Source organism: Odocoileus virginianus, unplaced genomic scaffold, assembly GCF_023699985.2.
Source record: "Odocoileus virginianus isolate 20LAN1187 ecotype Illinois unplaced genomic scaffold, Ovbor_1.2 Unplaced_Scaffold_18, whole genome shotgun sequence".
Classification (NCBI taxonomy): domain Eukaryota; kingdom Metazoa; phylum Chordata; class Mammalia; order Artiodactyla; family Cervidae; genus Odocoileus; species Odocoileus virginianus.
This window is the reverse complement of record NW_027224280.1, coordinates 622711-764554: the sequence shown is the minus strand read 5'-3', so window position 1 is coordinate 764554 and position 141844 is coordinate 622711. Positions and strand designations below refer to the sequence as shown.

The following is a 141844-nucleotide window of genomic DNA, read 5'->3' as shown; positions in this document are numbered from 1 at the left end:
GTATGTTCAACTCAATGAAGTGCCACCTTATGTCCACAACTGGTCACTACCCAGGCCCCTGCGATTGTCACATCTCCTCTGGTTTGTCACAAACTGAGGTTTCAAACTGGAGAGTTCTGTGACACTTCTCACAGGTTTTATATATATATATATATATATATATATATATATATATATATATATATATATATTGCCTTCAAGAGGGCTATTTTATTTTTCAATTGAGACAAAATTGACAAAACATAAAGTTATTAATTTTATTTTATTTTTTATCTAATACATGTTTATTGGAATGGTTTCACATTCCTCTTGATATAGGTTACTTTTAGTGCTGCTTCTGCCTGGATGAGCAGCCTTCTGTAAGCCTTGCTTTTCCTCCTGTAAGATGGTGGAAGATAGTAGAGCAGCCAACACACAAAACTACCATTTGTGCACGGCTAGAGACAGGGTGATTCTATAGCATCCTGGGCATTTCACATCCATGAAATAGGAATTGGGGCTCTGAACCAGATGCTTCTTCTTGTGTTTCCTTTTGTCTTCTGGAGAGAGATGAGGGAAATCCTTTTGAGAGGCAAGTTTTCATAGGGAGGTTGTCACTGCTGGAAAGGCTAAAATTGCTGATTTCAAAGTGTACAATGGTATTCAGTGCATTCACGGTATTGTGCAATGAAAAGTACATCTATCAATAATAGTTCCCCAAAGTTTTCATCACTCTGGAAAGAGACACTGCCACTCCCCATTTGCCTTCTCTCAGCCCCTGGTAACCACCAATCTGTTTTCCATCTCTCTGGATTTGTCTGTTCTGGTACATTTCATGTAAATGGAAGCATATGTTATATCAAACTTAGTGTCTTCTTTCACGCAGTGTAATGATTTTGAGATTTATCTGCATTACACACAAGAGTGGCTCATTCCTTCTTGTTCAGCAGTGCTCTGTGATGTGAACTCAGTGCATTGACCCATTCATTTGCTACCAGTTGGGGCTGTGAGGAGTAGAGCTACTGTGAACACTATGCGTGTCTTTTTATGAACATATACTTTTATATGTGGAATTGCCAGATAACCTCTAAAGCAACTTTTCCAGCATGTGCTGTGCTTAGTCACTCAGTCATGTCCGACTCTTGGCAACCCCATGGACTGTAGCCCTCCAGGCTCCTCTGTCCATGAGATTCTCCAGGCAGGAATACTGGAGTGGATTGCCATGCCCTCCTCCAGACGATCTTCCCAGCCAGGGATCAACCTTCCCAACCCAGGTCTCCTGCATGGTTGTACCATTTTACATTCCCATTAGGAGTCTGTGAGAGTTTGAGTTGCTGCACGGTCTTGCCAATATTTGGTGGTATGGTCAGTCTTCGAAGTTTCAGGCTCCTAAACTCAGGTGTCACCTAGTGGCCGAGAACTCTAGATGGTGTTACCATAGTGCAGTTTTTTCTCAACTTCAACACTACTGGCATTTTTGACCAGGTGATTCTCTGTTGTAGGAGGCCGTGCCACGCATTGTGGGCATGTTTAGCTGCATCCCTGTTCTCTCCCCACTAGATGCAGTTGGAGGGCTTTCATCTGGCCGTCCTAACAAAGTATCCCAAACTTAGTGACTTCAAACAACAGAGATGGATTCTCTCAGTTCTGGAGGTCAGCATGGTGAAGTCAAAGTCAGCGTGTGGGTGGGGCCACGTCCCTTCTGGAAGGGCGAATCTGTTCCTAGCCTCTCCTAGCTTCCTGGGGCTGCTGCTTCCTTAGCTTGTGGCCTTGGCACTGCAGTCTTCCAGGCCAGCACCTTCCCCTTCCCTCTGCTCCGTCTTCACATGCCCTTTTCCTCTGTGTGTGACAGTTGCCACTGCCTCCACTTCTAAGGATGTGCGTGATACCATGTGAGCTCAGAGGAGTTGCTCTGTCTCTACCAGGTTACCGCATCTGGCCTGCTTCATCCTTCCCACTTCAGTCTCTCCATCTCAGACTTCTCTGTGTTTCAGGCTGTTAGGTTCTAGCTCAGTTTGTCAAAGCCCATCCTCAGCTATGAACAAGATTATATTTTCTGCAGCAGCAATGATGTTTGAGGCCATTTTTATCAGACAGGGTGGCCTTAACAGATTTGGACGAATTTGAGGGGTGTTTTGGTTGACCAACCATCATTTTGCCCTCATAAGAGCATTTTCCATGGTGGTGCTTCTACCTCCGTGGCTGTAGGAGCCAGACAGAGAAGAGTCCTTGACCAAGGGAGGGATGTGTCACAAGCCAGGGCCCTGCTGTGGCCTCACTGATAAGGGGAGATGGAGGGAACAGCCTTATACATTCATATTGTCTTATTCAACAGTCTTTTCAAGAATGTGTGTAAGAGTATTGTCATTTGTTCTTAGAAATATATTAATGAAGAACCCGCTTGCTAATTTCATCTTCATGAAGAACATATTCATGAATATACACTTGAACATGGTAGACATCTTGAATGTCCTTGCAGCTCCATCCTATATGTGAATGGAAGGACAGCCACGGGGGAATCTGCTTTCAGGGTGGACACCCCACTCTCTCCCCTTCTCTGTGGGCAGTAGTCTCAGTCAGGTTGTCAGACCAATTTCTTCTCAACAGGGAACAGGGCAGAGATTGATGGACTGTTCCTTGAAATACCATCATGAACTGACTCTTGATGAACTGGCTTCCATAAATGAGTGTTTCAGCTTCTCAGTTGCCTGGGGACCATCTCCACAGTGTGCCAGTCAAGTCCCTGAACAGGACCTAACTGAACTGCTCACTTCCCAGTTCCTATACCTGCCTCTGCTTCTCTGCAGGGCCCCAGGCCCCCACTGGAATCCAGCATTGTCACCCTGGCTCTGGTCAGGCCTTCCTCAGCTTTCCTTAAAAAGCTAGAAGCTGCCTGGCCTGTTTCTTTCTGGCCCATCCTTGTTGGTGCCCAAATGAGGGACCTCAAAGTGTTTTTTGACATCATGAAATATTCCAAACCCAGGGAAAGCAGAGAATAATTTGGTCAAGGTTATCTGCCCACCCCCAGCTTTCTCAAATCTTAACATATTCAAATTTTATTTAAGAAATAAAAGCTTAAAAGATGAGTTGCTTGAAATGCTCCCCTTCACCTTCCCCCCTTCTGCCTACCTTGCTATCCTTGTTAGGTGCTTAGCTTTTCCAGACATATTTTTAGACTTTTTCTACTTAAATATGTGGCTGTAAACAACAGGTAGTGATGTTTTGTGTTTTTTTATTAGGTCTACTGAGATATTACTTACATGCCATAAAATGTACCATTTTAACTGTATGTTTCAATGAGCTTTAGTAAATTTACCAAGCTGTGTAACCATTACCGCAATCCAATTTTGGTTTCTGTTTTAATAACAGCTTTATTGAGATATAATTGACATGGTGTACAATTCACCCATTTAAAGTGTTTTTGTCATATTCAGTGTTTTTATCGTATTCACAGGGCTGTGTTGTAGTGGACACTGTCTCAGTCCGGGACCCTGTCATCCCTCCCAGCAGAAACTCCATCCCCGCTAGCAGTTACTCCCCACCTCCTCTCTCCCCCAGCCTCCAGCAACCACAAATTTTCTTCTGTCTTTATGGATTGGCTTATGCTAAACATTTCCTATCCGTGAAATTAAACAGTTATGTGGATTTTTGTGACTGTTCCATTCTGATAATCAACAGATGATTTTTAGGGAAGAGCTACTCCACACGAAACACTGGAGTTATATATATTGAATTTAATGGCATACATGGGAGGTTTAGATCTTGATTTCTACTTCTCATATATTGCTATTTTTGTAAAACCGTTACAAAAGAGTGACTATATATATAAAAGATTCATGAATATCGGTGTGTGTGTGTGTGTGTGTGTGTGTGTATGTGTGTGTGTGTGTGTGTGTGTGTGTGTGTGTGTCCCCTGGAGTCCAGGGAAGGGATCGTGCCTGGCACTGTGCCCCTGAGGTACCCAGTCTTTATGATCACGCTGTCCTCCCCCAGGGCCGGGTCCAGCTTAGCCAATCTGGGAACTCGGGCACAATCTGCGACTCTCGGGCCCCTGGGCAGCGGGGACGTGGGGTCCCAGCTTCACTGTCTTCCTCCTGCAGGAGGTCATGGAGACCTTTAAGAACCGTGTGGGCAAGCTCGAGGCTCTGCAGCAGGTGACCCAGCTGGGGCTGATGGAGCACCCGCAGAGCTGGCCCCAGGACATCCTGTGCCACTTGAAGAGCCTGCTGCTGACGCTGGCCACAGTGCTCCTGGTCCTGCTGTCCGGCACTTGTGCCTGCCCCCTGCTGCTGCTGCACTTGCGCCTGCACGCCTGCACTGTGCTCCTGCTCCTTGGGCTCAGCATCCTGGCCTGGCAGAAGTGGCACGCCATCCCTGCCTGAGACTGGCAGGCTTGGGTCCCCTTCAGGTGGAGACGGTTTGCCAGGGCCTCTTGGCCTCCACCCAAGGGGCCTTAAAGGGCCTGGCTTTGCTAGTTCCTCCCACCTCTCAAGACGGCCACTGCTCAGCTCTGCCTTTCCTTGTCCATCCCTGGCAGCCCAGTGATGCCCACCTGCTTCACGCTTCTCTTTCCCACCTGCAGACAGGAGGCTTATAAAAGATGGACATCTCTGGAGTACTGCTCCCCTCTCTACCCTGCGTGCCGTCCCATGACCCAGTGACCCAATGCCCAGAGGCTCAGTTGCCCCCAAATGGCAGTGGCAGCCCCTGTGACATGGTTGTTTTTGGCAAAGAGAAACTATGATTATTTCACAGGGATGGAGAAGCAAGGGTGCAGAGGTGGGGTGGATGGGGGCCAAAGCCCTGGAGGTGGGGACAGGTTCTGTTTTCCGTTTTTGGGTGGGAGGCAGGCGTTTTCATTTTCGGGGCTGGCAGAGACTCATGCAGGTGACACCGAAGAGACGGATGACGCCTCTGTTTTGGAAACACTGGAGAGTTCAGAGCTGTCATCCACCTTCTTCCCAAAAAGTTGCAAGATGCAATTTCGAAACTGGCAGGACAGAAAGGGTTATTGAATAGCAGAGCAGGCAGGGCCAGTATGCTAGGCTAAATGCAACGGCGGGGCCCTGTGAGGATAGCAGTCCTTAGGTGTCACCCTGATGGCTTAGGAGGCCTGAAGCTGAAACTCCAGTACTTTGGCCACCTGATGAGAAGAACTAACTCATTGGAAAAGACCCTGATGCTGGGAAAGATGAAGGCAGGGAGAAGGGGACGACAGGGGATGAGATGGTTGGATGGCATCACCGACTCAGTGGACATGAGTTTGAGTGAACTCCGGCAGTTGATAATGGACAGGGAAGCCTGATGTGTTGCAATCCATGGGGTTGCAAAGAGTCGGACAGGACTGAACAACTGAACTGAACTGACAGCTTACACATTCAGAATCTACAAGGAGAATGGAGGAAGGCTCCAGTTACTCCTTGCACAGGTGGATAGTCTATTCCTGACTACTCGGTTATCTGAGTTATCTAATTGACCAGTTGATGGTGACTCAGTTCAGTTCAGTTCAGTTCAGTCACTCAGTCGTGTCCGACTCTTTGTGACCCCATGAATCGCAGCACGCCAGGCCTCCCTGTCCATCACCAACTCCTGGAGTTTACTCAAATTCATGTCCATAGAGTCGATGATGCCATCCAGCCATCTCATCCTCTGTCATCCCCTTCTCCTCCTGCCCCCAATTCCTCCCAGCATCTGGGTCTTTTCCAGTGAGTCAACTCTTCGCATGAGGTAGCCGAAGTATTGGAGTTTCAGCTTCAACATCAGCCCTTCCAGTGAACACCCAGGACTGATCTTTAGGATGGACTGGTTGGATCTCCTTGCAGTCCAAGGGACTCTCAAGAGTCTTCTCCAACACCACAGTTCAAAAGCATCAGTTCTTCAGTGCTCAGCTTTCTTCACTGTCCAACTCTCACATCCATACATGACCTACTGTGGGCCAAATTGTGTTCCTCCAAAGATATGTTCAAGTCCTAATCCTTGGAGCCTGTAACTGTGATCTTATTTGGAAATAAGTCTTTAGAGATGTGATTAAGGTGCATATTATCATGAGGTCATATTGGAGTAGGGTGGGCCCTCATCCAATGATGGATGTCCTCAGGAAAAGAAGGGAATTTGGATTCAGACACAGAAGAACGCCATGCACAGGTAAAGGGCAGAGATCACAGGGACTCATCCCCAACGCGAGGAACACCAGAGGTTACAGGTACCTGTCAGGACCTAGGAGAACGAACCAACCGTGCCCACACCCTGATCTCAAACCAAGAGAGACTATATTTCTGTTGTTTCAACACTCCTAGCTTATGGTACTTTGTTATGACAGCCCCACGAAACATATACAGTGACGAAAGATGATCACAGCTAACGGGCCAATGTCTGGGAGAGTCTCAGAGGCATTTTAGTGAAAAGGAAAGTGACTGTTGTCTTGTTTCTGTTCTGTCATCAAGGGGCCAGGTGAGGACTAGGTAGGCAAGAACCCACCTCGTCTCTTCAACCAAGAGTCTTCTGGCATCAGGAGGACTCTGCTCTGTGCTGTGCTGTGTTTAGTCGCTCATTTGTGTCCAACTCTTTGCAACCCCATTGACTGTAGCCTGCCAGGCTCCTCTGTCCATGGGGATTCTCCAGGCCAGGATACTGAAGTGAGTTGCCATGTGATCCTTCAGGGGATCTTCCCAATCCAGAAATCAAACCCAGTTCTCCTGCACTCCAGGTCGATTCCTTATTGTCTGCACCATCAGGGAAGCCCAAGAATACTGGAGTGGGTAGCCTATCCCTTCTCCAGGGGATCTTCCCCCAGGAATCAAACTGGGGTCTCCCGCATTGCAGGCAGATTCTTTACCAGCTGAACTACCAGGGAAGCCCCCTGCTGTTTGCTACTGAACCCCTAATAGGATGTATGCATTCCCCAGATTATATCTCATAACTGAGTTAACAACAATGCTTTGAGAATACAAAGCAGAGGCGTTTCCTATATATTTGGGGTCTGTTCTCAACTACCTTTAGCTACCTCCAATATCAAAACTCTAACAAAAACATAATTGTTGAAGTCAGTAACACCAGAATTGGGCTGAGCAGCAGAACAGACTCAGCTGAAGACCCAGCAGATGAGGCTGAGGGATACATTGGCCACACATTCAGCATCTACATACTGAGCACCCATGCTGAACCCATGTGTCCTCGGGGCATCTGCATCGAATGAAAAGAGCAACATTTCATGTCCTTGTGGAGCTCCATTCCAGAAAATTCTGTCTGAATGCAACAGGAAGGGATAACAGTGTGGAAAGGGTGAAAGCAAAGTTCGAAAACCTGGAGAATCTGGGAATGCAGACAGTGGCAGAGGAGGGGGAGTTCCAGGGGGGAGAATGGAAAAGCTCATGAAAAGACAAAGATGGCCTAGGATTCTGCAAGCGAAAGCCAAACCTCAGAAGAGACCCATGGGAAAGACAGGAAATGGGGGCCAAAGGGTGAGCTCTGCTCTTGGTGTGAAGTCCTGGGGACTCCATAGTGGTGTTGGTCCTACTCGATAACCTAAACATTACCATAGTGATATGCGAGGCCCCTTGGAGAGTGGTATTCTGACCCACAGACCTTTCTGATTATCAAGCCACGTCACATCTACTCGACAACTTAGTGGAGTGGACATGATGGATTCAAAGAAAAATAGGCAAATGGCCCTTCAAAGATGATGGGCCTTACAGGTGATGATGGTCACCTGTAACTTTGCAAGAAGTCTAGGAGTTGTGGGCAGTTTACTGCTGAGGCTCAATATGCCAGCTCCTGATGGCTGCCATCTGGCAAGACCACAGCATGTCCTGCCTGGACTGATCCACAAATTTAAGAAGGCCAAAAGTCGGCACAGGCAAGAAGGGTCTCTGTGTCCTTGTCAGAATTAGGGTTTGAATATGGAAAGATTAAGTTCGCAAGAATTGTGTCTGTGAAATCAAGACGCACATGCCCAGGGTACTTTGTATGCTAGATGCATTCTGGCAATCCTAGGGTGTCTGAGCTCCGGGCTCAGCTAAGGCCAGCCGATGGGATGGGCACGCACACATAGTGGCCTGCAGGAAGTGCCCACTGTCAGGCCCAGACCATAAAAGGATCCAGAGGGACGGCTGTCTGGGGCTGGGTCACTGGTGCCGAGCGTCCTGGGGTTATTTTCCCAGAGGTCATTTTCAGGCTTCCTGCAGACACACTTCCTGGTGGGAGCCATCCAGGCTCTTCCAGGGTCTGTCTGCAGTTTGCTCTGCCAAACTGTGTGCCTTACCTGGCGGTTCATGAAGACATAGATAATGGGGTTGTAGATAGTGGCACTTTTGGCAAAGTAGGCTGGCAGGGCGGCCACCAGAGGGTGGAAGGCGTAGCCGGGGTGTGCAGCGGCGAAGCAGGCAAAGAAGGCGTAGGGCCCCCAGCAGAGACAGAAGGCGAAGATCATCACCATCACCATGCGGGTTACTTCCTTCTCCGCCTTTTGGGTGGACTCAGATTCTTTCTGTTGCTTCGCCACCTGAGGGAGACAGAGAGTTATCCTGGGGACCGTGAGGGGTATCTCAGGGGATTCCCTTCTGCTGACTTCCCTGGTGGCTCAGACAGTAAAGCATCTGCTCTGCAATGCGGGAGACCCAGGTTCAATCCCTGGGTTGGGAAGATGCCCTGGAGAAGGAAATGGCCACCCACTCCAGTACTCCCACCCAAGGGAGTTCCCGGCCTGGCCAGGGCTGGTCTTGTGGAAGCTCTTAGAGGCTTTGAGCGGGGCTTGGCTAACACCTGCCAGGAGGCAGGGAAGGAGCTAATGAGGCTGTTTCCAGCCTCCCCTGGTCCCTTATCAGAGTGTGTTCCCCCCCCACTGCCTCCCCCCCGCCCCCACCCCATGGTCAGGTCTCAAGGGTGACTGATGGCTGGGGTGTGTCCTGTAGCCCAGATTCCACAGCTCACGACTCGCCCAGCCCAAGTTGTATGTGGCTACCCGTGGGAGTCAGTTAAGTTTCTTCTGATCCCATACTGCCAGCGAAGGGTGGGGGTGGGCAGCGAGAAGGGGGAGCAAATCACAGGCTGAAGGCAGGGGGAGGGGAGCTTATCTCAGCTCTGATGGCCTCCCCTCCACAAAGAGCTGTGACAGCCCATGATGAGCCAATTGTGGGCACAAGCCTCTTTGGAGAGGAAAGGCACCACCCCAGAGGCCTCTGACTCTGCATGCTAGGCCCGGGAGGCACCTCCAGGCCAAGCTGATTGACAAAGGCACGACTTTTGTGTGGTGTTTTGGGCACCCCAGGGGAGTGCAGAGTTCTCAGAAGCCCTTCTCCTGCCTTGCTCTGATTTCCTGCACCCCGGTGGTGGCGTGGGGGTGGGGGGGGACCAGCTTCTCAGGGAGGAGGGTGTGAATGCACCCCTTGGACAGCCCTGTGAAGGGAGCCCTCCGGTGGCAGCCTTTTGAAAACACCCCTTGCTTTGCAGGTTTTGCTTTGGGATCTGGCCGGCTGTGACTAGCTTTCCTCCCCATCCCCCTGCCCGGGGTCAGCTCTGGGTCCCTCCACGAAGAGAGGGGGGTTGTCCCTGCCCACCCTGTACAGGCAAGGCCAAGGGAGCCTCACATCTGGTTTGGGGGCAGGAGAGTAGACTGGGCGGTCCTCTGTGGCTCCTCCCTGCCTGCACGATCCTGCTGGCAGGAGGGAAGCTGGGAGGGCAGGGCGCTTACCGCTCGGATGGCCAGCCACACTTGCAGGTAGCAGAGCACGATGACGCTGAGCGGGATGAAGCAACATGTGATCATGAGAACGATCATGTACGACTGCACCCCCGGGTAGGAGCTGCCACTGAACACATCAGGGCCACAGGAAGTCTTCAGGCCATGGGGCCAGTACCTGCAGAGAAGGGCCGGAAGCCCTTGCTGAAATGGGCAGGGACCAGGACCCTTGCCCCGGCACCCCAGTGACTTGATTGAGGATTGTTGGGCTTTTTTTTATTATTATTGTGGTGAAATTCACATTACCCAAATTGACTTTTTTTTGCAGTGAACAGTTCAGAGCCATCTAGGACATACACGGTATGGGGCAACTGCCGCCTCTGTCTGCTTCCAGGACATTTTCATCACCAGCCCCCAAAGGAAGGCCTTTGGTAGGATTTCTGTAAATCCTTCTCCATCTCTGATCTCATTTTCCCCTCTTTTTTTTTGTGGTAAAACACACATAGGTGGCTCAGATGGTAAAGCATCTGCCCGCAATGTGGGAGACCCCGGTTCAATCCCTGGGTCGGGAAGATCCCTGGAGAAGGAAATGGCAACCCACTCCAGTACTCTTGCCTAGAAAATTCCATGGATGGAGGAACCTGGTGGGCTACAGTCCATGGGGTCACAAAGAGTCGGACACGACTGAGTGACTTTACTTTCTTTTTTCTTTACACATAATTAGGAGGTTTGGTGCATTCCTGATGTTGTGCATCCATCACCAGTCTGGTTCTAGAACATTTTCATCATCCCCATCACATCCCCTTTTTACAAAGGGGAGGTGAAGCACCCTCTTGCCTTAAGAACAGCTGTGAGCCCCTGAGGATTACATGAGCATGTGTTCAGCAATCCCAGCTATTGTGGGCATGGGGGCATGAGGAGGGTGACAGACAGAGCCTGGCCTCCATGACGATGGAAGCTTCCCGAAGAAAGAACTTGTTCACCAGCTTGCAGCAGAAGACAGAAATGCAGCGGCCTTATCCCATCCCGCCCACTCAAATATCGGAGCTGCTTCCTTGGAAATTCGGGTCTTCCCCCAAAGAATCCACCTGATGAGGACACTGGTGAGCTGTGACCCAAGAAGCCTCCACAAAGGGGGCCCCTTAGCAGGTACAAGAAAGAAGCCTGGGACAGAGTGGGTAAGAATCTGTGTGCCCAGTGATCCAGTGTGCCCATGGCCTGAGCCTGCAGTGTTCCTCTCTGAGCTCTCATGATTTGCTCCTGTCTGGGAGAAACAGACCTTTGCTGAGGCTTAGAGACCACAGGGCCCACGCCCACGTGGCAGCCAGACAGAGTCATACAGCCTCAGACCTGGCCTGCTCAAAGGAGTCAGGTCTACTCCCACTTCACTCCTGGAGCCACAGAGGCCCAGAAACAGAGAGTGATTTGCCCCAAGGTCTCAAAATGAACGACGAGTTTGACCCTCCTTGCCCTGTTCTACACGCATTGTCTTCCTGGCACTCCGCCTCCTCACCTACTCCAACCAAAGATGGGCGGAGCCGTCCACACAGCAGCCCAGATCCAGGAGAAGGCGATGCCCGCGATGGCCAACTTGGCATCAAATCTGACGTTGCCAAAGGGCTTGCAGACCACCATCCACCTCTCCCAGGAGATGATGGCCAAGGACCAGAGACCGGTGATCCCTTTGGGGCAGAGCAGACAGGAGGGCTTTGAGTCAACAGTTTGCAATATCAAGAGGGAGAATGCCCCCCATGCCCCCCAACCTGCCTGCAAAACCTGATTATCCAAAAAGTGTTTTCGGGTCCATGAAGCAACAGGTCTCTTGGTCAGTTTCTTTCTCTAACACCTGTGTCCCCTGTTTCTTCCCTGCTGTGCCTGCAGCCACCTCCCTTTGCCCTCTCTGGTTCAGCCTCGTGGCCCACCTCACTTCTCGTCTCTCTTTTATCTGGCCGCCAGCCTTTCTCATGATACTGTCAATGCAAGTCCTGATGGCCACATACACCCCTGAGGCCACACTGAGGTGCTGCTGTCCCAGCCAAGGCCAGGAAATAGGACGTGTCTGGTGACCGGCACACTCCAGCTGTGGGCCTGCCTGTCCTCAGCCCAGGCCTCTCAGCATGGCCCACCTGGCAGCAATCTGTGTGTGGAATTCAGGGCTCCATGAGCTGGGATGGGGCAACAATGTGTTTGTTTCCACCAACGTCTGCTGGACACTTGGCTTCCCTTACCCCCAACACGAGTGCAGTAGCGTTAGCAGCACCCGTGGCTCATCACTTTACAGAGGTGCCAGGCATTTGCCAAGACGACTATATTCATTACCATGTTGACCTTCAGGGACTTTCCTGCCAGATACAGTTGATACTTTAATGGAGTAGTGTCCTGAATACTTCTACAAACTACTTTTAATATGAACACTTTGAATGAGGGACTATGTCACTAATTCATGTTTCATATTTCGATAACCGTATTTCAGTATCATTGGCTTCCTTGGGAATCCATGGTCCCCCAAACTGGTGACCTGAGAGCAGACCTCGAGCAGTTACAGAAGTGGGATGGACGGGATGGAGGAGCCACTGAGGGGCCCCGGCACCAGCTACCCATGGTGCCCGAAGAGTTTGAACTTGGTCAGGTCAGTGAGTGGAGGTGACATCACCAGTGGCTCAGGTCACTGACCAGGTCCCCTCTCCCCTGCCCCGCTAATCCTACTCTCTGTCTATGGCTCATCTCTTGAGAACCCAAATTGGAGATCACTGCAGAGCAGTGAGACAAACCCAACATAGATGTAGGTGCCAAGGACCCAGGCATGTGAACAGGTGGCCATGGGAACATAAAACCGGGAGGAGGCAGTTGTGCGCCTTCACTGCTTTGATGGCCGGGGGCTTGGAGACAGGGTGCACGTGCTGAGCACTGGGGCCCTTGGGCTCCTTGTCGTCTTCGGTGAATGCCAAGCTGCAACCCCACAGCACTTGGTTCTCTCCTGGGAGTGTGTGCCGCCGAGGGGTCCATGTCCTCTTCTTCATAGGCCCCTGGCAAGCAGACCTGGCCTCCCAACACGCCCTAGCCTTGCCTAGTGCTCAGCGTGTGGTAGACGCCAGCCAGCCCTGGTTTCCTCACATCTTCCCAGCCATTGGCGAGCCTCCTCTCAGTCTCCCCCTCTGATCCCCTCCTCCCCATCTCACCCTACGATCCTGGGCCTCCTCTGTCCCTTGTCTGCCCACCCAGCCTCTGGCCACCCAACCAGCCTAGCCGTCTGCACCCCACCCTCCTCGGCCACTTGGCGTGAGTGCCCTTGCATCCTTCTGACCCAACATCCAGCTCCCTCATGACCTCCTCCAGGTCCCAGTCCTCTAAGGACTGACGGCACTGTATTCTCACTATCCAGATGCCCAACAGCACAGAGCGATGAACACGGGCTTGGCAGCCAATGGAGATCTCGGCAGAGCCATGACCGATGGAGAAATGAGCGATTGGGCTGGGGAAAGGAAAGTAGGATCTAGTTTCAATATCTCAGGAGCTCTCCTGGGAATTGCTTCCTTGCCAGAGAAAAACTGACACAGGTGTGAACTGAAAGGGCACATATCCCAGATTTGAGTGGGAGGCTCATTTGGGGTGCCCAGAGGCATCCTGTGCCACCCTGTTCTGCGATTATGTGGATCTGTCTGTCTCCGCCCATGCCAGCTACATGGTCTCAAACTGAATATCGCCAGGTCAGGTCTATTTCAGAGCAGACACCTCTAATGGTCCCAGCCCAGCTTCCCCAGCAGGTCTGTCCCCCTTCAAAGATGTGCTAAGCCCACGTCCTACGGCTGCCCCTGGCAATTTCGCCACATGACGATCTCCTTTACATGCAGCAGGCTGGGTCTCCCCCGAACCCAGGCCCCCAGGTGACTTACCACACAAGGAGACAGTGTAGCCCTCCACGACACACAGGGGGTGGCCCAGCACAAAGTAGCCGTACATCTGGTTCACGACGCTGATGGTGCTGGCGATGATGGTCTCCACCAGGTCAGCGATGGCCAAGTTGACCAGGATCCAGTTGAGAGGGTGGCGGAGCTTCTTGAACCTCATGGTGGCTGCCAGTACGAGGCCATTAGTGAAGACAGACGCGATGACCACGAAGACCATCCAGGCGCTGGTGAGGTGGTACACCCATCTGGGAGCGATGTGGTAATTGGGGCCTTCAAAGGGATCTGGAGGCAGGAGGTACAGAGTGAGCAGAGGACTCGGGCAGCTACTTCATCACCTGTACGGCCACACCTGCCCTTGCCTTTGAAACCGGCCTTTCCCCCTAGCTTTGTCCATCTGCAGGCAACCTTCCCTCAATTCTGTTTCTCAGACCCAAGGCCACAACCTGCTGGAAACACCTGCATGGGCATCCTTGAGCTTAACAAAGCATCATCCATGCCAGGTATTGCTCCCTGGTCTGAGTTGCCCACCCACCATCTGGCAGGTCGCCCTCCTGGAGTGTGGTTGGCTGGCTCCTGCTCCCCTGAAACCCCCAGGTGCCCCGGTGATGTTGCCTGTGTGCGCTGCACATAATTCTGTCGTCAGATCTTTGCTTGTGGTCTTCCTCATACCCGGGTCCTCAGCTGGTTCATACCATCCAGTCTGGCTCCGCACCCTTGCCTTCCGGGACCCTTTCTAGATTCCCCAGCTGAGATTTAACTCCATATTGGAGCTCTGCACGTGCATGTCCTGTCTTCCTCACTGGACTGTGTCTTGTGCATGTACAGTCAGTGCCCCGAGAATGAAAGATTGAGGGCCTTTGCTATGGATTGAATTGTGTCCCTTCCAAAAAAAGGCATGTGGGAATCATAATCCCCACTCCCTCAGAATGTGACCTTATTTAGAGAAAGGGTTTGTACAGAGATGATCAAGTTCTGATGACGTTGCTAGGCTGGCCCTAGTGCAATAGGACTTGTGTCCTTACAAAAAGGCAAAATTTGGACACAGACACATTTAGGAGAAGATGGCCATGTGAAAATGAAAGCAAGGATCAGGGTGGTGTTTCAATAGCCAAGGGATACCACGGATTACCAGAGATTATTATAACCTGGGGGAGGGATACCACGGATTGCTGGAGACTACCATAAACTGGGGGAGGGATACTATGGATTACCAGAGACTACCATAACCCTGGTGGTGGTCCCTGGTGGCTGGTTTGGGGGATCAGCCACCTGGATGGGTGAGGAAAACCTGATGGTTATTAGTTCTGAGATCCGCTGGAGAAGGGATAGGCTACCCACTCCAGTGTTCTTGGGCTTCCCTGGTGGCTCAGCTGGTAAAGAATCTGCCTGCAATGCAGGAGACCTGGGTTCGATCCCTGGGTTGGGAAGATGCCCTGGAGAAGGAAATGGCAATCCACTCTGGTACTCTTGCCTGGAAAATCCCATGGACGGAGGAGCCTGGTAGCCACCGTCCATGGGGTTGCAAAGAGTCGAACACGACTGAGCGACTTCACTCACTCACCATAACCCAGGGAAGGGACCTGGAACAGGGTGTCCCTCAGAACCACCTGGAGGAGCCAACCCTGTCGAGCCCGTGATCGCTGGCCTCCTGAACTGGGAGATGATCAATTTCTGTTGCTTAAGCCACCCAGTCTGTGGTGCTGCAGCTGGAGCAAATGCACACAGAATGAAAGTGAGGGGTAACTCCCCTTTATTATGACAGTGGGTCTACACCTTTCTCTGTTGGAAGGACCTTTCTGCCACCACCATTTTAGCAGATTACTCAACCACTAAGTGATGGAAATAGGATGATGGGGAGGGGGGTTGGGCAGAAGGGCATGGGTCATTCCAGGAACAGTCAGCTCATCTTCTTCAACAAATAAATTGCAAGGATATTGAGGGAAAACATATACAAGTATGACTTTGCATTTATGTTTTTAAAGAGTCCTTTCTTCTTAGAGCTACCTTCTGAAGTCTTACAGAGGAAATGATGTGATGTTTTGGATCTGCTTCCAGAAATCGGCAGGAGTGGTTAGTGGACAAGATAGAGAGGAAATAAGAGAAGTGAGGGACACCCTAGTGGAGGGGACAAGTTTTGGGTACCCAGTGCCATTATCCTTTCCTATTTTGCTAGACACATGAATTTTTGTAAAAAAAAATTACAATAGGGAAGTCTGGGGTGTCGACAAAGCCTCAGGGGCCTCCAGGAAGTGTGTTGTTGGGTCTCCATCAGGGACATTCTGGGGTGAAAACCATCAGGTCAAGGTGAACTTCATGGTTCTCCACCAGTATGGCTTGGGAACCCTATTGCTGGTCCTGCTCTGGGTGTCAAGGAGCCAGTGTGGCTTCTGGAAATTGTGGCAAGTGAGACATTTTTCCCTTGGACTGCAAGGAGATCCAACCAGTCCATCCTAAAGGAAATCAGTCCTGAATATTCATTGGAAGGACTGATGCTGAAGCTGAAGCTCCAATCCTTTGGCCACCTGATGCGAAGAATGGACTCATTGGAAAAGACCCTGATGCTGGGAAAGATTGAAGGTGGGAGGAGAAGGGGATGACAGAGGGTGAGATGGTTGGATGGCATCACCAACTCAATGGACATGAATTTGAGTGAACTCTGGGAGTTGGTGATGGACAGGGAGGCCTGGCATGCTACAGTCCATGGGGTCACAGAGTCAGAGCAACTGAACTGAGACATTTTTGAAGGAACTAAAGGTCTTCGGTTGGAAGAAGGGACCTGGGGGGTTAGGGGCTGGGGGTCATTGGCATCTTCAGCTCTCTGACGGGCTGGCAGACAAAGCCTCGTGACTGGGCCATGCCCAGGGCAGAATGCCAGCTGCCTCAACAGAGTTTTATACTGTCTGGTGCAGCTGAAGCGCCTCTCCTCAGGAGCTGAGCTAACTTCTTCCCTAGGACATGCCGCCAGGGGCCAAGGGCCCCACGGTGAGCTTGGACAAGACGACCACCATGGTCTCTTCTATCCTTAGGCTCTCGAAGGCACTCACCCACCTCTGGGCCACCTGAGCCTCCCGCTCCTGCTGGCCATCTCCATTTGGTTTTGGGAGATGCAAAGATGAGTTAGGCCCAGATTCCCTCCCCAGGAAGAGAGCCCCTGCATAGACGCAGTGGGGTTGAGGGCAATGAGCGCTCACTAGCAGTCTAGGACAGGGATTCTCAGAGGCTCTGTGAAGCCAATGTAATTTGAAAAATGCACATTCGATATGATGGTGTCCTTAGGGGCTTCCCTGGTGGCTCAGATGGTAAAGTGTCTGCCTGCAATGCGGGAGACCAGGGTTCGATCCCTGGATCAGGAAGATCCCCTGAAGGAGGAAATGGCAACCCACTCCAGTATTCTTGCCTGGAGAATCCCATGAATAGAGGAGCCTGGTGGGCTATAGTCCATGGGGTCACAAGGAGTTGGACATGAGTGAGCGACTTCACTTTCTTTCTTTCTTTTTGTATTCAGAAAGGACCCCTCCCCCGTTCATGGCATCACAAAAGCTAAGGGGAGCAATGGGGTACAGAGGCTCCCCGGGGTGGAGGGGTGGCCAGCCAGCACACCGCTCACAGCCACTTGGCCCTGTGTCCCTGGAGGGCTGTTCCAGCCAGTCCGACCCAGCCTGCTTGCTCACCTCTGGTGGAGTTGCTGTTGGTGTAGGTGAAGATGCTCCCCTGGGTGCTCTCCTCAAAGTTGGCCTGTGGCTGCCCACCTGCAAGCCTTTGGGGGCCCCACTCGTGGGCCATGGCTCTGCAAAGCCCTGTCCCTGATGCCCGCCAGCCCTGGCACTGCCCAGGGGGCCACAGTGCTTTATATCAGCCTGTGGGATCAGCCCAGGCCTCCTCACCTTAAAAGCCCCCAAACTCTTCACCATCTGATCTCTTAATTGGGCCTGGGACTTAGACCTCCTCCTCCCCCAGTGCTGGGCCTGCTGGCTCCTGGGTGAGCCCACAGGGGCGGCTCAGAGGAATTTGCTGGGAGCCAAACTCCGAGTCAGGGTGCTGCGGGGGCCGCCTTGGGCCCTCGCTCCTGTTTCCCTGTCCTCTCTTCCTTTCTACCATCCAGCACCTGCTCTAGGCCAGGCAGGCCCAAGAAGCGGGCTTTTCAGTCCAGAGCCCAGCCCTGCCTTTCACAGCAGCTCCTCCCCAAGCAACTTTGGGCCGGGACCTGGAGCCTCCTGGAGGGTCAGGCCACATTGAGGGCCCAGATGGCTACAAGTTGCACCACTGGGGCTACTTCCCCAGGAAGGGATGGATATCCCACCATCCATCCAGCTCTTCCTGCCCCTCCTACCTTGCTCCCCATGAGCTGCAGCTCCCCTGGTCACCAGCGGGCTCATCCAGGCCCCCCAGCAGCCCTCCTGAAGCCCCTGAGGGTGCCCACAGGCCCCACCTGTCCAACTCTCCCTCCCTTGAATTCACAACTTTCCTTGGACTGCCCTTGACTAGGACTTCCTCTAGACGTGCCTTCGAAAGCAAACCTCTCCGCAGAACGTTCCAGACAGGCTGCCTCTGCCATCCCGTTGCACCCACTGCTGTCTGGCTGCCACTGGCTGAGCACTTGGCAGGGGCACCAGTTACTTAGAAATCACTCGATTCTCCAGCCTTGCCTGTCTTCACACAAGAAGGCAAATACGCATGTTCAAGGCAGCATCATTCGCAAGAGGTCAAACTGTCCCAAAGTCAATCAACAGGTGAATGGACACCCAACCAAATGTGGTATATCCACGCACTGGAATATTATAAAGTCATAACAAGGGATGAAATCATGACACACGTTACAACATGAAGGAATGTCGAAAAGATGATGTTAACTGAAAGGAGCAGACACAAACGATCTCAGATGGTGGAAGGCCCAGAACAGACAAACCCACAGAAACAGCAGATTGGTGGGTGCCAGCGGCTGGGAGGAGGGGCGTGGAGAGGGATTCTTTAGAGAAAGAGGGATACCTTGGGGGTGATAAAATAATTCTAAAATTAGATGGTGATGGTACAGCCACTGTGGAAAACAGTTGGGCAATTCCAAAGATTGAAAAATAGAATTACCATGTGACTCAGCAATTGTCCTTCTGAGTACATGCCCAAAAGAACTGACAGGGCTTTCGTTACAGCATGAACAGAGCATGTTCGATGGCACTTGATATAACGAGGTCAGATCCCAAGAATGCCACCCCAGGTTCTTTCAACTTCCAAGGCCATGCTTTTCACTCGGGCCTAGATTGCAGGGGGCTCAACCTGCCTGTCCCCACCCGAGTCAAAGAATCAGCACATCAGAGAATGTGAAAGCTGGAAGTGGGCTCCCTCTGAGTGCTGGCTGCAGGACCACCTGTTGCCAGCAAGGCCATGGACTGGCTGGGTGGTCTTGGGTGGGATGATCCCTCTGTCTCAGGCCAGGTTCGCCTTCTGTCTAAAGGAAGAAGACCCATCCTGCCTGCCCCCACCCATCCCACCCTCTCAGGGGGCTGCCAGTTGGATGGGGGAGGGGGTGCTCCCAGCGCTGCTGTGCCATTGGGAAGACCCTTGTGAATGTGAAGTGTCATCTCAGCCAGGCATCCAGACATGCCGGGGAGCCTCCAGACAGAGCCTCAGAGCTGACCCATCCTGCCTGCTGCCCCCAGACCCTGGGGAAGGGGGAGAGGGAGCAGAGGTGATAGCAGTGAGTCCTGGACAACCCCCACCCCAACCGTCTGCAGAGTGGGGGTGCTAATTGATGATTAGGGCTAACAGAAGATCAAGTCCCGTTTTAGCCAAAAGCAGATTACTGCCCTGGAAAGTCCCCTAGCACCTGGGTGCACACGTGTGCTCCCTGAGGCCCTGCGGAAGCTCACTGGGGTCCTGCATCCGACCCAAGGTGGAGAGAAGGGGCGGGGTTCTTGGGAGGGAGCTGGAGACCAGGAGGGTGGAGCCAAAATGTGAATGAGCAGCAGCTGGAGAAGGAGGCAGTGGGGGAGGGAGGAAGGAGAAGGGGCCAAGGCGGGAGGCCTGAGTGCTTGGGGAAATTGGGGCTCCTGGGCCAAGGCGAGGCCCTCCACGGGGCCCTGGGCCTCCTGCCCTTGCCCCACTTGGGGCCCCCCTGGCCAGGCTAGAAGAGGAGATGCCAGACTTGTCTTTAATCCGACTATGGAGAAGTGACTCGATGCAGGGTGCTGATTAGCAGCCCCGGGAGCTGTCACTTTGATTCCGCTCTTGGCTCTGGCCAGTAGACCAGGGGCTTAGTCATGAAGAGTCCGTGGCCACCACCACAACATGGCAAGGAATCCTTTGGCCATTTGCCTTTGGCCTTTTCTTCTTAACTGTGATAAAATATACATGACATCAAATTTAGCATCTTGACCATTTCTAAGTGTCCAGTTTGGCGTCATTAAGTACGTTCACATCGGTGTGTGGCCATCCTCACCAGCCATTCCCAGAACTGTCCATCTTCCCCAATGGAAACTCTGTCCCCATTAGATACCAACACCCCCTCCCCCAGCCCGTGCCCCCTCCCCCATCCTCCTCTCTCTGTGTAGGGTCTGATGAATCTAGGCACCTCATACAAGTGGAGTCATATGGGATCTGTCCTTGTGTCTGGATTCTCTCACTTAGCACAGTATTTTCAAGGATCATCCATTGCCTTTGTGTTTTGCAAAGATTTATATACATTGAATTTTGATTTTTATGTGATGAAATATGACTCCATTTCCATTTTTGTTTCTGTTGAAAAGTTCTCCCAACTTAAGCTCTTTAGATATCTGTAAACAGAGACCTTGGATATGAAGTCTAAAGACAAGGGCAGGCTGTTTCCCCGTTTCTGTGACCATTCCACCAAGTCCTGATGGCTCCACTCAGAACTGATAGTGAAGTGAGTGAAGTGAATGTCACTCAGTCGTGTCTGATTCTTTGCGACTCCATGGACTATACAGTCCATGGGATTCTCCAGGCCAGAGTACTGGAGTGGGTAACCTATCCCTTCTCCAGGGGATCTCAGAACTGATAACCATCAGATTTTCCTCACCCGTCCAGGTGGCTGATACCCCAAACCAGCTAAAAGTTCCTCGTTAGTCTAGTCTGCAAATGCTTACCTCGGGCCCACACTCCTAATGCATCTGTCTTCTGCAGTTACCCTCCAGGACCTTGAGCAAGTTAGCCACCATCTCTAGAGTGCATGTCCTCATTGGAAACATAGGGAGAACATTTACTTGCTGTAACGCTTGAATGAGGTCATCTTCTTGAAAAGTTCTAGCCATTCATTCCACAGCTACCCAGCAAGTGCGTCTTGTGGCCAGGCCCTGTTCTTGGCTCCGGGTGAACAGAGTCCTCTTGCAGCTGCCCTGCTCGTTGGGGGCAGGAATAATACAACATGAACATTAGATGCAACAAATAAGTTGTGTCAAGCAGGATGGAGGATGGGAACAAGAGAACAAATGGAAAAAAATAAAAATAAAAAATAAAAAAGAGGACAAATGGAATGTAGAGGGTGGGGAGAGAATGGATATCTGTTTTCATAGGGCATCATGGTGGGACTTTCTGGGAGAGGGACGTGTGAGCAAAATCTCAAAGGAGGGAGGGGGGCATGTGGAGATCTGAGGAGGGCATCCCAGGAGAGAGCCCAGAAGTAGTGCAAAGGCCCTGGGGCAGGAGGGTGCCTGGTATGTTAGAGGCACAGTAAGGAGACCAGGGCAGCTGGAGCAGAGTGAACTACTGGGGCCTAGGAAACGGAAGATGACAGAGGGGATGAGGGCCAGTGTCTCTGTGTGTCCCGGAGGCCATTTTCAGCATGCTAGCTTTCACTGTGAATGAAATACAGAGCGTGTTATGATTTTTGGAGTGAAAGTGAAAATCACTTTCATCTAAAGTGATTTAGATGATGGCACACTCCCTCTGGTCGATGTTCTGAGAGTGTTAGGGGCCAGGGAGGTAGCAGGGGTATCATGTAACAGGCCCTGCGGGCATCCAGGTGATAGAGTGTCAAGGCAACCAGCAGGCAGGGCTCGCAGAGTTTTTGGGTGGCTGCAGTGGAAGCCGGTGAAGGCAGGGAGGAGTCAAAGCCAGCTCCAAGGCTTGGGAACTGAGTAAGCATAAGATGGAGTGGTCCACAGTCCAGAAGTCAGGGCGGTGGGGGTGTGGCTGGTGGAGGGAAGGTCTGAGTGGCAGGAATCCAACTGAACAATGACAAGAAGCCAGCATCTCAACCCACAGATGTTACCCAAAGAGGACAGACGTGCTGACAGTTTGATCCCAACGGATGTGAAAATTTAGATGAAATGGACAGACTCCTAGAGAAACACAAATTAACCAAATGAGCCTGAGAGGAAACAGGGAATCTGAAGAGCTCTGTATCTCTAAAGACACTGAAGCCCTAACTTCAAAGCTCCCCACTAGGACTGCCTCTGTTCTGTTCCTCATCCCCACAAGGCTTTGGTTGACTTTTGGCTGGAGGAGGACTTTTTTGGTATCACCTTCATCAGTAATTCCCACACCTTTGCAGCTCATCCATAGGTCTTTATTCCCACACCAACAGAATTAACAAGGGATACCTACAAACTTTGGGTGCAAATATCTGAAATTTGAGTGGATTAAAAGTTGTCATGCCTCTGTCCCCCAATTCTGCTCACTGTGACCACCACTGAGGAGAAACACACAACTTTGTTCATTTCCAATGTTACAGAATTTAACTCCAAAACACCTGTTGGGCTTTTGTTGCTTTTTCTTTGTTTCTTCTTCCTTGTATTTGAAAATTTATTTTTCTCCTTTTTACTTGGAGAGAAAAGTGTTTTATTTCCAATCTGATCTATAGTTATAATCCAGTTTACAGGCAAGCCTTAAACTAATTTCCACTGTAATTAAACTATTTAGTTTGGAATATAAAGAGCCTTGAAAAAGACATATTCTCCAAAGCCAGTTACAAAAGGACATGATTCCATTTTTAATGAGATTCCTTAGTCAAAGTCATAGGGATAGAATGTAGGAGGGGTGGGGGCTAGGGGCTGGGGGAGGGCAGATGGAGAGTTAGTGTTTCATGGCCCCTGGCTGCACAAAATGTAACGCTACTGAACTGTACATTTAGAAATGATGAGCTTAAGCGTGTGATGCAAATACAAATGAAAATATTTATATATATTCTTCATGACGCCGTCAACGACATCACACCCCTGTTGTGACTTTTGGCAACAGCGTACCCCATCAAGGGAGAAGCGCTCAGCCACTCCCCTGCGACTAAAAAGAACACGAAGAAGCCGTTACAGGGCTGGCACTGAGGTCTCTGTGGGCCTGTGACGGCGGGCGGCGCTGTGCCTTTGAAAGTATTGGTGTCCTGGTTGCGACCACTCCAAAGAGGCCAACCAGGCATGTGTCTGAGCTGGAAGCTGCGTTGGGTCAGGGCCTGGGGTTTGTGGGAGCCGCCCCTGCCCACCTGAGGCCCAGGGGAAGCGTCTGATCTCGCAGGAACGTCCCGTGGGAGGGGGAACTCACACGCCAGCTCGTGCGGCGATGGGGCGCTGAGCTTGGGGGAACCGGCGGGAAGGCGTGGGAGGGGCTGCCCGCGGCCACACCAGTGACCCTTTGAGCATCGAATGGAACCGCTGACAGTCGCGGCATATGTGCCAGCCTCCGAGTCCACACTGGCGTGCAAAAATGCTTCGCTGGGTGGGATCGACTTGGGTTTTCTAACCCCCATCTCGGTGCCGGGACCCTACAGGGGCGAGGGGCGGGGTCTCCGGGGCGGGGGCGGGACCCCAGTGGCGGGGGGCGGGTCCTGGAAGAGATCCGCTCTGAGCCCTGGCGCCGTCTCTCGGGCGCCCTCTCCTGGCGCCGCCGTGCCACTTCCCCTGGCTAGGCCTCGGCGCGCGGCCGCCTGGGCCGCTTCCGCCCTCTGCACCTCCAAATCCCCGCTCGGGTTCGGTCCTGCATCCCCTCGGGTCCGCGCACCGCGCTCCCCACGCGGCATCGGGCCGGCTCCCGAGGGGCTGGATCCCGGTCGGTGCGCCCCGGGGACGCCTGGGACCCTTCCTGCCGCCCTGCTACGCCCTCGTGGCTTCTGGTCCGACGGATTCTTGGCGTTTGCCCATTGTCTGTGCCTCCCGGTTCCATGAAATGTGTGAACTGGGGGTGGCGGGGGTTTCTGTGCTTTTAAAAGTGGAGGAGTTCGGGTGTTTTGCTGCTCCCTACTCCTCCCTGCACCCAGAAATCTCATTGTCCTTTCTTTTTCTCTCTCTTTTTAAAAAATTAGTTTTTAAATTGTGATAAAACACACATAACAGAATTTACCATCATTACCGTTTCTCCGTGTACAATTCAGTGGCGTTAGTACATTAGCACAGTCTTCCTTGTTCTTTTGGTATTGAGATCACGAATCTCATTTGTGGCCCAGTTAAAATTTTAAAACATTTTCACTATCACAAACAGTGGAAATCAGACAAAAGCTTACCCAATATTTATGCAATTAAATTATCAACAAGATGTGTGTATACAGTATGACTCCCTTTAACTATCCACCCTGGTTCCGGATGAAATTCCAAACAGAAGCCTAGGGAGAAGCCTTTTTAACAGTACTGTTTGCTCAAGCTCAGGTCTCTGTGGTTTTACTGTGTGTATTCATGTTATCTGTTACTGTGTGTGTTCCTTTTGTCTGTACTACCTTTTATTCACACTTCAACGAGAGATATGCTGCCTTGTTTTCATTGTTCTGGAAAGGTTTTTACTGTCTTTGATTCAGGGAGCCAAATGGAAGGTGCCTCTATCTCTCTGGGGAAGTGACCTGTTTGCTCCTCTGTGAGGATGTGAACTTCCACATGTTAGGTGATGCCCCAGGCCATTTTCTGCCCGGTCCATTTGAGCTTTCTTCTCTAAGTCTGGATGTCTGGATCTGATCAGTTGCCTTTTACCTTATAAGTGACATTTCTGGTGAGGTTGTGATTATGAATTCAGTTTATCCAGAGGCTCACCTTGGATGGACCAATGCAAATGACTGCTTTCCTCTGAAGCCCGGTGGCCCTTGGGAAGAGGCCCAGCACACCCTTGGCAACTGCCTTTGGTGAAGTTCTTCGCTGACTTTGGCCCATGTGCTGGTATTAGGAGGAGAGGCCTTTGGACACTGATTAAATCATAAGGGCAGAACCCTAGTGAATGAGACTGTGCCCTCATAAAAGAAGTCTGAGAGAGACTTTTGCCATGTGAAGATACAGCCAGAAGTCTGAAATTCCAAAGAGGGCCCCCACTTGACCATGCTCGTATCCTCATCTTTGACTTCCAGCCCCCAGTGCTGGAAATGAGTGAGTGAAATCAATGTTTGTGTTTCATAAGCTCTTCCAGCCTATGGTATTTTGTCATGGGGGCCTGAACAGACTAAGACAGGAAATTGCTAACAAATAGTTGGGGTGCTGCTGTAACAAATACTTAAAAATGTGGAAGCAGCTTTGGAACCCTGTTGGGAGTAGAGGCTGGAAGAGTTTGGAGGTGAGTGACAAGGACCCAGAATTTAAAGAGGAGAACCTCGGTCTTCCCAGGGAAGGCCTAAGGGGTCGTGAGTAGAATGTTGGTAAAGGTGCGGATGGCAAAGGTCATTCTGATGAGGTTGCAGAACAGAAGTGAGGAAGAAAGGCCCTCTTTGTTGGAAAACGGCAAAGAACGTGGCCACCCCGGGTTCATGTTCTTTTAGTGTTTTGTAGAAGCTCGAATGTGTGAGCATGAAATTGGATGTTTGGTGAAGGTGCAGCTTGCCTTCCTTTGAAGGCTCACTGTCCAATCTGAAAACAGAGAAATGACTTAAATATGGAATGACTAATCCAAAGGGAAACAGCACCTAACATTTTGGAAAATTCTCAGCCTTCCCATAGCGCAAAAAAATGGGAACACTTGTTCTGCAGAGAGTACTAAAGGTGTGGCTGAACGAGCATTTGATGAGCAGACTGGCTTGACTGTGGCCACCCCACCCCAGCTGGAACTGAAGGGGACGGAGACAGGAAGGAGTGAAGGGAGGCCATGGGACTTCTCAGAGTTTATGAGATGGGACAGTGGGATGATTCTTTAAGACCCGGGGTGGACCCCAAAGGCTACTTGGAGATCGTCAGCACTACTTGCTCTAATCCAAGGCAGGGGGATATCGTCTGGGTTTCGTCAGGCCAGATGATCTCCATCCAACTGGTGGGGCAGGCCAGGGACCCAGGTAGAGGGCCTCAGCCCAGGGAATATACCCAGTGCAGCTGTGGGGCTGGGGCCATCCCCGGAGCCCCCAGACTGGCCGAGCCACGGGCACGTGACTGGAGCCCGGAAGAACTGCGGGCACCCAACCCTGGTCCATTAGAGCTGCTGTGTGGACTGTGCCCAGCTAAGCCCTAGGGACAGGGACCCTGCAGCATGTCCGGAAGGCTGGGCTCCCACTCAGCTGGATCTGGTGAGCAGAGCACTGGGGTCAAGAAGCTGATACTCGAGCCTTTGTGTTTGATGTTTTGCCAGACCTTCTTGACCTGTTGGCTCTTTCTTTCTGATGTCTCCCTTTCAAAATGGCAGTGTCCAGCCTCTCCCTGTCCTGTGGTTGTATTTTGGAAGCACAGAACTTGCTTCCTTTAGCGGTTTCCAGCTGGAGAGGAGTTTGCCTCAGGACGAATTGGATGTCGAGTCTGACACACAGCTCATTTAGATGCTATTTACATGTGGCTTTGGTAGCTCAGTTGGTAAAGAATCCACCTGCACTGCAGGAGACCCCGGTTTGATTCCTGGGTCGGGAAGATCTGCTGGAGAAGGGAAAGGCTACCCACTCCAGTATTCTTGGGCTTCCCTGTGGCTCAGTTGGTAAAGGATCTGCCTGCAATGTGGGAGACCTGGGTTCGATCCCAGGGTTGGGAAGATCCCCTGGAGAAGGGAAAGGCTACCCACTCCAGTGTTCTGGCCTGGAGAATTCCATGGACTATACAGTCCATGGGGTTACAAAGAGTTGGACATGACTGAATGACTTTCACTTCACTTCACTTTTGGACTCTAGACTTTTGAGTCAGCGCTGGGACCAGTTAAGACTTTGGGAGCTGTCAGGATGAAATAAATAATATTTTGCATATGAGAAGGATATGTCTTTAGGCAGGGGTCCAGGGTCAGAAGGGTAAGAGAGATATAAATGAATAAAAGTCAAGGTTAATACACTATCAAAAGACCAATTTCTCTATCAAAATACAGTTGTGGGCTTTTGAATCCATATGGGATCCAGTGAATCAGCACCTGGTTCTGTAGTTATCATTTCTGGGTTTCCTGGAGCATTTTCTCCATGGTAGTACTTCCTGTTCACATGGTGACATCAGGGAAATCTAACATGATCCTGATGTCAGTAGGCTGTGAAGTACAATCTGCACAGGCGTAACCTCTTAAATTGAGAAAGAGAGTGAGAAGAAAAGGTTTCAGTGTGTGACTATTAGCAAAAGAGACACTAAGGATAATCACCCCAAATGCCAGGACAGATCATGACAACTGGTTCTTCCTCATCAGTTTCGCTTGTTCCCTGATCGTTTCTGATAATTACATCTTGCTCATGGGTCTTTGGCCAGCAGCCCACCTCAGGAAGTGATCTGCTTCTGGTCAGGGTTGATCCTAGCAATCTTGAGGTTTTGTCCCCTCCCACTTGACATGGGTTCTTCACATGGTTTCTGATTGTTCTCAGGAGTTTACATACATTGGATGATTTGGGCTAGATCTCAGGTGTTATCTGCTCTCTAGTGTTGCTTACCGAGCCACCCTGAAATCACTGTGATTTGTTATTTCTGAGTCGATGTATTGGCTGAACTCTGGGGGGTTGTTCTTTCATCCACATGGTATTGGTTGGGGTCCCTCTTGTGACTTGATTCAGCTGGGTGCATAGCCAAGGAGGCCCAAGCATTCTAGATGGCCTCAGTCCCATGTCTGGCAGTTGGTGCTGGCTGAGCTGGGTTTTATTATTCTCTTCCACGTGGCATCTCATCCTCCAGGGTCTTTCTCTCTGTGGGGTCTCTCAAGCAAAATAGCCCAAACTTTTTTTTTTCCCCATGGGACTGGATTCCAAGAGGGTAAGTACAGAAACTGTGAAGCTTCTTCTACTTAGGCCCGGAAGCCACCCTGTATCACTTCTGCCACAGTCTTTTAGTCAAAGAAAGTAGCAGGGCCAGGCCTTGTCAGGAGAAGGGGAAAGAGACTCTGCCTCTTGTTGGGAGTAGGAGTGGTCCAGGTGTATTGCAGGAGGATATGCAGAATGGGAGCCACTGCAGGGGTCATCTCTGCCCATCCACTGAGAAGTGCTGCCCATGCCCACATCTGAGAGAAAACCCAAGACCCAGGAAGACACTATTCAAAGTTGACCAGGATACCCAACATGATACTGCCTTGTGGGGCCATGTGTTTCCAGCCACCTTGGGCCTGACCATCTATTTTGTGTATCCCTAAGACTGTTAATAAGCAAAGGGATTTTAAACCTTGGAATATGCTCCATGGGCTTCCCAGGTGGCACTAATGGTAAAGAACCCACCTGCCAATGCAGGAGACATAAGAGACATGGGTTTGATCCCTGGGTCAGGAAGATCCCTGGAGAAGGGAATGGCAACCCACTCCAGTATTCTTGCCTGGGAAATCCATGGACAGAGGAGCCTGGTGGGCTACAGCTCATGGGGGTCCCAAAAGAGTGGGATATGACTGAGCAACTTAGCATAGCATGATCTCTCAGCAGGTATAAAAGTCATTGTGCTTGGAGAAGGAAATGGCAACCCACTCCAGTATTTTTGCCTGGAAAATTCCATGGATGGAGGAGCCTGGTAGGCTACAGTCCATGGGGTCGCAAAGAGTCGGACACGACTGAGCCACTTCACTTCACTTCACCGCACACTGGGCTTCCCAGGTGGCGTAGTAGTAAAGAATCCACCTGCCAGTGCGGAAGACACGGGGTTCAATGCCTGGGTCAGGAAGATGGCCCTGGAGAAGGAAATGGCAACCCACTCCAGTATTCTGGCCTGGGAAATCCCATGGACAGAGAAGCCTGGTGGGCTACAGTCCATGGGGTCACAAAGAGTCAGACATGACTTAGTGACTGAGCATGAGCACATATTACTTCTCCATCTAACCTTACAAATTTCCATGTAGCTATACTCTGGTAAAGACCATAGATGGGGCAAGGTTTTAGAGATCATCTAGTCCAACACTCTCCATACGATTATGGGCAAGATGTCATTCAGATCCTGCTTGAATAGTTTTATGAACCAGTACCTCACCAAGTAATCCATTTTGATAAGGAAATCTACAATTATCAAAAGTTCTTCAACCAAGCCATATTTATCTCCCTGTGGCTTTATTTGCTTAAATGATTAGATAGTGATATTAATTAAGAAAGCACCATCTCATTTAACTTAAAACAGCTACATAAATTGATAAAACAGGCATTATATATCTTCATCTCACCAATTGGAAATCTAAAACTCAGCTAATTGAGAAGACTTGAATTCAGCCTGTCTAATGAAAATTGATAATACTAGGCCAATTCCTTTCCCACAGGCAATCCCTTCAACTATTTAAAAGAAGGGCTCTTAAGTTGGAGCCCATGAACAGTCAATGGGTCAGCTTTGGGTGGTCCATGGGACTGCTAAAATTGTGTTCACTATACACAAAAATAAGCTCAAAATGCAAAGATTAAAGGTCTAAATAAATGTAAGACCAGAAACTATAAAACTCTTAGAGGAAAACGTAGGCAGAACACTCTCTGACATAAATCAACAGCAAGATCCTCTATGACCCACCTCCCAGAGTAATGGAAATAAAAACAAAAACAAACAAATGGGACCTAATTAAACTTAAAGCTTTTAAACAATGAAAGGAAACTATAAGCAAGGTGAAAAGGCAGCCTTAAGAATGGGAGAAAATAATAGCAAATGAAAGAACTGACAAAGAATTAATCTCCAAAATACACAAGGAGCTCATGCAGCTCAATACCAGAAAAATAAATGACCGAATCAAAAAGGGGGCCAAAGAACTAAACAGACATTTCTCCAAAGAAGGCATACAGATGGCTAACAAACATGAAAATTTACTCAACATCACTCATTATCAGAGAAATGCAAATCAAAACGACTATGAGGTACCATCTCACGCCGGTCGGTATTTTCAAAAAGCCTACAAATGATAAATGCTGGACAGGGTGTGGAGAAAAGGGTACCCTCTTGCACTGTTGGTGGGAATGCAAACAAGTACAGCTACTATGAGAACAGTATGGAGATTCCTTAAAAAACTAGAAATAGAACTGCCATATGACCCAGCCATTCCACTGCTGGGCATACACACTGAGGAAACCAGAATTGAAAGAGACACATGTATCTCCACTGTTCATTGCAGGACTGTTTACAATACTGTTTACAATAGCTAGGACATGGAGGCAACCTAAATGTCCATTGGCAGACAAATCGATATATATGGAATTTAGAAATATACACATAAAGATGGTAACGATAACCCTGTATGCAAGACAGCAAAAGAGACACAGATGTATAGAACAGTCTTTTGGACTCTGTGGGAGAGGGCAAGGGCAGGATGATATGGGAGAATGGCATTGAAACATGTAAATTATCATATGTGAAACGAATCGCCAGTCCAGGTTCGATGCATGATACAGGGTGCTCGGGGCTGGTGCACTGGGATGACCCAGAGGGATGGGATGGGGAGGGAAGTGGGAGGGGGGTTCAGGATGGGGAACACATGTACACCCATGGTGGATTCATGTCAATGTATGGCAAAACCAATACAATATTGTAAAGTAAAATAAATAAATAAAACTGGAAAAAAAAGTCATTGTGCTGACTGCTTATCTCAGCTCTTGCATGAAAATAGGAGCATTTAAAAATTCATCTTAAAAAAATTTAACCTAAAAAGTTAGGCAATTGCCAAAACATATTTTAAGTGTTTTTATTCAAGAGCAATTTATATAACATAAAATTAACCATCTTAAAGTGTACAATTAAGTGGCATTTAGTACCTTCACAGTGTTGTACAACTATCACTGCTGTCTAATTCTAGAACACTTTCATCATCCCAAACAGAAATCTACTGCCTGTTAATAGTCACTCGCCATTCCCTGCTCCCCCCAACCCTTGGCAACCTCCCATTTTACTTTTCATCTCTATGGATTTGCCTGTTCTGGACATTTCATAGAAATGGAATCATGCAATATGTGGCCTTTTGTGTCTCGCTTCTTTCGCTGAGCATCATGCTTTTGAGATTCATCCAAAATGTAGCATGAAGCAGTATTTTATTCCTTTTTGAAGTGAAGTGAAAGTCGCTCAGTTATGTCCGACTCTTTGCAACCCCATGGACTATACAGTTCCATGGAATTCTCCAGGCAAGAATACTGGAGTGGGTAGCTTTTCCCTTCTCCAGGGGATCTTCCCAATCCAGGAATCAAACCCATGTCTCTTATGTCTTTTTACCAAAGACATAATTTATTTATGTATATAATAATTTAGATATTTTTAAAAATATCAAATCCTCCACTATTATTGTGGTATCATGGTATATCAATTTCCCTTTTTATGTCTGTTAATGTTTGCCTTATGTATTATGGTACTTCTATGTTGCCTGCATATATATTTACAGTCATTATGTCTTTCCATTTGGATTGATCTTTTGATCACTATGTAGTGTCCTTCTTTATCTCTCATGACATTCTTTATTTTCAAGCCTACTTTGTCTGATGTAAGTATTGCTACTCTGGCTTTCTTTTTATTTCCATTTGCATGGAATACCTTTTTCCATCCCTTTATTTTCACTCTGTACGTATCTTTAGATTTAAAGTGAGTCTCTTGTAGGCAGCATATATATGGGTCCTTTTTTTCTATCCATTCAGCCAGTCTGTGTGTTTTGGTTGGAGCATTTAGCCCATTTACATTTAAGGTAATGTAGTGGAAATCACTGCCACCAAACAGAAAAGAGGATGAAAAGAAATGAGGACATTTTAAGATACCTCTGGGAGAAAATCAAGCACACTACTATTCACATTGTGGGGATTTCAGAAGAAGGAGAGAGAGAAAGGGACTGAGAAAAAATTTAAAGAGATAATAGCTAAAAAGATCCCCAACCTAGGAAAAGAAATAGGTACCCAAGTCCAGGAAGCACAGAGAGTCCCAGGCAGGATAAACCCAAGGAGAAACACACCAAGACACACAGTAATCAAACTGACAAAAATTAAAGCCAGAATATGAAAAGCAGCAAGGGAGAAGAAATAATACACAAGGGAACTCCCAAAAGGCTATCAGCTGATTTTTCAGCAGGAACTCTGAAGGCCAGAAAGGGAGTGGCACGATATATTTAAAGTGATCAAAGGGGAAAACCTACAACCAGGAATCCTCTACCCAGCAAGGCTCTTGTTCAGGTTTGATGGAGAAATCAAAAGCTAAAAGGAATCAGCACCAACCAACCAGCTTTATGACAGATGTTGAAGGAACTTCTCTAGGTGAGAAAGAAAAGGCCATAACTAGAAACAAGATGACAAAATGGAAAATCTCACTGGTAGAAGCAAACGTACCAGAAAGGTAGGATATCATCTACACACAAAGTTAGTAGGGAGGTTATAAGACAAAAGTAGTAAAATCATCTGTATCCACAATAAGCAGTTAAAGTGAAAGAAAGTGAAATCACTCAGTCGTGTCCGACTCTTTGCGACACCATGCTTTACCATCTAGGGGCTTCCCTGTTGGCTCAGAGGTTAAAGCATCTGCCTCCAATGCGGGAGACCTGGGTTCGATCCCTGGGTCGGGAAGATCCCCTGGAGAAGGAAATGGTAACCCACTCCAGTATTCTTGCCTGGAGAATCCCATGGACGGAGGAAGCCTGGTAGGCTACAGTCCACAGGGTCGCAAAGAGTCAGACACGACTGAGCGACTTCACTTTCTTTACCATCTGAGCCACCAGGGAATTCTTTAGCAGTTAAGGGGTACACAAAACAATCAGACATAAAATATGACATCAAAAACAGTACTCATGAGGGGAGGTAAGTACAAACACAGGGTCTTTAAAATGCATTTGAAATTAAAAGATCAGCAACTTAGGGGCTTCCCTGGTGGCTCAGCTGGTAAAGAATCTGCCTGCAATTCAGGAGACCTGGGTTTGATCCCTGGGTTGGGAAGATCCCCTGGATAAGGGACGAACTACCCACTCCAGTATTCTGGCCTGGAGAATCTCACAGGATTCTGTATAGTCCACGGGGTCGCAAAGAGTTGGACACGACTGAGCGACTTTCACTTTTTTAGGGCTTCCCTGATATATGTATGTGATAGAACAATAACATATAGATATATATAGATTGTTGTACAAAAACCTCATGGTAACTGCAAAACAAAAATCTATAATAGATATACACACAAAAAAAGATGAATCCAAACACATCACTAAAGATAGATAGCTGTCAAATCACAAGAGAACAAAAGAAGAGGCAAAAAAGACCTACAAAAACAAATTCAAAGCAATTAACAAAATGGCCATAGGAACATACATATGGGGCATTCTGATCAGGCTTCATTTCTCCTGACCACCGCCCCCACCTCCCACTTTATTCACATGTGCTGTATGGTGGGTCATTAAGCCAGGCAAAGGGGCAAACCTTGCTGTTCTCCAAACCCTGTCAGAGGAGACTGGTCAACTGCTGAATAACAGTGCAGCAGGCACCCTAGAACCAGAAATGCCCATGGCCTTGACAGTGTAACCAGAGTCACAATATTTGATAACAACATGCAGGTGAAAGTAACATGATAACCAGTAAGAATATTAGCTCCTCTGTGAAGGACGGTCGTTTGCAACTTGTTCTGTTTGCTTGTTTCTTTTCTTATAATTGGCCTCAGTTCTGAAATAACCATACCCAGGGGTGGCAGGACAGCACCTCTGCTAGCAGAATTTTGAGCTCTCAATGCCTAGTATGGTGCTGCAAAAAACTCCACTCTCTAGGTACAATACCTGTGCTGAAAAGATATTGATTACTTAAAGACCCTTTCTCCTCTGTGTGCTCAGGCCTCTCTACTGTATTATACATAAGCTTTTAAAACATTTACTGGCTTATTACACTTTATATGTATTATGCAAATTGACACAAACAGTGACAGTGAAAGATGTTACAGTGGCAATGTTCTTTAAAGCGTTAAGATTTTAAGGTTTTGAATATAATGAAAACCACCAGGCTGAACACAAAACAATGTTTATATTACAGTAATTTTCTGAATTTGAGTGTCATGAAGGGCAGTTTTGTTTATACACAGACAAGAATGTATCAGCAAGAAGTGATCATGTCCTTCTGTATTCTCTGTCTCTGTGAATTTTAATTCCTTTGGAAATTGTCCAGGTAAAGAATACTTGCTAATTACCTCAATTTATTATTCATCCAAGGTCTCAAAGTCAATGGATTAGGGAATCTTAGAAATTATAATGGGTCAAGATAGAAGAAAACTACGCTCACAGTTCATGAATGAGAATCACTCACTGTACAATATGGAGTAGCTTTGTAGGGTTACATAATTACTGCTATTGTTGGAAATTTAAAAGGATCAGTTGTAAAAAAACACATTAGTCTAACTCAATTAAGTTCAACTCATGTGTTTACATTTACATAACCATAGCTATTTAGTCTAATAAGTCCTAATATATTTGATCTATAGGATAACTCTCAGGAGTTTAGGAAGTTACATTTAATAGTTTCTTGTAAAAAATTAATAAATATATCTCAAATCTTGCAAAAATCCAAACATAGTATTTTCATGGTATTTTATATTGTGATAAAATTAGGGAGAAGACAGAGCTATCTTTTAAATGAAAATTAAAAAAACAATTTATTCAAGGATTTACTTTGCATAGAAATATTGAAGGAGCTAGGAGTTTGATACTATTCCCTTGGATTTATTTTATCAAGTGGAGTACAAGTAAGGTCATGACTTGATACATGGGTCCAAACATTTTAATCAGAAGATTAAACCAAGGTTGTGTCATTTGGAGATGAATGCAGTGACTGGGGCCTTTGCAACCTGAGGCCACCCAGTTAAATGGCCTTAGAATCCCATGACTGGTGGGAACTTGAGAGGACTCCCAAGTGTTGGAGCCTGGTCATTGCCCCTGGAGGTGTGTGGAGCAGGCAAACCTCTTGGATTTCCCATTCTGATTTGGCTCGAAGGTCACTGCCCTGTTTATCTCTCTTGTGTTGTTAAAGCCCTTGACATATTGGTAAGTGTGTTTAATACGGAAGGGGTTCCTGAAGCTTCTTGGTCTCTGTTAACATTTGGCCTGATAGCAATATGTGTTTCCTTTCCCTTATCCTGTAACTTAGCAACCAGGATATTTCAACAATTACAGAAAAAAAAAATCCAGTTTTCCATTTTCTCTCCTCCAAAAACTTTTTTAGAGAGAGAAAGTGCATATTGAGGAAACCCTACTGCTTAGACTTTTACTATAAGAGCCTAGTTGGTTTTATATGGTTAGGTATAGATTTTGACAACTTATTAGAATATAATAACCTCAAATTCTATGATCTTATTGATTAATGTTTCTCTTTTGCTTTAGGAGCATTTAGAAATTATCTTTGTGCACAGAAAAAAAACATGATGCGGTGTGGTCCCCACAAGATCAACTTCTTGAATTCACTTAAGGATCTGAATAGGTTTATCGACCAGAAATGCCAACAAATTACACACTTCAAACAGTTGGCTACTACCACAAAACAACAAAAACCCACAAAATTCTGTTGTTGTTGTATGATCACTTCAACTTGAGGGAACGGTGTTATCTTTTTCTCACTTCATTTTGGCTGCACACTCTGATGGCATCTTTATAGGACAGTAATTGTGAAAACACGATTTTCTTTTGAGGGAATAGAATAAGTAAAGCTGTCTTCCTGCCAGCCTGCTTGATGGCAATGCCAGACTGTAGATGATTTAGAACAGTCTCTTTCCATTTCGCTGGTCCTTGTCAGGAAAGCCACCTCAGGAGCTTCCTCTGAGGTTTTTGCTCAGAGGCCCAGCCCTTGGAGGTGAGCTGTGAGTGTGCATGTGGCCCAGACCCTGCCAGCGCTCCAAGCCAACCCACAGTTTCTTCTGTGTCCTTACCTCGAGGGAGCAGGACTTTTACATCCTTGTGGGTGTGGAAGCTTCCACTTCCAAAGATTTGTGTCCTGAGACTCTTTGAGCCCAACCAGAACAGGGGTTCTGTGGGGTTTTGAGAACCTCGGTGCCTTTGCTTGTTCATTTCCTCTGGAAGTGGTTAGCTTTCACAGGAAACTCCTCCTACTGGTATACATACGGAAGAGAAAGCCTCATCCTAACCCAGGAGAAGTATCTTCTTGAACTCTCTGGTGGGTTGGAGACTGTACAGAAGGACTCCGATGAGGACAGGAGTCCCCCCTACTGCAACTGTGCCCCAAATAGGGGTCTTGATGGGAGCTCAGGCACTCCTGGGTGTGAGTTGGCAGGCAAAGGGGACCTCCCATGTGAAGGTTCCAACCTCACGCTGGCCCCCAAAGCTTCTCCCACCTTCCCATCTTGGTGTCTTTTCCTGATATTCCTCTGCTTCTTCAGAGGGGAAGAAAGACAGAAAACCCACAAGAAGATACCATGACTCACGCACCAGGTGAGTGAGAATGAACAATACCAGCTCTGACAGTAGTGCCAAGTGGGCAAGGGACGCCAAGTGTCAGGAGCACTCGGGCACTGCTGCTGGGACCGTGACTTGGTGCAGGTGTCTCCCTTGGGTGACTGTTCCCAATGGAGAGACATGCTGGGCACAGACTCCAAGATGAACTTTCACAGAACGTTTGCCTCTTTGTCACAAGCAAAAACTGGAAAGCATGTAAGTGCCCATCAGCAGTAGAACAGAGAAATCAACTGTGCTGTATTCAGACATTGAAAGATCATATTGGAATGACAATTATTTAAGCATAGTTGGGTTGAATAACACGGGTGAATCGCATAAACATTATGGCGAGTGAAAGAAGAGACACACAAACTAACCTATACTGCGTTATTCCATCCACATAAAGTCCCAAAATAGGCCAAGGGAAACTCTTGTTTGGCAAGCTTCTTTAGCAGGCAATAGTCTAAAGAAGAATGAGGACGTGATGATTGCAAAAATGCAGACAAGATGTGGAAAGAGGGCTGACTGAGCTCCAAGTGCTGACCCAGGTGTTCACTGCAGAATTGCTCTTTACAGTGTAAAACATATTTCCTGTGCTTTATTTCAAGTAGCTTTATTGAAGTATAACTTACATATGAAAAGCATATTGTTTAAAGTGACAACATGGTACATTTTGGCACATATATACACCCAGGAAAGCACCACAATCAAGATGAGTGTAGGCATCACTCCAGAAAATTCCTTGTACCCCCTCTAAATCCCTTCTCTGCAGCACTCCAATCCCTGGGCAATCCCCCTCTGCTTTCTATCACTATATGATTGTTCTCTGCATTTTCTATAGTTTTATTAATATATCAATGGACTCACAATATAGACTTTTTTTTTTCTCTTGGCTTCTTTCACTCAGCACGATTACTTGGAGGTTCACCCAGGTGGCTGCATCTTTCAGTATTTCCTTCCTCTTTGTTGTTGAGCAGGATTCCCTTGTGTGACGGACCACAGTCGGCTCCTCATTCATACTCTGAAGGACATTTGAGATGTTTCCAGTTGGAACTGTTACAGTAAAGCTGCTCTGAACATAAAAATGCACAGTTTAATTTCAAGTTGAGAGAGCAGACTGCACGTCTGTATCTAATTCTGCCCTTCAGTAAACTACAGTCCAGAGACATTTGAGAGAAAAAAAACCATGAATCTCCACGAAACTGGAGGGCAGAGGCTAAGGCTCCAGCAATAACATTTTGTGAGCTGAGAAAACATGTGGGTGACAATACAGTATATTAACACATATATATGGAATTTAGAAAGATGGTAATGATGACCCTATATGTGAGACAGCAAAAGAGACACAGATGTAAAGAATAGACTTTTGGACTCTGTGGGAGAAGGCGAGGGTGGGATGATTTGAGAGAATAGCATTGAAACATGTATATTATCATATGTGAAACAGATTGCCAGTCCAGGTTCGATGCATGAGACAGGGCACTCAGGGCTGGTGCACTGGGATGACCCTGAGAGATGGGATGGGGAGGGAGGTGGGAGGGAGGGTCAGGATGGGGAACACATGTACACCCATGGCTGATTCATGTGAATGTATGGCAAAAACCACCACAATATTGTAAAGTAACTAGCCTCCAATTAAAATAAAGAAAGAAAGAAAAAAAACATGTGGGTGAGTGGAAACTAACTTAGCCAACAACAAAAGTCAGAGAATCAAGCAAGGGGTCAATGGGTTGTGAAATTCTACCTGGACAGGGCGAGATTCTTTTTCCTCTGTACCCAGATTGGGGCCCCTAAGCAGGGTTTACAAGTGTCTTCTCTGAAGAATCCAGATGGGACTGACCTTCCAATCACTCTCCCAGAATTGCAGGACAAGAACTGCCAAATTGAGAAGGCCTCACCAAGACTAGTCAAAGCAACACCCCTGATGCTTTATTCAGAGCACTGAGGACAAAGGGAAGAGTCAAGTTTACAGAGAGAAGGGCCAGAAGTCACGAGAAAGACTCAAGATTCAGAAGTGCAACCCTTGAAACCAGAGCTAAGGCACAAATTCCTCAAGATGCCGGAGTAGAATCATTTCCAACCTCAAACTGTGTAAGTAGCCCAATAGGCAGGATAGAGACATCATCAGACAGCGAGTTCTCATAAATGTCCCTCCTGCCTACTCCTCTCAGAGACCTGAAGGTCAACCCAACAGAGGAAGGCGAGAACTACAGGAAACCAAAGTGCCGATGGGGGAGGAGCCCCCAGAGGAGGGTCAGGCCTAACTCCAGGTCCCAGGGCTGGAGGCAGTCAGCCTGGATGGGAAAAAAAAATGTAAAAGATAGTCACGTGCGGTCCTGGGTCTCCACCCCAGCCCTGCCAGATGCCCAACCAGGAAGCCCTGTTTCCCAGTAGTTGCTCATGACCGTGCTTACTGGCGTCTCCAAAAGGGAGCTCCCTGAGAAGCAGAGACCAGACCACAGCTCTGTCCAGCTTCCCATCTCTGGGGAGCCTGGACCCTTCTGTGATGACATGACAAAGATGCTATTTCCTTCCTGCTTCAGATAACAAAGGCAATAGACAAGCAGGTGTGTCTTGGGAGTTTCTCTGCTGGGACAACTGATGTTCGAATGCCAAGGGTGGGTGCAGAACAAGGTGCAGCCTTGCCCCCATGGTGTGTACCTTTGGGTGGGGGGGATGAAACTCAGCACGTCTCTCAATCCTGTAAAGTTGGGGAGAGATGGTACCCGGAGTAGGTGCAGAGCTCAGGTGTGGAGTGGGACGGTATAGCACAGAAGTGGCAATTGTAGGAGCTGTGGGTGGAGAGGACTTCTCCAAGCCCAGGACACTCAAGTGATTGCTTCCAATTTCCTTTGAAGCATACTCTGGGATCGTTTTTTGTCAATTTCTCCTTGGAACCAGGAAAATATGTCTTCCAGTAGTATACTCTGTTAGGTCCATACCTATGTCATGGAAGAGAGTTTTAGCTGACTGTGTGCTATTGTAAATATTTACAATGTTTCTGTAAATTATGGGGCTTTGACATTCTGGCTGGGGAAACATGGCCCTTACCTGGGCCATCCAATTTCCTGAGATAGCAAAGGGTCCAGGCAGGTGTATGCCTTAGATGTGCAAACCAATTTAGTGCCAGGCCTTCTGCATCTGTTTCGACAGCCTGGGAGGCAATATTCCTCCACCCTCATCATCCCAAAGCCAGCTGCTAGACTGCTAGCCAGCAACTAGAGACCCCCACCCCCAGCCCAAAGCGCGCCAAGACTAGCCAAAGCAGCCATTCGTCATCACCCTGTTCACAGCTATTCATCCTGTCCCGCCTTGCCCTCAGAGACCCCAATAACAGCCTTAACCTACAGCTTCTCCTGACTCCTGACCACCCTGGGGCTTCCCCATGTGGCCCCACAGGTCAAGCGTCCTATCTCTAGGACCCGAGAAGGGAAGGCATTTTATTTTCCTGGGGCCCTGTCCCCTGTTGCTGCCTGGACCCACTGTATCAACCTTTAAGACTATGAAACACCAACTCAAAGCCTTTTCTCTGTCTTGCCCCAAGAAAAACGCAGTTATATTCCTGCCCATTTCTTCTTCAAGCATTTCCAGCAAATTGTGCTTTCTCTGCTTCAGTGAAAAGAAAGAAAGTAAAGTCGCTCAGTTGTGTCCAACTCTTTGCAACCCCATGGACTGTAGCTCAAGTGGAGCCCAAGGCTCTTCCATCCATGGAATTTTCAAGGCAAGAGTACTGGAGAGGGTTGCCATTTCCTTCTCCAGGGGATCTTTCCGACTCAGGGATCAAACCTGGGTCTCCCACATTGCAGGCAGATGCTTTAACAGCTGAGCCACCAGGGAATCCCAGGGAATCATCAGTCACAAAGGAAACTGCTTCAGTGAAGGGCTGCTCATAAAGATTCTTCACAGTGATTTCTTGATGGCAAAGTACTCTCCTCATTGACATGAAATGGTACTTTTTGGGTCCCACTTCATATTCTCTGAATTCTCCTTTGTCAGACACCAATATTCCTTTTTCTATTAATTTATGAAGGGGGCAGCTGAGAGTGCACACTTCTCTGAAGAGTACAGCCAAAGCACACGCTGTTTAAATGAACTGGTACATCTAAGGGGTGAACTGGCTGGGAGTGGTAAGCCCACGGGGTGGAGGGGCACCAGGGTCATCTTTGTAACTGCTTCAGGTGTAATCAGCCCGTTCTGGAAATGAGCGATTATCTGAAAGGAAACACTCTGTAGAAGGATGGTGAGTATGAAGTCCATGAATATCAGGAGCCGTTGCACCAAATGCAACATCCGTGTCTGGAAGGGTGACTTTATGGAAATACTAATTCAGAAAAAGAAATCTGGGTTAGAGGGAGAAGAGATGGGAGAAATTTCCAGTGGACTGACTTCCTTATCTTTCAAGAAGAGCTATAGCACAATGTTGTTCAATCAAGTAGTAAAGGTTCAACTATATTGTTTAATTATTATTTGACTATATTGTTTGATGATAATTATTGAATTATTATTATTATTGAAGACCCAGATTCCCCCACAGTCAGTCCCTCCCATCAGGAAGCTTCCACAAGCCTCTTATCCTTCTCCATCAGAGGGCAGACAGAATGAAAACCACAATCACAGAAAACTAACCAAACTGATCACATGGATCACAGCCTTGTCTAACTCAATGAAACTATGAGCCATGCTGTGTAGACGGGTCATGGTGGAGAGTTCTGACAAAACATGGTTCACTGGAGAAGGGAATGGCAAACCACTTCAGTATTCTTGCCTTGAGAATTCCATGAACAGTATGAAAAGGCAAAAAGATAGGACACTGAAAGATGAACTTCCCAGGTCGGTAGGTGCCCAATATGCTACTGGAGATCAGTGGAGAAATAACTCCAGAAAGAATGAAGAGACAGAGCCAAAGTGAAAACAACGCCCAGTTGTGGATGTGACTGGTGATGGAAGTAAAGTCCGATGCTGTAAAGAACAATATTGCATAGGAACCTGGAATGTTAGGTCCATGAATCAAAGTAAATTGGAAGTGGTCAAACAGGAGATGGCAAGAGTGAACACTGACATTTTAGGAATCAGTGAACTAAAATGGACCAGAATGGGCAAATCTAAGGGCAAGAATCCCTTAGAAGAAATGGAGTAGCCCTCATAGTCAACAAGAGTCTGAAATGCAGTACTTAGGTGCAATCTCAAAAGTGACAGAATGATCTCTGTTCATTTTCAAGCCAAACTACTCACTATCACAGTAATCCAAGTCAATGCCCCAACCACTAATGCCAAAGAAGCTGAAGTTGAGTGGTTCTGTGAAGACCTACAAGACCTTCTAGAACTAACACCCCAAAAAGATGTCCTTTTCATCATAGGAGACTAGAATGCAAAAGTAGAAAATCAAGAGATACCTGGAGTAACAGGCAAGTTTGCCTTGGAGTACAAAATGAAGCAAGGCAAAGGCTAACAGAGTTTTGCCAAGAGAATGCACTGGTCATAGCAAACACCCTCTTCCAACAACACAAGAGATGACTCTACACATGGACATCACCAGATGGTCAATACCGAAATCAGATTGATTATATTCTTTGCAGCTGAAGATGGAGAAGCTCTATACAGTCAGCAAAAACAAGACCTGGAGCTGACTGTGGCTCAGATCATGAACTCCTTATTGCAAAATTCAGGCTTAAATTGAAGAAAGTAGGGAAAACCACTAGACCATTCAGGTATGACCTAAATCACAATCCCTTATGATTATACAGTGGAAGTGACAAATAGATTCAAGGGATTAGATCTGATAGACAGAGTGCCTGAAGAACTATGAATGGAGGTTTGTGACATTGTACAGGAGGCAGTGATCAAGACCATCCCCAAGAAAAAGAAATGCAAAAAGGCAAAATGGTTGTCTGAGGAGACCTTACAAATAGCTGAGAAAAGAAGAGAAGTGAAAGGCAAAGGAGAAAAGGAAAGATATACCCATCTGAATGCAGAGTTCCAAAGAACAGCAAGGAGAGATAAGAAAGGCTTCCTAAGTGATCAATGCAAAGGAATAGAGGAAAACAACAGAATGGGAAAGACTAGAGATTTCTTCAAGAAAATTACAGATACCAAGGGAACATTTCATGCAAATATGGGTGCAATAAAGGACAGAAACAGCATGGACCTAACAGAAGCAGAAGAGATTAAGAAGAGGTGGCAAGAATACACAGAATAACTATACAAAAAAAGATCTTAATGACCCAGATAACCATGATAGTGTGACCACTCACCTAGAGCCAGACATCCTGGAGTCAAGTGGGCCTTGGGAAGCATCACTACGAACAAAGCTAGTGGAGGTGATGGAATTCTAGTTGAACTATTTCAAATCCTAAAAGATGATGGTGTGAAAGTGCTGCACTCAATATGCCAGCAAATTTGGAATACTCAGCAGCGGCCTCGGGGCTGAGAAAGGTCAGTTTTCACTCCAATCCCAAAGAAAGGTGATGCCAAAGAATGTTCAAACTACTGTACAATTGCACTCATCTCACACATTAGCAAAGTAATATTCTAAATTCTCCAAGCTAAGCTTCAACAGTATGTGAACTGAGAAATTCCAGATGTTCAAGCTGAATTTAGAAAAGGCAGAGGAACCAGAGATCAAATTGCCAACATTTGTTGGATCATAGAAAAAGCAAGAGAATTCCAGAAAAACATCTATTTCTGCTTCATTGACTATGCTAAAGCCTTTGACTGTGTGGATCACAACAAACTGTGGAAAATTCTTCAAGAGATAGGAATACCAGACCACCTGACCTGCCTCCTGAGAAATTTGTATGCAGGTCAAGAAGCAACAGTTAGAATTGGACATGGAACAATGGACTAGTTCCAAATTGGGAAAGGAGTACATCAAGGCTGTACATTGTCACCCTGCTTATTTAACTTATATGTAGAGTACGTCATGAGAAATGCCAGGCTGGATGAAGCACAAGCTGGAATCAAGATTGAGAGGAGAAATATCAGTAGCCTCAGACACGCTGATGACACCACCCTTATGGCAGAAAGTGAAGAACAACTACAGAGCTTCTTGATGAAAGTGAAAGAGGAGAGTGAAAAAAACTGGCTTAAAACTCAGCATTCAAAAAACTAAGATCATGGCATCCGGTCCCATCACTTCATGGCAAATAAATGGGGAAACAATGGAAACAGTGACAGACTTTCTTTTCTTGGGCTCCAAAATCACTGCAGATGGTGACTGTAGCCATGAAATTAAAAGACACTTGCTCCTTGGAAGAAAAGCTATGACCAACCTAGACAGCATGTTAAACAGCTACGGGACTGCCCCAGGCCTTTTTGACCACATATCATACCTCATCTCTGCCTTGCCCTTCTGGGGCAGGCCTCACTGCCTCCCTCTCCCAGGCTCTGGGCTCAGTGGGCTTCCAGCTACGATGGATGGCAGGAGGCCTGAGCAGAGCCTAGAGGGTGGGAAGGACTGAGTAGACTGGTACTGCCTGTCTCCATCTCTGCCCCCAGGGCACCTGCTGCAGCTCCTACCGAGGCCCTCCCGGATTCCAGATCTTCTCTTGCATTCTTCCCGTGACTTCATGCCTCACTTCTCCCCATCTACTTCCCAGTAGTCCTAGGTGCCCCTTTCCTGGCATTCAATGCCCTCAACCAGAATGGTTTCTGGGAGGACCCCAAAGGATAGACTAGCCATCAGCCAATAGCTAGGAGACCACAGTAAGGAACAGCCCCTGCTGGGTGTCATGTTCGAGCAGAGTGACAGACGAAACCGTGACCAAATATGAAGCTGAAACTCCAATAAAACAGAAAAGAAAGTAGTCCAAAACACATGCTTGGCATAGAACGTTAGTAACAAAAATGGAAAAGAAAAGAAAGAAAAAGCCTACCTCTAGAATTTAAAAGGACTTGCTTTCAAAATCATCTTTGGTAAAAAAAAAAAATTCACAGGAAAACTTGTAGAATATTTGTATGTAGTAGAAATTGTAGAAAATTGTAGAAAACAGGGATGGTGATTACAGAAAGTACTGAGTTGGAACACAGAGAAATCAGAGAACTAATAAATGAATCTCTAAACTGGTTCTCTGAGAACCCAAAAACGAGACCAAAAGATAAAACAGTAGTCAACCTAAGCAAGGGAAAAAACAAAGGTAAAAACCTAAACTAGAGGGACTTTCCTGGTGGTCCAGTGGTTAAGACTTCACCTTCCAATGCAGGAGGTGCAGACAGAAGAAATATTGTAACAAATTCAGCACAGACTAAAAAAGAAAGAAAGAAAGAAAATCTAAATTAGGAAATAACAACACATACTGATGAAGTCTCTAATCTCCCAAGGCCTCACAGAAGTGGCTATAAGCCACCCAATGTCCACAAGCACCTTGTGATTGAGACAATGGACAAAGTAGTTATATCAGAGGAACCCTTAACCACAGAGAAACTTCTAAAGAGACTCCCAGGGCCTGATTGAGCTACCGCCACCATTTCACATGTCACCTTCAGCTGGTCCAAGCAGGTTAGAGAGGCTGAGGCCTACCAGAAGCCCCTGAAAGGTCGGCCTGAAGTTTTCTTTGGGTGGAACTAGGTCACGGGTCACCGCAATTCCTTGCAGCAGGATTTCTTTGTGAATCACACAAGAGTGGAATTCAGAATCTAAGCAGAGTTCGGCTGACAAAGCAGAAAGAGGATCTGCCCTGACTGTGTCTGGGTCTTCTCAAGGGTCTTCTCAGTCCCGTTGATATTTTGCCTCCTTCAGCACGAAAGCTGCACTCTTTTCCTCATTGTCATTTCCACGTGTGTTTGGGTAGCCAGTATGGCAAGTCTTCCTTTGAGTCAAAATTGTCTTTACTCATCATGTGCCTTTATTCTGATGAACCTTAGAATCATATTGTCATGTTCCATGACTCTCAGGTAGAAAAAAAGTAGGATAGGATTTCTTTGTTGTTGTTCAGTTGCCAAGTCATGTCTGACTCTTCATGACCCCGTGGACTGCAGCATGCCAGGCTTCCCTGTCCCTCACCATCTCCTGAAGTTTGCCCAAGTTCATGTCCATTGAATTGGTGATGCCATCCAACCATCTCATCCTCTGTCACCTTCTCTTCTTTTCTGCTTCAATCTTTCCCAGCACTGTGGTCTTTTCCAATGAGTTGGCTGTTCATATCAGATGGCCAAAGTATTGGAGCTTTAGCTTCAGCATCAGTCCTTCCAATGAATATTCAGTGTTGATTTCCTTTAGGATTGACTGGTTTGATATCCTTGCAGTCCAAGGGACTCTCAAGAGTCTTCTCCAGCACCACAGTTGAAAGCATCAATTCTTTGGTGCTCTGCCTTCTTTATGTCCAGCTCTCACATCCATACATGACTACTGGAAAGACCATAGCCTTGACTTAATGAATGTTTGTTGGCAAAATGATGTCTTTGCCAACTGTCTAGGTTTAACACCCTGTCTAGGTTTGAAAGAGGAGAGTGAAAAAGCTGGCTTAAAACTCAGCATTCAAAAAATGAAGATCATGGCATCCGGTCCTGTCACTTCATGGCAAATAGATGGGGAAACAATGGAAACAGTGACAGACTTTATTTTCTTGGGCTCCAAAATCACTACAGATGGTGACTTCAGTCATGAAATTAAAAGATACTTGCTCCTTGGAAGAAAAGCTATGACCAACCTAGATAGCACATTAAAAAGCAGAGACTTACCTGGCCAGCAAAGTCCATCTAGTCAAAGCTATGGTTTTTCCAGTAGTCATGTATGGATGTAAGAGTTGGACCATAAAGAAAGCTGAGCGCCAAAGAATTGATGCTTTTGAACTGTGGTGTTGGAGAAGACTCTTGAGAGTCCCTTGGACTGCAAGGAGATCAAACCAGTCCATCCTAAAGGAAATCAGTCCTGGATATTCATTGGAAGGACTGATGCTGAAGCTGAAATGCCAATACTTTGGCCACCTGATGCAAAGAACTGACTCATTGGAAAAGACCTTGATGCTGGGAAAGATTGAAGGCAGGAGGAGAAGGGGACAACAGAGGATGAGATGGTTGGATGGCATCACCAACTTGATGGACATGAGTTTGAGCAAGCTCCAGGAGTTGGTGATGGACAGGGAAGCCTGGCGTGCTGCAGTCCATGGGGTCACAAAGAGTCAGATGTGACTGAGCGACTGAACTGAACTGAATTGAACTAGGTTTGTCATAGCTTTCCTGCCAAGAAGCAATCATCTTCTAATTTCATGGCTGCAGTCACCATCTGCAGTGATTTTAGAGCCCAAGAAGAGGAAATCTGTCACTGCTTCCACCTTTTCCCCTTCTATTTGCCATGAAGTAATGGGGCTGGATGCCATGATCTTAGTTTTTTTTTTTTTTAATATTGAATTTTAAGCCAGCTTTTTCACTCTCCTCCTTCACCCTCATCAAGAGGCTCTTTAGTTCCTCTTCACTTTCTGCCATTATAGTGGTATCATCCACATATCTGAGGTTGTTGACATTTCTCCCAGAAATCTTGATTCCAGCTTGTAACTCATCCAGCCTGGCATTTCACATGATGTGCTCTGCATATAAGTTAAATAAACAGGGTGACAATAAACAGCCTTGTTGTACTCCTTTCTCAATCCTGAACCAGTCAGTTGTTCCATACAGGGTTCTAACTGTTGCTTCTTGACCCACATACAGGTTTCTCAGGAGACAGGTAAGATGGTCTGGTATTCCCATCTCTTTAAGAGCTTTCCACAGTTTGTTATGATCCACACAGTCAAAGGCTTTAGTGTAGTCTGCAGATGGTGACTTCAGCCATGAAGTTAAAAGACACTTGCTACTTGGAAGAGAAGCTATGACCTCCTCCCCCAACTCCTCCTCCTCCTCCTCCACCTCTTCCTTCTCCTCCTCACACCAAATGAACTGTGCCTCCATAAGGCCCTCCTCCTCTCTTGGATCCTGAAAGACTTGCTCAGGCTGGTGGAGCTCATGCATCCCTTGCATGATGACCGGGGTAGAAGTGCAGACAGGAGTGAGGAAGGGGGACAGATGGGGACCCCGGGCCTGCGGCAGAGGGGGGTTGTAGTCAATGAAACAGAGGTAGATGTTTTTCTGGAATTCCCTTGCTTTCTCTATGATCCAGCAGATGTTGGCAATTTGGTTTCTAGTTGTTCTGAGGTTTCTAAACCCAGCTTGAACATCTGGAAGTTCTCGGTTCACATAATGCTGAAGCCTAGCTTGGAGGATTTTGAGCATAACCTTACTAGCATGGGAGATGAGTGCAATTGTCCAGTGGTTTGAACATTCTTTAGTACTGCCCTTCTTGGGAAGTGGGATGAGGATTGACCTTTTTGAGACCTGTGTCTGCTGCTGGGTTTTCCAGATTCGCTGACATATTAAGTGTCCATTGCTGGGTTTTCCAGATTCGCTGACATATTAAGTGCAGCACTTTCACAGCATCATCTTTTAGGATTTTAAATAGCTCTGCTGGAATTCCATCACCTCTACTAGCTTTATTGACAGCAGTGCTTCCTAAGGCCCACTTGACTTCACACTCCAGAATGTCTGGCTCTGAGTGAGTGACCACACCATCGTGGTTATCTGGGTCATTAAGATCTTTTTTGTACAGTTCTTCTGTGTATTCTTGCCATCTCTTCTTGATCTCTTCTGCTTCTATTAGGTCTTTACCATTTCTGTCCTTTATTGTGCCCATCTTTGGATGAAATGTTCCTTTGATATTTCCAATTTTCTTGAAGAGATCTCTAGTCTTTCCCTTCTGTTGTTTTCCTCTATTTCTTTGCATTGTTCATTGAAGAAGGCCTTCTTGTCTCTCCTTGCTATTCTCTGGAACTCTGCATTTAGTTGGGTGTACCTTTCCCTTTCTCCCTTGCTTTTTGCTTCTCTTCTTTCCTCAGCTATTTGTAAAGCCTCCTCAGACAACCACTTTGCCTTCTTACATTTCTTTTTCTTTGGGATGGTTTTGTTTGCTGCCTCCTGTACAATATTATGGACCTCTGTCCATAGTTCTTCAGGCACTCTGTTTACTAGATCTAATCCCTTGAATCTATTTGTCACCTCCACTGTATATTCATAGGGGATTTGATTTAAGTCATACCTGACTGGCCTCAAGTGGTTTCCCCCGCTTTCTTTAGCTTAAGCCTGAATTTTGCTATGGGGAGTTGATGATCTGAGCCATAGTCGGCTCTTGTTTTTGCTGACTGTATACAGTTCTCCATCTTCAGCTACAAAGAATGTAATCAATCTGATTTCAGTATTGACCATTTGGTGATGTCCATGTGTAAAGTCGTCTCTTGTGTTGTTGAAAAAAGGTGTTTGCTATGACCAGTGCGTTCTCTTGGCAGAATTCTGTTAGCCTTTGCCCTGCTCATTTTGTACTCCAAGGCCAAACTTGCCTGTTACTCCAGGTATCTCTTGACTTCCTACTTTTGCATTCCAATCCCCTATGATGAATAGAACATCTTTTTTTGGTGTTAGTTCTAGGAGGTCTTCTGGGTCTTCATAGAACTGATCAACTTCAGCTTCTTCTGTGATTTCTTGAGCACCTTCAAACCCCAATATGCTTTTGTTCCCTGAATTTCCTCCAGTCTCCTACCTCCACCTTAGTGATTATCTTTTCATCTTTATCAGTATGGTATATAATGCTATGGTATTATATGGTATATAAATGGTATATATAGTATTATATGGTATAAAAATGCTAACTCTGACAATATAAGTGTAGCTGATACCAAGTGGTCAAAGATACATGGGTATAGAAAGTTAATAGAACAAGAGATCTGAGTGTATTATTCAAACTTACAAAGAACTAAAGATAACAGTGTGAATATAAAATATGGTATGTCAGGGGTCACCAAGACCACCCTCAGAAACACCCAAGGCTGATGAGTTAACCCTTTACTACCCCTGGGGGGAAGAGAGCTGTGTCCCACCCTATAAAAAAAACCTCTCTGTCCATGTTTGTGCATAGGTTGACTCTAAAAGTTGAAAAATCAAAGATAAAAATTCACATTAGGATGTTTCTGTAAATATTTTAAAAAGTCCAATCAAAAAGAGGATTACATTTCCTTCTTATAAATCTAATTTGAAGACCCCTGGGCCATTTGAAAAGAGAAGTTTCTTAGTGTCAAGGGCTAACAGATTCTCTTTTCTTAAACATCATCAACTGGTAGAATTATATTTTACTTTGCTTCTTATTTTGATGATAGCTTACAGTGCAGTTCTTTTTTTCCCTGCTGTTTCTAACTGCTTTCCTTATTTTCTTGAACTAATTACCATGATCAAATTCAATTTTCTTCAAACTCCCAATCACACTATCTAATATGTTGAGTTCACATACATACACTTTAAAACGTTTTTTAAAAGATTTTTTTTAAACTTTTCCTCTCTCCCAGAGCCTGCCATTCTCATCTTCCAATCTGGACTGATTGCCAATCAGGACTTCTGTCCAGTTGGCAACCTTGATATTCCCTGTCACAGCTTTCCTGGATTTGATCCACTCTCTTATGGATCCTATGTCTTCCTTTTTCTTGGCTTAATGCTCTTGTTTTACTGGAGAACATCCTTAAGTAGCTTCCTAGTGAAAGTTGCTCAGTCGTGTCTGACTCTTTGCGACCCCATGGACTATACAGTCCATGGAATTCTCCAGGCCAGAATACTGGAGTGGATAGCCTTTCCCTTCTCCAGGGGATCTTCCCAACTCAGGGATCAAACCTAGGTCTCCCTCGATGTAGGTGAATTCTTTACCAGCTGAGCCACAAGAATATTGGAGTGGGGAGCTATCCCTTGTCCAGCAGATCTTCCTGACCCAGGAATCGAACAAGGGTCTCCTGCATTGCAGGCAGATTCTTTACTGATGGAGCTATCATGGAAGCCCAAGTAGCTTCCCAAGAAAATATATTTGAGAGGTAAATTTTCTTAGGTATTACATATTTTTATTTCACTGTCACACTTGATGGATATTTTGGCGGGTGTAGAATTCTCAATTGAAAATCATTTTCTCTTGGAAGTTGGAAAGCATTGCCTTATTATATTTTTTAAATTGTTGTCCTATTATCTTTTATCCTCCAGTATTATTATGAGGTCTGATTCCTATTCCTTTTTCTTGCTTTTATTTGACAAAAACTATTGTTGGCTGCTGGCTGGACTTCCTAGATCACTCACCGAAATCCTTATATTTTCTCTCATATTTTTTGTCTGTGTTGCTTTGTTCTATTTTCTAGGAGACTTCTTCAGTTCTATCTTTCAATATTTCAATTGAAATTTGAACTTTAATAATCACATTTAATTTACAATAATTATTTCTTATCCTCCACTCCTTTTACATAATATTCTGTTCTTGTTCTTTGGATAAAATATTTTCTTAGTTCTCTGATATGCTAATTAAAATTTTAAAATTTCTCATGTTTCCCTCCACATTTTCTGGGATTCTTCCAAGTTCATTTTTCACCTATAGTTGTATTTGACTATTTTTCACATTGAAGGCTCTCTTCAAATTTCTGATGATGCTTTTTGGTTGGTTTATATTCAGCAAAGAAGGGCTGGATAGCTTTGGAGATTTAATCAGGTTTAAGGGGAATAGGTCCGTTTTCCTGCTATGACTCCTCAGTGGAAAACAAGGAGTTGAGGAACAGAGTTGCCCACATGCATGCAGGAAGCCCTAGTTTTCAACAGATGTTTCATTCAATTGCTTTGGAGAACTGTCAGGTATTTTCCCTGCAGGCCTGCTACAGCTGCTAACTCAGTTGTCTGGTAGAGGAGAGGAGGTTTCAAATGATGCAACCACTCTGTACAGGGGCCTGCAATGAATCCCCAGGTGTTCAGACCCATTTAATTCTATTGCCTTCCACCACATGCTTGCTGATTGTGAGCCTACTCTCTGGTGTTATATCTGGCCAACTGGCTCCCACCTACTCCGTGGTCCCTCTGTCTAATATTCTAGGCTGAATTTTTCCTGCCTGTTTTATTCATCAACTAATTCCCATCTTGATCTCCAAAAAATTGTTGAAATCTGTCCATTGAGGATAACCTCCCATCCTCACCACATTCCCTTCACTCTGATGAATTTATACCTTTTTGCTCCTGGACACTTTTCTCGTAGTGAGCGTCTCATGATAAAGAAAGGAGATCCCCTGTGTGCACACAGAAATATGCGCATGGTGTGTCAGAATCAATTCACTTCTTATCTATTTTCCTCTTTTTAGTAAGTCAGATGTTTCTTTGTTTTTTTATATTGAAGTATAGTTGATTTACAATGTTGTGTTTAATGTCTGCTGTACAGCAAGATGACTTCAGTTACACATATAGACATTCTTTTTTAAAAAATTCTTTTCCATTATGCTTTATCACAGGATATTGAATATAGTTCCCTGTGCTATACAGTGGGACCTGGTTGTTTAGCCATCCCAAATATAATAGTTTGCATCTGCGAATTGCAAACTCCAACTCCATCCGTCCTCTATATTTTCCTCTTTTCTAATAAATGTAGTTACAGTTATTAATTTTTCTAGATGACCAGTTTGGCCACATAGCATAGGTTTTAATATGTAAGGCTCTCATTGTTGGTCATTTCTGAAGAGTTTATAATTTTACTCTAAGTTTCCTCTTTAACCAAAGAGTTATTTTGAAGCCTATTTTAAAACTTTCAAGTGGAGAGTGCATTTTTGGTTTGGTTTTGTTTTACTTTTGCCCATTCTTTTGTTCTTAAGTTTTAATTTTATTGTATTGTTGCCAGAGACAACTGCATGATTTCTACGTTTTGGAATTTACTGAGTTTAAAAAAAACAAACTTTAATTCATAAGCAACTTTACGAAATGTTCCATAGTGTTTGAAATATATTTGTGTGTTTCATGTTTTGTGGTATCATCTGGGATGTTAGTTCTAAAATTTTGAACTGTTTTACCTTTCTTATTTTCTGTGGTCATTTTGGACTTACTCTAAAAATATATATGCTTTCTATCAGTTCAGGGGTTTTTAGAAAGACAGAGTAAAAGTTTATGATCTGTCTGCCATATCAGTAAAATCCTCCAGATTGTGGCTTTTCTGTCAATTGCTATCTATACTATATTGTTCTTGTTTTTTATCTTATATAGTCCCATTTTCAAGGGGATGCATTTAAAAATTTTTATAGTCATCCTATTTTTTAAAATGGCCCATTTAAAATTCTACTAGTAGATACTTTACACTCTAGTTTATTTTTCTACTTTTCAATGGCAAGAGTGAAATTGTATAATTTAAGTCCCATTTATTCAAACTAAGGAATTTGTCAAGACCCTCACCATTGGTTTTTTGTTTCAAACATGTCTTGAATACGTACTCTTCTTGATCTAGAATTAACTTGCTAAAAGTCCATAAAAACGCCTAGATTTTGACTCAGGCAAATAATTTCCAGATTAATTTATGAAGAATTGACATCTTTATTATGTCAGCTCTTCCTTTCCAGAACTGTGGTAGTTTCTATTTTTTCAGGTCTTCTTTTTTTTCAGTAAAGTTTTACTTTATTTTTTTCAGTAAAGTTTTATACTTTTTAATATAGTTTTTTGGCATGTTTTATTGTTTATTCCAAACTGTTTTATAATTTTTGTAGCCTAAGTTGAATGCTTTTTTCCCCCATTTCTTTTCCAGCTTGTTACTGGCTGGATCTGTATGCCTGCATCCTAACACCAAGGGAATCTATTTGGGGTTAATGGGTCTTTCTCATCACAGTGAAACTCCAAGGATAAGGTTTAAAAGAGAACGGGTGGTGAAGGATGTGTGTTTTATTTTACACGAATGATGTTGCACCAAAAATCTTCTGTTTCTTGCTTTGTTCCAATTTAACACCATTAAACATGATGTTTGCTTTAAGTTTTTAATAGGTGATTTTGATCAGATTAAGAAAATTCCCTTCTATTCATAGTTCTCTAAGTTGTTGTTAGTTTTGTTTTTATCAAAAGTAAGTATTGAATTTTATCAAAGGCTTTTTCTGCATATATTGACATGGTCATATAATTTGCTTCCCTTAAATTTGTTAAGTCTGGTTTTCTAATTTTAAACCATCCTGGCAATCTTAGAATAAAACTCAGCTTGGTTAGGATATATCAATACATACTGCTGGATTCGGTTTGTCTAGAATTTTTACATCCATTTCCATATTTTGTGTCATCCTTTCATTGGTTTGTTTTAGTAATTATATTAGTCTCATAAAGTAAGTTTGAAGGAACTTCTTTCTTTTCTGTTTATGATTGGAATTGTTGTTGTTCAGTCACTAAGTCGTATCTGACTCTTTGCAACCCCATGGACTGCAGCATGTCAGGCTCCCCTGTCCTTCACTATCTCCCAGAGTTTGCTCAAATTCATGTCCATTGAGTCAGTGATGCTATCTAACCATCTCATCCTTTGCCACCCCCTTCTCCTTTTGCCTTCAATCTTTCCCAGTATCAGGGTCTTTTCCAATGAGTCAGTTCTTTGCATCAGGTGGCCAAAGTATTGGAGCTTCAGCTTCAGCATCAGTCCTTCCAATGAATATTTAGGGTTGATTTCCTTTAGGATTGACTGGTTTGATCTCCTTGCAGTCCAAGGGACTCTCAAGAGTCTTCTCCAGCACCACAGTTCCAAAGCATCAATTATTTGGCACTCAGCCTTTTTTAGGGTCCAACTCTCACATCTATACACGACTACTAAAAAAACTATACCTTTGACTCTACACTTTTGTTGGCAAAGTGATGTCTCTGCTTTTTAATACACTGTCTAGATATGTCATAGGGCTTCCCAGGTGGTGCTAGTGAATTAAGAACCTGCCTGCCAATGCAGGAGACATGAGAGACATGGGTTCGATCCCTGGGTCGAGAAGATCCCCTGGAGGAGGGCATGGCAACCCACTCCAGTATTCTTGCCTGGAGAATCCCATGGAAAGAGGAGCCTGGTGGGCTACAGCCCATAGGGTCGCAAAGAGTTGGACACAACTGAAGCAACTTAACACACACAGGTTTCTCATAGCCTTCTTTCCAAGAGCAAGCATCTTTTTATTTCATGGCTGCAGTCACCATCCACAGTGATTTAGGAACCCAAGAAAATAAAATCTGTTACTGCTTCTACTTTCCCCCCATCTATTTGCCATGAAGTGATGGGACTGGATGCCATGATGTTAGTTTTTGAATGCTGAGTTTTAAGCCAGGCTTTTCACTCTCCTCTTTCACCCTCATCAAGAAGTTCTTTAGTTCCTCTTCACTTTCTGCCATTAGGGTGGTATCATCTGTGTATCTGAGGTTGTTGATATTTCTCCCAACAATCTTGATTCCAGCTTGTGATTCATCCAGCCCGGCATTTTGCATGATGTACTCTGCATATAAGTTAAATAAGCAGGGTGACAATATACAGCCTTGATGTACTCCTTTCCCAATTTGGAACCAGTCCATTGTTCCATGTCCAGTTCTAACTGTTGCTTCTTGACCTGCATACAGGTTTCTCAGGAGGCAGGTAAGATGGTCTGGTATTCCCATCTCTTGAAGAATTTTCCACAGTTTGTTGTGATCCACACAGTCAAAGGCTTTGTCATAGTCAATGAAGCAGAAGTAGATGTTTCTCTGGAATTCTCTTGCTTTTTCCATGATCCAACGGATGTTGGCAATTTGATCTCTGGTTCCTCTGCCTTTTCTAAATCCAGCTTGAACATCTGGAAGTTCTCAGTTCATGTACTGTTGAAGCCCAGCTTGAAGGATTTTGAGCACTACCTTGCTAGCATGTGAAATGAGTGCAATTGTGCGGTAGTTTGAACATTCTTTGGGCATGCCTTTCTTTGGGATTGGAATGAAAACTGACCTTTTCCAGTCCTGTGGCCGCTGCTGAGTTTTCCAAATTTGCTGACATATTGAGTGCAGCACTTTCACAGCATCATCTTTTAGTATTTGAAATAGCTCAGCTGGAGTTCCATCACCTCCACTAGCTTTGCTTGTAGTAATGCTTCCTAAGGCCCACTTGACTTCACACTCCAGGATATCTGACTCTAGGTGAGTGACCACACCATTGTGGTTATCTGGTCATTAAGACCTTTTCTGTACAGTTCTTCTGTGTATTCTTGCCACATCTTCTTAATCTCTTCTGCTTCTATTAGGTCCTTGCCATTTCTGTTCTTTATTGTGCCCATCTTTGCATGAAATATTCCCTTTGTATCTCCAATTTTCTTGAAGAGATCTCTAGTCTTTCCCATTCTATTGTTTTCCTCTATTTCTTTGCATTGTTCACTTAAGAAGGCTTTCTTATCTCTCCTTGCTGTTCTCTGGAACTCTGCATTCAGTTGGGTATATCTTTCCCTTTCTCCTTTGCCTTTTCACTTCTCTTCCTTTCTAAGCTGTCTTTAAGACCTCCTCAGACAACCATTTTGCCTTCTTGTATTTTTCTTTGGGATGATTTTGGTCACTGCCTCCTGTACAATGTTACAAACCTCCATCCATAGTTTTTCAGGCACTCTGTCTATCAGATCTAATCCCTTGAATCTATTTGTCACTTCCACTGCATAAGGGATTTAGATTTAGATCATACCTGAATGGCCTAGTGGTTTTCCCTACTTTCTTCAATTTAAATCTGAATTTTGCAATAAGGAGCTCATGATCTGAGCCACAGTCAGCTCCAGGTCTTGTTTTTGCTGACTGTATAGAGCTTCTCCATCTTCGGCTGCAAAGAATATAATCAATCTGATTTCAGTGAAAGTAAGATCCGATGCTGTAAAGAAGAGTCTTACACAGAAGTATAGATCAATGGAACAGAATAGAAAGCCCAGAGATAAATCCACAAACCTATGGTCACCTTATCTTCGACAAAGGAGGCAAGGATATACAATGGAAAAAAGACAACCTCTTTAACAAGTGGTGCTGGGAAAACTGGTCAACCACCTGTAAAAGAATGAAACTAGAACACTTTCTAACACCATACACAAAAATAAACTCAAAATGGATTAAAGATCTAAATGTAAGACCAGAAACTATAAAACTCCTAGAGGAGAACATAGGCAAAACACTCTCCGACATAAATCACAGCAGGATCCTCTATGACTCACATCCCAGAATTTTAGAAACAAAAGCAAAAATAAACAAATGGGACCTAATGAAACTTAAAAGCTTTTGTACAACAAAGGAAACTATAAGCAAGGTGAAAAGACAGCCCTCAGATTGGGAGAAAATAATAGCAAATGAAGCAACAGACAAAGGATTAATTTCAAAAATATACAAGCAACTCCTCCAGCTCAACTCCAGAAAAATAAATGACCCAATCAAAAAATGGGCCAAAGAACTAAACAGACATTTCTCCAAGGAAGACATACGGATGGCTAAAAAACACATGAAAAGATGCTCAACATCACTCATTATCAGAGAAATGCAAATCAAAACCACAATGAGGTACCATTACACACCAGTCAGGATGGCTGCTATCCAAAAGTCTACAAGCAATAAATGCTGGAGAGGGTGTGGAGAAAAGGGAACCCTCTTACACTGTTGGTGGGAATGCAAACTTGTACAGCCGCTATGGAAAACAGTGTGGAGATTTCTTAAAAAACTGGAAATAGAACTGCCATATGACCCAGCAATACCACTTCTAGGCATATACACCAAGGAAACCAGATCTGAAAGAGACACGTGCACCCCAATGTTCATCGCAGCACTGTTTATAATTGCCAGGACATGGAAGCAACCTAGATGCCCATCAGCAGATGAATGGATGAGGAAGCTGTGGTACATATACACCATGGAATATTACTCAGCCGTTAAAAAGAATTCATTTGAATCAGTTCTAATGAGATGGGTGAATCTGGAGCCCATTATACAGAGCGAAGTAAGCCAGAAAGATAAAGACCATTACAGTATACTAACACATATATATGGAATTTAGAAAGATGGTAATGATAACCCTATATGCAAAAAAAGAAAAAGAGACTCAGATGTATAGAACAGACTTGTGGACTCTATGGGAGAACCCGGGGGTGGGATGTTTCAAGAGAACAGCATCAAAACATGTATATCTAGGGTGAAACAGATCACCAGCCCAGGTTGGATGCATGAGACAAGTGCTCAGGCCTGGTGCACTGGGAGGACCCAGAGGGATGGGGTGGAGAGGGAGGTGGGAGGGGGGACCGGGATGGGGAATACATGTAAATCCATGGCTAATTCAATGTATGACAAAAACCACTGCAATGCTGTAAAGTAATTAGCCTCCAACTAATAAAAATAAATGGAAAAAAAAAAAAAAGAAGAGTCTTACATAAGAACCTGGCATGTTAGGTCCATGTATCAAAGTAAATTGGATGTGGTCAAACAGGAGATGGCAAGAGTGAATATCAACATTTTAGGAATCAGTGAACTGAAATGGACCAGAATGGGTGAATTTAATTCAGATGATCATTATATCTACTACTGTGGGCAAGAATCCCTTAGAAGGAATGGAGTAGCCCTCATAGTCAACAAAAGAGTTAGAAATGCAATCTCAAAAACAACATAATGATCTGTTTGTTTCCAAGATAAACCATTCAACATCACAGTAATCCAAGTCTGTGCCCCAACCACTAATGCTGAAGAAGCTGAAGTCAAACAGTTCTATGAAGACCTACAAGACCTTCTAGAACTAATACCAAAAAAAGATGTCCTTTTCATCATAGGGGATTGGAATGCAAAAGTAGGTCAAGAGATACAGGCAAGTTTGGCCTTGTAGTACAAAATGAAGCAGGGCAAAGGCTAACAGAGTTTTTCCAGGAGAAGACACTGGTCACAGATAACCCTATGGGGGAATAAAATGAGAGCAAAAGCCAGTGGACATCTAAATAGCACCCCTTTCACCGTTGCTTTATCTACCCCAAATTCTTATCACTATGTGACATTTTATTTTATACTTTTTGTATGTTCACTCTGAATCTTCCCCTACAAGAATGTTAATTTGGTGTCTTCCTCAGTACTCTGCATCCAGAGACTGTAACAGTGCCTGGTACATAACATGGATTTAATAAATGAATGGGGGTGGGGTAGGGAGTCACATCAGAAGGTTCCTTCTTAACTGGAGAAGTAGCAAAAAGAGCATTGGATGTATTGGATGATAGCTGGAATCAGAGTAAAGTTGCCTTGACAGACAGTCCTATCCTGAACACTCCATTAGCTAAAGTGAAGTGAAGTGAAAGTCACTCAGTCGCGTCTGACTCTTCAACCTCACCCAGGCCAGAATACTTGGAGTGGGGTAGTCTTTCCCTTCTCCAGGGGATCTTTTCAACCCCAAAATGGAACCCAGGTCTCCTGCATTGCAGATGGATTATTAACCACCTGAGCCACAAGGGAAGCCCCCATTAGCTAAAACTTTTTTCATACTCTTAAATATTTTTCTATACCAGCGTTGTGGGATCCCCAATCACCTCTTCCGGGCCGAGTGCTGACTTCTTTGTGTTCCCACTGCCCCCTCTGTCCACTCACCCCAAACCATCTCATCCAACCATGACAGGTTTCGTGCAAGCCTTGGCATGCACCTTCTTGCCCCACCAGAGTTGCAAGAAGGTCAAGGCTACAATTCGTAGTTCAGTTTATTCCTTGCCCCTTTGAGAGTGTGGCACACGGTAGGCTCAAATGAAAGAACGCCTTGGGTAGGCCTCGTAAACCAAGGTCTCTTGTCTGGAACAATGTAAGGCAACTTTGCTGTTTGTACTGAAGGTGGTGATACTGAGAAAATGTGGCTGTTGCGGGAGGCTTATAGCAATGTAGTTTGTGTGTTTGCGGACAGCAGGTCAAGGGCCCAGGATGGTCGCTAAAACAGGCGTCTGGAGCCTAGGCCGTCGCTTGGCCCCAGCATCCGCAAAGGCCTATTAATCCTTAATATTCAAATTCCGCCCACTAAACCATCCCCTCAGCGCCCAAGCCTCCTCTTTTCCCCAAATGACGGCCGTTGGCAGCCAATCGGCAGCTAGACGGGACGTCCGCCCCCTTTTCCCTCGCCAGAACGGACATAGAGTCTCGCCAATTGGGGTCGCCGCCACCGAGGCCCCGCCCCACCCTGGCCGCCGCATCCAATGGAGCGCCGGCTCGCTCAGGCACCGGGGGCGGGGCGCAGGCGCGCAGGTGCAGCTGCGCGCAAGCCGGCCGGGAGGGCGGGGCGCGACGTCGGCCGTGCGGGGTCTCGGCGTCGGCGGCGCGCGCGCTCCCTCCTCTCGGAGAGAGGGCTGTGGTAAAAGCCGTCCGGAAAATGGCCGCCGCCGCCGCTGCCGCGCCGAGCGGAGGAGGAGGAGGAGGCGAGGAGGAGAGACTGTGAGTGGGACCGCCGCGGCCGCGGGCGGGGACCCTTGCTGGGGGGCGGGGGGTAGGGGCGGGACGTGGCGCGGGAGGGGCCCGCGGGGTCGGGCGACACGGCTGGCGGATGGCGTCCCTCCTCTCTACCCTCCCCCTCCCGCTGGTGACGGCACCCCCCCCCCCCCCGCGGCCCGTTACCCGCACTTGCGGGTGACCGTCCTCGGCGCGGCCTCCTCAGGCTGTCTTTGCCTGCTTCCCCCCGCCCTCCCGCCTTCGGCGCGCATCCCGGCCCCCCGGCCCCGTGGGCGCCCCTGTCGCCTGGGCTTCGCCTGTCGGGGCTGCGCGCGCGTCGTGCCCTTCGCGGGGCTTCGGGCCCGCGGCGCCGTCGCGCGCCCGCGCCCCCGGCCTCTCCCTGGCTCGCGCTTTCCCGTCTCCCTCCCTCGCGCGCCCCCTCTCCCGTTACTCGGCCCCCCCACTGGCGCGCGTGCGCAGTTCGCCTCCCGTCGGGAGAGTGCGCCACAAGGGCTCCTGGGCTGTCGCCCCCATCTCCAGGCTTTGCCTCCCCCTCCTTCTCGCCCATTCCATGACTTTCTGCCCCCCCCCGCCCCCGCCGCGAGCGAGTTCCTTTCGCATCTAGCAGGAACAAGTAGGTGGGAATTATTGTCCACCCACAAAAGGCACTAGACATTGTGTTCTTGGCCCCAGAGCTCATCAGAAAGAGGCGGTGATAGTTGCCATCAGGAGCCTTGGGGAGGGGACGGGGTGTCCGGCAGCACCCGAAGCGCTTCGATGGGAGCGCGCCCCCAGGGCGTTTGTGGGGGCCATGGCCTCAGAATACGAGCGCCCTCCCATCCTCCCCCCGCCCGCCCCCCTTCGCCAGCGATCTTCCAGTTACATAAGTGAAGTGGGACTCAGTCTGTGACGGGCTTCCATAGTCCCGGAGCGCGCCCGCCTCAAGATCACCAGTACCAGATGGGGCAAGTTCACCGCATCGCCGGGGTGCCCATCACTTGATCCCTGAAAGTTTATTTTCTTTCTAGTTTGCTTCTGAGTCACCCTGACTGAAACTCAGGTGACTGATTAGTGGCGTGGCAATGTTTTTTGTGGTTTTGCACTGAAGACTTAAGGTCATGGTGAAGAGTTTAAAAGATTGCTTTCACAGAGGATACCGTTCATGGCCTTGCTGAGTGTGGATTCCAAGGGGGGGAAGCTGGCTGTGGAATACACCTCTGTGGCCGTCGCTTCTACTGTGAGTGTGTTCGGTGAGGATTGGTCACAGCCGAAATGGGCTCCACCACAAAATTGATATTCCTGACTCATGGTCAGGCAGATGTGTGCTTCTCGTTTTTCCAGGAACAGGAATGGGCTGCAGAGCCATTCAGAGTTGTGTCTCTGTTGTGCCAATCAGTGCCCCAAATTGTGAGATGGTAGCCTAGAATTCTGTGGGTGGTTGGTGATCACAGAACCGAACCTACTGGCCTGTGAGTCTGAGTGGCTTAAAAGTTGAGGACTCTGGCAAGTTTTAGGCATTTTGTTACATTACGAAAATGAAGCATATTCGGGCCTTGGTAGCAAAAATCATTATTAACAGGCAGTTGCTATCCAGGAGAAATTTGGGTTCCACTGTCAGAATTTTCATCTGCATCTGAACGATTTCAACTAAGAATGCCATTAACCTCTTGGGTCCTTTAAAATATGCTGAATCTTTCTTTTTTTTTTTTTAAATCTGGTTTTTAGTTTTAGGTCTTTTGGGAATTTCCACTAGGGATTTAGGGAAATAGATTTATTTATGGGCTTTGAAGGACTTCTAAATCCTAGTCCTGGAACCTAGGAAACATTTGCTTTCATTTTTTACATGGATGTATCAGAACCTTAAAGGGCACAGTCAGTTTCAGAGGTGTAGAGTTGATTGAATAAGTTGCCACAGAACACCCATTCGTGGCATGTCAGCGAGGGGGCTGATCACTGAGGTGCATTCCTGTCTGCACACACAGATACACAAGCCTCAACGAAGATTCCAAGGTTTGTACATCTGAGCCTCAGATGTGACCAGCAAGGGCTCTATTTTGTTTCACATCATTGGCAGTGCGTTAGCTGCCTCGGGTGCCCCTCCTGTGCCCCTGGGGCACAGCCTCCAGAATATAGTTTGTCTGCAAAGTACCTGGCGGCATCTGAAGTCATGGTGTCCTAACAGCTTGAGGAAACCCTCTATGGCTTTCTTGCCAGTACACACCATGCTCTTTTTTTGTTGTTACAAATTTGCCAGGAATGCTTGCAACCTAGAATCCCAGGTCTTTGTTTCACCTGACAGAGCATGATGCAGTCCAACCATACTCCAACTTTTGTGCAGCTTATGTTGCAGGAGGGTTCGAGTACAGTTTTGCGTTTTATTTGCAATTTCCAGCCACAGCCCTTGTTTCCCGGCTGGCCCTGCCTCTTTGTGGCTGAATCTAGTGGGATGGGGAGGCACGCTGTGGAATTTGACAGAATTGGATGAAGGAGTCCAATATGATGATGTCCCCCTCCTGAATACCCCTTCCCCCATGTGGAGACAGAATGAGAACCTTGCTTCTCGAACGAACCTAGAATAAAGAAGAGCCAATGGAAAAGTGTTAGTTCCTTCCTGGGGGGCGGTTTCCACCGTTAATACACCTGCCTGGGATTATTTACATGATAAATGATGTCTCCTGGAACCTGTGATCTTTTATAAAGGTGAATATCAGTGAAAATCTTTTAACTGGCTAAGAGCAGTTTGTGGCCAGCCTGCCCGAGTTATTTATGAGAAGAAAATTATAGAAAGGGTTTGACATTTGCAGTTAACTAGTGTTTCAAGCACAGTGCGGGTAAAGCATAGTCCTAGACTGGTGGTTCCAGGGAGCGTGGCAGACACCTGTTTGTTCTCCCTGCCTTTGCTGGTGATATGCACGCAGACCAACTTCGTGTGGCTGGCAGACACAACCTTTTTTCTTGGGTCGAGCATTATTACCGCTCCAGTGGGAGGACCTTGTTCTCAGTGCTTCTGTACCAGTGCCTTCCAGTCAAACTGTCATTGTCACCACTGTGCCTTTACCTCAATTTGAGTAGGATGGATGTAAATAAGTCTCTTTTCCTTGGACTCACTGACACAAAAGTTGTGCTCTTCTACATTTACCTGGTCTCTTCTGCCTTTCTTTGGCACGGAGCCCCTTCCTATCGAAAGCTTGCTTTGTACGCCATTGCTTAAATACTTGGTTCTACCCCTTTGATGGTAGGTATGGTGTTGGGGGGAACTGAGATTGGGAATTTGGGGGCTGGCAGAGCATGGCCACCCCCATATTTAAAGGGAGTTGTGACCATTCTGTTACAGAGTAAAGCCTTGGTCTTTTTCACTTCTTAAAGGCACACTTACATTGGTTCTGCTGGTGTATGAATGTCTTGAGCATAGCTGTTTTGTTATACTGCAGAAGTCTGGACTCTTGGGATCAAGCCTTAGAAAGGCTTCCGTGCAAAAGAGCTGGGGGCACTCTATATACATATATATAGACCTGCAATTCACTGCTTTATTGGGTTTTCACCTAAGTGCTCTCATTTGCTGACTCTTTTTTATTTTTTTTCTCCACGAAATCTTGAGTTATCAGAGATCTTAAACTTTCAGAGCTCGAAGGAACCTTAGTATACATCCCTCAGTTTACAAATAAAAATGCAATTTACCAAAAAAAAAAAATGCAACTGTGAGAAGTTGTGGCTTTTCTAGGGCCTCCCAGCCGGGATGCCAGTTTGATTTTTATTATATAGCTAAGTGAGTAATAGCTCAGCTGGTAAAGAATCCACCTGCAATGCGGGAGACCCTGGTTCAATCCCTGGGTCAGGAAGATCCCCCGGAGAAGGGATAGGCTACCCACTCCAGTATTCTTGGGCTTCCCTGGTGGCTCACATGGTAAAGAATCTGCCTGCAGTGCGGGAGACCTGGGTTCGATCCCTGGGTTGGGAAGATCCCCTGGAGGAGGGCATGGCAACCCACTCCAGTGTTCTTTACTGGAGACTCTCCATGGACAGGAAGAGCCCAGGAGGCTACAGTCCATGGGATTGCAAAGAGTCGGAAACAACAGAGCAACTAAGCCCAGCACAACTGAGTTATACTGTGACTTTGACTTCTGGGATTTTAGAGCATTCTATGACTCGACTGTTTAATTCTGAGGCCTCACTGCACCTCAATAGATAATTCCAGATACCATCCTGGTAGTTCCAGATCAGCAGTAAAAAACTTGGTTGGTGTTGCACTTCTGAGTTTGATTACATGAGTAATTGTGTGAATGGTCTCTTAAGTTGTACACGCTAGGTTTTTTTAGTCTAAAGATAAAAGTGCAACTCTTGGGCCAGCAAGGTATCAGAAATTAGCTAATATGGGGTGGTTGAGGTTTTAACAAGGAAATGATGGTTGTCTTGATGAAAAGTATAGTGGCAGAAGACTTTCTTTGAACATGTGTTCAAAGGCAAAAGAGAAAGTATCACACTGTTAACTCAGTTTGTTGAACATTTTACTGATCTGAGAGACCTAAAAGTGAGTGCTCAAAAACAGTCTTGTGTATGTCTGAGGATGGCTTAGGATCTCCCAGGGTACTTGGTTTCTGTTGGTTCCACCTGTTTTTTTTCTCTCCTGGCTAAAGCCTCTTTACGTGATGTCACAGCAGCTTGTTGCAACTTCAGCTGCTTGAAAATGACAGGAGACTTTGCCTCTGCATTTCATGTGTTCTTGATATGACATTTTGATGTTGCCTGTTCTCTGGAACATATCTTCTGTCTCTGGGTATTTCTGTATGACATGTTGTACGAAATACTTACTGGAGGTTGCTTCCTAACTGTACGTTTTATACTGTCAAAATGTTCCTCAGAGGTGACAAGACCTGTGATAGTGTCAGTTCTAACACTCATGAATCTTTCCTTTAGCACTGTGTGTTATCTGGCAGTAAATTTCAGTGTATCCTTTGTTTCTAGCTAGGTAAGCTGGGAAATAGCAAGGTACTTTGTCTGTATGTTTATCTTCAAAATGTCCCAAATAGCCCTGGGAAAAAGGTCGTGCAGCACGATGGGGGCTTTCAACTTACGATTTTCTTTGTTTTAGGCTCCATAAAAATACAGACTCACCAGTTCCTGCTTTGATGTGACATGTGACTCCCCAGAATACATCTTGCTTCTGTAGACCAGCTCCAACAAGATTCCATGGTAGCTGGAATGTTAGGGCTCAGGTAAGTAACCTTCCTTTTTTTTTTTTTAGTATATGTCCTGGTTTGGCCATCTGTTTTTAAAAAAAAAAAAAAAAAAGGAATCAAACAAGATCTACTACTCTTGAACCGTTATCAAAGTACCCCAAAGACTAAAGACTTAACGGTGCCAAACTGTGCCATATAATAAAAAAAAGTCACTTCCCTGAGCCCTGAAAGGTCAGTTGGGTTAAGGCTCCTTGGTAGCCACGGTGTGATCCGGGGGCGGGTGTCAGATTAGAGCTGGAACTGGTGACCTGCCCCTTCAGTTCACCTTCAAGCAGGTCAGCTGAGCGGAGAGCGCTGGGAGCTCTTCACCTGCTGCTCCAGCTCTCACCTAGCGGCCTTCAGCGTGGTGCTCTATTTGCTCTGGTCTCGGGTAAATGACTTCCTGGTCAACATTAGCGAGTGGCAGTGATGCATTTGCAGACACAGGAACCCTCGTGTGGTCCCCTAGAAGGACGACTTCCTGCAAGCTGTGGCCAGACAGCAGAAAGAAAGAAAGTGAAGTCACTCAGTCGTGTCCGACTCTTTGTGACCCCATGGACTGTAGCCCACCAGGCTCCTCCATCCATGGAATTTTCTAGGCAAGAGTACTGGAGTGGGTTGCCATTTCCTTCTCCAGGGGATCTTCCCAGCCCAGGGATCGAACCCAGGTCTCCCGCATTGCAGGCAGATGCTTTACCATCTGAGCCACCAGGGAATTGAGCGTGTGTATGCCGCACACCTCCCACAGGGGCCACAGAGAGCACCCTGAGGCCCTTTGGGCTCTTGAGACTTTAGAGCAGGAGGAAGGCCTTTTGAGAAGCTGGGAAGCTAGGCCCTCTGAGTCTGCTGTGCAGGGGTCCTGTCACCCGTGTGTCAGGTGCTTGGGCACCACCTCCTGGCCTTTGAATTTGGTCAGATCAAACGGTTCCTTCATTTCTAAACTGGCAGGCTCAGTATCTTAAGCTTTTTTGGAGGCCACATCCACATTTGATGTTTTGACATCTGGATTGCAAACATCCCGTGTGGTAAGACTGAACACGCTAATTTGATTTCTCCATTTCTTCTCCAAAGAAAAACACATGACTTTACACATATGCGGTCCTTGGGATTCCAGCTGACCCCCTCAAGTTGTGCGTTTAGTTGTCTCTCTCTAGCGACTTGTGATGCTTCAGTCTGAAGCTGTGTGGACATCCATCTTGGCCCATTTCGGGGCTGGGAGAGGGGCAGAGAGTTTGGGTGGAGGAGCAGAAAAGGTGTAGACGGAAGTGAAGAGCATCACGCTGCCTCCAAGTCGAAAATTTGGTTCTGCTTGTGATCCTGTGACTTAAATTGTCATTCCCATTTACCACTGCGGGGTGTGCTCTGGGCCCTGCTGACAGGATGTTCTTTGTACACCACGTATTTATGCTGGTGGGAATCGTTTGGCTGCCGCTTTGTGCATTGTCTCAGAAACTGTGTGGACGAAATGTAATACAGGCAGTGAATGGGTTTCTTCTGATAGATATTAGGCCTGAAGGGGTGATTGATGTTTTTAATAGTCTTTTTCTCCGATTGCAAATGGATTTCATAACACAGACGGTGGCGACTCTGTACAGTTTCTTCTAAACAATGTAGAAAGGAAGAGATGTTTTTAAAAAATAACTCTTATTACTTATGAATGGGAGAGACACAGCCGTTTGAGCTTCAAGGGACTTTGAAATGAGTGTGAGTGTGAAAGGCACTCAGTCGTGTCCGACTCTTTGTGGCCCCATGGACCTATACAGTCCGTGGAATTCTCCAGGCCAGAATACTGGAGTGGGTAGCCTATCCCTTCTGCGGATCTTCCAGGAATCAAACCAGGGTCTCCTGCATTGCAGGCAGATTCTTTACCAACTGAGCTATCAGGGAGCTTTGAAGGGAATTCTCAAAGGACAGAACCTGTCTTTAATAGATAAGTACTTGATCTCTTACTACTTTTCCTTTTTAAGAAATTATAAAAAATAATACATGCTTTTTTTTAAAAAGAAAAGTCAAACTATTTTAAAGTATATCAATAAAAAAGCAAATGCTCCCAGTACTCTCCACACCCACTACCCAAAGTAACTGCTGTTAATAGCGTAATGCAGATCCTTCTGATTCTTCTTCCTAGGCTCTGCAAATATGTTCTGTTTGTATTTTTGACAAAATAAGGATCGCATGGTACGTATTCTACATCTATCCATGTGATACGTTTCTCTGCCTCATTTCTGTTAAATAGAAGCGTAGTTTTGTGCCAATTTACTGTCATGAAGTGTTCCCCTTTTTGGTTTTCTTGATGGTTCACTATTAGAGATGCTATTGGATTGAATGTCCTCAGGTGCCAGTCCTTTTGAAGAATGGCTGCCTAGACTTGAAGTTGCTGGTGGGAACTTAACCACGCCACCTTCCAAAATGTCTATCCCATTTCCCGTGACAGTCTTAGCAAGTGCCACTTCCTGTATTTCCCATACCCTCCCAGAATTGGATGTCCTTTTTAAATATGTGTTTCTTGGGTTATTACTAGGGTTGAACATCAGTGGTCACTGGCCATTTGTATTTGGTTTTTGTGAATTGCCTATTCATGTCCTGCATTTATTCTTCCATCAGGGTATTTCTTTTTAAGTCAGTTTATAAGAACTCTTAATATATTAAGGATAGTAAATCTCTGTCATCATGCAGAGATTTTTCTTTGTTATGTGACATGACAATAATCATCTAGATTTTCTTTCTTCCTAAAAAACTTGATGATGTGCTATATTCGTACATACATATTTGATATATGCAAAAGATTCGTATAGGTAAGTTGTCTTATGTTTTTTGTATGGTACTTGGGATACTTGTTTTTGTATTTAACTTTGGGACGGGATGAGGTCTCGAGTCCAGCTAGCCAGTTTGTCATAGCCGTTTGTTGAACCATCTAGTCTTCACCTTTATTGTATGCTGACTTCAAGTGAACAGAGCATCTTTTACTTCTTTCTGAAGTTTTTTCTTAGTGAGGCTCTTGAGGTCAAGCCCGTCCACAGATAATGGTTTATGCATTCATCCAACAAATATTTTTGCTCCTGCTTTGAGCCAGGGGTGGTGCTGGGCCCTGCATGTGCTGCCTTCTTCACTGGCTGTGGGGTGCTGGGAAAGGCGACAGAGGTCGTGATGCCAGCTGCATGGCTCCCTTGCCCATTCCGAAAAACTTGAGAAAATAGCAGATCTTCACAAAGTAGGTTTTAGGTAAACTAGGAGGACTTCAGAGGGTGTATATATGCATGTGTGTGTTTTAAATTCTGACACAGAAGTCGGAGCCATAGGGTAGACTGCAACATAAGCATAGTTTGTTTTCTAACTCAGATAATTGCGGGCTGATTTGTGTCTTGATTTATGATGAGGGCTTTTTGCCGTTAAAATAGTTTTATATTCAACTGCCTTGGTTGTGATGGAGTAAAAGTTGCGCTCTGATAAAAATGGTAATTTTCTTCTATGATGATTTTGAAGCTTTCTGTAATAGCTGATAAAAATAAAGACAGGGTTTTGGTGAATGTGATCTTTGGGGAACAAGTGTAATTTTTTGCGGCTGGCATCATTTAAATCTAATAAGTACCCTCAAAACTGAAGTGGAGTCCTAATTTCTTTTTCACTTAAAGAAATGACATAAGGGACATGTGATTAAGGAAAAGGCTTCTTGTGTAAGGCTGAGGTTTTTTAATGATTATTTTAAATACGTATATAACAGTACAGCATTAAAAAGGTGGTATAAAAAGTTACATGATATAAGATCTCCTTGCCATCCTGTCTCCAGACATCCCTTTCTCCCTGAAGGCAACCTTCATTACCAGTTTCTTATTAATCTGTGAGTGTGCATGTGTAATTTTGAAATTGTGAAATGTTCATAACAGAAAATTTTCTGTTTTAACTATTCAATGTGCAGTTTAGTGACATTGAGTACATTCTCTTTGCTGTGCGGCCATCACCACCATGTATCTCCAGAGCCCTTTTATCTTGCAAAACTGAAATGATACCCGTTAAATGAGAACTCCCCATTCCTCCCCCTCCCTCAATCCCTGGCAATTGCTCATTTACTTTGTCTTCTATGAAATGGACTATTCTAGATACCTCATATTATTATATATTTTTATATATGTGTTTATGTGTATATTTTGTGCATGTGGTTTTTTACCAAATAGTAAAACTGCACATTTGCACAGTTTGCTCTTTTTAGTTAATATATTTTGATGCGTGTGTGATATCAATTTCTGTAGAGACATGTCACTCATTTTAAGGGTTGGGGTAGTAGTCCATTATGGATACATCATAATTTCTTAACTGATTTTCTCTTGATGGATATTTATGTTTCCAGTGTTTTCATTAATGTTGTAGTGAATAGTCTTTTATATAATACCATTTTTCACAGTCAAGTTCTGTAGGAGAAATTCATAGAGCTGGAACTTGCTGGGTTAAAGGATATATGCATTTTAAACTTTGATAGATATTGCTAAATCAAGGACAGCCTTCCAATTGCGTGGTTTTAGAGGGGGAAAAAAACTACATTTGAGTAGATAAGCACAAATTTGTAGAGATTAGAGCTGTTTATTCCGGTAGGAAGAAATCATTTTCAGCAGTTAGCATGAGAAAGCAAAACTTCAGAAGCTTCCATTTCACGACCTAGTGTGAACAGAGGAACTGAGACGGGACCCTTTATTTGGCAAGGAGAACGTCAGCCTGTTCTCATTTGTGGATCATGAAGAAAATGGAGTGTTTTTATTTTATTTTGGTACATTCTAACTTACAGCGGCTCCTTGGGACTCAGGGTTGAAGAGCGCCACAGCTGCTCAACGTTCTCTCTCATTTGTGTTGTGATGTCATAAGGAGTACCCTGAAAGAATTCAGGACCATATTGCTGTCACCTCATTTCTCGTTGACTGTGGTACTCTTTCTGTTGCAGTCCTTTTTTCACTTACCCTGGACTATTTGAGCATCTATTATTTGTCAGTTCCTGCCCTAGATGCTAGGGACTGTTCATACACTCAGTGATTTTCTGGTCTAAAAGACAACAGGCCAATACGCCTTTATTTTACAATGGGCTAAAGGCTACAGTGGCCACTTAGAGTGCACAGAAACATTAGACAGATCCCACCTGGTATCCTGGGTAGCGTCAGGGAAGAGACTTCTTTGAAAAGTGACCCCCCCCCCAGGACCTTAATGATAAGGCACCTTTAGATTCCAGGAGGAGGCACATGCAGAGGAGAGGGCTGTGCGTCTGGAGGCTCAGACGCGAGAGAACTCGGAGAGTTCAGGGTGGGAGGATGGGGCGGCAGGGGTCTCAGAGCAGCTGCGCTGACAGGGATGCTGGTGGCAAAGCAGACCCAGCTGGCCCGGCTGTGCCAAATAGGCTCAGTCTTCCTTCCAGCTGCCTCACTCTGAGAGGGTCCCGAGCCCCAGGAGATGGTGGCAGGCACTCCGGCCACCTGGCCTGTCCCCCCAACCCCTGGGCTCTGGAAGCCATCTGCCCATCAGACCCCAGGGGCTCCCGCTCCATGTCTCCTCCTCAAACCTTCCTTTCCTCCCTGATCCTGGAGACTGAGAGGTTGCCCATCCCCCGAAGGTGATGGGGCTACTCCCCAGCCAGGCTCCGTGCTGTGGTCCACGGGCCAATATATAACCTTTGAAAATTGCGAATTCCCAGGACAGTGCCCTACCGCAGGTGACATTCTGCAGCTTGTGCTTTTTACGTGCCCCTTGGCTTTTGAGCCTGGGCCATGTTGCTGTGTGCAGCCCTTCATTCATTTAACTTGTCTCCTTGTGCTGTGGAAACATCTTTACAACCGAAGTCCCACCAGAGCCCTGAGGGAGAATGGAATTGTCGAGAAACAAGGATTGACATCTGGTTTATGTTTACATCCTTCAGCTCTATTAACTGAAAAGATATTTTTATTTCGGTGTTTGTGAAAACTTTCCACAAAAAAAAGGCATCCATTTTCTAGACTTATTAATAGAGCAGTCCGAAGGTTTTATTTTTAGTTTTGAAAGAAATCAAAGCAGGCTTCTGAGATAGGCACATTTTCCCTCATTCCCATCTCCTTTTCACGTTTTGCTAAGACACCAACTTGAGTGCTTTTCAGCATGAGCTGACTGTCTTCATGTAGATTATTTTTGAAAAATGTAAGCACTTGGGTTTGTCTGGGGTTTCTTCTGGTACTTTTGACATTTCTTTGAAAAGTATTTTAAATCTGTATATACGTTTTTAGTAATTTGTTTTTAAAATACAAATTTCCATGTTTCTGGGTTTTCTGTTTTTGTAAACAGCAGAAGGTATTAGTCCATATTAAGTACTAATTTGCTCTAATATTTTCAGCTGTTTTTGGAATTACACTTGGCAAAAAAAAGGAGACAAATGTCTGCAGTTGTGACAGTTTGACTTTTTGTTCCTTTTAACTCCAGAATAAATAATTCTAGTGAATTTTTTTCTAGGCTTGTAAGAACACAAGAATGATTCAAGTCATTGTAATAAGTAGTTAGGCAAAATTGAAAGTCTTTTTTTCAGTGGTATGACCCTGTAAGAAACTGTTAATATAGCCTGTGAGCAACTGTGTAAAATTTCTTAACCACTCTTCCAGATTGTTTAAGACAAAAGAAAATGAACAACCAAACAAAAATAGTGTTCATCATGCTCTTTATTTTTAATTACATAAGTAGAACATCATTCTAGGAAATTTAGAAAATGCATGTGGAAATTACTCTGGAAATTCCAGCATGCAGAGAAAACTGCTGTTACAGTTTGGTGTGTATCTTTCTAGACTGAGGGTTCTGGCTCAAGTTTGAGAAGTCAGGGGTTCTGTAACCTTGGATGGGAGAAACACTTGGCCTTTATTTTTACTAATCTCTCACTAAAAATTTAATAATATACAGGCAGCAGACCATGGCAGTGTTAGGAGTACCTGTGCTTTTGTCACCAATAGAGATCAAAGATGCTTTCATATCGTATTCCATGCAGTTATGGAGATTTTGAAATATTGCTCGTGTTCATCACAACTCAAACTTAGTTGTCAGACTCACCTCCAGATCTGGCTATTTAGTGGTTTACTAAAGAGGCACATATTACTCTCATACCAATTCTCGAAGTAAGTTGTTAATCAATTTCTATGTATTTTATTTTATGCATTTGAAAACGTCCTTCTGAGGAGTGGTTCAGAGGGCCAAAGTCCATTATGCTATGCAACTCCAGATATAAGAACAGCCAACATTTGAGTGGTCGCTATGTCGGGGAAAGAGATCAGGAAAGCCCTGAAACATAGGTGCAATAAAGAGAGACAGAGTGACATGAAAAGTGAGTTTAAGTTACTATATCAAATATTTTTTATGAACACATTAATATTTTCCAGATCCTGTGCAAAGTGTACTGCGACTACAACTGGCAAATAATAACCTAAAGGTTACCTTTGCTGTTGGCATTTTAAATATCCTTCTAGAGTCTTCTTTACACACCTGTGTATACATGTCTATGTTTTACTTATTGAATATTTATTTGTTTTTTGGCCGCACTGGGTTTCAGTTGTGGCACATGGGATGTTCACTCCTCGTAGTAGCATGCAGGATCTTTAGTTGTAGCCTGCAGGATGGATCTAGTACCCTGACCAGGGATCGAACTCAGGCCCCTTGCATTGGAAGCATGGAGTCTTAGCCACTGGACCACCAGAGAAATTCCTACATGTTGATTGAGATAAATACTGTTGTAACTTGCCTTCTTTCCACATTGATAATGCTGTAGATATCTTTCCATGTCAGTAAAAATATGTGTCATCAACTTTTCTCTAAAATGAAAATAACTTGTGTTTTCTAATTATAAAAGTAATAACTGTCTTGTGGGGGAAAATGTTTTTTAGAAAATTTGGGAAGAGCAAACGGAAAGATTGTCCATAAAACTGCCATCTACACATAGATAATGTTTTTATGCCATCATTTTAATTAATTAATTAATTAAGGCTGTTTTCATTATTTCTGTGTGTGGCTGTGTGCTGACCATTCTACTCTGTGCCTGTGTCTCTAGCTTGCATCTCTGACCTCATTTTTTTTTGCTTTTCTTTTCTTAATTACTTTATTTTAATTGGAGGATAATTACTTTACAATATTGTGATGGTTTTTGGCATCTCTAACCTCTTGAGCCCCGCATTGGATGACTTCTTCAGTCTTTCCTCTGGAGTTGCTCCTAGCCATCTCAAACTTAACGAGTCCCAAACAGAACTCTTGCTTTTTTCCCTCCTTCAACTCTGCTTCGGACACAACTGAGTGACTGAACACCAACAACAATGGATCTGCTTCTCTTCCTAGTTTTTGTTTCATTAAATGTCATCAGCATCCACCCTGTTACCAGTCTAAAATTCTAGATGTCCTAGATTCTCACCTTCCTGATATCAACCAGCAAGTACTGTGGGCCTCCACATTCAAAATGTACCCCAGAACTAACCACTTCTCACCACCTCCACTAAGACCTCAGTCCCCACCACAAGTCACTTCTCAGACAGATGCTCTAAGACTTCAGGTCACATGTTGAGCAGCTTTCTTACCCACACTTGGAAACAGCTACATACTTCATAGGCCTATTTTTTTTTTTTACAGTGGTACTTAATTCTAAGTGATTAAATGTTTCCATGTGCAAATACTGGGTTCCTTGCTGCTCTGTGTTGAAAGATCTGCAGTTCATCAGGCTGTCATCCAGCCATTCATCCCATGATGGAGTTAGGTATCTACGGTACCTGGGGCAGTGTGGTAGGCAGGCTGTAGGGTGACCAACACAGAGTGGCATCTTTTCTGCATGGAGCTCAAGTGTGAGTGGAGAGACAGATTTTAAATAATTCCTGAGTGATTATGTAATTACAATGGATTCAGTGTTCTAAAGGAGGAGTTGGAACAGGGTTCACTGTGATCATGTGTAATGGAGGAATAGCCCAGCCTTGGGAGGGATACGGAGGCCCACCTGAAGGAGGCAGTGCTGAAATGAGGGACCAAGGGGGCAAAGCCCAGAGTGGAGGAGGGCTTTCCAGGTGGAGAAGAGTACCTGTGAAAGCCGAGTCTCGCCAGAGCTTCATCAACTGAGATACTTAAGCAGGCTGCTGCAGAGCAGGGGTTAGGGGCTGAGATGCAGGCTGAGAGGCTGACACGGTGGATGCAGGATTTTTGATGTTAATATCATAATAGTAGGAAGCTATCGAAGGGTTAGGTTGTTTGGATTTTGATTTTATAATCAAAAGTATTATAGCCACTTGATAACAGCATAACCTAGAGGTTATGGTGAAAACAACAGTCTAGCCCTCTCCTTCCCTGTTCCATGACCCAGAGATGCGATGCCAGCTTTTCATGGTGTCTCCTTTGAGTTTCTTTGGTTACTGTCAAAACTAAATTGTATGTTTGTGCATCTTTCTTTTTTTATGCATCTTTCTTGGTTTGACAGTGTTGGGGAGTTATGAAAGAAGACAGCTTACATCACCTCCCTTGCTGTCATTCATATTCACAATAGTGGTTCTTGTTCCATCACCTTTAGTCCATAAAACACTTCCCCTCTATGGAAGGGGATATAATAACCCTGGATCAGTATAAATACTAAATGTTTGCTTTTGATAACTGAATTCCAGAGTAAGGAGCTGGTGTAATGATCACCTGAAATGGTGGCAAAATATTTGCGGTTGTATTTTCTGTTCTCTTTCATGTCAGTATAGACTCATGGAATTTTACTTATTAAATGTTCTACTCTGCAGCCAAAGTCACTATTCTTTCTTGATCAAATTATTCCAAATGTGGCCAATGAGATTCCCTTTATGCTGGCACCTGTGTCATCTTGGACATACCAAGATGTCATACCCTTATTAATTAGTCTTTGAGTGATTCTTTTCTTTCTGGGATAAGACATTCCATCCCAATGTGTGCTTTTCCTACCCCAGAACTGGTTTCAGGAGTTCTGGATCCTTTTAGTGGGAAGTGGTATTTAGAATCCAAGATTTCGGTGTTAGATGTGCACACTCTTACTGGGGTGCCATTGTATCTATGATCTTTCAGTGGACAAAGCTAGAAAACATACTGAAAAGCTTTCTTACCTCACAAATACATAATGACATCTACAATGGAAATTAACATTAGAGGGTTTGTCATTAAATTAATATTAGCGGGTTTGTCTTCAACTTTATTTTACCCTTGTATATCTTTTTCTTACACAAAAAAGTTCATTCCTAATTAACATTAAAGGTTACTTACTTTATCCTGTAATATACATAAAATAATTATCAAATTATAATATCATTAGTACTACGAAAATAATTATTATGAAGTTTCAGATTTCTTCTTGTCCTTAGGCTATATCTCACCAGGGACATAAAATCAAGATTATTGTGTTCAAAAACCACCTGGAGGATTTGCTTCTAGTAGTAGTGAGGTAGCTCATTTTGGACTACCTCCCACCTCCTTGCAGATAACAGCTAACAACTTAAGACAAAAATTAAAAAACAGTTGTTTTAAGGCACTAGAGAGAGACTGAAAACAGGCAGAAACTAGAGGGAAGTCGATACTTGGAAGAAGGAAACTGCATTAGACGAAAAGCAGCTGTTTACCCACAGACAGTCCTCCTCAGTGCTGCTACAGGGAAACAGATTTTGATAGAGACCTAGACTCGAGGGTTAAGGAATAAGAGGAATGAAGGCAGAAATTCTGGAAAGCAGATTAGCCACAGGCAGTGGGGAAGATAGGCAAATTCTTCATAGAAACTCTACTAAACTCCAGCTAAGGCAGAAGGAATGAATAGAGATTTCAACTGCTGCTCACCACAGGGAAGACTGAAGATCTCTTCAAGAAAATTAGAGCTACCAAGGGAACATTTCATGCAAAGATGGGCACAATAAAAGACAAAATGGTATGGACTGAACAGAAGCAGAAGATACTAAGAAGAGGTGGCAAGAATACACAGAAGGACTACACAAAAAAGATCTTCATAACCCAGATAACCACGATGGTGTGATCACTCAGCTAGAGCCAGACATCCTGGAGTCTTAAGTCAAGTGGGCCTTAAGAGGCGTCAATAAGAACAAAGCTGGTGGAGGTGATGGAATTCCAGCTGAGCTATTTCAAGTCCTAAAAGATAATGCTGTGAAAGTGCTGTGCTCAATATGCCAGCAAATTTGGAACACTCAGCAGTGGCCTCGGGGCTGGGAAAGGTCAGTTTTCATTCCAATCCCAAAGAAAGGCAATGCCAAAGAATGTTCAAACTACTGCACAATTGCACTCATCTCACATGCTAGCAAAGTAATGCTCAAAATTCTCCAAGCTAGGCTTCAACAGTATCTCTGTGAATTGAGAACTTCCAGATGTTCAAGCTGGATTTAGAAAAGGCAGAGGAACCAGAGATCAAATTGCAAACATCCATTGGATCATAGAAAAAGCAAGAGAATTCAAGAAGAACATCTACTTCTGCTTCATTGACTACACTAAAGCTTTTGACTGTGTGGATCACAACAAACTGTGGAAAATTCTTAAAGAGATGGGAATATCAGACCACCTTACTTGCCTCCTGAGAAATCTGTATGCAGGTCAAGAAGCAACAGTTAGAACTGGACATGGAACAATGGACTGGTTCCAAATTGGGAAAAGAGGCTGTGTATTGTCACCCTGCTTATTTAACTTATATGCAGAGTACATCATGAGAAATGCCAGGCTGGATGAAGCACAAGCTGAAATCAAGATTGCCAGGAGAAATATCAGTAACTTCAGATATGCAGATGACACCACCCTTATGACAGAAAGTGAAGAGGAGCTAAAGAGCCTCTTGATGAAAGTGAAAGAGGAGAGTGAAAAAGCTGGCTTAAAGCTCAACATTCAAAAAACGAAGATCATGGCATCCGGTCCCATCATTTCATGGCAAATAGATGGGGAAACAATGGAAACAGTGACAGACTTTATTTTCTTGGGCTCCAAAATCACTACAAATGGTGACTGCAGCCATGAAATTAAAAGATGCTTGCTCCTTGGAAGAAAAGCTATGACAACCTAGACAGTGTATTAAAAAGCAGAGATATTACTTTGCTGACAAAGGTCCATCTAGTCAAAGCTATGGTTTTCCCAGTATGACTCTGGGAATGATCATGATTCTCACATCCCAGTCATGTATACATGTGAGAGTTGGACCATAAAGAAAGCTGAGCACCGAAGAATTGATGCTTTTGAACTGTGGTGTTAGAGAAGACTCTTGAGAGTCCCTTGGACTGCAAGGAGATCAAACCAGTCAATCCTAAAGGAAATCAGTCCTGAATATTCATTGGAAGGACTGACACTGAGCTGAAGTTCCAGTACTTTGGCCACTTGATGTGAAGAACTGACTCATTGAAGAAGACCCTGATGCTGGGAAAGATTGAAGGCAGGAGGAGAAAGGGACGACAGAGGATGAGATGGTTGGATGACATCACCAGCTCGATTGACATGAGGCGTTTGTGATGGACAGGGAAGCCTGACGTGCTGCAGTCCATGGGGTTGCAAAGAGTTGGACGTGACTTAGCAACTGAACTGAACATGCCATACATGAAATTTAATTCAAGATTAATTATGGATCTAAATATAAAGCTTTTAGGAAAAATCAGGAGAATGTCTTCACAATCTTGATATAAAAGTTTCTTAGCATACAGAAAACAGTAATTATTAAAGGGGAAAATGGATTCATTGGACTTAATTAAAACGTAAAACTTTTGCTTTTCCAAAGGTAAGATTAAGAAAATGAGAAGACAGAAGTCACTGAGAAATATTTGACACAAGTTGTGAATAGGAAAGTCGTATATCTGACAAGTGACTTATACCCAGAATATATAAAGAACTCTTACAACTCAATAATAAAAAAGACAGTCTATTTTTGAAACAGGAAAAGATTTTAGTAAGTACTTCATAAAGGAAGGCATCTGAATGATGACCAGTTTTTGCGTGAAAAAAATGCTAACATTAGTCATCAGAGAAATGCAAATTAAAGCCACAATAAAATACCACTACATACCCACTGGAAGGGCCAAAACTGAAAACTGACAACACCAAATGTTGCTGAGGATATGGGGTGGGGCTTACTGGAAACTGGTGCCAGGGAACTTTCTGTGACCATGGTAACATCTTTTATCTTGATAGGTGTTTGGCTTATACAGGTGCATACACTTGACAGAACTCATCAGTTGGTACACTTAAAATTTGTCATTTCACTGGATGTAAATTCTACCTAAAAAAATGAAAATGAGTTTTTATCTCTAGTTAATGATATACATGCTAACTTGTTTGGAGATGAAGTGTACTGGTGAACTTTGAAATGCATCAAAAATAAGATGGATTGATGTGTGGATGAATCATGTCAATAATGGTAGAATCTGGGTGATATATATGTGGGTGTTCTTTGTACAGTTTGTTCAATTTTTCTGTATGTTTCAAATTTTTCTTCATAATGTGTTGGGGAAAAGTCATTTGGAATAATTCTTTTTTGCATGGTTATGTTACTGATTTGATGTAGTTAGCTTTATTTGTTTTCAATGTTGTGGTTTGCTTTTTTCTCTTTATTTGTAGCATACGTATTTGATGGTCCAGCAGTCGAGCCTAATTTAATTGGCGAAGTGCTCCTTTAGCAAATTTCTTCAGTTATGATTGTGGAATAACAGTGTTATGATTGTCATAATGATTCTTTATGTGTGTGCTAAGTCGCTTCAGTCATGTCTGACTCTTTGTGACCCTATGGACTGTAGACCACCAGGCTCCTCTGTCCATGGGGTTCTCCAGGCAGAATACTGGAGTGGGTTACCATTTCCTCCTACATGATTCTTTGTATTAATAGCCTATATGCACACTTAATGTACATGTAAACAAAACATATGGGTTTTATAATTCTCTTTTGTTATTCTGATCAGATGTACTGAAATGAAATTTGGTATCTATTGAATCTAGTATAACAGGCTTGAATTAAAAAAAAAAAAGCCAAGCCTCAGATGATAACTAGACTTGTGGTGGTGACCACTTTGTATTGTATAACAGAAGTCAAATGCTGTATACCTGAAAGATATGTTTTAATAGGCCCCAAAAAATTTAACAAGAAGCTAAGCCCATATAATGTTCAGAAGTTATTAGTTTCTTGTTTATCCTTCTACTGCTTCCTCTTGCAAAAAGATAAACCACTATATACATATATTCTTATTTAACCTTCTTATACAAAAAACATGTTTGATATACCGTTCTGCATCTTTTTTTGTTTGTTTTCACTTCCTCTGTCCTGGAGATCACTACCTACCAGCGTTGTTACCCTCCTTGCTTATAGTGGTCTGGAGCTCTCCCTTTTGCATTCTTTTTGTTCCTGCTGCACAGACTGTTGTGTGGATGAACCATGCTTTAGTCAAGCAGCTCTCTGTGGATGGACATTTGGGTACTTTTCAGTCTTTTCCTGTTGTAAACAGTGACGCTCTGTTGTTTTGTATTTGTGCCTAATTCATTTTTAACCTCTGAACTCCCGTTGTCTGTTTCTTTCTTGTTTGTAGATGTTTCTGTTCTGGTTTTATGGCTAAATTATCTTCGAAAACATGAGAATATTCTCTGTGTCCTCTAGGGACAGAATTGATCTCTCTTCCGTATTGCTGGGTCTCTTCCCCGAACCCTGGGGAGCTGTTCGTGTTGGGGATGGGAGGCCTGGGTGGCTGGCCCCCTGCCCCTGCTCGCTGATGGAGTCACCCCTGTCCTGCAGGATCCCTTCCCCTGGGGAGGGTGGGCATAGGAGTTTTATGGGAGTTGAGGCCCGAGCAGGGCAGGCCGACCTGCAGACTTGACTGTGGTGGGAAGCAGACGCCATGGACAGAGGTGGGCTTCGCTTGGGCTGCTGTCAGCCCCACCAGGAGCCTTGCAGGGAGGACAGGAAGGTTCCAGCCGCAGACTTAGGAAAAAACTGTCTGGTTTCTGGCCTGTGGGAGGAAGTGGCACCTTGCACTCCACATGTGCACACTCACCAACCCCAGTGCCATCACCCTCACTTGGGAGCTGGCTGAAAATGCCCTGTGCTCAAACCTTCTGGATCAGAATCTGATGGTCAACAACCCCCAGGTGACTTGTCTGTCTGGGAGAGTTTGAGGGCCACTGCTTGCCCCAAGTCTGGTCTGCTCTGATCTGAGCATTATGGGGGGTTTGAACAGGGGCTCCCCTCTCCTTTGTAGCTTCCTTGACTAACATTCACTCTGTTAGTCCACATACTATTTCCAGCATCTGGAAATTTGTGAGGCATATCTAATCTGTTCAGAAGTCTCCTCCTGCTATCATTTCTGTTGTCTGTTGGAGGATTCTTCCTCTTCATACATCTGAACTTTGTTTCTTTGAGATTTGGAGGGCTAAGAGCATGTGCGTGTACACAGTTGGTCATCCTCTAGTGAAGGATTTAAGCAAGGAGCTGGCTGTAACATGGGGAGCTTTATCAGAGGGAGTGAGGACAGAAGCCAGATTAGAATGGATGGGTGGGAGGTGAGGGAGTGGAGGCTGGGTATATACAATTCTTTCTGAGAAGTTTTGTTGTGATGAGGACCAGAGAAATAGGGGTGGACGGGGTCAGTGTCAGTTGTGGGGTTGCAGAGGGTCTTTTTCAGGTAGATGGATCTGAGAGCATGTTTGCATGAGGAGGTGGAGATGGAGGAGGTGGCATCCTGGACAAGCAGAGTCCTTGCTTGATGAGAGGCCACGGAAGGGCAGGCTCCAGGTAGGCGCTTCCTCTTTGAAAAAGATGGGGAGGGCAGAAGGTGCATAGATCCTTTGTAAAAGCTCAGGAGTCTAGTGAGAAGTAGAGCTCAAATAGAAGCTGATGAATTTATGGGATAGCTGCATCAAAGGACCCCAAAGTGGGCAGCTTCATACCAACAGCAGGACATTCTGGCACAGTGCCGGAGGCCAGAGGTCTGAAATCAAGCTGTTGCGTTGTTCTGCTCCTTCTGGAGACTAGCAAAGGATTCTCTCGTGCCTCTTCTGGTGGCTAGTTGTTGTTGTTCATTCACTCAATTGTGTCCAACTCTTTGCGACCCCATGGACTGCAGCACACTAGGCTTCCCTGTCCATCACAAGCTCCCAGAGCTTGCTCAAACTCATGTCCATCGAGTCGGTGGTACATCCAACCATCTCATCCTCTGTCGTCCCCTTCTCCTCCTGCTCTCAATCTTTCCCAACATCAGGGTCTTTTCCAGTGAGTCAGTTCTTCCCATCAGGTGGCCAAAGTATTGGAGCTTCAGCTTCAACATCAGTCCTTCCAATGAATATTCAGGATTGATTTCTTTTAGGATTGACTGGTTTGATCTCCTTGCTTGTGTTCCAAGGGACTCTCAAGAGTCTTCTCCAACACCACAGTTCAAAAGCATCAGTTCTTCAGCACTCAGCTTTCTTTACAGTCCAACTCTCACATCTATACATGACTACTGGAAAAACCATAGCTTTGACTAGATGGACCTTTGTTGGCAAAGTAATGTCTCTGCTTTTTAATATGCTGTCTAGGTTGGTCATAGCTTTTCTTCCAAGGAGCAGGTATCTTTTAATTTCATGACTGCAGTCACCATCTGCAGTGATTTTGGAGCCCAAGAAAATAAAACTCTGTCACTGTTTCCACCGTCAGTGATCCCAGGATCCATGTGAGTCAGTCCCTCCCCTCCCTTGAGGCTGTGCACCTGCTGACTTGGGCCTTCCCTGAATGCCCTGTTTTTTCCAAACGGTAGCTTTCGTCCTTTTCTGATAGAATGTTTATCTAACCGTCTGTCATTCCTGCTGGGGCAGAACTGTCCAGGGTGGGGTTATTTGCTATGTTCACTGAGGTGGCTTACTTACTTTGCATGCTCAGTTGTGTCTGACTTTATGCAACCCCATGGACTGTAGCCTGCCAGGCTCCTCTGTCCATGAGATACTCCAGGCAAGTGGGTCACCATTTTCTTCTCCAGGGAATTTTCCCAACTCAGGGATACAACCCACGTCTCCTGCATTGCCAGGTGGGTTCTTTACCACTAGCGCCACCTGGGAAGCCCAAAGTCACTCAGTTGTGTCCAACTCTTTGTGACCCCATGGACTATCCAGTCCATGGAATTCTCCAGGCCAGAATACTGGAGTGGGTAGCTGTTCCCTTCTCCAGCAGATCTTCCTGTACCAGGGATCGAACCCAGGCCTCCCACATTGCAGGTAGATTCTTTACCGTCTGAGCCACCAGAGAAGCCCAAGAATACTGGAGTGGGTAGCCTATCCCTTCTCCAGGGGATCTTCCCAACCCAGGAATTGAACTGGGGTCTCCTGCATTGCAGGCGGATTCTTTACCAGCTGAGCCACCAGGGAAGCCCAAGAATACTGGAGTGGGTAGCCTATCCCTTCTCCAGCAGGTCTTCCCGACCCAGGAATCGAACCAGGGTCTCCTGGACTGCAGGTGGTTTCTTGACCAACTGAGCTACCAGGGAATGGTGTGTGATGTCCCCGGGTCCTGAGAGGTCATGGCTGAGTGTGCGCCAGGTTTCTCTGCATGCTGTTGGGGGTCTGGGGCTCAGACGTCTCCACCCTCATCCCCACCTGTGAGCCACCGACTGTCTCCTCCATGTCTCCAGGCTGACCGGGGCCCCTGAACCCCAGACTTGCGCATCCAGCACTGACTTGCCATCTCTGTTTGGCTTCCAGCAGGCTTCTCCAGCTGAACTTGTTCGAGTCTGAGCTCCTAAACTCCCGGTCCCTCAGGCCTGGCCTTTGCTTGGCCTCCCCTTCCCAGTAAATAGCAACTTCGTCTTCCTGGTGGTCAGCTCAGAAAGCCAGTACTAGACCCCTGAGCTGCTCACTCCCCAGCTCCACTCCTGCCATCCTCCTCCAGCCTCCCATCCACTGCAGCCCCCCTGGCCCCTCCAGGTCCTGCCCTGCTTGAGGGTCTCAGCCCAGCTCCTCCCTCTGTCGGGAACATTCTTCCCCCAGGAATCCCATGGCTCCCTTTCGGGTCTCCTTCAGGTCGGCTCGATCAGCTCCTTCCCAGTGCTGCCCTCCCTGAAGCTGGACGCCTGCTTCCACCTGGCCACTTTCCCCTGCCTCACCCTTCCCTTCTCACCATCTCCTGTATGCTGTTTGACTCGGTTTCTCCCTGCCTCTCCCCTGGGATATCTCCAAGGCCTGGAATCATGCGCACATACTGGGTGGATGAAGTCTGCAGTGGGACCTTGCCCTAAGATTTTGTCTTATACTGAGAGGGGCAGCCTAGAATAGCAGAGCAGGGGGGGGGGGGTTGTTCTATTTTTAAACTGATTTGGAAACCTCGGGTCTTAGGTGCAGCACCCAGACTTTCTAGTTGGGGTGTGTGAGCTCAGTACTTGGGCATGTGGGCTTAGTTGCCCCAAGGCCTGTGGGATCTTAGGTCTGCGACCAGGGATCAAACCTGCGTCATCCCCTGCCTTCCAAGGCGGATTCTTAGCCACTGGCCCACCAGAGAAGTCCTTGGACTTAGAGTTTAAGACACTTTTGGAGGATTTGCAATTAGCCCAAAACATGGTATACATTGGTGAAAATCTAAATGGCACCCACACTAGTCCCCCACGTTTTTTTGTTTGTTTTTCGGGCCATGGCACATGACTTCCAGGACCTCAGTTCACCCATCTCGGAGTGAACCTGGGCCCATGGCAGTGAAGGTGTGGAGTCCAGATTGCCAGGGGATTCCCAAGTCCTCCATTTTTTGAACAGAAAGGCATGACTTGTTTCATCGTGCTTTACTTTATTAATAGTGTTTCACAGGTCTTACGTTTTTTACAAACTGAAGACTTGTGCCACCATTCTTTTCCCAGCAGCGTTTGCTGAATTTTGTGTCTCTGTGTTACATTATGGTAATTCTCGCAGCATTTCAGGCTTTTTCATTATTACTGTATCTGTTATGCTGACTTCTCATCAGTCATCTTTGATGTTACTGTTACATGGCTCAGATGACGATTAGCATTTTTTAGTAATAAATGTTCTTAAGTAAAATCTGCACATTTTTTGGACATAATGCTCTCGTACAACTTGATAGACTGTGATCTAGTGTAAACATAACTTTTATATGCACTGGGAAACGACAAAAACTTGTGTGACTCGATTGATTGTAATACTTGCGTTTTTTGTGGTGGTTTGGAACTAAACTTGCAGTCTCTCTGAGGTATGTCTGTACATCCTTTACGAGTGTATAATTTAACAGCATGATTTCCCAGGGCAGCTTTGCAAAACAGGAGAAAGGAATTTTAAAGGCTGTCAGGTGCCTTTGCCATCTGTGGCTTCATATTTGGGTAACAATATTTGTGTTTTGCCAACAGATGTGCAGCTTAAAGTACTCAGGAGAATGGCCTTTGAAGAGACAGATCCTGCCCCCCCAGCCGCTGGGCCTGGGGGCCTGACTGCCCCTCCCTTGGGCCCCGAGCGACCCCTACAGACATCTGGTGCAGGCCCTGTAGCCAGAAGGGACAACTGTCTGGCATGTTGCTTTTCCCAGCGGGTCATGAACTTCTGGAGCAGAGACCCCACATGACTCCTCGGGGCTTTCCCCTGCAGACTCCAGTGCCCAGCATGAGTGACCAATGGCACCCTCCCTGGGTCTCCTGGGAACTGTAAGGGACAGTCTTTCTGGCTCACCATGCAGCTTTGGGGCACACGTTTGTGCGTGCCTGCTCCCTGGACCTGGTGTCTCAGCTCACTCTGCAGGCTTGGACTGCTCCTTTACCTGCCTGGTGGCTCTGGTTTGGGAGGGCAGGATGCTCTGGCTAATCAACCTTTCTGAGTCTCAGCAATTCAAACCCTTGTTTTGTTTTTGTCCTGGATGGATTATGACACCCACTACTACGAAGAAAAGAAAAGGAATCTGGTATTGTAGGAGGTGGTATGTGGTGTCATTAATTGTTTGATTTTTAAGCTTTTTTTTATTTTGCAGTGAGTTCTTTGAATAAATAATTGCGAGAGCTTATCACATAGAAGGCATATGTGTTATCCTTGGTACATTCTGAATTATCTGGATTTATTTTTGTCTCTTGAATTCATTTATACACAATTCAAAGGCTGCCTCTTTAGCCTACAGAAATAGGAAGAAAGAAGCTGAGAATTAATTGCATTTTCCAGTAGCTTGAGTCATAGTGATTATGATAACTTGGTGAAAAAGCTGTGTAGCAGGTAAACTTCACATATGATTTATCATGAATACTTTTTTTATTTGTTTACTTCTAAGTACTCGATACCTTTTTTGTGTTAAAAGAATCTCCTACTCTTTGGATCTTGGGTTTGAAGCAGGTGAATCCCAGCTTCTCCTTTATTTTTTTTCCCTAGCTTCTACTTTAAAAAGCCTAAAGGTTCAGTTGGAGGCTTGTGGTGTCCTCTTGTGTGCCCTGAAGTCTAGAGGGAGGCTGTCCATGGCTACTGTTGTGGCTCCATAAGTATCTGGGATCCAGGGCCCCTCAGTCTTTTTCCTCCATCACCCTGTGCAGATGACTTCCACCCTCAAGTTTGCCCATGGTCACAAGATGGCAGTTGCAGCTCTAGCCATTGCATCTTGCTTTCCAGGGAAGGAGGAGGAAGGCATGGGGGAAAGGGAAAAGGAACTTTCTGGGGAGGGGGGACCGGGATGGGGAATACATGTAAATCCATGGCCAATTCATTTCAATGTATGACAAAAACCATTGCAATGATGTAAAGTAATTAGCCTCCAACTAATAAAAATAGATGGGAAAAAAAAGGAACTTTCTGGCACGCCCTCCGGTCCCATTCAGTAGTTTCCATTTCCATCTCTGTGTCCCTCTTTTTTTTTTCCTGAGGAAGAATCAGTAGCTTCAGTAACAGTTGTTTCTTTCTCACTCATGGGTTTGGGTGGGATTCAGATCTGTTCTCAAGCCTGTTGTTCCCACAGCCCAAGAGGGAGAAGCAACTGCCAGGGATGGTCTCTTCTTAAGCCAATGTCAGGAGCCCAGGAGAAGTGAATGGACACATAAAGGCCTTTTAAAGTCTCTTCCTAATCAATATTGTGAAAGTGACTATACTACCCAAAGCAGTCTACAGATTTAATGCAATCCCAGCAAACTACCAATGGTATTTTCCACAGAGCTAGAACAACAACAACAAAAAAATTCACCATTCATATGAAACACAAAACACCCCGAATAGCCAAAGCAATCTTGAGAAAGAAAGGAGCTGGAGGAATCAACCTTCCTAACTTCATACTATCCTACAAGGCTACAGTCATGGAGACAGTATGGTACTGGCACAAAAAGAGAAATATAGACCCAGTGGAACAAGATAGAAAGCCCAGAGATAAACCCACACACCTGCGATACACCTTATCTTTGACAAAGGAGGCAAGAATATACAATGGAGAAAAGACAGCCTCTTCAATAAGTGGTGCTGGGAAAATTGGACAGCCACATGTAAAAGAATGAAACTGGAACCAACTTCCTAATAACCTTTCACAAAAATAAACTCGAGATATATTAAAAACCTAACTGTAAGGCCAGAAACTATAAAGCTCTTAGAGGAAAACATAGGCAGTACACTCTTTGACATAAATCACAGCAAGATCCTCTTTGACCCACCTCCTAGAGTAATGGAAATAAAAACAAAAATAAACAAATGGGACCTAATTAAACTTAAAATGTTTGCACAGCAAAACTGTAAGCAGGGTAAAAAGACAACACTCAGAATGTGAGAAAATAATAGCAAATGAAACAACTGACACAGGGTTAATATCCAAAATATATAAGCAGTTCATATAGCTCAGTATCAGAAAAACAAACAAGCCAGTCAAAATATGGGCAGAAGGAGGACTTCCCTTGTGGCCCAGTGGCTAAGACTCCATGCTTCAGTGCAGGGGGTCTAGGTTCAATATCTGGTTAGGAAAAAGTGTGAAAGTGTTAGTCACTCAGTCATGTCTGACTCCTTGTGACCCCATGGACCAGTAGCCCACCAGACTCCTCTGTCCATGGGATTCTCCAGGCAAGAATTCTGGAGTGGGTTGCCGTTTCCTTCTCCAGGGGATCTTCCCAACCCAGGAATTGAACCTAGGTCTCCTGTATTGTAGGCAAATTCAGGGAACTAGAACCCATATGCCACAACTAAGACCCAGTGCAGACAAATAAATAAATTTAGTTTAAATGGGCAGAAGACCTAAACACATTTCTCCAAAGAAGATGGACAGATGGCCAGTAAACATGAAAAGATGGTTAATGTCACTAATACAGAAATGCAGATTGAAACTACAATGAGGTATCACCTCACACCAGTCAGAATGGCCATCATCCAGAAATTGTACAAACAATAAATGCTGGAGAGGAAGTGGAGAAAAGGGAACCCTCTTGCACTTTTGGTGGGAATGTAAATTGATACAGCCACTATGGAGAACAGTACAGAGATTCCTTTAAAAAAAAACTAGAAATAAAACTACCATATGACCCAGCAATCCCACCACTGGGCATATACCCTGAGAAAACCATAATTGAAAAAGACACATGTACCCCAGTGTTCATTGCAGCACTATTTACAATAGCCAGGACATGGAAGCAACCTAGATGTCCATTAACAGATGATGGATAAAGAAGCTGTGGTATGTATATACAGTGGAATATTACTCAGCCATGAAAAATAATGCTTTTGAGTCAGTTCTGTCTGATGAAGTCGATGAACCTAGAGCCTGAAGTATGTCAGAAAGAGAGAGACAGAGTTTGTATATTAACGCATATATATGGAGTCTAGAAAAAAAGTGCTAATGAAGTATCTGCAGGGGAGCAATGGAGATGCTGACATAGAGAACAGACTTGTGAACACAGTGGGAGGAAGGAGAGGGTGGGATGAATGGAGAAAGCATCACCATATATGCACTACCGTGTGTAAAATAGATAACTGGTGAGAAGTTGCTGTATGACACAGGGAGCCCTGCCTGATGCTCTGAGATGATCTCGAGGGGTGGGCGGGACGGGTGGAGAGGAAGGAGGCTCAAGAGGAGAGAGGGAGATGTATTATCACGGCTTGTTGTCTTATGGCGGAAACCAACACAACCTTGTGATTTGCCTCCAAGTAACTAAGAAAAATGAAGTCTCTGCCTCCTGAGTCCTGTCGGTGAAGCCAGGTGTGTATGAGCACATGCAGAGCCCATTGGCAGGGAGGTGTGCTCTGCCCACAGTCCACTGGGCGAGAGCAGGAGATTCAAACAGGCAGCATGTTCTGCTATGTTCTCTTCTCTCCCAGGACACCGTCCCAGCTCTTTAAGAAGCAGGGAGATAGCTTTCTTTAGCAGAGCACAGGGTCCTGTGAGGAGGGCAGACAGAGGACCTGGGTGTTGGGGGCCAGCTGGCAGTGCCTGCCGTGGAGGACAGATAATTCCTTTCCCTTGGTCTTCCGAAGCTCGGGGGTGGCCCTGAGACCCAGCCTTGGCCAAACCCATTCTGCCCTCCAGGACTCTGATTTTTGAATCTTAGTTCCCTGACCAGGGATTGAACCTGGGCCTTTAGCAGTGAAAGCCTGGAGTTCTAAGCCCTGGACCACTAAGGACCTCACCGACATGACCTCTTGTCTTCGAAGAGACTCAGACTCTCGAAGGACAGTGAGAAAGAAGTCACAGTAACAGCCCGTGCAGCGGGAAGGCAGTGACTGATGTCTGATGATGGAGTCGTGGTGCTGCCCAGGGTGGAGGTCCAGACCAGGTGGTCCCCGCAGTAACACCTGGGCTGTGTTTTCAGTCAGGCAGCTGCTGCCGGGGGCTGAGTTTTCTAGTCTTCTCTGCATTTCCAGCTTCTTCTGCAGAATTCATGAGACTGGAGCTAGCTAGAAGTGGTTTCTGTTGCTTGCAACTGGTGCCTTGACACTTTCAGTTTTATCTTGAGTAGGCTGGATAAACAGGGGCTTTTGGAGCCATGTCACTTTAGGATTAAATCCCAGCTCACTCACCTACTAGCTCTCAGGTTCCATTTTCCTCCTCGAGCCTCAGTGTTACCTTTATTTAAATTCTGCTTCTGTGATGACAGCTGAGCCTTCACTGATATTGGGTGTAAAGCAGTGACTGGGAAAGTATCCTGGCCTGAGCTTTTTGATGGACTGTGTTTCATTTGGGCAGTGGGTTAACAACCCAGGAGTACTATGAATAGTACTATGAACGGGCCCCTCTGGGCAGGGAGTGAGAAAGGACTGGAAGCCCTGTGGGGGCTCACTGTTAGCAGGGCTCTTGGCAGACCCTGGCCTCTAGCAAAGCACAGTGGTACTTGACAACCAGAGGCTGTTTTCTGAACGGAGGGATGGTGCAGTGCAATTTCTCGGGATCCTGGCAAGTAGAAAGTCTTTGAAGAAAACAGTTAAGCTGCAGCTCACCCTCCAATGAATCATCCTAGGGTTAATGCCTCCCACTGGGCAGTGGGAGCAGTGATCATCATGAGTGCCCCGGGATCAACTGTTAAATTTCCTTCTCATTCTAGACTTGAGTGTGATGATTCTTATTGCTAACTTAGTACCAGTCCACTCATGAGCAAAAACTATGAACAGGAAGTTTTTACAGAAGAGAGACAGGTGACCAATGAAGATAGGAAAAGAGTTCTGCCTTGGTGATAATCAGAGACACACATGGAAACAAGCACACTGCCATTTTTACCTACCAGATTCGTAAAGATTCAAAGGCCAGGTAGAAAGAAAAGACCTAGTGCCAGCGAATGTTGGGCTCAGCTCCACTCCGTCTCTGTCAGCCCAGGTTGGCCTGCACATGTGGTCAGGTGCGTGCCTTGCCTCTGGATGTATTTGGATCCGCTATGGAGCAGGCAGCCTACACACATGGTTCACAACTCGGGAAGTGGGAGCTCTCTGGTGATGCTTGGTCTGTCAGTGTCCCTGCCACCACCTGGGCCCCTCTGCAGGGAATGGCTGTCTCCAGGGGCTTCTTTGTGTCCTTTGAGGTGTTCTGTACACAGACATGTATTTTTAAACCTACAATTGATTTCCCTGCACCCGCTTGGGTCATCGTAGCTAAGGTGTAGTTTTGCCCATTTTGTCTACATTCCTAAGTTCACTAGCAAGAAGCTGTGCTTAGCTTTTCATGAACCTCTGCAACATCCATATTTGTCTCCTTTTTCCTTCTGCTGCTGTTGTTTTGTTCCTTCTCTTTTTCCTTAGTAACCTGTGGGTTTTACTGGTCTTTGAAAAAGTGAACTTGTGGGCTTTGTTGTCCTGTTTGACTTGTATATCTGCTTTCCAGTCCATTGAGTGGTGTAAAATTTTATTCTATCTTCTACTTTCTTGCAGTACAGTCTCTAGTTTTCTTTTTCTCAGTTAAGTCTAAACTTAGCTCACTGGTTTTCAGCTTTTCGAACATAAGCATTTAAAGCTGATCCTCAAACAATTTCAGCTGCATTGAGCCAGTTTCAGTGTATTGCATCTCCACTGAAAGTCAGCTTGAAGGGTTTTTTCAAAAATTTCCTCTTATGATTTCTCTGACCCACAAATCATTTAGAAATGTGTGTCTCTGTGTGTGTGTGTGTGTGTGTTTTAATTTCCAAATACATGGCTTTGTGGGTTTTTTCCTAGTTGCTATTTTTAAAAATCCAGTTCTGGCTGAATGGCACCATGCTCCAAGACTATGATCTCTGGGGCATCCACCTCATGGCTTGTGGAGAAGTGCAGGACCGGATGAACATGGGCTGTTGGTGGGGAACAGAAGCCAGAAGAAGCTCGTCTCCTTCATCTAGGCCATTATGAAAGTGTCCTCTCTTCTTACTGTTGTTCTACTTTTGTTTACTACTGGGGAGCATGTGTCACAAAGTCCAGTTTGCTTATTTGCCTTTATTATTTAAGACCAAATTTTAAGTTTTAAAAACTGTTTTGTCTTCCTGGTAAATCAAGCTGTTTGGTGTTACGAAGTGAACCTCTTGGTAATTAGTAGTGCTTTCGCCGTGACTGTTGCTTCATCTGATAGTAATGGTGCTATGCCACCTGTGTTTTCGGTCAGCACAGCTGCATTGAATTTTCCTCCTTTTTGTGTCTTTATGGATTAGATGTAGCTCATGAAAATGGCAAATAGCTGGATTAAAAAAAATTCATTCTGTCTGTTACATCCATTAACATCTGTTTAATTACTAATGAATTTAGATTTGTCTATACCATTTTATTTTGTGCATTCTGTTTTTCCCACATTTCCTGTTTTTTTTTCCTCCTTTCTTGCCTTCGGCTGGATTAAGTTGGTTTTTTTATCATCTTAAGATACACGTAACATAAACTTTACCATCTCCCCATTTGTAAACCGCTGCACCACCATCTCTGCGAATGAGTTTTAGTTGGTGTCATGCAGTGTACATAGTGCCATACTCTGCTTTCCCCTTTACTATTTAACAACAGAACTTAAGCATCTCCATTGTTTTGAACTAAAGTGTGTGTGTCCCCACAGATTCGTATGTTGATGCCCTAACCCTCAATGGGAGGATGTTTGGAGTGGGGCCTTTGGGAGGTGACTAGGATTAGATGAGGTCATGAGGCTGGGACACACTGGGATCAGTGCCTTTATAAGACGAGACACCACAGAGCCCATTCTCTGCCATTTACCATGAGGTGGACACAGTGAGAAAGCAGCCATCTGCAAGCCAGGAAAAGGGCCCTCAGCAAGGAATCTCCCAGAACCTCGATCTTGGACTTCTGCATCCAGAACTGTGAGCAATAAATTTCTGTTGTTCAAGCCACTCAGTCTGTGGTATTTCACATGGCAGCCTGAGCTGAGACACTTTTGTTAAGCAAAACAGGGAACATCCCTTGCAAGCTCACTTAGATTCCATCACAAATGTAGCAAATCTTTCTCGGCTCCCTGCCCCTTACCTCTGGACGCTTTGCTGCTTCTCCATGTGAGGCTTTCCATAAGAGTAGTTTCTGTTCGTAAGCTTCATGTCCCCCTTGGTCAGGTCCTGGGATCACATCTGCACTCAGTCCTTTCACTCCACACACACACACAAACTGGGGCGGGGGGTGAGGTGGTTCTAAACCAGCTGCTGTCTGCCTGCCTGACCAGGATCCACTCCTGGAATCTTCCCACTGGGCCCACACTGGGCTGGTCCTTAACCTGTGCTCTCCAAATGAGAACATACCAGGCTCAGCATGTATCTTAGTAGCCTCTCCATGGCCTGTGAAAATTTGCATTTCCTTCTGGCAGCTCTTTGCTGGCAGAAAGGGGCGTTCAACCAGGTCATGCCCTTTGGTTCTTGTCTCTTCATCCCCTCCTGCTTCCCTGGGCTCTGTGGCCTTCTCTCCCAGTATCCTATGTGATTATTCAGTTGTCTCTTGCTGCACGTGTCTCCTATCAGGTGAAGCCACTGGGGGTGGGGGCTGCATCTTCTTGCCTACCACAGCCTCCCCTGGCGTCCTTGGGGTGGTATGTGTTCCTCTTCTTGTCTGTGAGTGACCTTCGTAGGTCGTCAGAGCTCTGGGAAGAAGGCAGTTAGCAGCAAGGGATATAGCTCTTTGTTTTACCCCTCGACATTACAGTAGATTTTTCTGCATTCCCATGCATACAGAGTCAGTCTTCCTCAGCCTTCAGGTACACATGAAACACTGAAACTGGAAACAGCTCGGGTACGCTCAAGTGCCCCGGAGTTCTTGTCCCACCAAAGACCCATTTCAGAGGTGTGGTTCTCTCAGCCAGACCAGCTTGGTCGTGGGGAGCTGTGTGTTCGAGCAGAGTAGTCTCTGTGAGTGTAGCCAAGTCTGAGTGCGTCTCTGGGAAAGGAACTGAAGTGGAATTGGGTGTTATCAACACACACCTGTCTCTGTTAGCTCCAGGAAGCTCTGTCTTCCAGAAGGGGGTCCCACAAATCCTAGAGGCGTTTTCAGAGATCTAAAGCTGGCTGAGCAAGTTCTCTGGCACCCAGGTGCTGTTCCATCCCCTCCTGCCTCAGTGGCAGTCACCTCGGGAGCCTCAGGTCACCTGCAGATCAGTCCACAGGTGAACCTTGGGGTTTCAGCTGACATCCCGTTAGGTGGCGAGAGAGAGCACTGAAAATGAGTATGAACGAAATTGAACTTGTTTTTCCTTGTGTGAGAGAAAGGTTCACGGGGTGGGTGTGTGTGGGGGAGAGAGAGAGAGGATCACAGGGTGTGTGTGTGTGTGAGAGAGAGAGAGGCTTACAGGGTGGGTGGGTGTGAGAAAGAGAGAGAGAAAGGCTCACAGTGTATGTGTGTGAGAGAGAGAGGCTTACAGGGTATGTGTGTGTGTGTGTAAGGCTTACAGGGTGTGTGTGTAAGAGAGAGCTTACAGGGTGGGTAGATGGGTGGGTGTGTGAGAGAGAGAAAGGCTCACAGAGTATGTGTGTGTGAAAGAGAGAGGCTTACAGGGTGTGTGTGTGTGTGTGCATGTAAGGCTCACAGGGTGTGTGTGTGTGTATAAGGCTCACATGTGTGTGCATGTGTGTTCATCAGATTTTACCGTGTGTGTTTTCTCACAGGGTACATGTGTGTGTGTGTGCGTGTGTGTGTGTGTAAGGCTCACAGGATGTGTATGTGTATGTGTGCATGTGTGTGTATGTTCAGCAAATTGGACCACACAAAGGCACATAGGGTCCTGGCCCTTTTTTCTCCCTTCCCTTCTCCTCATCCCACTGCCTGCCCTCCTGCTCAACCCCCCACTCCAGAAAGAAGGTGGATCGACCAGAAGGCAGGCAGGTGAGACCCTGGGTCGTCTGGTCTCTGTTGTGGTGGAAGGCAGCCCCGGTCCCACCATCTGGGAACGGGCCTTGCCAGCTCTGCTCCGCCCTTTCTCTCTCCCACCTCTCTGCCCTTGCCTCCCGGCCGCGTTCAAGCCTTCCAGCTCTCCCTCACATCTCTCCCGGCCCCATGGGGTCTAGTGTCAGACCTCACTCCACTGCTGGACCCCCAGAGTGGGGCCCCATCCTCTACTGGCATCATGGCCCCTCACCTGATTCCTGCCTCTTTCAGCCATGGTTTTCCAGCCGTGAAGAGCTGCACTTAGCTGCATGGCCTTTGTCCGAGCTCCCCTGCTGCACCACCTCCTCTGCCAGGTGCTCGAAGGTGTGAAGACATGCCCCCTTGGGGTCAGATCTCTCCTCTCAAGCTACAACTTCCTGTAGGTCCCACCCCACCAGAGGACAGTGTTAACTGTCCCACCCCACACACCCTTGGCAGGAAGAGGAGCAGAAGTGTGTCCCCCACAGTCATGAGCCAGTCTATGAGGAACATCAGCTGTGATGCTCAAACTCCTCAAGTCCCCATGGCAAGCCTGCTTGCCCCCTGGACACCCCCCTCTATCAAGAACTTGGTGCCAGGCTCACAGGCTTTGTCTGGCTGTTCCCAACCATCTCATCCCACAGGTAACTTAAGCAGGCACATAGTAGGCTCAGACGGTAAAGAAGCCGCCTGCAGTGCAGGAGACCTGGGTTTGATCCCTGGGTCGGGAAGATCCCCTGGAGGAGGGCATGGCAACCCACTTCAGTATTCTGGCCTGGAGAATTCCATGGACAGAGGAGCCTGGCGGGCTATAGTCCACGGGGCCGCCAAGAGTTGGACACAGCTGAGTGACTAACAGTAACAGAGGGTCCTCCTGGTGCTTGGCTCTCAACTTTTGATCATCTCCAGTTACCTCAGCCACCCACCACCAAGGTCACAGTCTGCACTTCATCATGTCCCTGGAGATTGCCCCACCCTTGGAGCGCTAGCACACAGCTCCCCTGGTGACAAAGACTTTCTGGCATCTGTCCATTTTCCCTCCTTTAGTGAATCCTGCCCATCACTGTACAGACGTCTTTTCCAATTTCCCAGCTTCAACAAGCACTCCCACCTTAGCTTCTTCCCAGTTCTCTGTTCTCTCTTTGCCTAAGCTTTTCATGACTTGTCTACTGAATATTCCCCTTTCCCACCTCCCAGTTTTGCTCCGCCCCTAGTGGCCTTACCTGGGCCAGTGGGGATTTCTCCCAACAAGCTTATTCTCTCCTGGAATCCCCTTCCTGCATCACTCTTCAGGGGTCCCACCCTAACCCTCTACTGGTGCAGAGTCACTGGCTTTGTTTGGTTTTCTTACTTCACATCTGAGCCGCCCCATCTTAGGAGTTTGATGAGAGACTCTGACTGGAGTCACTGAAAATGCTCTATGATTCTTTTTCATAGTTGCCTTTCAGCTTGAACCACAGTCGGTACACTACATCTGATGGTCAAATCTGGCCTACCTCCTGTTTTTGTAAAGAAAATTTTCTTGCAGCCCAGCCCTTCTCCTTCCCGTATGCATTGTCTGAGGCTACTCTCCCACTTCACTGGCAAGTTGAGTGCCTCCTGTAAAGCAGAAAATGCTTGCTGTGTGGCCCTTGGCAGAGAAAAATGCCCTAAGCCCAGCACGGAGGTATGGCCATGTGTCACTGGCTGGCTCTTCAGACCCCACCCCTCCTCAAGGGAGCAGGGCCAGCTCCCTGGCCACAGTGGCTGCTGTGCTGCCCTCTGCAGGGTGGCAGATGCAGTGCTAGCTGCCCTGCACCACCTTGGCAGCAGAATTTGGAATATTGTTCCCGGCTAACTAGATTCAAACCTGTTTCTCCAGCCCTCTGGCCAACCTAATAGGCTTTCATTCCCCCCAATTTTTGTTACTGGGGTAAAATACACTTGAAAAAAAATTACCGTTGAAGTGTAAAGAAAGAAAGAGAAGTCGCTCAGTCATGCCCGACTCTTTGCGACCCCATGGACTGTAGCCTACCAGGCTCCTCTGTCCATGGAATTTTTCAGGCAAGAGTACTGGAGTGGGTTGCCATTTCCTTCTCCAGGGGATTTTCCCGACCCAGGGATCGAACCCAGGTCTCCTGCATTGCAGGCAGATGCTTTACCATCTGAGCCACCATGGAAGCCCCCATTTAAGTGTACAGTTCTGTTGTATCAAGTATATTCATACTGTACAAACATTACCACCTTCCATCTTCCAGGAGCTGTTTAATCCAGTCCTGTTCTGCATAAATCAGCTTGAGTTGGTCTCTGTTGCTTACCACCAATAATCTGGACAGATCCACCTGATTGTCTTTCTCCTGCCTCTCTCCTCTTTGTCTCCTTTGCTGACTCTTTCTCCTTGTCACAGGGCCAGATAATGGGAGGGAAATTGTCCACACTCATATCTAAGGGACCCTTACTTGCTTGCTGGCCTCTTCAGACCTCCGTGCTGAGGACTACCAGATCTCTGTCTCTAGCCTCGAGCCCTCGAAGGTGAAATGCCTCAACATGGAAAACGTAAAATACAGAAGTCAGAGTCCTGGATCTCCAGCGCTCCACTGGCATACACATGCCCTCCCCTGATGGCACCTAGACCAACCACAGTGTCCCCTGCTTAGACTCTGCAGTAGCCCCCACAGTAGTCAAGGGGGTGACCATGCAGATCCACAGGAGGAGTGCAGTCTGCAGGCCACCCCCAGCTGCCAGCCCCTTTGGGCTTGGCCTTGGCCTTAATCTCAGCTGTGAGAGCTTCCTTACCCGGTCAGGCTGATCCCAGGGCCGTGGGTGGGTGATGGAGGAAGCGGGTACCAAACCCCTGCCCTGCCATCACTGCCCAAGGCTCCAGAAAGCTCTGGAGCCTGCATTGCACTTCAACTTCTTCCCCCGCCCCGGTCTGCTTGCTCTTCCTTCTGTGCATGGGTGTCAGTCCCCTAAGAAACATGTAGCATCCCACACTGTGAGTGCACCTGCAGCACCTCCTATCTCCCTTCCACTCATTCTGCCCCATACTCTGTCTTCCATGAACGATGAGCCTCTTCAGACTGTTCATCTGATCATGTCGCTACTCTGAGAAAACCCTCTGAGGGCTTCTCATCCCTCACAGAATAAAATCTCATCTGTTCCTGTACAGGCAGCCTATATCATGCTCAGGGCTTAGAAGAGCCATGCTTGGTTTAATGCTCCACTACGACCAGCTCCAAAGTCTCCATTTTTGAAGAAGTCCTGCATTCTTATTTGATACTGGGTCCTGCAAACGAGGTAGCCAGGCCTGCCTCATGTTGAGCTCACTTGGCTCCAGCCCATCATTCTTGCGTTTCCTGGAACGTGCCAAATTGTTCCTGGAGTTGGGGCCTTGGCTCTTCCTAGTCCCTAAGCCTGGACCCCTCTTTACATGATCCCTTGAGGCCCTGAAGAATTATCTTTTATGTTCAGGACATTGACCACCATCCCTCTCACTGATGGGGTTTTTTTTAATTTAATTTCTTTTTTTTGGAAGCATGGTGTGTTATTTCAGCCTGCAGATGCGGCTCACCTTTGTCTCAGGTTAGTTCTCTTATATATCTTTGATGACGTCTCTGTGCCATTTGGGGTTCCCTACTGCAGGGACACGAATTATCCTTATGTTGGATTATCTTTGTCTCTCTTCCAATGCTGTTAGCGTCACTCTAATTGCTTTTGCTTTTATCTCTTTCATCTGCATACAGTGTTTGTCTGACTGAATTTTCAGCTATGCATATTCTGTTTCTGGCTGTTTTTAAATGTATTTATTAGTTCCTTAATGGCGCATCTTGGTCTGCAGTTTGTTTCCCTGGGTTGGGAATTTGCCTTTTCATCTTACTGTGTTTTATCTTCTCATCTTTGAACTCTTATTGAGAACATGTTCTTATAAAATTGTGAGGAATTTCCTTTTCTTCCTTTTGTGTATTTGCTACTTGGTGAAAGTTTGCCTTTCCTGAGCCATCTTCCTCCCTGTCTCTCTTCTCTTTTTTTAGCTTTTGGCCATAAAATGTTTCTAGAGGTACCATGTGGTTTTTTGTCAACTTGGCTCAGGCTTCGATGGCTCCGTCCAGTTGTTCTGTTGGCTTTGCTGCAGAGTGGAGTTCTGACTGTCTCCTCCTGGTCTGCTGGCATGCCCATCTCAGTGCTTTCCCCTCTGGGCTGTCGTGAGCCTGTCTCTTGTGGTCAGATCCAAGTTGCACAACCAGGGGAACTGCAGGCAGGGGGACTCTTCGGCTACATCTGGAGTCACTAGCTTAGGAACAGTATTCAGTGTTTTATGTCACGGCTTGCTCTAGCCCCTTGAAGGACATGCGTGCCATTCCTGGAAGGCGGCACCCCAGGCTCCTGCTGGTTCCCTGAGAGCTGGGTGGCCCCAAGCACAGGTGCCTCCTGCAGGGCTGGCCTGGCCTTCTGGCTCCTAGACCTGGGACATACATGTGCTTGTGCCTGGTTCACACTGTCACCCTGCAGAGACCAGCACACCCCTATAAAGCAATTCTATTCCAATGCAAAAGGAATTTTCAAGAGGGAGAGATGCCTCCCCAGTTCCTCCGTTCCAGCTTAATGGAGGAGAGGTCTCGGGGCTCTCGTGAGCTCCCTGAAATGGCTTCCAGGGGTGGAGCAGCCCTGCGGCTATTTTGTTCTCCGGAGCCCTTTCCTCAGCTGCCAGGTTGTGGCATGTGCTGCATGCGACATTACATCCCTTGCCTTCGCGGAATGAAATCTGCCCTTCCCACTCCTCGCTGTCTTTGTGTTTCCCTATCTTCTCCAGGATCAGGAGAGAGCAGGTCCGTGGGAGGTTGGAAACCGCCATTTGGACTGGATGCTCTCATCTGTGGTGACTTGATTGTGTCATGTGCCTGCTGACGCAGGGTCCCCGGAAGCACGTCCTAGCCCCACCACCCTCTGTTGTCTTCAGCTCTTCCCAGGTGCAGATTCCAGGTGACTCTCCACCAGCGGGTTGGAAGGCAGTCTTCCATCGTATTTTCTACCCCGTTAGTGCTTGTACACAGGGCCGCCGCTGACTTACTGATGTGTGTCTTCTCACTTTTTCTCTGGTCCCCAGAGTTGTTCCAGGGAGCGAGATTGAGTCCCTGCTGGTGACTCACGGAAACCCCGCAGCCTGCTGGCGCCCTTGCCCTGCAGGCTTCTTGGCTCTTCCATCTGCCACAGGCAGACCGTGCTTTTCAGCCAGCCTGGCTCCAGGTCCCCCTGTTGTGACCTTGAAGATTTCCTTGGGCTCTGCTGGTGGGGGGGTGGTTTCCTGTCCCAGACCCCCCCCCACCTGGTAGGTCCTTCCTTGGCGTCACTCATGGTGCCTCAGCCATGGGTGTCACCCCTTCTTTTTATCTTTTGTTGCTCCTTTTCTTCAGCGGCTCCTGTGTCGTCATCAGGAAGCAAGGCTGTTAGACCTGCAGCTGCGGGGTGACCTCCACTAGTGAGAGGAAAACAAATGGTATTGGGAGAAAAACTGCAGCAGGCGAGAGCTGTGGGAGTCTGTTGCTGGGAACCAGAGAGGCAGGTGCGACCTGAGTGTCTATGCACATGGGCCGTGGGGACCTGAAGCTGGATATTTGGCAAGGGGGCCCCACAGGCCAGCTTTGCCCTGATGAGTGTCCGTCTGTTTGTGGGAGGACTTGACATGAGTAGTCTGCAGCACAGACGTGCACAGGGGCCTGGAGACATGGTGGGAGAGAAATAGCTAGATGTGAAAGGCTGGGAAGAGACAAAGTAAGAAAAATGTCAGTCATAAGACTTGAGTTCTGGGTTTCCTCTCATTCTTAGCGCGTTTATCCAGCCCCTCTGCAGTGACCTACATGGGAACAGTGGGTAGTGAAGCCACCAAGCTTGGCTTTAGTCATGGTCTACAAGTTTACCAGCTTCTCACACAGGACCTGATCCTTCCCACCCAAGCAAGCCACACCACCTTCCAGAGCTCTCCCCTGGCTCCTGGTATCTCCTCTCTGACAACCCTCATCAAAAGCGCTTTAAAAGCTTGTTTGTACCGGGAGAAAGAGAAGAAACGGATGCAGGTAGAAAGCATGTCTTGTTGCCGGAGCGTCTACTACGGAGTGAATGAGGGGGTGATGTAAAACACTCCTCCCCACTCCCAGTGTCCTGGTTGTGACAACTGTGTTCAAAGTTTGCCCCTCCCTGCTGGGCATTCCAGAGTAGAAGCCATTTCTGCCACCCAGCTTTATTCCTATCAAGTTCTAGAACATTTTCATCACCCCTAGAGGAAGCCACATGGAAGACAGCCTGACGTTTCCTCAACAGGTTACACGTGGAATGCCCATGTGACCCAGAAATCCCACTCTAGGTATAGATCCAAGAGAATCGAAAATACACACCTGTGCAAAAACTTGTACACAAATATCCACAGCAGCTAAAAGGTAGAAGCAACCCGGATGTCTATCAGATGAATGGATGAACACAGCGTGGTGTGTCTATACAGTGAAATGTTATTCAACATAAAAAGGGAGGAAGTTCTAATACATGCCACAACGTGAAAGAACCTTGAACACATTATGCTGAGTGAAAGGAGCCTGTCACAGAAAGCCATATATTGTATGATTCCATTTATATGAAAGGTCCAAGCAGATCTATAGAGACATAAAGGAGATTAGTGGTTGCCAGGGGCTTGGGAGTAAAGGGTGCTGGGGAAGTACCTGCTTAGTGGGTGTGAGGTTTCCTCGGGGTGAGGGGTGGTGGTGACGAAATGTTCCGAAACTAAATAGTGGTGATGCTTGCACAACATTGTGAATGTACTAAGTGCTGCTAATGGTAAATTTTGTATAATGGGTTTTACCACAATTAAAAAAAAAAATTGATCAAACGCCCTCAGAATATTTAGCCAACAACCTTCAACTTGGCTACATGCCTAGTCATTAAACTTCTTGGACTAAATTCCTTTCTGATTGTCATGGTTACCATGTTCTGGGCTTCGGAGATTTCATTTGGGTCAGCATGGTCCAGTCTACCATGTGTCCCCATAGGTCCCCACACTCACCTCTTTCTCTTGAATGGGACAGCAGAGCTACTTGGCAGAGCATCGGAAAACCTACCATAACGATTTAGGGTAATTGGTGAATCGGCTATCATTTTAGTGGGTTCTTAGGAAAATTAAGGTCGAAGTCACATACCATGACATTCACCCATTTAAAGGGTGCAGTGGTATTTAGTACATTTGTAATGTGCATTCTAATGGGAAAGATTGAAGGCAAAAGGAAAAGGGGGTAGCAGAGGATGAGATGGTTAGACAACATCACCGACTCAATAGACATGAATTTGAGCAAACTCTGGGAGATAGTGGAGGACAGAGGAGCCTGGCGTGCTGTAGTCCATGGGGTCACAGTCAAGACACGACTTAGGGACTAAACAACAGCAACAAATGTGCAGCCATTGCCTCTATCTAGTTTCAGAATATTTGTATCACCCCCCCAAAAAAATCCCTGTGTCCATTAGGAGTCATTCTCTATTACCTACTACGTCTGGCCCCTGGCAGTGAATATCCTACTTGCAGTCTCTGGATTTTCCTATTTCTGGATATTTCAGATACATGAAATCTCATAATATTTGTTCTTTTGTGTCTGGCTTACTTCACTTAGCATTAACATCTTCAGTTCATGATCCATCCATACTGTACCAGGTGTCAGAGTTTCCTTCTTTTTTTTTTTTTTCCTTTTGGCCACGATGGGGCTTGTGGGATCTTTGTTTCCTGAGCAGGGATTGAACTCTGGCTCTTGGCAGTCAGAGCCCCTAGTCCTAAGCACTTGACCAGTAGGGAATTCTCAAGTTTCCTTCTTTTTAAAGCTGAATGACATTCCGTCATGTGGACGGACAACATTTTGTTTCTGCATTTTTATCTGTCCATGGACACTTGGGGTGCTTCTTGGGACCTTCTGGCTGCTGTGATGTGTGCTGTTAGGAACATTGTCATCCACAGACTCTTGTTTGAGTCCCTGTTCTCAACTCTGCAGGGTCCATACCTTGGAGTGGAATCTCTGGGTCATGTGGGAACTCCACGTTTACCTTTTTGAGGAACTGCCTGACTATTCTCCACAGTGGCAGTGTTTTTTCAAACTTGCCTATCTTTCCCACATGTGGTGGTCTCGTGCTGTGACAATGAGACTTATTCTATGGCACTGACTGCCTTCATTTGGGGAGGGTTCTATCTTTGGGTAGCACAAACTGTGTTTTGTAAGCTTTTCAAGGCATAGTTTCTTGCATCTTCTAAAAACTGGGGTATTAAAAATTCACTGAGTTCAGAACAGGGCCACTAAACTTTAGGTTCCACTGTTGAAGCCTTCAAGCAGAACCTCGTCCCTCCTCCTGCTCCACAGAGACCCCGAGACCATCTTGCAGTGCCAGTTTGATTGCTCTCAGATCTTTAAAGGGGCAAAAGTTGGCAACTCACAGCGCTGATGCCTTGATGATTCGTGCAGACAAGCCTCCTGGATCCTGAGATGCTGCAGCTCGTACTGCAGGGAGAAAGAATTGGAAGCCCCAAGGAGTGACTCTTCAAGACAGAAGCAGCCTCTGCCTGGAGGCCTGTTCTCACCTCGGATCCCAGACTATTGACATGGGGAAGTAGCCACCCCCTCGTCCTTATGGTTTGTGGCTTCGTAGTGATGCTTGGGCTCCTGAACGGACTCCACTGGGTGGCTGACTGGAAATGAAAGGTACTGAGACATGCATCTCCCGAGATGGGGCTGACGCAAGCGTGACTGAAATTAGGAAACGCCAGGATGTCACTGGGGCTCTGGAAGTATCCTAGAGCTCACTCTGGGGGAGCCTGATTCCACTTCAAGGGAAGAATACCTTTTCAGCTGCAGCCTTCACCTGGCTTTGTGGTCTGTCTGTCTTTAATCTGAAATCCTTGGGGGTTGAGTAGTCCCACCTGAGTGGCCATGGTCTGATCAATGCAGGTGCCCGATGTCAGCGATCGCACCCCTGGAATTCACGGAGCCATGGATCCAAAGAGTGCCTGGTACTGTGTCTCAAGGCTGCCTCCTGCATGATTACTGGAGGTTCCTTTCATTAGGGAAATACAGTCAGTTCTCGCCATCAGACCCCTTGGGATACAGTGATTTGGACTGAAGTCAGGATTCCTGCAACTCTTTTTCCTTTGCTAGATCAAAGCAAGGATTTGATCTAATGTTTTTTGTTTTACCAGCATAATTAGCAAATGGTTTTATTTACACAAGAGCCTCCTCTCAGTCTTTGTAGACGTTTAAGATTTGTGTAGCCCTTCTGCTTCAATGTGATATGTGTATTTCCTCCCCAAATCATGTGTTCTGCTAATCACACATTGAAAAACAAAAGTTATTATGGGAAAAACTGGATTGGGGTAGACCATGAGAAACCTGTGTGATTTGGTAATCAGAGCTCACAAAACCAGTAACCATTGTGGTTAAAGGAGCACCAGGGCTCACTGAAGGCTCTGTTGGCATTTGCAAGTGACATCAACATCAGCTAACTGGTTTTTGCCATGACCCCCAGATTGGTGCCTCCTTCCCTGCATTGCACAGGTTAGTTTTTCCGTTGATATTAAAAGCTGGGTCCTGGGCAAGGCAGTGATTTTTTTTTTAAACACAGGGAAACATGTCAACACTTTTTCTTTCACACTTGTAGCTGTACCATCTAGAGCATAATGCTATTGAAAATGTTTTGGTGCTTTGAGCCACTAAAAAAGGCACTTCTGCAAGGTTTCCAGCCTTTTCTCTTAATATATTCACATGAAGTGAAGGCATCCTCTTTAATTGTGAGACAGCTTGGGTGAAATAGCTTCGAAATCTCGGTGTCAGGCAGCACAGTTTCCAGTCATGTTGCCGTCACATCCACCTCTGCAGACATGCTGCCCCTGCGCCCTGGGCAGGCACGCCATCACCCTCCTGAGGCCTGAAGGCTGACTCTGCTCCAAGCATCCATCTGGGGCAGTTGGAGCCCTCGAGGACTTCAGCATCACCTCCCTGGCTGCCTTCAGATTAGTGAGACAGTCCAGGCTGGCGTGGCGCTCCTGGGTGGCCCATGTCTTCAGTCACCAGCCCCTTTTCTGCCCAAGCTGCAGCCCATTCTGAAGAGTCCATGCCCGCTGCTACGTGGGATGCCCCTCTGTTTCCAGGCCTTTCCTTGTGGCCTCAGGAGGCGCTGCTGTCACCACTTTTCCCTGTCCCCAGCTCTTCTGCTGGCTGGCCATGGGGCACCTGCCAGAGTCCTCTCTGAACAGGACTCCCTTCCTCCCTTCCCAGCCTCTTTAGCCTGTGTATTCCTTTGTCTCTGGCCAGTTTGTGCATATCGGTCAGCCTTTGTAAGCACTGTCTTCTATTGCATCTTCTGGAAGTCGTTCAGTCCAGCAATTTTGGTAGTTTCAGCCAGAGGAGTCTCTGCAGGTCTCTCTGCCTCACTGTGGGGAGCCGATCCATGGACCTGCACCCCAAGCATGACCGTCCTCTGTGGCCACACACTCTCCGTTGCTCTAGTTGTCACTCTCGGCTTTCCTGGGCCCTTGGTGGCTGCTCTGGCACCTTCTCCTGCCAACCCCAGGTCCCAGGCGCCCATAGTCAGCATGTCCTGGCTGCCTCTTTGAAGCTGATGGCCAGGGGGTGTCATTGTCCCTTGGCACATGGTTCCTGAGTAGGGGGACAACAGGAAAGAGGACATGTGTGCTCTCTGGGGCACTGCGGGGAGCAGGGAAGGCCTCTCAGAAGTCGAGAGCCAGGGTGATACATGGGGTTTACCCCGACTCATTCATTCCTCCAGGGAGGGGCGTCCCAGTGGTGGCAGGATAGAAGTGTTGCTGGGGTCACCCAGGCCCACCTGGTCTGCCTTGCCCAGAGCACTTGTCATCAGCCCTGTAGACCCGCTGTGTCTGGCCTGCCTCTGGCCTGGGACAGAGGACAGGGTCACCCTTGGCTACCTCCCCTCATCTGCTCATCTGCTCCCCCAAACGGGGAGCGCTTGAAGCCTAGAGAGTGAGTCTGGTTCTATGCTGGCCTCCCCGCCCCGAACTGAGGCTGGCTCCGGGCAAGGGCCATCGACGAGCACGTGTCATCTCAGACATGACCTCAGACAGGTGACCTTGTCTGGTTATCTCTGCTTTTCTTTTGACCTGTAACACTGAAGAGTTAATCAGGTGGATACCCGCAAGTCTCAAATGCATGAACTTAAGAGCTAGGTGCTCAGTTCTCACGGTCCTCTCCAGGGCGGTGTGTATGCACGCGCACATGCACACAGAGATACACAGTCTGATGAAAGGGGGGATGAAAAGAGGACTGTTTGGTTTCTTTGAAACTGTGTTTTAACAAATCCCATAACCCTTATGCTGGGGGGCCTCGAGTATTTGCCTGGCCTCCCTCCTTCAGGTTACCCTGCCACCGAGCAGGCAGCTGAGCCAGGAGTAACTCACTTGGATTACCTGTTTGGCACCCTTTTTGCCTTTACTTTGCACCCAGCAGAATGGCTTCCAGGCTTCTTTGTGGACTTTTATTTGTTTTCAGTAGCGGTCAGAAAATCAAAGTACCAAACCACCTCTGTGCCTGTCAGTCCACAGAATTGAAAATCACCATATTTTCATAGTGGCTTCAAGTAATTTCAATTTGAAAGAGCCAGGATGTCATAGATAGTTAAAGGCTGTCTTATTCCCATCTTTGGTGCTATTAAAAACTCATTTTTCAAACACTTAGAAACACATGAAAGGGCAGATTTTACGTTATGTCTATATGATTGTAATAAAAATCTTTCAAAGCCCACACAATTCGTTTAGGCCAAGTCACAGTCTGGGCACAGGGGTCTCCCCACTTGGTAGCCAAAGAATTCTCTCCTCCCCTCCTTGAGCTTCTTTTTAGTTGTTCCTTTGTGTTGAAGTGGAGACAGCTTATAATGCGGTGTTAGCTGCTCCTGCAGTTCCTCCTCGCAGAGCTGGCTGTTGCTCCACCGTGCTGCTGGCCCAGGTTTCCCCATCCTCAGTTGGTGGCACTTGTCCCCACACCGGCCAGCTGTGTTGCTCCACCTCCTGGTCACGTCCCGAGTCCCCACCAGCCTCACCTGGGACCGTGCCTTGAGAGCCCCTGGAGTGGTCTGCCCTGCCCTGGGCATCGCCCCCTGAGGAATTGCCATCCTCTGCCCCCGATCATCAAGGTGACGCTACTGCAGGGCTGCTGTGTCGTGGAGTTTAGCAGGCCTCAGAGTCCCCCAGGCCACCTGCTGCTCTCTGGGGTCTCCTGCAGGCTACTCTCCACACAGCAGCTGAAGGAATCCCATCACACCCAGAATCAAACCCGACACAGCTCCATGACCTCCCCCTGAGGCCTCCCTGCTGCCCAGAACCTTCTTCCCCATAAGACCCTTGAGACCCTCCCTCACTTTCTGTCTTTCCCTCCTTTCCCCCCCAGCATCGCCAAGCAGGTTCTTTTCTTAGCTGAAATCTAAGCAATTCATGCTTTTGGACCTTCACTTTCCCCAGCACAGGCTGCCCTAGGACCTGAGCCAGCCTGCTTCCCCTCCATGGATGCTAGACGTGTTCTAGTCTCTTCCCTTCTGTCTTCATTTTCTTTTTGGTTATGTAAACTTTTACGTGATTCAGAAAATGAAATTCTGGTCCACACACCTGGCGAGTTCGGGCCCTGTGCCAGTCCTCACCTCAGTCCCGCCTACCCCGTGCTGGACTAGTTCCGTGCATTTCTGCCCTCTGCTTCCTAAAGTCTCCTCCATTTCTCCCCTGGAGGGTGGCCTACCGTGGACCGTGAGCCCTCACAGTGGTTCCTGGGGGTCCCACCCCGGGGTTCAGGCTGCCTGACTCTCCATAGTGTGCACATGTCAGTGTTGGCCCAGTAGGTCTCGGGCGGTGGCTGTCTGGCGTGGCCACAGTCTTGGGCCAGTAAAAAGAATGCTATCGCCAATAGCATTATGCTCAAATGCAGAATGTTGTTTTGTGTTTCTGTGGGTATGTCTTCCTGGTAAATTTCTAGAAGGGCTGGCCCTAGATGGCATTGACACCCTTGCTGGTACCTAAAGGGCATTCCTGGGGCACATGGTTCATGCCAAAGCTCATCGTAGTTACAGTATCCGCAAATGCACATGAGGGCTCTGAAGAAGCCAGACTTGGCCATCGGGGCCACGTTTTGCTGTGGCCTGGGACTGTCTGGGTTTCCGACACAGAGCTAAGCCTAGGCTCACCCTCGAGCTCTGCTAGAGACAGCCAAGATAGGTAGGAGGGTGGGGTGTGCTCTTTCCACGCCCTGTCTCCTCAGGCCCAACCTGTGAGTTCCTGGTGCGAGCTCACCTCTGGGGACTGAGCCATGTCATTCGAGTCTTATGGCCAGGGCAGGCCATGGTGCCTTGGTGGTGGTCTCCAGGACATGGCCAGCAAGGGAAGTCACTTGGAGTGGGCTGTTGTGAGCCGCATGGACCCAGGGGCTCTGGGGATGAGATTTGGAATACAGATGAGTCTAGCTTTTTTCCGGGATGAGCTTCTAAGAGAGGGCTTTGCAGGTGGCTGGCTGTGAGCCCACAGTTCTGGTTTCTGGGCCTCCCTGGCCCAGGTGATGCTCTTGCCCTGTTGGCCCAGTCAGACTCTGATCCTGGAGTCTGGAGCCTCACAGTAACCATTGTCCAAGGAGATAAGGAGGGGGCCCTACCAGGTGGGACCCACACATAGGGGAGGAGCTGGTCTGTCAGCATGGAGGAATGGGGATGCACCCGCCCTGGAATCAGGCATGTCCCAGTGCCAAAGCCTCGCATTGTCAGGAGAATCTGGTGAGAAAGACTTCCCCCAGCAGGGAACTGCTCCTCTTCTCACGTGAGAACCCTGGGCAGCAGTGTCTGGTTGCCCCATCCCACTGTTTAGACAATGCTTTTGTGACTCTTCTCTGTCTAGGGTGTTGGTACCCACCTTGGTTGTCAAGATGAGGAGACTGAGGCACGGGACGTTGAAGTCAGTTGTGCAGATCCATGTTTGGAAATGGCAAAAAGTCACGATTTGGGCTTGGTGTGGCTTACTCCAAATCTGCAGATTTTTCCTCAGCGCTGCACTCAGCACCACCTCCCCAGGGGCAGTGTTGGGTTCTTCCCATCATCAAGGTGTACTGTGTGGTTTTCATTGAACACCCGTTTGAGAAAACCCCAAACACAAAAGCTTAGAGTAACACTCAGGCTAGGCCCTGGGGAAGAGGAGCCCCCTCCTTTTTGGTGAGTAGGTCCCTCTCCAACAGGCGAGAGAGCCTCTCGTCATCCGTCCAACCCAGAGGCCCTAGCTCATAACACTGAGAAGCCATCTGGGCAAGCCTGCTAGGGATGGGCCTCAGGTGACCACAGTGTCGGTAGGGTGCTGCAGGCCATCACTGTCAGCAGCCCCGGGCTCTCAAGTCATCTGTAAAGGGGAAGGGCATTTCGATCTGGGGGACGCTGGCAGGACAGCCCCTTTCCTGGGGCACTGTCCGTGTCTGGGCACCCCAGACCTGCTGGCGCCCACTTTTTTCTGCACACCAGTTTGTTCCCTGTGATAATGACATCCTTGTTTAACACTTCAGGGAAGAAAAGTCCGAAGAGCAGGATCTCCAGGGCCTGAAGGACAAACCTTTGAAGTTCAAAAAGGTGAAGAAGGATAAGAAAGAAGACAAAGAGGGCAAGCATGAGCCCCTGCAGCCAGCAGCCCACCACTCTGCCGAGCCCGCAGAGGCCGGCAAAGCAGAGACCTCAGAAGGGTCAGGCTCGGCCCCAGCCGTGCCAGAAGCTTCTGCGTCCCCCAAGCAGCGGCGCTCCATCATTCGCGACCGGGGCCCCATGTATGATGACCCCACTCTGCCCGAAGGTTGGACCCGAAAGCTTAAGCAAAGGAAATCTGGCCGCTCCGCTGGGAAGTATGATGTGTACTTGATCAAGTAAGTGAGGATGATTCCTGTCTCTGCAGAGCAGGGAAGGCTAGTGGTGGGGGAGTGGGGGGGATAGTCAGGGACTACTGCTAAGAAACTGATGGGGACCCCTTGGAGTGTTAGCTCCTTGTGGCTCATGGATCAAGAAAGTGTGTGTGCGTAACCCCACTTTGAGTCTGGTCTTGAGTAGTGACCACTGCTGGTGGGGTGCGACCAGGTATGCTTGGAATGACGACCTGGAGAGGTCACTGCCCTGAGGTAGATGTCCATCAGGGCCTTGTCTGGAGGAAGAATAGCACTGGGGATGCAGAGTTTCGCCACACATACTCTGCTGTTGGTTTCCCAGCAGGGAGGCTGGCCTCAGAACCTGGGAACCTCTTGTTTGTGGGAGAGTCCTTCTGTGCCAATTACTTCATGAGCCCTGAGAAATACGAATTCATAGGGTTCAGTCTGTTGTGTGAGGCATGCTGGGAAAGGGGGGCTGTCCGATACAGCCTAGAGAGAGCCCCAGATGGGCTCAGAGTGCCTTTCTCACTGTCCCTCTGGCCTTTGTCCAGCTGTGGGCTGGTGGTCAAGTGTTACCTGTTGAAACAGAGTCACTTCCGAGCCAGATCTTTAGAGGACGAGTGTGACTATGTTCATTTCACTTGTCCCCCTTAGATGACTCCAGACAGGTTAGCCATTTTCAAAAGTCACTCATAGACAGTCTCATTTAATTCCAGTAACTCAGATAAGGGTGAACAAAGCATCATCCTACTGGCAAATGAGGAAACTGATTCCTGGAGAGTTCAGTCCAGCAGGTAGACAGGGTCCCTGGGCCAGACCCCTTTGGGGGGCTGAGAAGTGCAGCTCCCGGGGGCATCCAGATAACAGCAGGCCACACAGGCACCTATGGCCATCAGGTGACTTGGTTGCTTCCTGTGTAAGTGGGACCATAGCTCCCTAGTTTTAGCTCATCTCAGCTTCTCTTAAGTGTCCTTCTTGGTGAGCTGTATCATCAGGCATGTCAGTTGCAGAACGCCTCCCGTCAGAGGGTTCACCACCCACCTTCTCCTGTGCCCCACCTCCAGTATTGCTCTGGAAGCTTCTAACCATTCTTTGTGTGTCTCCGCTTGTTCCCACAGTCCCCAGGGAAAAGCCTTTCGCTCTAAAGTGGAGTTGATTGCATACTTCGAAAAGGTAGGCGACACCTCCCTGGACCCTAATGATTTTGACTTCACGGTAACCGGGAGAGGGAGCCCCTCCCGGCGAGAGCAGAAACCACCTAAGAAGCCCAAATCTCCCAAAGCTCCAGGAACTGGCAGAGGTCGGGGACGCCCCAAAGGGAGTGGCACCACGAGACCCAAGGCAGCCGCGTCAGAGGGCGTGCAGGTGAAAAGGGTTCTGGAGAAAAGTCCTGGCAAGCTGCTCGTCAAGATGCCTTTCCAAGCTGCGCCGGGCAGCAAGGCGGAAGGGGGTGGGGCCACCACTTCGGCCCAGGTCATGGTCATCAAGCGCCCTGGCCGGAAGCGAAAAGCAGAGGCCGACCCCCAGGCCATTCCTAAGAAACGAGGCCGAAAGCCAGGCAGTGTGGTTGCCGCTGCCGCCGCCGAGGCCAAAAAGAAAGCCGTGAAGGAGTCGTCCATCCGGTCCGTGCAGGAGACCGTGCTCCCCATCAAGAAGCGCAAGACCCGGGAGACGGTGAGCATTGAGGTGAAAGAGGTGGTGAAGCCCCTGCTGGTGTCCACGCTCGGCGAGAAGAGCGGGAAGGGACTGAAGACCTGCAAGAGCCCAGGGCGGAAAAGCAAGGAGAGCAGCCCCAAGGGGCGCAGTGGCAGCGCCTCCTCGCCCCCCAAGAAGGAGCACCACCACCACCACCACCACGCAGAGCCCCCGAAGGCCCCCGCGCCACTGCTCCTGCCCCCGCCCCCACCCCCGCCTGAGCCCCAGAGCTCCGAGGACCCCGCCAGCCCCCCCGAGCCCCAGGACTTGAGCAGCAGCGTCTGCAAAGAGGAGAAGATGCCGAGAGCAGGCTCGCTGGAGAGCGACGGCTGCCCCAAGGAGCCTGCTAAGACTCAGCCCACGCTCGCCACCGCGGCCCCGGCCACAGAAAAGTACAAACACCGAGGGGAGGGAGAGCGCAAAGACATTGTCTCATCCTCCATGCCAAGGCCAAACAGAGAGGAGCCTGTGGACAGCCGGACGCCCGTGACCGAGAGAGTTAGCTGACTTTACGCAGAGCGGATTGCAAAGCAAACCAACAAGAATAAAGGCAGCTGTTGTCTCTTCTCCTTATGGGTAGGGCTCTGACAAAGCTTCCCGATTAACTGAAATAAAAAATATTTTTTTTTCTTTCAGTAAACTTAGAGTTTCGTGGCTTCAGGGTGGGAGTAGTTGGAGCATTGGGGATGTTTTTTTCTTATCGACAAGCACAGTCAGGTTGAAGACCTAACCAGGGCCAGAAGTAGCTTTGCACTTTTCTAAACTAGGCTCCTTCAACAAGGCTTGCTGCAGATACTACTGACCAGACAAGCTGTTGCCCAGGCTTCTTAGGGTGTGCCTGCACCTCCCTCCCGCCCAGTCCCCCCACATGGTCACTAGGGACAGAGAGCGCTTGAGAAGACACTCCTGGTTTGGGGCCATCAGTACCCCAGTCTCAGCTCTCCTCCCCACCCCACCCCGCCCGGCCTCGAGCTCCCCTCAACCTCCCACCTCCCTTACGCCCACCCATGTCGGGACCAGGAGGTCCGAGGCAAGAGAGACAGTTGGATCCTTTCGAGATGGTGGAGACGGCCAGTGGCTCCAGCCCGTGTGATCCCACCCATGGGGGCACACAGACGGCTCCCTGCCAGCCCCAATCCCAAATCGACCAAGACATTTCACAGGATGGGGATGTAGCATCTGTCGGCCCCAGTTCTGGCCTGGCTAGGAGGGAGGCATCCCTTGAGCCCCCCTGGGTATCGACTGGCCTGCACCGGAGGTGACATTGGCCCAGGGCTGGCCTCCAGCAGGTAGCGCTAAACAGGCCACCAAGGCCACGGGCCAAGGCCCTGGCAGGCTGGCCCAGGCTGCAGCCGGCGGAGTGCCGCGGGCCAGGTGGAGAGCATCCCTAGCTGCTCAGAGCAGTTGTGCCCGCTAGTTCGAGCCTTAGTAGATGGGGCCGGGGGCCAGGGGGAAAGCAGGGGAAATGTTCTTCCAAAACTTTTCCAATTCTCAACTCCTTTAGGGACAGCTTAGAACTATTTGCACTATTGAGTCTTCATGTTCCCACTTCAAAACAAACCTGCTCTGCGAGCAAGCTAGCGGGCTTGACTTGGTGACCCTTTGTCCCTCAGGCCACTAGACGGGACGGTGTTGACAACTACCTGGATCTGTATATACCTGCGCTTGTTTTCAAGTGGGCTCAGCACATAGGGTTCCCACGAAGCTCCGAAACTCTAAGTGTTTGCTGCAATTTATAAGGACTTCCTGATTGGTTTCTCTCCTCTCCTTCGGTTTCTGTCTCCTTTCATTTCAGCCTTTTCATTTCTCCCCCTCCTCCCTCGTCCTCACTGCTCCCTTCTGTTCCAGGCAGCCGCAGTGCCCGACTGTACCCCGAGCCGACACTGGTCAGCTTAGGCCCCCAGAACTCCCCCTACCCTTGGCCTTCCTGCCGTCTGCCTCAGCCCCCGCTCCCACCCATTTCTGAGCCCTGAGGAAGCCCCAGACTCTGCTGAGTTCCCCCAGCCCTAGTACCCCAGCCTCTCTGAGGGGCACGGGAGAGGCAGGATCTTGCTCTCCCAGGACTCCCCTCCTTTGGTCAGACCCTGGATCCCAGGTCTCCTCAGCCTTCCCACTCAACGGTAGTGGGTAGGAGAAGTGGACCCAGATTGGGACTGCAGAGCCAAGGGCAGCACAGAGACTCTCTGTGGCCTGCCAGTGTCACGGAGTGGCCAAGCCCTGACCTTGGCCTATGCAGGACCCGGCTAGGGTGGGGTAGTCGGGCCGGGCAGCAGGCAAAACGAGTGCAGATACCCCCCTGCCACTCCTCTGAGCAGGAGTTCTTCTCTGCTGGGCCCCGTGTGGGCTTCACTTGCTGGAGGCTGTGGGGGGTGGCTGGTACCTCATGCTTTTCCCCATCAGCACCAGGGCTGTGGTGTTGGGGCATTGAGGCTTGGGTTTGTTGCGGGGTGTTCATTGGTCAGTTTCAATTTGAGACCCTGTGCTTTTACCCTCTGTTCAGGAAGTCCTTATCTAGCTGCATATCTTCATCATATTGGTATATCCTTTTCTGTGTTTACAGAGATGTCTCTTATATCTAAATCTGTCCAACTGAGAAGTACCTTATCAAAGTAGCAAACGAGACAGCAGTCTTATGCTTCCAGAAACACCCACAAGCACGTCCCACGTGAGCTGCTGCCATGAACTGTCAAGTGCGTGTTGTCTCGTGTATTTCAGTTACTATCCCCCAGCTTTTCTCACTGCGGTGTAACCATGAAGGAGTGAAACATCTTAGAAACCATCTAGCACTTCCTTGCCAGTCCTTTAGTGATCAGGACCCCTAGTTGACAGTTCCAATCAGTAGCTTCAGAAAAAAAATGAAACCGTGTCTCTCTCTCCCAGAACGGTTAGAAGCAAGGGAGTTTGCCCTGTTCTGTTTGTGGAGTAGTAGCTGCCCTTTCTAGCATTTTTTGTATCTATTTCTTGATGCTGCAAAAGCAAGTCCCCCAACCAAACCCATTCTGCTGTCCACCCGCTGGGCTTCACTTCTGAGTCCTCCCCCAGGAAGGGATGGGAGTTGGAAGAGGGGGCGTGTCTGTCAGGTTCCTTCTTTCCTCCAAGAACAAAAGGCTCCTGGCACTCTCAGAGGACCCCTGTCCACATGAGCCTGCTGTCCAGCCCGTTTGTCATGGAGGTACCATCTGGTTTGCTGGGTCAGGTTTTGAGGCATTAATTACAATGAATCCATAAAACGGGGCTCCTGGGAATGGTCTCCAAAGCTGACCTCCCCAGCAGCTTGGCACCATCTGCTCCTGGGCCAAGGAGAGCTGGGCCTGCCATGCCCCCCTTTGACCTGTAACAGTTGATTCTGGAGCTGACTGATGGTGGTGGTCAAGAACACCAAATCTCAAGTGGCGTTTCCTTTCTGCCCAGCCTGACCTACAGGCCCCTCGCTCCCCAGCTCCCACCCCTAGAGTTTCAAGGCTGCAGGTGGCACCTTAGGGTTTTCTCCCCGTTTCATCCACATTCCCTCTCCCCCAGATACAGACATTAGGAGTGAGTTACCTTTGGGCAGGGGTGCCGAAGGTCCTATACCACTTCTGTCCTGGAGACAGGTGGACAGAAGGTTGGAGGGCAGGCCTAGCCTTGGAACTCTCACCAGCTGTGTCTGGCCCAGTTGGGGAGTGTGATGTTGATTCTGTGTGTACTTGAACACCGTGAAGATTCAGGGGGCATCCCTTAGGGACTGTGTCCAGAAGGCAGGAATTGATAAGACAGCTTTCAGATACCTGAGGGGCTAGGTCCGTACGTTGGGTCTCCCTGCCCTGTGCCTGTCACTCAGCTCTCCTAACCCATGTCATTGCTGGCGTTGACACCACAGTGAGGCAGGGCCCCTGGGCCATGGCAGGGTCCAGTACACGTCCCTTTGCACCATAGTCCTTATCGAAAGGCACAGGAGACCCCCAGAAATGCCCTGCTCCCCCTGCCACTCCCCTCAGCTCCCTGGACGGTGGAAGCCGCAGTGGTGGCCCGAGCATGCCGGCCACAGACAGCACCTGACTTCTCTCCTGAGCCCCCGTGCCGGTGCTAGTAACAGTCTGCTCGGCAGTGGTATGCCAGCTTAGAGGCTACAAGCAGTGGCAATGGGACTCGGAACAGCACCAGGTTGTCACCTGCCTCCCTGCCTGTCATTGCCGTGACAACCATCATGAAGGAGGGCGCCTAATAGCCACAAGAACGCCGCCATCTTTGGTGGGAGAGGAGTTGGTTTAGCTGACAGGACGTCTGGATTTGAAGTGACTTCTAACAAAGCAGCGTGAGCCCAGGAGGGAACAGAGGGTGTAAAGGGAAGCCACCAGGTATGGCAGCCCGGATCTCATGGCGCCTGGCAGCTGAGCTCTGTACCCCTCTCCCGAGCGTTCCTGCCAGGCCTGACAGGGCTGGGGGAGGTCACAGGCATCAGCCCTAGCTTGGTGCAGCCATCTCTAGTTGGGGTCATGGCCCCAAATTGTTTTCCTAATGCAAGTTGCCCGTGTGGGTGGCCCAGACCATCCAGACCTCGGGGAAGTGAGCTCTCTCTAGAGCCTTGTGGGCGTCAGCCTACTGACCCCCCCTGCGTACTGACCAGTGCCCGGGGAGGGCCGGGGCACAGGCATGTTGCCAGGCTCATAGTGGAACCCCCGCTCTCGAGCCCGACAGCCCTGCCACGTTGCATTCCGGCTCTCAGTTGCTCTCTGCAAGGGCCCCATCTCAGCGCTCTGTGCGTGAACCTGTCTACCAGAGGGGTTTGTTGAGTCTCAGTTTTTGCTTTTTTATCTTTTTGAAATGGTATCAATCTTTAGAAAACATAGCGGAATTGTTAGAGCTCTCTAGGATACTGCCTCACCCAGGGTCTAAAGTTCCATGTTCAAGGGGGGATAAAGGGAACTTTGAAGCCCCTTGTCAACATTGCAGAAGGAAGACTTTGAAATCTTGAGCAGGAAACTACATCTTGATGTTTCTGAGTGAATAAGAGCAAGCTTTCGCCAAAAAAAGGCTGGTCTAAGAGGACTTGGAGCCTGGCCTGCTGTGTGGTCAGCGCTGCAGGTGAAGGGGAATCCAGCCTGAAACTGCTGGGTCTGCGCCTTGGGGCCCTTGGGTCGCTGGAAAGTCTGTCTCTCTCTGTTTCTTTGTCTCTCGGGTAGCGGTCCCTGCAGGGAGACCTGCCTGTCGCGAAGCTACAGGAGCCCAGCTCCAGGTGGGAGGTGGGGCGCTCAGCAGGGAATTGTGAAGGTGCGCAACCTCCTCGCTACCTAATTGACCTGTTCCTTCCTCCTCTGTCATCTCCAGTGAGCCTACCCCAAATGCCGAGGTGTCAGGAAGAATTGGTTCAAATTAGGGCCCAGGCCACTAAGCAGGAGAGGGTGATGTCTCCTCCAGAGCATCTGCCCACGGTGTGGCCTGCCCCCGAGGACAGTCCCTGGCTCTGCCCTCCTTGGGGCCTGGGGCTGAGGGAAGGCAGTGGAGAGGACCTTCATGGAAGGGGCTCCAGCTGGGGGTTTCCAAACATTGGGGAAACTTGCCTTGGCTCTGCCGGCCGCCCCCTCGGTCATCTATCTCCTCGATTCCTGCTCAGCGGTGAGGGGAAAAGGCCACAAGGTTTGGCTCCTGCCCAGTGGTAGTCCCTCTCCCCAAAGTGTCTGTGTGTCAAGTGACAAAGCTGTTCTTCCTGGTGACCCTGATTATATCCAGTATCTTCTAGACTATACGCATAGACCTGCTTGGTCTTTTCTCTCCTGGGCGTTTGTTTTGCTCTTTAGTTTTGCTTTTCCCTCTCCTGTCCCTTTTATTTAAATACACCAACTAGACACACAAAGCAGTTGAATTTTTATATATATATATCTGTATATTGCACAGTTATAAACTCATTTTGCTTGTGGCTACACACACACGCACACACACACACACACACAGACCTGTTAAAATTATACCTGTTGCTTAATTACAATATTTCTGATAACCATAGCATAGGACAAGGGAAAATTTTTAAAAACCAAAAAAAAAAAAAAAAAAAACCACAAATGAAGAAAAAACAACAACAAAAAAACAAACTGACAAATCCGTCTGCTGGTCACTCGTGTCCAAGCAGAGCCGTGGTCTTTCCTCGCTTCTTTCAAGGGCTTCCCAGTGCCGAGTGAAGGAGGCAGCTCCTGGGTTTCGCACTGTTTCTCCCGAGCTTGTGAGAGGCCCCAGGGCGCTGGCATAGGCAGGACAGTTCGTTTCAGTGGGTGGATGCAAGCATGCTCCCTGGCTCTGGCGAAGCCCAGGATGTAGTTGACACTGCCTGGTCCCGTTTGATCTCTGGGTGGGGCAGCTGGCGTTCATGGGGGTGGCCTGCCCCCCCCCCGACACCCTCCAGTGACCCAGTCAGAGTGATGGTGTGCAGACAGGCAGCAAGCCTCCCCACTGGTAGGGCCCCTCTCTGCCGAGTTGGGGGACCGCAGGGGAGACGGAAGGCCGTGTCTTGATTCAGAAAGTGTGAGCCATACCAGATAGAACATCAGGGACCCCAGAACCACACGTGCGATCCAGCGGGTCCCTTCCAGGAGGTAGCGAAGACTCCAGAAACGTTCCTTCCTCTTCCCCCCACCCCATCCTACGAGTAATTGCATTTGCTTTTGTAATTCTTACTGAGCAATATCTGCTAGAGAGTTTAGCCGTAAGTTCTTTTTGATCATTTTTTAAGTAAGTAAAAAAGCACCAAAAAAAAATAATAATAATATCCAGAAACTTGTTCTTCCAAAGCAGAGAGCATTATAATCACCAGGGCCAAAAGCTTCCCTCCCCGCATCACTTCTGAGGCCTGCGTCCAAAACAAACCCGTAGAGGCCCTTCAGGTGGCCAGGCACCCCTCAGGCCCCCGGGAGGACCTGGGCCTGGGGGCTGGGCCCCACCTTTGGTTCAGTATTAGTGGTGGGTCCCTGCCTTTTCTCCCACCCAGCCTGGGCCGGGGGGTCAGAGGAAGCTGCTGCAACCGCTGCTGTCCAGCCTCTTGCAGATGGGTGTTGGCACATATCCAGTTCTGCCCGAGATCTGAAGGCGGCACTGAGTTAGCCTCAGCCGGTGACCTCTCACCCGGCCTGCCCCAGGCAGCAGGGCCCACCCGGTGCACTGTTCCTGGGTTGCTGGACAGTGGCGTGGCAAAGGCTTGCAGAACTCAAAACCTGCTCCTTCCCTTGCTCCCAAGGCCTCCTTTTCCGTTTGAGTTGTCACTGCTTCAATCAATAACAGCCGCTTCAGAGTCAGTAGTTGATGAATATATGACCAAATATCACCAGGACTGTTACTCGGTGTGCCGAGCCCGCTCCTCGTGTGGGGCTCCTGTACCCGGACACTGTACCGTGTGCTGTGTTTGCGCTCCTCCCCTCCTCTGCCCTCCCCTCGTCTCTCTGGGGTTGTTTCTGTTTGGGTTTGGTTTGGTTTTGAGTTCTCCTTTTGTGTTCCAAACATGAGCTTCTCTCTACTGGTCCTCTTAACTGTGGTGTTGAGGCTTCTATTTGTGTAATTTTCGGTGGGTGAAAGGAATTTTGCGAAGTAAATCTCTTCTGTGTTTGAACTGAAGTCTGTATTGTAACCATGTTTAAAGTAATTGTTCCAGAGACAAATGCTTCTAGACACCTTTTCTTTACCAACAAAAGAATTTGGAGGGAGGGGATGGTAACCAGGATAGGGGCTGTCCTCTTGCCCCAGGAGGGGGAGAGCCAAAGACAGGACCCCCTGCCCAGATCAGCCAGAAGGCACCCAAAGAAGTGACACCTAGAGCTGACAAATCAAATAGCTGACGTGCTGCAATTTGTGAAGTCAGAGCAAAACCAGGTTTTGGTCCACTCCCAGATTAGTAGCATCAGGATTATTTTTTTTAAGGACGGACAAGGTTGACATTCCTGCAAGGGGAGCCAGGATGGGTGTGAGCAGAGCCAGCCACACCTTGGCAGGAGGAGGTCATGGTGGGCTTGCGGGGCAAGGCTTGGCCAGAGGGTGGGCGTCTCCCTGGAGACCTCCACTGTGGCCACAGGTCAGGTGTGTGTGGACAGGGCATTTTGATTTAGGGGGACATTACCGTTTGGGGTACCATCATCAAGTCCACCCTGCCCCACAGTGCAGGACACTAACATAACCTCTGGATTCCCCACTTTCCCAGATGAGGAGATGATGGCGGGGTGGGGGAGGGGTGCACACCCTTGGCTGTCATCTGATCCCCAGCAAAATTTGGATGTGAGAAACCCCCCCCTTCTCGTTTCATGGCAAAACCCGATCCTCTTCAGAGTAGCCGTTACCTCCCAGACACTGTTGAGGACTGACGAAACAGGGGTGGCCACGTGCTCCCTTAGCACCCGGGGGCCTCCCCTCTTCAAGGACAGTGCTGACCATTCAGGCATGGGGCTTAGGAGCAAGAAGAACCAAGCAGGGTCACCGCCCCCTCCTGAGTCACAGGGACCCTGGTCTCCCTGTGCAGAGGGAGCTGGCTCCAGCCCAGGAGGAAAAGGGCTGGAAAAAGTGTGTGTGGGGTGTGGGGAGTCACCCAAGAACAGACTTGGCTGGAGATGATCTCCAAAAGCCCTCTATCGCATTCACCTTCAGTTTTTGTGTTTTGGGACAATTACTTTAGAAAACTTAAGTAGGTCGTTTTAAAAACAAAAAAAAATTGATTGCTTTTTTGTAGTGTTCAAAAAAAGGTTCTTTGTGTATAGCCAAATGACTGAAAGCACTGATATATTTAAAAACAAAAGGCAATTTATTAAGGAAATTTGTACCATTTCAGTAAACCTGTCTGAATGTACCTGTATACGTTTCAAAAACACCCCCCACTGAATCCCTGTAACCTATTTATTATATAAAGAGTTTGCCTTATAAATTTACATAAAAATGTCCGTTTGTGTCTTTTGTTGTAAAACCAAGTGATTTTTTCATAAGGTTCTTTTACTATTTGAAAAGATGGGCAGCACGCAGTTTTATTTTATTTTTGTAAGTTTTTTAATACGTGTGAAAGCCAAGAATACTCAGCATGCCTTTCTAAGTGACGCGTTCGCACCTTTTGTTGGGAAGTACTGTATCCTGTGCTGTTAGCATTCTCGATAAATCTCTCTGTGAAAGTGACTCCAGGTCTGGGCTTTCATTATCAAGACAGCTCCCAGGACAGCAAGGTGGGGCACTTCTGGGAACACACAGAAGCCAGCCGCTTTTTGGGCACCCTGGGGAGGACAGGGCACTGGCCAGCACCCCACACTGGCCTGCCTTGGGGTCCACCTGCCCAGAGGGGAGCTCTGAGCTGGCAGGTGGGAAGGGCCTTCTGCAGAGCAGCACAGCTTCCCTGTCCCAGAGGGCCAGGGCAGCATCCTGGCTGTCCCCGATGGGCTGCAGGGCTTTTGGAAACCCCCCAGCTCTGACTCCTCTGGTGCCTCTTGCCTGAGACCCTCCCAAGGTCTCTGCTGACCTGCTCCTGGCCCGAAGGACATGCTGTGCGCCGCCCCCCCTCCCCCCATTCCCAGGCTTCCCATGAGGTGGAGCACTCTCTGGAGCTCGTGGTTCCCCTACAGCCGTCCTCCATCAGGCTGCCGATGGCTTGGAGGTGACAAGAACTGCTCAGAGTTCAGCATCACAGGCACATGTATGTGAACACAGCTACTTGGAGGTGCACTCGAGCGTCCTGGCCTTAAATGGTAAAACAGGGTTGACATTCATGGCGTGTGTGTATCCTGAGCATCCCTGAGGTGCCTGGGCTGTCCCGGGAGCTGCAGTCCAGCAGAATTGGAAGTGGGACCAAGTCCTGGTTCACTTAGTGTGTGTGTGCCCACTAGTTCCCTCCTCAGCTTGGGAGTCTCAGTAAGAGCTGTCCCTGTCAGAAGCCACTGGGGCTCAGGGCGTGTCCGGCCTCCTCTTGGGGAGTGGCTGCAGCTTCTGGGAAGAGGCTGCCATGGAGGTGTGTCTCAGGCTGACCTGTTTTCTGCAAACCACTCTTGAAGTAGTCTCTGGATGGACAGCCTGTGGGCGGGGAGGGTGGCAGCCCTCAGGGGTCAGGATCAAGTGGACAAGGGGGTGGCTAGCGAAGACCTGCCTTTCAAGCTGGCATCCAGCTGGAAAAAACAGAAGAGGAAGGTGCCCGGGCTGCTTGATGGGGGTCGGGGAGGGGTGTCGGGGAAGCAGATGAGTGCTGAGGCTGAAGAAGGACGCGCCAGGGGACGCCAGGCCATCTTCCAGCTACCTGAGTATCTGCTGGACGGAGCTGCAACTGCAAACCCGTGAGGGTGGGAGCCCTGGCACATTCTCGGAACCCCAAGGAGTTGTGGCTGGGTTAAGGCCGCCAATGAGTGCCAAGAGCGAGACAGGTGGGCAGGAAAGGGCCACATGGTGACAACGTCAGAAGCCGTGCTGAAAAGCTGCGATCCCTCCGAGGGCTTCAGGAACCCCGGGAAGGTCTTAAGCAGGAAAACTGGTGAGGAGCGCTTTGTGCCTAAGGAAGACCCCTGAGCCGAGAGGAGGCAGGGAAGCATGTTCGTCTAGGTTCATCTAGGTCAGAGCCCGGTGGGGAAGAGAGGAACTCCAGAGAAGCTTAGAGAAAGGACAGTTTCCTGGTGGCTGCTACTGCTACTGCGAATGATAAGGCATGATGGAGGCATGTCAGGGGCCTGTGGGGAGATGCCAGACAGGCCAAGTATGGCGCTCTGTGAGCTTCAGAGAAAGGGGTGGGAGCCGCCAGAGCCCGCCATCCTCAAGCATGCCAAGAGGGAGGAGGGCAGCCGGAGCAAAGGTCTGTCTCTAAGAGACGTAAACACGTTTTCTGTGCTAGCGGAAGGAGAGAGCAAAGAAGAAAAGAGGGCAGATGCTGCAAAGACCTAACCACCACTGGAGCAGGTTCCCAGAGGGCCAAGAAAAGATGGGATCCAGGGCCTAGGAGGTAGGTGGAGATGCTGCGAGCTTCCAGATCATTCTTCCTGCCCCCAGTCTCACAAGTCAGCTGCAGGGAGTCGGCAGGGAGCCCTGGTGTGACCCACATCTGACCCTGTCCCGCCTGGATGTCTTGACCCCTCTCCACCGCTTTCCCCATGAAACGGAAACCTAAAGAGGACCGGCCAGTGGCTCTCCGAGCCCTGCTTCTAGCCCATTCTGGAAGGCCTTCGCTGTGCCCATCGTCCCTGGGGCCGAGAAACATTCTCCTGCAGACCTTGGAGCCCTCCTCCCGCTCCGGGAAGCTCACCCGTCCGCCTAGCCGGGCCCTGGGTGCTGCCCCGGGAAGCGTGACCGCGCGCGGCGCCCCCGTGTGGCCGGGGCTGGCGGTGGCGGTGGCGGTGGCGGCGGGCGAGCTGGCAGCAGCCCCGGGTACCGCCCCTTCCGGCCCGCCGGGCGTCGCACGAGGCCGCCTTAAAGGGGAAGTGAGTCAGTGTTTGCGGACCCGGCCGGCCGAGGCCCGCGCCCGCCGCGGCCCGGAGAGGCCCCGGCCCGGCGGCGGTGGCCATGGCCGGGGGGCCGGGCCCGGGAGACCCTGCGGTCCCCGGCGCCCAGCACTTCTTGTACGAGGTGCCGCCCTGGGTCATGTGCCGCTTCTACAAAGTGATGGACGCCCTGGAGCCCGCCGACTGGTGCCAGTTTGGTGGGTGGCCGCAGGCCGGCAGGGGCGGGGCGGGGCGGGGCGGGCCGGGGAGCCGCGCGGGGACCCGGGCGCCGCGGCCTGACGTCCCCTGCCCCGCAGCTGCCCTGATCGTCCGCGACCAGACCGAGCTGCGGCTGTGCGAGCGCTCCGGGCAGCGCACAGCCAGCGTCCTGTGGCCGTGGATCAACCGCAACGCCCGCGTGGCCGACCTCGTGCGCATCCTCACGCACCTACAGCTGCTGCGGGCGCGGGACATCATCACTGCTTGTGAGCGCGGCCCCGGGGACCCCTGGGACCCCCAGGACCCTGGGCCAGGGGCCATCCAGGGCTTACCCCAGAGCTCCTCCCTCCAGCCTGGGCCTAACGTCCTTTCCTTCCCCGGCCTCCCAGGGCACCCTCCCGCCCCCCTTCTGCCCCCCAGCACCACCTCCCCGACACCCAGCAGCATCTCCGCACCCTCCGAGGCTGCGGCTCCCGGCCACCGGAAGTTGCCGTCTCTGGCCTCCACCCTCCTCTCCCCAGGTAAGACAGCCCGGGTTGGGGTGGTTCGTGGGGGTTGGCCTGATGAACCTCAGGAAAGGACCCCCTTGCTCCTGGCCACGCCAGTAGATCCTGCCACTGGCCTCTGCCTGCCTCTGACTGGTGTCTTTACGAAGCTTTTCCAGGCTCTCAGACTCACTCTGACTCCGAACTCTGTCCTCGACCAAGCCCAGCTGCCCACCAGCCACCATTGCCATCTCCAGCCCCCTCATCTACCAAGGTAGGTGGGTCCTGCCCCCCACCCAGAGGTTTGATGCCAGCAAGCAGTGACAAAGCCGCCTTTGGTCCCCTGGGCCACCCCAGGCAGCCCAGCAAGGGTGGGCTGAGGCAGAGGGGAAGACACAGGACCTCACCTGATACAGGGTCTTTTCCCACAGCCCAGCCCGGAGAGCCCCGTGTCCCTCCTGCCAGGGGCCCCCTCCTCTTCGTTCTGCTGGCCCCTCCATGAAATTTGCCAGGGCACACACGACTTCTCAGAGGAGCTTAAGATTGGGGAAGGTGGCTTTGGCTGTGTGTACCGGGCAGTGATGAGGAACACTGTCTATGCTGTGAAGAGGCTCAAGGAGGTGTGTGGAGCATCCTCGCCAGGGCCCTCGATGGCTGTTCCCAGACTCGGGCTTTTGTAGTCCTCCCCCGCCCCCTTTGCGACCCCACAGGGTTCCTTCAGCCCTCTGATTTCGCAGTCCAGGGCCCCCAGCCCCGTGCTCCTTCTGGGCCCAGAACAGGTGGCAGGGGGGGTGGCCGTGAAGTCCGGGCCACAGGTGTCTCACACTGCCAGTCCCCCCTGCCTCATTCTCCCCGAGGGCTGCAGGAGGCCGACCTGGAGTGGACCACAGTGAAGCAGAGCTTCCAGACCGAAGTGCAGCAGCTGTCGCGGTGAGCCTGCGGGCAGGAGCAGGGCCCTGCCAGGACCACATGGCTGGGGACCTGGCTCCCCCTTGGTCTGCAGCCTGCCAGGCCCAGGCGAGCCGGGGAACCTGGTTAGGGACTATCCGCACCCCACACCCCACCCTGCGATGGCCGGATGGAAGGCGTGCTGGATGCTGGGAGCAGAGCGCTGAGACCCCACTGTTTCAAGTAGGTTTCGTCACCCCAACATCGTGGACTTTGCCGGCTACTGTGCTCAGAGTGGCTTCTACTGCCTTGTCTATGGCTTCCTGCCCAATGGCTCCCTGGAAGACCGCCTCCACGTCCAGGTAAGCCTTGCCTGGCCTGGCCTGGCACACTGTCACGCTTGGCACCTGGTCCGAGCGGGACATGGGGCCAGGGCCCTTGGCCTCGGTGAGTGGGGCCTCTCCGTGCTCGGAAGCCGAGCTCACGGGGCCTCTGAAAGGGGCCCTGTCTGCTCCCCTGGGCAAGCAGAGTGGCAGAAGGGTCTTGGTGGCATCACCCAGAGGGCAAGAGGCAACAGACAGTCACTGGGCCCCATCTAGAGAGGCACCCACAGGATGCAAGGGCTGACCAAGCCCGGGACAGGAACATCTCTGACCTGACACTTTAGCACTCAGGGGAAGCATGGATAGGCATCAAAGACGGTGGCTCCGCAGTCTCCCCTTTCTTCCTTGTGCCCCTCCAGACACAGGCTTGGCCCCCTCTCTCCTGGCCTCAGCGACTGGACATCCTTCTGGGCACGGCCCGGGCAATTCAGTTCTTACATCAAGATAGCCCCAGCCTCATCCATGGAGATGTCAAGAGGTGAGGCAGGGACACGGCCAGCCCCTGGGGGCCTTCAAGATTGGCAGGAGCCCTATGGCAAGGGGTGATGCTCCCACACCTCCCACCAGCAGGGACCGGGGGTGCCTGCTGCCTGGTCCCTGGGAGCCTGGCCCTGAGCGATCCCCGTGAGAACAGGGGACGTCAGGGCTGGGGTCTGCGGGTCACTGAGCATCCAGTGTGAGCCAGGGGTGGACTTGGAGGCCAAGGATGGGCCCCACTGGTGAACAGGGCCTCAACTGCAGGATGGGGCTCTGGGGGCCACTTGCTCAAAGCCTCAAGGGGCCAGAACACCATGAGCATGGGGCACGGTCCACCACTGAGGTGCACGTCGGTGGCTCTGGTCTGATTGTCTCAGGACCAGGCAGGGGGCAGTAGGTGCAGGGGTGATGAGTCGCAGAGAGGGCTATGGCCAGACTGACACCACCGCCTTCTGTCCCCAAGTTCCAATGTCCTTCTGGATGAGAGACTGATGCCCAAACTGGGGGACTTTGGCCTGGCCCGTCTCAGCCGGTTTGCGGGGGCCAACCCTGGCCAGAGCAGTAGCGTGGCCCGGACTCGGACGGTGCGCGGCACCCTGGCCTACCTGCCCGAGGAGTACGTGAAGACCGGGAGGCTGGCTGTGGATACCGACACTTTCAGCTTTGGCGTGGTGAGCTGCGGGGCCCTTGGCTGGCCTGGGGGTGGGTGACCGTGGCCCCCAGAGAATCCCCCAGCAGGCCTGACCAGCTTCAGCTCCTGGGACCTGTCCTCCACAGCTCAGGCACCCTATGCAGTTTCACACCTTCACGTCTGTCGTTTTCCATTCCTCTGCTCCATGTGGGCCCTCCAGACCCCCCAAGCTTGAGTCCCGTGAGCGGGTTCTCGGTGGCCCCAGTCTGCAGCCTGCTCTCTCTGCAGGTGCTGCTGGAGACCCTGGCTGGCCAGAGGGCTGTGAGGATGCATGGCGCCCAGCCCAAATATCTGGTGAGCCTCCTCCCGAGGCAGGTGGGGAGGGAGAGAGGGAGGGTGGAACAGTCTGGAACGCAGGGCCCCGCAGGAGCCAGTCCAGCTGCCGCTGACTCATCGTTGAGAGTAGGCAGGGCCCCAGACAGCTGTATCTGCCTGGCCGGGGACAAACCTGCGTCCCCTGCAGGTGCCGCGGGCCCTTCCAGACCCTACCTGGGTTGAGGGGGGGTCAGAGAGGGTGGGGTGCAGCCTGATCACAGTGGAAAGCAGAATCAAGGGACCTGGGAGAGGCAATGGCTGGGAATCGGACCATGTCCCCCCTCACCCCAGATACCTTCCCTGGGTTTTGGGGGGCAGATCTGCTCCTCCATGGACTGACCCAGAGCCCAAAATCCAGCTCCTCTCTGTTTAGTCGGCAGGATCCTTCACACTGTATAAGCCTGTGTTGCCCAGGCTCTGGGCTGTTTCCGTCCATTCCCGGGTCTCGGAGGGGTCTCCGCCAGAACCGGGCACCAGCTAGATTGGCACTCAGGCCCATTGTCAGCACTGCTGTGGGGCAGCATGCCAGACCCCACAGGGTCCCCACCACGGCTTCTCTGGGCAACCACCAAAAAGCTCTTTCAGAACTGTGAGGAGGTGGCAGAACCCCTTTACCCCTGCTGTGCTTGGGGTGAAGGCCCAGACCCTTGACGTGGTTGCCAGCTTTCTGTCTGTCCTCCAGACCTGGCGGCTCCCTGGTCCTCTGCCTGAGAGGCCATGCCCTCTGATCCCAGGGTCTGCTAGGGTCTGGTCCTGTTCCCCCAATCTCCATGGGGCTCTCCCCTCTGTGCCCCGCCCTCTCTGGCTAGTTGTTATCTTTTGATCAGAGCCCGAGTGTCACTTGCTTGGGCCCGCCCCCCCCCATCAAAACCCCTAGAGGGGCCTCCCTGCCGCGGTTGCCCCTGGTTTTCGAGGCATATCAATGTCTTTCCCCTCTCAGGAAGTCAGCTCTGTGAAAGCCAGCCCAGGTGCTGGGCGTGTGGCTGGATCTCAGGGTCCCAGAACAGCGCTGAGCATATGCAGACGAGGGCCAGGGGATGGCAGCACAAGGCACGGCCCACAGGGGTCAGACTCACGTTGCATGTCCCACAGAAAGACTTGGTTGAAGAGGAGGCCGAGGAGGCTGGGGTGACCCTGAAGGGCACCCAGACCACAGTCCAAGGCGGGCCGGCTGCAGACACGTGGGCCGCCCCAGTTGCCGCCCAGATCTACAAGAAGCACCTGGACCCCAGGCCGGGGCCGTGCCCACCAGAGCTGGGCCTGGCCCTGGGCCAGCTAGCTTGCTGCTGCCTGCACCGCCGGGCCAAGAGGAGACCCCCAATGACCCAGGTAGTCCTGTGAGCTGGGGGTACGGGAAGTGCTTGAGATGCCAGTCTCCACATGTTGTTTGCCTGCCCTTTGTTTCTGCTTGAGTCCCCACTGAACCCGGCCAGCTACAGAGAGGGAGGCGATTGGCTTTTTACTGCGCCCCCTTCTGGGTGCCTGGCGCCACTGCATCTGCCTTTTTGTGTCCCTTCCACCTTCCACCTCTTTGTCTTTTTTTAAAATTTTATTTATTTATTTTAATTGGAGGCTAATTACTTTACAATATTGTCAGTGGTTTTTGTCATACGTTGACATGAATCAGCAATGGGTGTACATGTGTTCCCCTTCCTGAAGCCCCCCCATGTCCCTCCCCATCCCATCCCTTAATTTATCTCTCTTGAGAAAAGAAAGAAGCATCATGGAGGGCATCAGGGCAACGAGGTTTGCTTTCTCGAGGACAAAGAGAAGCCGCTCTCAGTCCTTAGCTTTAGTGGCGATGAATCTCTTCTCCGGCCCCGACCCGGAGCTGCCCTGTGGTTCCGCCAACCTCTGCGAGGACCTGGACAGGGCCACTCACCCTGAGAGCCCCTGTCCCTCCCTGCAGGTGTACCAGACACTGGAGGAGCTGCAGGTGGCGGTGGCAGGGCCATTCCTGGAGCCGGAGACGGCCAGCCACAGCCCCCCTTCCCCGCAAGAGAACTCCTATATGTCCACCAGCAGGAGCGCCCTGAGCCGTGCCAGCCCCCAGCAGCCCCTGGTGGCGCCCTCGGGGGCCCAGGCCCAGGCTACAGACTGGCCGCAAAAAGGTGCCAACCAACCCGTGGAGAGTGACGAGAGCGTGTCTGACCTTTCCGCTGCCCTGCACTCCTGGCATCTGAGCCCCAGCTGCCCTGCGGGCCCAGGGGCCCCCAGCTGGGCGCCAGCACCCCTCGGGCAGGCTGCCTGCACCCAAGGAGGTGCCGCCCGAGAGTCAAGCTGGGGGAGCGGCCCGGGTCTCCAGCCCACAGCTGTGGAAGGTACCAGCAGGGGGACCAAAGGCCTCCTTTCTGGGCAAACCCTCCCCATCCCAGCCTTCTGGGCGGAGAGACCCAGGACCCACCGTGAAGCTCTGTCTGTCCTTAGAAAGTTGCAGGCTGCCGTCTTGGGTTGGGCTGCTCACCTGACCCAGGAAGGTCCACAGAAGGACCATCCTGGGCCATCTCATCTCGCTGTGCCATGCCCCCAGCTGATTGAGGACAGGCCAGGAGCAAGGCAGGCCCAGTCCACAACTGGACTCCAGGCCTTGCCCATAGACAGACAGAGCGCTCAGGACCTCAGTCCTTCGGGAGGGTAGGGAGGGAGCTAGGCTGGGGATGGGGAAGGCTTGTGAGGCCAGCAGTGAGTGTCAGCAGGGAGTTCCCAGAGGCTCAGAAGGTCCTCTCTCCACCCCAGGGCCCCTCCTGGGCAGCTCCACGTCCTCGCAGCCCCCACAGATTGTGATCAATCCGGCGCGACGGAAGATGCTGCAGAAGTTGGCGTTGTACGAGGATGGAGTCCTAGACAGCCTGCAGCTGCTCTCGTCCAGCTCTCTCCCAGGTACCCCCCGAGAATGGTGGCCTTTGAGAAATCATGTGCTCTGGGCACAGCCCGGTCCTGTCCTGTCCCACCTCCCTGTCCTTCCAACACTCCCCCTCCCCGTAGTCTGGGATTGCCAGCCCTGCCTGTGCTTCCGAAACATATGAAGCCCCCGCTGGGCAGGTTTCATTCAAAGAAGTGCTGCTGAAGAATGGAAACCACTAAGTCCAGAGAGCGCCCCGGGAGCGAGAGGGTAGGGCAGCCCCACTGTCGGCTAACTGACTGGCATTTCCTACCCACTGTGCAGACTCGGGCCAGGACCTGCGGGACAGGCAGGGGCCCGAAGAGAGAGACGAGTTTCGGAGCTGAACCACCCGCCTGGGCCAATCCCTAAACCTGGAAGTCCAAGTTCTCATGGTCAGAAGTTCTCATGGCCCTCAACCCCTTGGCGGCCTGTGGGCATTGGGGGTAGGGGAGCTCCATCCGCCTGGAGGAGGGCACATGGTGGCCCTGGCACTCTAGGGGCTGGGCTTGGAGCCCCCTGCCCTGAGTAGGGCAGGGATATCTCTATGATCTGCCCTCAGTCCAGCATCTGCAGAAGCGGAAGGCCACTGGCTCTGGAGGGGCCAAGGAGGAGCCAGGAGTGGGCACTGCCAGTTGGGCAGGGCATCTGTAGCCCAGGGCTACAGAGTACAGAGCCGTCAAGGCGGGGGCCCCTCCCAGCCTTGTAACTGGGAAACACAGAGGTGTGGCTGGCCTGTGGTTCAGTCCACAAGCTGGAAGTGGGAGTTCCAAGAGGCCCCGGGGAGTCCCGCAGCGCCTCCCGCCAGGCCAGTGTCTGCAGGCTGCCCCAGGGGGGCAGAAGCTGGCCCACCACCCAGGCCACACCTCGGTGCTGCAGACAGTCACCGAGCCAGGCCGGGCTCTCCAGACCACAAGCTCCACCCCAGGCACAGCTTGTGGCAGAGGGGTCATGCTCCGCCCCCCTCCAGATTTGGCTTGGCACACACCATGTGTCACCCAGACTGTGAGAAGCCCCAAGAAGGCAGGAAGTTGGGAGCCAGGCAGAGAGGAAGGAAAAAGACAAGGGGACTCCGAGTTTTCGGAGCAAGTCAGGGTTTGTGTCACTGAGTGTCTCTGAGAGCAGCCCAGGGCTGTAGCAGAGGCTCCAGATGCTTCTGTGTCTGCAGTCATGAGTCACACTACAGGCCCCACATAAGCGAGGCATTGGTGGAGTCCAAGTTCTCCTGGAGTAATAAAAGCTTACCCTTCCATCTCTGGCTGTACTCATAGACTTTGTGGCAAAGCCCTGAACTTGTCCAGGGCCTTTCTTCTCAGGGTTGACTGTCCAAACCCAGACACCAGTCTCCCACCCCATCCCCAAATCCTCTGCAGGTACTTGCTTCCTCTCCCAGTAAGCCGCCATGCTGGTAACAGGTCACACAACACTACTACCTAGCAGTACTTTCACAGGTTGTTACATTTCCCCCATGTTACACATTTTTATTATAAATGGCATCTTCGTTTTCTTTTCTAACTGCTCGTTACTTGTGTATAGAAGCACAATTGAGTTCTGTCCATTGGCTTTACCTTCTGTGACCTTGCTTCAGTTTACACATTAGCTCTAATAGTTGTTTGGTAAATACTGTGGGGTGGCTTATGCACACAACCATCTCATGTGCAAATAAAGACTGTTTCACCTCTTCCTTTCCATTCTGTATGCTGTTTAGCTCTTGTTCCTTTTTTCATTTATTTCTTTCTTTATTTTTTTGTTTGGCTACACCGTGCAGCTTGTGGGATCTTAGTTCCCTGACCAGGGATTAAACCCAGGTCCACGTGGTGAAAGTGCAGAATCCTAAACACTGACCCACCAGGGAATTCCCTTTGTTCTTTTTCTTACCTTGTTACACTAGCTAGGGCTTCTGGTCCAGTATTGAATAGAAGTGGTGAAAGGGGACATCCTTGCCTTGTTCTCAGTATTAGGTGCAAAGTGTTATATTTCACCATGAAGCATGATGCTACCAATAGAATTGTCATAGGTGTATTTTGTCAATGTAGTAAATCCCATAAGTTGATTTTCTAATATTAAACCAATTTTATATTCCTTAGATAAAAACAACACTTGGTCATGATGTTACCCTTTTATATATTACTAAATTCTATTTGCTAATACTGTTTGAGAATTTTTGCATCTGTTCATGAGGGATACCAATCTGTAGTTGTCTTGTAATATCTTTACCTGGTTTTGCTATCAGATAGGCTTTCATAAAGTAAGTTGGAAAGTTTCCTTCTCCTCCTAGGTTGTTAAATGGCTCAAATATGCTTAAGTGTCACTCCTGTAAATGTTTGATGGAATCACCAGTGAAGTTCTCTGCATCTGAAATTTTCTTTTTTTTCTTTTCTTTTTTTTTTTGAGTTTTCTTTGAGGGAAGGTTTTTCATTATAAATTCCATTTCTTTAATTAGATATCAGGCCCTTCAGATTTTTTTCATGTGTCAGTTTTAGCAATTGGTGTCTTTCAAGGAATTTGCCCATTTCATCTAAGTTGACATACACTTAATAATGCCCCCTTACCCTTTGATATATATAGGATATATAGCAATAGCCCCTCTTTCATCCCCAATACTGGTAATTTGTATGTTTCCTTTTTCTGAATTTATTTTTGGCTGTGCTGGGTCTTCACTGCTGCACACAGGCTTTCTCTAGTTGTGGCGAGTGGAAGCTAGTATTTGTTGGGGTGCACAGAGGCTTCAGTAGTTACGGCTCATGGGCTTAGTTGCTCTGCGGCATGAGGGATCTTTCTGGACCGGTGACTGAAGTCATGTCTCCTGCCTTGGCAGGCGGATTCCCAACCACTGGGCCACCAGGGAAGTTCCATGTCTTTCCTTTTTTTTTTTGATCAGCCTAAATAGAGACTTATCAATTTTATTGATAATTTCAAAGAAGCAAGTTTGGTTTCACTGATTTTTCTCTATTGTCCATTTTCTCTTTTATTAAGTTTCACTATCATGTCCTTTCTTTTACTTGTTTTGGAATAATAAATCTTATTTGGGGTTTAATTTGCTCATCTTTTTTCCAACTTCTTAAAGTATAATCCTAAATCAGTGATTTTAAAAGTTTCTTTTTCTAATATAAGCATTTAAGGCTATAAATTCCCTTTGAGAACACCATTAGCTGCATCCTACTGATTTAGATATGTTGTTTTCATTGTCATTCAATTCATAATGTTTTCTACTTTTCCTTGTGATTATTTTCTTTAATGTCTTACTTAGAGGTGTATTTAGTTTCCAAATACTTGAGGATTTTACAGATACCTGTATGTTATATGTTTTTTAATTCTGTTGTGGTCGGAGAATCTACTCTGTATAGTTGCATTCCTTTGAAAATAGAGACTTGCTTCATGACTTAACATATGGTTTAGCTTGGTGAATGTTCTATGTGTATTTGGAAAGAGTATATATTCAGCAGTTGGGTGGAGTATTCTATAAGTGTCAGGTCAAGATGGTTGATAGTGTTCGAGTCTCTGGATTGCAGTCTCCAGCTATAACTCCATCTTTTTCCTTTCAGTTCTTTTAGATTTTGCTGCATGTATTTTGACATTCTCATTGGGTGCATACATGTTTAGGATTGTGTTCTTTATAAATTGGCTCTTTCAACATCATGAAATGCCCCTCTTTATCTCTGGTAGTGTTCTTTCTTTTGATGTCTGGTGTGGATAAAAGTGGCTACTCCCAACTTCCTTGTGCTTAATTTGTTCCCTGGTATAGCCTTTTTTTCAGTTCTGTGTCTTTGAATTTAAAGTGCACTTATAGATGCATATGGTTCAATGTTACTTTTTGGTTTGGTTTATCTTTTTTAACCAGTTTCATAATCTCTACCTTTTTGATTCGTCTGTTTAGTCCATTTACATGTGATGGTTAGGTTTCAGTTTATCAACTGCTTTTTTTTTCAGTTTATCAGCTGGTTTTTATTTTCTGTCTGTCACATCTGTCCTTTGTTCCTCTTTTCCTCTGTCCCTAATATGTTGATTAATCACATGTTTCTTATATTCTATTATTTCTCTCCTGTTGGCTCATTAGCTCTAATAACTGAGACCACTGGTTCTACTCTGGAGCTGCATCATATCCTGGAAAGTACCCCTAGGCAGAAATGCCAGGCTGCTCATAGCGGTCACAACATTTGTTTTCCTTCTGATCACTGCCAGTAGTCCAATATCTGAAAATAGTTGTTTCAGATATTTTGTCTAGTTTTCTAGTTTTTCACAATAAGAGGGCTATTCTGGCCAGAATCACAACATTCCCCTCTTTTCTGAGGAATTCTTCAGTCCTAAGATGACCCCATCTTTCTCCTGCAGGATCCATTTGTTCCTCACTCCTGGATCTACATTCATCAAATATGTTCTAGTAGCTTCCATTCTTTCTTTATTTTCTAGTCTCATGTGATTTGATTTTAATTTTTCTTGAAATGCAGTAGGTTAACAATGTTGTTTCAGGTGTACAACAGTGTTTCACTTAAACACTACAGATATATCTGTTCTTTTTTAGATTCTTTTCCATTATAGGTCATCACCACAAGGTATCGAGTAGAATTCACCATGCTATACAGTAGGTTGGTTAGTAGCTTGAACCATTCCTTTGACCCAGCTTCTCTCTCTGAATCATAACCCCAATTTTCTATTCTTCTTTATGGACAAAGTTCTCAAAATAATTGTCTCTTTTCTTACTTTTTCCCCATTTCCTCTTCAAACCCTTCTAACCTGGCTTCGACCCAACCAGTCCACCAAAGTTATGTCCAAGACACCACTGACCATGTTACTAAATCTCATGACCCCCCCTTCTGACTTCATCCTCTGGGCCTCTGGGTGCCACCTCTGTCGTGCTACCTGCTTTGTCCTCTATGCCACCCCTTCACTACCTCCACTCCCTCCTTTTCACCCAGATGCCTACCAGACATGTCCTCTTTGATGTCTCACAGGTGCCATAAACCTAAATGACAAAATAGAACATTGGATTCCTAGCTCATTGATGTTGTTTGGCTATAGACAGCCAGGTGACAGCCACCACTGAGATCTAAGTCAGCACCAGTTATCTATTGTCCCAAATAACCACCTCAAAACAGGCTGAAAAGATGACATTTATTTTGTAAACCTGCAACGTGGGCAGGCCTCTGATGGGTACAACTCAGCATCAGCTGGAGTAGCCAGAAAGCTGGTTGCTGGGACCACTCATGCTCCTGCATGTGTTTGGTAGTCGACGCGGGGTTTGCCAAGTACCCTGCCGGTGCCGGGACACCTACCTGCGCATACTGCTTCTTTGTGGTCACATGGCTTCTTCCCAGCATGGGGACTTGCTTCTAAGAGTGAGCCCCTTGAGATGGCCTGCTGGAGGCCATATCACTAGTTTTGGTCTGGTTTCTGCTGCATCCTCAAGGAGGAAGTGATTACAATCCAGCTTTTGGTGCGAGGAGTGTCAGAGGATTCATGGACGTGTTAAAAACCAGCACAGGGGCATTTCCTTACACAAAGAGGACAACTTTGCTGGCTTCAAACACAGAAGAGTCTGCTGTGTTCTTGAACTTCTCAGAAATGGAACTGCGTAGACGGGCCCTGTTGTGGCCAGCTTCTTTCACTCAGCATGTTCAGAGATACAGCCGAGTGGTAGCAGCAGACAGGCTTTCGTGCCTGTGTGCTCTTCCATTGCACACACAGACCACATTTCACCCCTTCTCCCCTTCACAGACGTCTGGGTTGTTTTCATTCGGGGGCTGGTATAAATAAAGATGCCATGAACATTTCTGTGCGTGTCTTGGTGATGGATGCCTGCATTTCTCTTGGATGTTCTATGCATTAGGGTTTCAGCCTAGAGGCAGAACCACTATTGGTTACAGATAGGGTTCGGCCTGCCGGGGTGCGTGAGGCTGTAGCTTCTGCCTCTCTTGGGCCTAAGGTCAGCAGGCCTGGCTTCTGGAAAGGAGAGACAGCCATTCGTGGGAAAGCAAACCCCAGTGAAGCCTGCGTTGGTCTCACCATATCCCCATGGTGCAAGTGGCCCGGGACAAGCCAGTACAGAAGGTCACATGCACAGCAACCCCCAGCCACGCTTCCCACAGTTGTCAACTTCAGACCACAAAGGCACTCCACCCTCCATCAGCCTTCCTAACCCCTCCTTATCTGCCAGATCACACCCAAATTTCTCCTGAGGCCAACCTTGCCCTGGGATCACATGTGGAGGGGAATTCTGGGAAATTCAGAAATTTCAGTTCAGCTTGAGTGACACAGTACCAGAGCAGCTCAGGCACATATACACATGGGATGCATGTGGTCAGCTGTAGCGAGTCCTGTCAGATGTTTTCCAGTGAGGCTGTACCAGTTTACTCCCCCTCCCCCAGCAGTTCATGAGCATTCCAGTTACTCCACATCCTCACGGATACTTGGTATTCTCTGCGTGTTTTCACTGTAGTCATTCCAACAGGGCTGTGAAGGACTATCTCATGGTTTCAGTTTGCATTTCCCTGATGACTCGTGGTCAGTGTCCGTTCATCTGCTTGTTGGCCATCTGCAGGTCCACTCCTGGGAAAGGCACACCACCTGATGAGGCCCTTGTTGATATGCAGGGCTTCTGTGTCCATTCAGAGGATTTGTCTTGGATGACAAGTGTCCCATAGCATCTTCTGCCACTCTGGGCTTTATCTTTTCATGCTCTGAATGACATTTTTTGGTGAACAGTTCTTAATTTTTTTTTTTTTTAGTTCTTAATTTTAATGAAGCCCAACATAGTGATTGTTTCCGTTTGGGTTAAGGGATCTTTTCTGTTAAGATCTTTTCTGTTGGTCTGTGCTCTGCTTAAGAGATTTTGGCTTCCTCCAGGGTCAGGAAGATATTCTCCTTTGACTTCTAGACACTTCATTGTTTTACATTTCATATTTAGGTCCATGCAATACCTTAAGTTGATTTTTGTTTCTGGTGGCAGGTTGACATCAAGCTGTCCTTTTTTCCTCCACGTGGATATCCGGTCTCTCCCACGTATGTTCAGTCACTCAGTGGCGTCTGACTCTTTGTGACCCCATGGACTGTCACCCACCAGGCTCCTCTGTCCATGGGGTTTCCTTCTCCAGGGGATCTTCCTGACCCAGGAATCAGACCCACACTTCCTGCATCACCTGTTTGGCAGGCAGATTCTTTACTGTGAGCTATTGGGGAAGCCTCCACCAGTAAGTAAAAAGACCATCCTTCCCTAGGGGATCACAGTGGGGACTGTCATCAACCTGCTGGCCAGCTCTGTTCTCTGTTCCATTACACCAGGCTCTCTGCCTTCTCTCTACCAGCACCGTATCAGCTTCATTACTGCTGCCTTAGAGCAGGTCTCTATTTCTGTGAGCTTTGAGCCTTCAGGTTTGTTCTTCTAGATCATCTGGTTTTTCTTCCAGATTGATCTTCCAGTTTTTCTAAGCTCTTTGCATTTCCACATAAATCGTAGAGCAGTTGAAGCTCTCCTCCACTGCTGCTGGGAATGTCAAATGGGTCAGCCACTTTGGAAAATGGTTTGGCAGTGTCTTAAAATGTCATCATCCACTTATATGATGATACACTCTTCCCTGGCTAGCATCTAAGAGGAGCAAATTCATCCATCCACACCAAGACTTGTACATGAGTATTCACAGCTGCTCTAATCACAACAGCCAGACAGTGGAAACAATTCAAACAGCCAACAGGTGACTGCATGAATGGTATAATCATACAACAGAGGAAAAGGAATGAACTATTGGACTCAGAGTAACTACACTGAGTGAAAGGAGCCAGACCAAAAAAAGCACACAATTCTAGGAAATGCAAACTTATCTCTCCTGACAAAAAGCTGGTGGGTGGCTGGTCTAGGGATGGGTGGGGATGGAGGTGCAAGAGAGGGGAGTCACCAAGAGGGAGGGGAAACTTTTGGAGGTGACGGTTTCATAGGTAGAACTTTCAGAGGTCTAGGCTTTCAATTACGAGCAGTTGATTTTATGTCAGTTCTATCTCAAGATAGCTGTTGTTGGTTTTTTTTTTTTCCCAAAATACAATGTGACTCTTTTAAGCAACGTATTGTTGGGTTTTTTTCCATTTAATCCAGCCTGGCAATCATTGTTTATCCACTGACATTTTAATGTAATTGCCCATATGGTTGTGTGTGTGTTTATTGTGGTTTATATACATGACATAATATTTATCATGCGAACCATTTGTATCCAATTCAGTGGCCCTGGATACATTCACAGTGTTGTGTAACCATCACCACCACTGAAACCCCCCAATTTTCTCATCATTACCAACATAAACCCTGTGCCCACTAACCAGTGACACCCCATTCTCCCTCCTGAGATGCCCATATTGTCCCATCTGCTCTGTGTTCCTTCCTTTCTCCTTTCTCATGTTCTTTCAATGTCACTAGTGTCATCCGTCTTGGGTTACCCTGCGGATCAGGTCTGCAGCCCTGCATGTACCCCTCCCCCAGCACTTCTGGCTTCATAGTGTCTGCATGGTTTCACTTATGCTGCGTTGACTGCATAGATTCCCTTTCTAATGCTCTGCATGCCTTCCTGCTGCTCTGGTCTTCCACCCTGGATCCCTCCTTCCCTCCCTTGCTTTATTTCTCAAATGACTTCATCTCTTGGCTGAAAATAGGGTCAAGAAAATAATGAGAGGATAACATCACCACCAGAGCCATTAACGAGTATGAACCATCCTCTGTTGTTTTCTGCTCTTGACTCCTGCAAACATCACCAAATCCCCTCTATGGGCCCATGACCTAGATGTCAGTGTTTTTTGAATAACACTTTAAATAGCAAATATTCTCTGGATGGACCTCTGCATGCAGGGGAAATGCGGGGCTCCTTCACGCATCTATCAAGAGGGCTGGGGTGACTATGCTGGGGTCTGTGACACCCTTTCTATAACTCACATACCATAGCGTTCACTTGTTCCAAACTGCAAAAGGAAATGGCATGCCCATCAGCAGTCACTGCCTGTGTTTCCCTGTCCCCCTTCCAGCCCAAGACTATGCTTAGTCACTCAGTCATATCCGACTGTGGTCCCATGGACTGTAGCCCGCCAGGTTCCTCTGTCCATGGAATTTTCCCAGCAAGAATGCTGGAGTGGGTTGCCATGTCCTCCTCCAGGGGACCTTCCCCACCCAGGGACCAAACCTGTCTCCTGCATTGGCAGACAGATTCTTTACCACTAGCGCCACCTGGGAAGCCCCAACCCAAGGCAATTATTAACTTATTTGCTCTCTCTATGGTTTTAGCTATTCTGGACATTCCACATAAATGTGATCTGTTATGTCTGACTTCTTTCCCTGAGTAGCCTGACTTTCAGGTTCAGCCACATTGCAGCCTGTGTCAGACCTCCATTCCTGTTGATGGCTGGATAATATGCCATCGTACAGAGAGACCACACTTTGTTAATCCATTCTTCCATAGATGGAAATGTGGGTTGTTTCCACTTTGGGGTGCCTATTAATAGTGCCACTATGAATATTTGTGTATGTTTTCCTGTGGCTGTGTTTCATTTCTCTGGGAGTGGAATTGCTAGATGGTATAGTAACTTACATAGAACATTTTGAGGATCTATTTCCACAAGGGCTGCACCATTTTACAGCCCCACAAGCAACGTGTGAGGGCCCCAAATTATTGTCTTTCCTTTTGACGAGCACCATTCTAGTAGGTGTGAAGGGCCAGCTTATTGTAGTTTGCAGTTTTCTACTTCCTTAATGACTAATGGTGTTGAACACCTTTTCATGTGCAGGGGCATTTCCCTTCAGCCTGAAGAACTACCTGCAATATTTCATACAGGATAGGTAGGCTGGCACTGAGTTTCCCCAACCTTTGCCTGAAATGTATTTATTACACTTTCATCTTTAAAGGCTATTTTTCTGGGTACAGAACTCCAGGTTGGCAACTTTTCCCTTTTGGCACTGTTTCAGGTATCATCCTATCACCTTTCATTATTTCTGTTGAAAAGCCCACGACCAGCCTTATTACAATGCTTCTGCAGACAATGTTTCATTTCGTTCTAGCTGCTTGGAATAGTTCTCTCTCTTGCGTTTTCAACAGTTTGATTGTGTAAGGCGCCTGGCGCCTAGCTGTGATTTTCTTTGTATCTATGTTAGCTCAATATTTGTAACCTCCTTGAACCTGGGATCTGATGTCTTTTTGTCCCTTCTGGAAAGTTCCTGGCCACTATCTCTTCAAATATTGCTTCTGTCCTCTTTCCTCTGTAGCCACTTGAGTAGGCCTTGTTCTGCAATGCCTACAAATTGTTCTTGAAAAATATACTTTTTTTTTTGAAAAATATACATTTTGACCAACTTCTGAAGGTGTTTCCAGGGAGAGTTAGTTCTGATATACTCTTATCAATTGTGACCAGAATGAAAACTCACCACAAGTTATTCTTGACACCTCCCATCCCCTCACTCATACTGCCAACACCAGCTAGCCAACACATCTTATCTTCTTCCACACTGTGTATCTCTCTCCTCTGCCTCCTTTCCTGCCACTTGGGTCTCTTCATAAAACTCAGACATTAAACTATAACATTGGTCAAGACAGATCTGTGCCCCAGCAAGCCAGAACCAAATCCAAGCAAAGCTATGTCCCTTCGCTTTTCTCTCTGTTGAAGGGATGAACCACACTAAGCTCCCTAGCTAATACTGGGTGGTGTTTTTGGCTTGCTTGTGCTCTAGGAGCCACCAGTTGCAAAAGGAAGCTTGCTTTATGCCATCAGCGGGAGGCTCTGGGATGCCAGGCCACAAGTAGAAGCTGCAGATTCAGTAGAACCAAAGGAACGGCTGGCAGAGGGCAGGGGACCTGTGATCTCCTAGGGACAGAAGAGGCATCACTCTGCTAGTGACAATATAGAAGAGAGGGTCGACGTGTCCTAAAACCTTCATTTTTTTACCCTCTCACCAGATTGCAAATGTGACATCAGAAATCCTCCCTCACTGTTGTTTTTCTAGAAGAGAATGAAAGTCAGCGGGCACAAACAATGAATGGAGACCTCCCTCCTGGGCTAGGTTTTCTGCTGAGTCACTGCCTTAATGGCTCCCCGAGATAACTGGCTCCCCCTCTCTTAGCCTGTTTCTAAGGCAACCAGTGAGCAGGCTGGGAGCAAAGCCAACCTGGGATCAGTAGTCCCATTCCTGGCCACCATGTGGTCAGTTTTTTTCCTAGCCAGAACATTTTGAGAGTCCTTTTTTTTTTTTTTTTTTTTCAAAAAATCAAACCTTGCCTTTTAAAAATACCTGCTTCTCATGGAGAACCCCAAACAGCCTAGGAGTATAGTATATGAAGGAAGACAAAGCCCTTCTGAATTTCCCTTCCTGCATCATCTCCTCCCCAAGAGCAGAGAGCAACCACTACCAGCCTCCATGGTCCACTGGCCACTGCTCAAAATGGTGCTCCCCCAGCCCACCCCACGTCCAGCCAGGTGCTCAAAGGCTGCTCGCAGGTAGACCCCCCCTTTTGCTCCTCTGCGGAACTGTGGAGCAGACACTGTCTGGATATGCTGTCAAGTGATGTACGTGGTCCTCTGTTGGGGAGTCACTTAGGTTGTTTCCAGTTCTTCTCTTTGTGTTTTTGTCACTACAAACAATCCTGCTTCCTTGCATGTGTATTTTTACACACTGAGACAATGATATTTTTTAGGCGAGACCCTCAGGAGCTGGATCACTAGCTCATTTTGGTAGACGTAGCCCATGTGGCCTTTAAGACACCAGGTATTGGCCAAAGTTTCACCTTTGCCAATTCACTGGCAAAAAAGCATAGCTTGCTTTTTATGCACAATTCTTTTGGTTTGAGTGGCATTGGATGTTCTTCATGGGCCCTTTTGAGTTTCTTTTCATGTGAGCGACCTAGTTATAGCTTTTTCTTATTGGGAACAGAGAGTTCTTTCCATATCCAGGATGATCTGTGTTCCAAGTATTCTATCCTCATTTGGGACACATTTTTAACTTTGTTCCTGGTACTTGCCATGCAAAATTGTACAAATCTTCACCTGTCAGAACGGCTAGCATCAAAAAGACTACAAATAAATAACAAATGTAGGCAAAGACATGGAGAAAAGGGAACCCTCATACACCATTGGTGGAATGGATAAGTTGCTGCAGCCACTATGGAGGACAGTATGGAGTTCCTTTAAAAAGTAAAAATAGAACTACCACAGGACTCAGCAATTCCATTCCCGGGTATATGTCAAAATAGTCTCAAAAAGTAGAAAAACCGAATCCAACAAGATCCACATGTGATATGGAATGATATGCAAAGGGCTTGTATTCAGCAAACTGTTCTTACCTTTCACAGAGGCATTCCCACAGTGGGGTGAGCCCAGGGAGTGTAAGAAGGAATGACACTTGGGGGACCCTGCCTGGCTGAGGCCTGCTGGGGGCTGGGGCCACATCTCCGCCACCCGGTGCCACCATCTGGCTTTGAACACAATTCTGCCTCGGGGTGACCATGGGCCCCCCCCCCACCTTTTCCCAAGTGCAGCTGTTGGCAGCAGACTCCTCAAAGACCACAGGCAAAGCCTTTTGATCTGGCAAAGCTGAGTTTACTGGACTCAGTGCAAAGGTGATGAGGAAGGACACCACCTTGACCGAGGAAGCTAGAAAAAAGACTCGGAGCCAGGGAAGTGCACAGTGATATCCAGGTGGGAATCTGGACGCAAGCCAAGGGTATGACATGGTCACTGTGGATTGATTGGTGGACACAGCCTAGGGGTGGGTCTTCACCTAGGGTTGGGTTACAGTCTTACCTTCCTGGACCAAGTTTGTCCTGGAGCCAGAAGCTCATGTACTCTGCTCTGTTCCCAGTTTGACAACACAGGGGGAAAGGATGCCCAGTCCCAGAATTGTTTGTCTTGGGGACAGGATGGTCTGTTTCCAGTATGATGTAACACGGGACTAGAAAAGGATGCTGGTGTCAGATTTCACAAGTTAAGACCTCTAGGCCACTGTTGGCACCCACTCACTCCCCTGTGAGGTCACAAAGATGATTGTTGGTCAAGCCAGGCCAAAATCACTTCAGGCTGCACTAAGAGAGACCACGACCTTGTCAAAGCCTTAGAGACTTCTCAGAAGGGCCAGGTCAGGGGTAAGATGTTTTTAATCAGATTTTTTTGAGTCTGCTGTAAGGCTGGACTTTTAATGATGGGATCTGATGGGGATGGAGCCAACCTGACTCAGGATTGGTGGACCCTGCTGAGCCAGGGCTTTGAAGGTAACTGCAAGAACAAAGGGCCCTCTGCAAAGTCAGTGCTGTGATGCTCAGTTGGAGGCCGTCACCCTGATGAGGGCTGGTTAAAGGAGGTCATGTTTGGATAAGTGGATTTTGAGGAAGCTCCTGAAATCAACAATAAAGTTATTTACAACTTCTATGTCCTAGACAAGAATTTCCTGGCATAGCAGAGGCACCGGGAGCTAAGAGGCTGGGTGACTGCGGTTGTGGTTCTCGCCTGAGCAGGTCAAAAGTTGCTGCAGTGTGGGGGAAGCCACCTCCACCTGGGACTGAAAGTGATGAGATGGTGGGTGTCAGGTTGGCTTTCTCGCTGACTTCTACCCAAAAGTATGTCTTACTGAGAGACCCCCAGCAGCAAGAGCTGAGGGGTCAGCAGGGCTGAGAGGCGAGAAAGAAGGCAAACCCAAGGTGGATGGATTCCTGAATGGAGGTGGAAGACAGAGGAGCCTGGCATGTTGCAGTCCATGGGGTCACAAAGAGCCAGACACGACTTGAACAACAACAAAACAACCCAGATTAATCCTCAAAATTATTCCCCAGAGTGAAGCATCCAGACAGTAACTCACCTAGCCTTTTGGCTTGAGATATATATATACCATGAAGAGGGCATGACAACCCACTCCAGTGTTCTTGTCTGAAGAATCCCATGGACAGAGGAGCCTGGCTGGCTATACAGTCCATAGAGTCGCACAGAGTCAGACACGATGGAAGTAACTTGGCACACAGGCATATATATCAGCTTTTGAAGCTAGCATCTATCATAGATTTCACTTTCCAACAATGGCTGGAGTGATATCCCCCACACCATTTGCTCTTCCAGAACATTTCCACTCCCCCATCAGAAGGTAGAGTCCCCTTGGCCCTGGGCGGGCCTTTATGACTGCCTTGACTAGATGGAGTCTGGCAGAAGAAACTAGTAACATCCAAGGCGAAGTCCATCTCTTGAGAGGCTCACCCTCACAGGCCCCACACTGTGAGGGAGGTGACCCGGAGGGGCACGTGTGCAGAGGGTTCATCCAGCACCCACTTGCCCACGTGCCATCTTG

The 141844-nt window shown here is 48.0% G+C and overlaps 4 protein-coding genes and 1 pseudogene across 7 annotated transcripts in view; 3 read left to right on the top strand and 2 right to left on the bottom strand.

Moving 5' to 3' along the window:
• The window catches only part of TEX28 (testis expressed 28), a 6981-nt gene extending 2387 nt beyond the window's left edge, over positions 1 to 4594 (top strand). The window contains exon 2 of the mRNA XM_070462927.1: positions 4058 to 4594. Within this exon, the coding sequence (XP_070319028.1) occupies positions 4058 to 4361 (304 nt within the window). The 3' untranslated portion in view covers positions 4362 to 4594. The remainder of the gene's footprint in view (positions 1 to 4057) is intronic.
• On the bottom strand, positions 326 to 483 carry LOC110136270 (small ribosomal subunit protein eS27-like; annotated as a pseudogene).
• Positions 4547 to 17354, bottom strand: LOC110136269 (long-wave-sensitive opsin 1). The gene is made up of 6 exons (XM_020891864.2): positions 17235 to 17354; positions 13549 to 13845; positions 11169 to 11337; positions 9668 to 9833; positions 8240 to 8479; positions 4547 to 4969 (listed from the first exon to the last, which is right to left on the bottom strand). Exons 1-6 carry the CDS (start codon positions 17344 to 17346, stop codon positions 4859 to 4861), a joined length of 1095 nt encoding a protein of 364 aa, XP_020747523.1. The 5' UTR covers positions 17347 to 17354; the 3' UTR covers positions 4547 to 4858.
• A 41887-nt stretch (positions 17355 to 59241) lies between these two features.
• On the top strand, positions 59242 to 118945 carry MECP2 (methyl-CpG binding protein 2). The gene is made up of 3 exons (XM_070462937.1): positions 59242 to 59382; positions 107789 to 108139; positions 109255 to 118945. Exons 1-3 carry the CDS (start codon positions 59321 to 59323, stop codon positions 110336 to 110338), a joined length of 1497 nt encoding a protein of 498 aa, XP_070319038.1. The 5' UTR covers positions 59242 to 59320; the 3' UTR covers positions 110339 to 118945.
• Positions 118946 to 121210: 2265 nt separating this feature from the next.
• Positions 121211 to 133329, top strand: IRAK1 (interleukin 1 receptor associated kinase 1). 4 transcript variants are annotated; one of them, XM_070462952.1, is made up of 14 exons: positions 121212 to 121436; positions 121536 to 121703; positions 121827 to 121958; positions 122093 to 122196; positions 122354 to 122542; positions 122788 to 122852; positions 123058 to 123172; positions 123553 to 123671; positions 124134 to 124341; positions 124590 to 124655; positions 125769 to 126005; positions 126586 to 126787; positions 127413 to 127556; positions 127843 to 133329. In XM_070462952.1, the coding sequence occupies exons 1-14, from the start codon at positions 121301 to 121303 to the stop codon at positions 127902 to 127904; spliced, it is 1947 nt and encodes a 648-aa protein (XP_070319053.1). In that variant the 5' UTR covers positions 121212 to 121300; the 3' UTR covers positions 127905 to 133329. The 4 variants fall into 4 exon arrangements, with proteins under 4 accessions (XP_070319052.1, XP_020747521.2, XP_070319053.1 ...); XM_070462950.1 differs by having other exon boundaries at positions 126586 to 126997; XM_070462951.1 differs by having other exon boundaries at positions 121211 to 121703.
• Positions 133330 to 141844: the final 8515 nt, after the last annotated feature.

Bases quoted from the DNA above. Each gene is read 5' to 3' on its own strand.
- LOC110136269 (XM_020891864.2), bottom strand. From the start codon at position 17,346: ATGGCCCACGAGTGGGGCCCCCAAAGGCTTGCAGGTGGGCAGCCACAG. The intron at 9,834-11,168 runs GTGAGGAGGCGG...CCTTCTCTGCAG, and splicing joins CCCATCTTTGGTTGGAGTAG to GTACTGGCCCCATGGCCTGA. The intron at 4,970-8,239 runs GTAAGGCACACA...CTGTCCTGCCAG, and splicing joins ATGTCTTCATGAACCGCCAG to TTTCGAAATTGCATCTTGCA.
- IRAK1 (XM_020891862.2), top strand. From the start codon at position 121,301: ATGGCCGGGGGGCCGGGCCCGGGAGACCCTGCGGTCCCCGGCGCCCAG. The intron at 122,543-122,787 runs GTGTGTGGAGCA...CGAGGGCTGCAG, and splicing joins CTGTGAAGAGGCTCAAGGAG to GAGGCCGACCTGGAGTGGAC. The intron at 126,998-127,412 runs GTACCAGCAGGG...TCTCCACCCCAG, and splicing joins CCAGCCCACAGCTGTGGAAG to GGCCCCTCCTGGGCAGCTCC.
- MECP2 (XM_070462937.1), top strand. From the start codon at position 59,321: ATGGCCGCCGCCGCCGCTGCCGCGCCGAGCGGAGGAGGAGGAGGAGGC. The intron at 59,383-107,788 runs GTGAGTGGGACC...TTAACACTTCAG, and splicing joins GGAGGCGAGGAGGAGAGACT to GGAAGAAAAGTCCGAAGAGC. The intron at 108,140-109,254 runs GTAAGTGAGGAT...TTGTTCCCACAG, and splicing joins TATGATGTGTACTTGATCAA to TCCCCAGGGAAAAGCCTTTC.